The sequence below is a fragment of the Malus domestica genome, chromosome 01 (genome assembly GCF_042453785.1).
Source record: "Malus domestica chromosome 01, GDT2T_hap1".
NCBI classification, from domain to species: domain Eukaryota; kingdom Viridiplantae; phylum Streptophyta; class Magnoliopsida; order Rosales; family Rosaceae; genus Malus; species Malus domestica.
This window is the reverse complement of record NC_091661.1, coordinates 22,160,758-22,279,880: the sequence shown is the minus strand read 5'-3', so window position 1 is coordinate 22,279,880 and position 119,123 is coordinate 22,160,758. Positions and strand designations below refer to the sequence as shown.

Genomic DNA, 119,123 nt, shown 5'->3' with positions numbered 1-119,123 from the left:
GTAGGCTTAGTCAAAATGGCTATTGCGCACGCTATACTCTGCATTCAAGTTTGAATCCTCTTTTCCGTAACTGAAACACACAGCTATGTTGCACTGATATTTCAAATTAGGATAAGGGTGAGTATCGGATACCTACACTCCCATGATACCCCAACGATACCTTCCGATATGTATCAGATACTCTATTTGGAGTTGTTGACTTTTTGTTGATTTCGGACACTGTGGATACGGTCAAGATACTTGATATAGGAATTTGGGTGATTGTACGTAGTTTCTAAATTCTGTTGTTCTTGTGGGTTTAGAGATGGTTGTAGCCCCATACGGTCAAGATAATCATCCCGGTCCTGAGAGAGGCAAGGACCAATCTCAAGATCAAAGACTAAACAATGTTCTATTTTGTTATGTTAAAAGATAAACATGAATTTTTGACTCTGTCATGATTTAAGTTATATAATGAAATATGGACATATAAATATATTTTAAAAATTACATTATTTTAATTGTCAGAGGTCGCACTTGGTGCGATGGCAAGTGCCTTCGCCCATGAGCGGTAGGTCTCGGGTTCGAGACTTGGGAGCAGCCTCTCCATAAATGGGGGTAAGGCTAGCCGACATTCACCTCTCCCAGACCCTGCGTAAAGCGGGAGCCTTGTGCACTGGGTACGACATTATTTTAATTGTCATATCCTTATATTATCGTATTCTTGTTATTAAGAATTATGCCGTATCGGCGTACCGTATCATACCAAATATCCCCCCGCCCTCATCTGTATCCATGCAACATAGAAACACAGCAATAGGAATTACCCTTTTTGAATCCCAGTGGAATTCCTGACCAGTCTTAAGAGACATTTCGACTTGCTAGACATGTTTGCTTGATCAATTTATGTTGCGAAGATTGATATTTCATGTGATTTTATGTGGTAAGTTTCATATGATTGTATCATAGAGTGTTAGGTACTCAAGCCCAAGGGAAGAGCCCAACCTAAAAGACTAGTCCAATAGGTGGGAGGACCCTAAGGACTTAAGAATCCGTACACTCCCCATAAGTGTAGTCGATGTGGGATCATAACATTACACCACCCTTCGGAAGACCCGACGCCCACGGCGGTAATCACGTCGCCCAGTCCCTCGTCACCAAGTCCCTTGGAGCCCATACTCCCAAGGCAGTAATCACGAGGCGGCACGTCACGTCACCAAGACCTGCAACGTCGGGCACCTAGGCTCTGATACCAATGTTAGAGATCAAACCTCCAGACCTGCTCAACCAAACCTTGCAGCTAGCAACAATGGGGAAAAGGGAATTGGAGAAGATAAGATGAAGCACAATTTTCAATTTCTGTATTGATTTCAACCACACATTGCAACTGAATTACAAAAGCATATATGCTTTGCAAATGCCAGATGGCGAAATGCAAAACAATCTAACAACTTATAAGTTCTATTACAATTTTGCCCTAAAAGTTAACATATTAACCCCAACATTTATTTAATATCAAAACTGATCTCAAACCATAACAATACTCCCCCCTTTCGACAAAACCTTGTCCACAAGGTTCAGACTTGGAAATCTGGAAACTTCATTGTAAAGGTTTCATAATCATCCCAGGTGGCTTCACTGTCATCATGATCAACCCATTGAATCAGCAATTGGACTCCTGCAACAGTGCCTTTCTTATACATCATGCGAGTTAGAACAGCCTTAGGAATAGCTTGGAACAAGCCATCATCAGTAACTTGTGGAAGAGTGGCACCATCAACCACATCAGTACACAATTTATTTTTAAGCTTGCTCACATGAAACACTGGATGTATTTTGGTACCCTCAGGGAGTTTCAATTTGTAGGCTACAACTCCAATCCTTTCTAATACTTCATAAGGTCCAAAGTAGCGAGGTTGAAGTTTATGATACTGGTGTGGTGCTAAGGACTGAAGCTGATATGGTACTAGTCGCAGGTAAACCAAGTCACCAACTTCAAACACCCTTTCGCTCCTTCTCTTGTCAGCTTGAACTTTCATCCGGTTTTGAGCCAAGTCAAGGTTATGCTTGAGTACATCCAGGATCCTATCCCTCTGTTGTAAGAGTTACTCCACTGATTCCACACGTGTAGACCCTTCTTCGTAAGGACAGATATGTGGAGGAGGGTAACCATAGACCACTTCAAAAGGGGTAAAGCCAGAAGAAGTGTGATAAGAGGTGTTAAAACACCATTCAGCCCAAGATAACCATTGCACCCATTTCTTCAATGGGCCTCTAACAAAACACCATAAGTAAGTCTCCAAGCATCTATTCAACACCTCTGATTGACCATCACTTTGTGGATGGTACCCCGAACTTATTGACAACTTAGATCCTTGCAATTTAAAAAATTCCTTCCAAAAATTGTTCAAAAAGATGGGATCGCGATCACTCACTATAGAGCTTGGCATGCCATAGAGCTTAAACACATTATCAATGAAGACTTGGGGGCCACTGTGGCAGCACTGTAGGGGTGAGCTAAAGCTATGAAATGGCTATATTTGGACAGCCGGTCGACTACCACCATTATGACAGACTTGGTTTTACAGAAAGGCAAGCCCACAATAAAGTTCATGCTTATAGCAGTCCACACCTTACTCGGAGTAGGTAGGGGTTGTAAGAGTCCAGGAGGAGACACTGTTTCAAATTTGTTTTGTTGACAAATACCACATTGAGACACAAAAGCTTGGATATCCTTATTCATACCCTGCCAATAATACCCTTTTTTGATCCGGTGATAAGTCTTTAAAATGCTCTGATGTCCAGCTGCACGAGTAGAATGATACTCCTCAATAATCTTCTGTCTCCATAGAGAAATCAGACTAAGTACAATTCGATGCTTGTAGCACAGAAACCCATTGTCCAGAGTATATTTGGATGCAACTGAAGCCCCTGGTGTACCGTGGGTGGGAGGGAGCACTTCCCTGGTCTTGGCAATTACCCATTCATCCTTCTCGATATCTTGCCGGAGCTCGTCTAACCACCCAAAGTAGGGGTAGGAAATGGCAGCACAACTCATCTCAATGGCAGAAACTGGAGGGTCATCAATATCAAATTGTAGTGTTTCAGGAATTCTCAAAAGAGCATCGGCCACCACATTATCATTGCCCTTCTTGTACTGTATCTCATAATCAAACCCAATGAGCTTAGAAACCCACTTCTGTTGGAAGGAAGTATTGGGCTGTTGACTAAGAAAATACTTAAGACGGTTGTGGTCAGTCCTTATGATGACGTGTTGCCCTTGTAAGTAATTTTGCCATTTCTTTATTGCATGAACTATGGCAATAAGTTCTCGCTCATAAGCAGAGAGGGCTTGGTTCTTTGGGCCTAAGGCTTTGCTTGTATAAGCTATGGGTCGTTTGCCTTGCTGTAGGACTGCCCCAATGCCATTCCCTGAGGCATCACATTCTATCTCAAAGGGCTGTGTAAAATCTGAAAGAGCTAATACTTGCGGAGACATCATAAGGGATTTAAGATGGTCAAATGCATCCTAGGCAGTGGCATCCCAAGTAAACTCGTCCCTCTTAGTTAAATTGTACAGCGGCTGACATATTTTTCCATAGCCAGGGATGAACTTCCTGTAATAGCCAGTAAGCCCAAGGAAACCCCTTAACCCTTTCACTGTCTTTGGAGGAGGCCAATCTTTGATAGCCTATAACTTAGATGGATCAGCTTGCACCCCATCTGGAGAGACTACATGGCCTAAATACTCCACACAATTCTGCCCAAAAGAACACTTAGAGTGTTTGAGAAATAATTGATTCTGTTGTAAAACCTGAAACACCAATTGCAAATGGTGCAAATGATCTGTCCATGTCTTACTGTAGACCAAAATGTCATAAAAAGACGAGAACAAATTTTCGCATAAAAGGTTTGAATAAATCATTCATGAGGTTTTGAAATGTGGCCGGAGCATTAGTAAGCCCAAAAGGCATTACTGAAAACTCATAGTGGCCCTCATGAGTACGGAATGCAGTTTTCTCAACATCTTCAAGACTCATTAGTATTTGATGATACCCGGATTGAAGATCAAGTTTAGAGAAGTAGACTGCACCAAAGAGCTCATCAAGTAAATCATCAATAAGTGGTATTGGATACTTGTCCTTCACAGTCAGTGCATTTAGCTCTTGATAATCAATACACATACGCCAAGTGCCCTATTTCTTCTTATCCAATAGGACATGGAAGGAAAAAGGACTGTGGCTGGGACGAATAAACCCCGAGTCAAGTAATTCTTGCACAGTTCTTTCAATTTCAGTCTTTTGCATATGACCATAATGATATGGCCGCAAATTTGGAGGTTTGGCGCATGGAACCAAAGGAATGTGGTGGTCATGACCCCGAGAATGTGGGAGCTTAGAAGGTAACACAAAGATGGCTTCGAAGGCCCCAAGTAACTCATTTAGTTCGTGTGATTGTTGAGGAGATAATGCAGAATGGTGCAAGAACTGACCCTCCATAGAATAGAGGAAGAGACCCAAATGAGAGTTAGAAAACTCTTTATCCAAGTGTTGCAATGAAACTTCCTGAATAAGTGGGGCAGTAGATGGGCTGTGAGTTAGTTTGTAGTGCTGAGCATTGGCAAAAAATTCCATGGTCAATAGTTGGACGTCCCAAAGAACAGGACTTACAGAAGACAACCACTGGACCTCAAACACCACGTCACAACCACCTAAAGGAAGAGAGTAGAAGTCAACTACACAATTGTACCCTCCCAAACAAAGGGCAGTGTCCCTACAACAACCCGAGCTCCGGACTATTCCTCCATCAGCGATCATAACCTCAAAGGCTTGAGTACTTTGTGCTTGGCGACCCCATTTCTTAAGCAACCGAAAATCAATGAAATTATGAATACTCTCTGAGTCCAATAAAATCTTGATAGATTGTCCAAGAACCACACCATCAACCTTCATAGTTTGAACAGACTGTTTAGCAGTTGTTCCATAAAAAGCACACTCACTTAAGAACATTGCCAATAACTCAGGAGAAGCATCATCAACATCAGTGAATTTACAATGAGCATTAGAATCAATAACATCCAACATGAGTAATTGTTTGAGGCCACATTTATGCCCCGGAATCCATTTATCAAGACAAAACCAGCAATCTCCTTTGTCACTTTTCAATTGAATCTCGGCATGAGTCAATTTCTTAACAGGCACAGGACCAGCTCGAGGACCCGCAAGGGCAGAAGGAGGAAGAAGTAGCGGTTGAGGTTTAACAGGGATAGAAGTTCGAGGTGCAGTTGTTCTGAGCTCAATAAGTTTAGAGTCTAATTGCCCAGAAATAGAGATAGCCTCATGTACAGTTGCCGGTTTCAAAAGCTTAACATCAAACTTCAATTCACGTTTTAATCCCCCAAAAAAACAGCTCTTAAGTAGAATAGGCTCAATTCCAGTGGTACGATTGGCTAATCTACGAAATTCCACAACGTAATCGCGAAGGGTACCTGTTTGCCTCAATTTGAATAATGCCTCAGCATTATTCTCGAACTCATTTGGGCCAAATTCCCTACAAAAAACCTTAGTGAACGCCAACCAGTCCGGAGTAGATGTGAGACAATCCATCCATTGAAACCACTGCAATGTTTCCCCTTCTAGATGAAAGGATGCAGTGAGCACACGTTGGTGCTCCGGAATGTTGTAGAATGTGAAAAACTGCTCCACTTTGTAGATCCAGGCGAGTGGGTCATCACTGTCAGAAAAACGAGGAAAATCCACCCGCTGTGTCCACTGAGTTCTATGAGGATGCCCCCCACCCAGCCAATTGAGGTGCCGATGAGGTGGATGTAGATCCAAATCAGGAGGAAGTGGAGGAGGTGGAATGGGTTGAGGCATAGAAGTGTCACCGACGCCTTGAAAAGAAAACTCACATGGAAACTGCTCAAAGTACACCGGAATGCGACGATCGAGATGAGCGGGAAGATTGGACTCCAAAGCAGAGTGCACATAAGTCTTCACCACATCGGCGATGATAGATTGAAGATCTGCAAAAGAAGCTTCCAGAGAAGAGAGACGAGCGTCCATGGTAGCAGAACGGGTAGCAGCGGGTTTACGGGGCATACACGGAGGGACCAGGATCGAAAGGTGATACCAATGTTAGGTACTCAAGCCCAAGGGAAGAGCCCAACCCAAAAGACTAGTCCAATAGGTGGGAGGACCTCAAGGACTTAAGAACCTCTACACTCCCATAAGTGTAGTCAATGTGGGATCATAACATTACACCACCCTTCGGAAGACTCGACGCCCACGGCGGTAATCACGTCGCCCAGTCCCTCGTCACTAAGTCCCTTGGAGCCCATACTCCTAAGGCGGTAATCACGATGCGGCATGTCACGTCACCAAGACCCGCATCGTTGGGCACCTAGGCTCTGATACCAATGTTAGAGATCAAACCTCTAGACCTGCTCAACCAAACCTTGCAGCTAGCAACAATGGGGAAAAGGGAATTGGAGAAGATAAAATGAAGCACAATTCTCAATTTCTGTATTGATTTCAACTACACATTGCAACTGAATTACAAAAGCATATATGCTTTGCGAATGCCAGATGGCGAAATGCAAAACAATCTAACAACTTATAAGTTCTATTACAATTTTGCCCCAAAAGTTAACATATTAACCCCAACATTTATTTAATATCAAAACTGATCTCAAACCATAACATAGAGCAATTGTTGTACAGCCTGTTAGAGACATTTCGACTTGCTAGACATGTCTGCTTGTTAATCTCATATGCAGTGGAGCGCCCAATGGCGCTCACCTGAGATAGAGATGGGCTCGGGGTTGGATTAGAACTGAAATTTGTTGTTTTTGGAGAAGAATGAGGAGAGCTCGAAGAAGAAAAAGAAGATAGGAGTTGGGAGAGGTGGTTGAGTCGTTGTGCCAATTTTTTCACTCTATTTTTAAGGAGAGATAATTTAGAAATTTTGTACATTTACATGGGTGTTTAGAAAAATATTAACTGTGGGTGTCCAAAGAACCACTCTAACATTAATAACTTGGGCGTTCAAATATCTCACTTTTTATGAATATTGTATCTTTGTCGGATAAATTTCATTACAAGAAACGCTCAATTTCTTAATTTTTATTTGAAGATCATCTATGCCAAAAGTAGTTGTAATGGAAGATCGTTTGGTCATCTAAAAGTATCAAATAAATAGACATTATTGTCAATTTATTCTATACAATTGAATGCACCAATGATATGTGATTTGAATTATATTTTATAAGAATGATCTTGAATCAAGATTAAAAAATTGAGCGTTTGTTATTATGTAATTTGTATGGTAAAATGCATTATTCTAAAGGAGTAGGATATGCGCATTCTACTCGTGAGACATTCATGTATTGTCTCCTCGAAAAATGTAATTATGCACTTTACTTTGTATAAACTTATTTTTTTATTTGCTATATTTTTATAAATTTGAAGTGCTTCATGATTTTTTTAAAGGAGTTTTAACAAAACACTCCCGGTACTGTTCACTTTTAACGAAAAATCACATTTATACCTTTCCTTGGTACTATTTACTATACCTTTAAAAATGATTTTTCATTAAAAGAGAAATTTTTTTGAACTTTTCGTTAGTTTTCTTTATTTTTAAAGTGATAATAATAATTTTTATAAAAATATAATATTAATAGTACTATAGAGAGGGACAATTTGCTAGGGTTTTGAGACATGCAGAGAGAGAGAGAGAGAGAGAGAGAGGGCGCCGGACAGACACATGCAAGGCGTGCTGATTAAGAGGAAGCGCGGCGGAAAGAATATATAGTACAAGGACCACAATATCAATATGTCAATAACTACAACTACAACATCATGCGTTGTACTAGTACTAAGTGTTCTTTGCGTGTTTAATTCGAGAACAAACAATATATAATTATTTTCTTAATTTTGATAAATACATATTTAAAAATGAAGTGAAAGAGAAGCACGTGAAACTGCAGCACAAGCAGCAGCAGCAGCAGCACAGGAGGAAGCAGCAGGCTCATGATGGATGGTGATTCTCAATGTAAACTAAAACTCGGAACAGACTTATATGGTATTGGTATACTATTACAGTAGTACCTTGCATCAATCAAATAAAGATGTATAAGTTTTGGCTGTATATTCTTATTATTAACACAAAGAGTCACAAAAAGTATACTCGTATTATGTAAGCTGTTTTTTTTTAAATCTCAAAATGCTGCGTGCGTGAATGTGTAAGTGTGTTTACGTGTAGTTCGAGGCGTATACAGTGGCGGATCCAGGAAATAATGTTTGGGGGGTTAATAAGGATAGCGCGTAGCGCGCAAATTTTTTTTAACAGAAACGGCATGCATATCGTCTGGTATCGAAGGCCATTCGATCCCAATACAACTTTGATTGGAGAAGGCTCATGGGATGCAGAGACAAATCAACTGTCTTGTGTTGCATTCTGCTTGCTTTACTACTCGAACATGTTCTCATTTTCTTGTGTCACCGAAGACATGGTAATGGAGATTTCTCCCTTGTTTTTCTCGGGCAGGGTGAAAAGTCATCCAAGATTTCGACCGACTCATCATCTTCATAATCTGTTTCTTCCTCCTCAGGTATTGTTGGATCGTCTTGTACTTCATCAGAATCTCTACTAATATCATCATTAGAATCATCATCATGTTTATCAGTTTCTTCCAACTTGGGCATTACTAGTGATTTATCCCTTGATTTTCTCGGGCACAGATCATCCAAGATTTCGACAGATTTATCATCATGGTCTTCATAACCAGTTTCCAAATTCAAGCCTCCCCTGCATTCTTTTCCAGCATAAGGATCGTGAGAGCTAGACGTGCCAATTTCCCACTTTTCCTGATCCATAGCTCTAGCTCCTTTGGCATGGCCGCCTTCCCAACAATAAAAATGAAAATAACAAATCATGAAAAACACAATACTCGTGTTGGTGATTGTTCAACAAGAATTACCTTGAGGTTTCCTGCAGTATGGACAATCGGGAAGACCAGTAGCATGGCAGGGGTTCTTTCAGACCTTTCGTCGAACACTTGGTGTGCAGCCAAGGGGTCTCACCAGCAACTCCAAGAGGTCGCACCAGCAGCTCCAAGGGGTCTCTAAGGTTGTTTCCATGGCTTCCAAGGGGTCATGCGACCCCATTGACCCCACTGTGGATCCGCCTCTGGGCGTATAGAAGCACTGATCATCACAAGCTTACAATTATTCCGATCCGGGATTTAAATTCTCTCATTTCCTCTTTTCATTCCTTTCTATTCATTTCTTTCACACTCTCTATTTTATCTTTCTTTTTCTATAAAAAATTAATATAAAATATTGACGTGACTTAACCATGACCATTCAAATAAAAGAGGAGGAAAGAGAAAGAAAAAAGAGAGTATATAGAATCCTACTTCCTCAACTCCTTGCTATCACTTACTTTCATTAATTTTTTTGACCTAATGTCAATATCAAAGGAAAAGGATCCTCATCCGATCATTTTCCTAGGGATCTTAAGAATTCCGTACTCGTGTCCGTTCATCATACATCATGCGGTCAGAAGAAATCATTTAAAATTTAAAATTCAAATATAAATAGTACCTAACGAAAAATGACTGTACGATGTACGATGAACGAACACGATTGCAAAATCCCTAGGATCCCTAGGAAAAGGATCCGGCGCGAGGATAGATCTATACCCAATATCAAGGGTGGATCCAGTTTACTTTTCTTTCTTAATGATTTTGTGGTAGATCTATACCCTAGTAGGAAAGTGTGGTCGGTCGATCATGCGACTACACAACAGTGTCCACATACGATACAAATTCTATATTGCAAAAGTAATGAAGTGAATTCTAACAATATTTACAATCGCATCCTCGTAATAAACGTGTTAATTTACTTGTTATAATTTGAAGTTTTACATGAAAATATACATCTATTCGCAAAGAGATGTGATCTAAAAAAATGGAATTGATTTGTTTATAACGAAGAAATAAATACTTCAATATATGAACCATATATAATGAACGTATAAAAAAGTGCAACCCTTGAATAAGGGTTACATTGATCTCTTTAAGGGCGGAGCTAGAAAAGTTATACATGGATGTGCGAATTTTAATTTTCTGTTTGAGGCAGGCTAATTTTATCAAAGAAGGCTGGACTAGTTTTGAATTAGACAACATTGGCATTTAAAATTACATGTTTTTTTCTTTTTTCAAATTCCAAAATTTACCTTAGGGTATAGCCCACCTTATTCGTTTTCTCTTTGTAAGTGTTACAACCATTCAATACATGTTGAAATGTATTATTTGCTTGTTTATAAATAGGTTTGCAGTCAAACATATTGCTTTCATTCCAATTCCATGATTTGAGAGTCTATATAAGAGAGATTTTTTTGTGTGATGACGGGACTGAAAACAACTGTCATCACAAGAGATCCTACTTGCTTTACAATTATACAAAACAAGTTGTATAAATCATGGTTGATTTACGTATATTAGCTAATAAGGTATGATTAATCAGTCGATCAAACGGCTATAACCCGCTTGCATACAATACAAAATTTATATAGTATAGAAAAATCTTAATACTGTTATGATCAACGGTATTTGTTTGTGCAAGAGTACATAATACAGACAGACCCAAGCACAGGCACCACCGTCCATGTAAATAGTATAAAGAAAAGTTAGAAGAGGGTTGGAGTAGAATCTAACCGTGAGACAGATAGAAACATACAAACAGGACGGGGCAAGCAAATTAAACCACAACAGAGGAGGGAAAGGAGGTCGACTCTGATCACTGCACAAAACCAAAGGCTCAACATTTCTGACACCAGGATTCCCACACTTGTTGCTTCCAACACTCTACGATAAAGTTTTATTTATTTATTTCCACTTTTAATATATGGGGTTTCTCTCCTTTTTCCTCTTTTCTTTTTTCTTTGTTTACCAACTTCTCCATACAAGGAAAGTGAAGCCTTGAAAGGAAGAAAATTCTTGCAGCCTTCCCTAGACATAGAAAGATAGATCGCTCTCCTTTCATCACCCCACACCCCCACTTCACCTTTTTTGACTACTCTCTCTCTCTCTCTCTCTCAATAATACATGCATTTTTGTTGCTTTCCAAGTGGGCAAATGGGGGTGTTCCATGTTCTAATTAGGTAGCAACATCTGAAAATTCATTTTTCTCATCCCTAGCTAGCTAGCATTCGTTTTGATTGTGTCTTTTACAATAATTATATATTCTTAGTTTAATTTTTAGCTATATTTTATATGTTTTTGTTTAATGTTACCAATGGCATGTTCTAGATTAACATTTGTCCTTATGGTTTAACTTTTGTGATAGTCTTGTATACTGAAGAAGCATATATATGTAGAAGAGGAAGAGTAGTGTTCCTGCTTTCTGTGCCCTATGCCAAGTATCACACTGGCTTATTACTAATTTTGAATTCTAGTTCTAGTATATTGTTTAGACAGACAACAATTGGTCAGATTGCAGGATTTATTAAGTTCATGAGCACAAGTTTTTCATACTTATATTTAGCGGACGGTGAACTGAACTAATTATATATATATATAGCTTGGCCACGTTCATTTCAAAGGGATTTTAACTTGAAAAACGTACATGCAAGACCTTAATTAGAAGCACGAAGCCAAGAAAGATAGCTGGAACAGTAGTATCAAAAAATGAAATCACTCTTCTTGTCGCTTTTGCACAACGGAATCACTGTAGTAGAATATATAGGAACGTCCTCTCGTATGAACACGTACATTTTGCAAGAACTGTCTCTTATATCTGTTCATACTTTTGGAATTATCGCTTGAAGGTGCATGTAAAGATGCTTTTTATGTGAATGCCCCAATTCGTGTCCCCTTTTAGCTAGAGCTTAGATGGGTTTGCTCATGATTTTTAAGTCAACAAATCCCAGTTAACATTCTAATTAATGAGAAATAAAAATGGTTTTTCTTTGTTCTTTATTTCTGTTTTTCAAGGAGATTATATATTTGTTTCAAGACAAAATAATTAATTTGTCACCAGCTGTGAGAACACTATCTTCGTTTACAAGTGTTTTGTGTAGGTAATATTCTAGATTTTTATTCTTTCTGTCAAGTAGATCATATATTAGATTAAATTACCAAAATAATATTTTCTTTTAGGTCAACATTACCAAATACAATATTTAAAGACTAGCTAGTTATATAATATGTTACCCCAGCTAGGAGAATATTTCGGTGACTCTAACTTTGAGAAATATTAAGGAGACTTTTTAAAAAATGAGATTCTTCATAGACTCTTTGTCGTCTTACGGTTTAATATTAATTCTCCTGCCAACATTATAAAACATTGTATAAAAAATATGAAGTAGCAGAGAGTTCATAAAAAATTCAACTTTTGAGAGAATCTTCTTATTAATATTTCTCCTATAACTTTTCCATGGAAAGAACCAATCGAGTTTTCTAGAAAAAAGTTTCCATGAAATAGCCAATGAGTTTGCTACAAATTAAAGTTAGTTCATGATATGTTTCCAAATTATTTAGATTGTTAGAATCAAATCTTATCTTTGTCAGAGTTTTGAAAGCTCTATGCCGAGGAATCGCTTTCCTCATTTTATAGGGAGATTATTTCATTTCCTTTAAAATAATTAATCATCTCCTTCCTTCCAACTAATATACAAGGAACTTTATAAGGAATGTGTGGTTTCAATTCTTGTAGTTACTACCAATTAAGAATTTAGAACGAATGAGTATGATTCTCGTTTATTTGTTTACTATCAACTAATGAATGAGAAAAATAAATATATTTGGGTATCTCATATCATACACGAAAAGTTAAGATATGTAATTAACATAAGTTTTTTATTTTATTTTTATCCCTATTCAATTCTTCATATTCTCATTTCTTTGGATTCTTATTCATTTGCATGATATATTCACATTTCCTAAGTTGAATTTTAACCATGGTTCTTTCGTGTTTTTTTTTGTTTTTGTTTTTTTGGTGACGGCCACTAACAATAACCCTAAAAAGGTTATAGAACAAAACAAGAAAATATTTTCTTGAAAAGCACGGTTTTCTTCGTGCTCATGTTCATGATGGTTATCTACAATCCACATCAATGGTAATATCAGGTGATTACCAAAAAAATAAATAAATAAATCAGGTAACCAAATAAAAGATTAAAAGGCAATCCTTTCCTCTTTCAACGCTTGGTCCTTTCGAATGGTCGCTTCATGGTTCGTCTACTAGTGGATAACATACAAAGCTATCTTGGACTACTCTGTTAATAATTACTTTCTTCTACTGTCTTATTTTAAAATATATATACACATTGGTTGGACAATGCTAGCTATTATTGGCATTTCCAATTCTAGTTTCTTGCATTTCAAAATGGGTATTTGTAGGTATAGTTTCAATATTGCACTCATAATGCAAGTTAGAAGGTAGCAGAGAAGTGTGAATAGTAATTAATTAAGGAAAATTCTACCTACTCTTTAATAAAAATTAGGATTTTTATCATAAATGGTTCCTGAAATTGACCCTAATCATCAAGATGGTTCTTAAAATTGAAAATCAATCAATGTAGTTTCTAAAAATAGGTGTCTCAAATCCATGTCATCCTTCCGTCACAATCCTATTAAAAATTGTGTTAACTGCTGATGTGACACATAAATGGGCACCATAAGTCTTTTTTTCTTCTCACAAATGGTCCTTGAATTTGACATGATGGTCCACTACATTAAAACGGTCCTTGAAATTGACCCGCGACATCAAAATAGTCCCTAAAATTGAAAATTGATCAATGTAGTCCGCAAGTAAGTGTTTCAAATCAATGTAGTCATTCCGTCACAATTTTGTCAAAAAATTTATTATGTGCTGATGTGACACATAAATGAGTCACACAAGTCTAATTAAATTAAAAAAAATTACAAATAGGCTTAATAATGTAATAGTTAATAAAAAATTGTTAACCCAAAAATCCAGTCCTACAATCACCTCCAATCCCAGTCCACATTTCTCTACCTCTTTCACTCTCTATTCTCTAAAGAAAATCTCAATGCACCCATCTTTACACACTTCGACATCTTTCACTGAATTGAACCTTGATCGAGATCACCTTTGGTGACAGCTTGGCCTGTTGGCAACGACTTATGGGACATCACCATTAACATTTAGGCAATTAACATCTTCACAACCTTAATCTTGGAGAGTTTGTTTGACGCTTCCTTGGTGGCTTGGTGATGCAAAGAACGACAAGATCTGCCTTGAGATAATGAGGTTATAACCGACGTGTGTCTATTGTTGGTTGACAACTATTTCCACACCCCTTCTTAGGCCTTGGTTAAGCCTTATGCCTTTGAGAATTTATGGAAGAGATCTCTCTTTGGAGTAGGCTCTACTATAAGAAGAAAAAAATTTCATTGTGCAAAAAGGTATTTAGACAATTTTTTAATTAATTATTAAACCCACATCAGCATATAACAATTTATTTTACATAATTGTGGCAGAAGGATCATATTGATTTGCGACACCTATTTTCAAGGACTACAATGATTGATTTTCAATTTTGGGGACCATCTTGATGATGTGGGTCAATTTCAGGGACCATTTGTGATAAAAAACCCGTAAATCTTATGGGGCCCATTTATGTGCCACACCAGCACCTAACATAATTTTTAACAGAATTGTGACGGAAGGACCACATTGATTTGCAACACCTATTTTCAGGGATACATTGATTGATTTTTAATTTTGGAGACCATCTTGATAGTGAGGGTCAATTTCAGGGACCTTTTTGTGATAAAAACCCTAAAAATTATATTATAATCATCAAAGTTTGTCTAATGTTACATGATAATGTTGAGGTTATAGAATGATATTATTTATTACTTTACCAACGTTAATTGTTACACCATGAGCATCTTGTTATAATAATATAATATACACGTAAGTTGTTATTAGCGGACGTTATGGAATCACCCATTAATCATCATCATTCATTTTTGGACTCTCTACCTTGACGTTTAATGGTGTTACAACATGATGTAGACATTTAATTAACATTTGAATTACAAGAAATGTACAGTTACATTATAATCATCAATTAAAGTTTATAGTTGAAGGCATAATATGGGAAAACTGAAGCATTTGTCCCATTGAAACTTTGGTCCTTGAACTAAAAATGTATAAGTATTGGTTTCTGAACTTGTCGCAATGTGGAACAATGGTTCTTTTGGGTAACATCGTTAGAATTTTAATCTAAAATAAAAGGTTTAATTAACGGGGCAAATAAGGGATAAAAGTTCTAACGGATTTACTCAAAAGATATATTACTTCACATTATAACAAGTATAGGGACCAATGCTCCAACTTTCTCTACATAATAATGGTATGGTTTTAGTTTATAATTAACGTCGTAGTATACCGTTATAAGATTGCATGTTATGTGTGAACTGTGAACATGGTTACATTAAACACTGTTCGATTAAAGGGTACCAATATACTCTTGTTCTTTTAAAGTTACCGTAGACTAATCATTTATTGATTCTATAATTATCATTAGTTGGTAGATATCGATGTGTTTATATATTTAAAAGAGACCTAAACTTGTTGTTTTTATACATCAGTTGGTTAAGAAAGTATATGAGGTCTGGTGTTCGAATTCCTTCTTTGTAGTTTAAATGTATCTAGTGTAAATTATCCTATCATTTGTCAAAAAAATTTATAAAAAAAAAAAGTGCAAGGCACACGCCAACCAGTGTTTAGTTTCAGAAATAGTCAGTTTAAGAAATAGTGTAGTACCTGTACTCAGCTTTAAAAATAGTTATTTTAAGAATAGTTAGTGTTCAGTTGAAGAAATAGGAATAATACCAACGTTCAATTTAAGAAATAGTAATAGTATATGTGTTCATTTTTCAGAAATAGTCGATTTTCATTTTAAGAAATAGTGTTATTCCCATGTTCAGTTTCGGAAGTAATCGGTTTAAAAAATAGTCAGTGCTCAATTTAAGAAAAAGTAAAGGAGAGGAGAGTGTGTGTGTGTGTATGATGGACACGCGGGGTCCCGTGCGTCAAGTTTTTATTACTTTTTTATTTTATTTTTTATTATATTAAACTTGTGTCCATTTCATTAAAATTTAAGTCATTTTCATTAAAGTTTAAGCAATTTTCATTAAATAAAGTTAGTAGATAGTTTGGTTAATAAAAAGTTTGGAAAACCTTTTTTTTATGAAAGCTCCCATGATCAAATTTTTTAAGAGATAGCTTGTCAACATACTCATGCATGATTTGAGCAATATAAAGGTAGCTATAGCATGCACACACAATATTTGGATGTTCAATTCATATTATTATTCTTTCTTAAGAGAAATATTAAAGAGACCCTCTTAAAGTGGGATTTTCGAGAGTATTCCATCAGTTTTTGGCGACTTTCACTTTCAACTTAATTCACCAACTCCGTGCCCTTTACACCTAATCATTCCTAAGAACAGTTGCCACAGCCCCCGTGCGCCTCCCCCCTCCCCCCTGGCGGCCATCTTACCACTGCTGCTAGCATGGAGTTAGCCGGGGCTTCTTCATCGAGTCCGGTCATGATCGCACACTCGACGAAAGAGCTTTACAAGCGCCATTGCCCTTCTGCACTCACTCATCTCATGTTTTTTTGCACAATGTTCTATAAAATTGGCACGAAAAAATGACGTTAAACTATATGAGGTGTCAGAGAGTCTATGAAATGTCCTACTTTTGAGAGAGTCTCTTTAATTAGCATTTCTCTTCTTGTTAATTGAACTTTATCAAGTAAACTGATCCTAAGAATGATATCACTGTATAACTGAAATGAAATCAGTGATGACCATATGGTAGAAATACGAAAGAAGGACAACATATTCTAACAGACCCCTGCTTTTATACGTCAATACTAAAATTTATCCTGTTGATGGCCAATTTGGATAGCTAAAGAGATTCTCGTTGGATATTGACTATTCGTAGAAAAATCGCATAAGGTTAGAATATCATTGGAAAATTTGGCATTTGGCGTTTGGTCTTCAATAAATGAGGACATTTCACCATGCTACGTACGTAGTACCCTTAAACCCATGGTAAAGCAAGAAACAAGAGATAGTTAATGACTTAATCATTTGCCATCAAAATTAAATGTCTCGTGTAAAGGTTGGTCCAAAGATATATTTACATTATTGTTAGAATTATTTTTAAGAGACTTGTAGCTCAGTTAAATAAGCACATTTTTAATGTATTTAGAGGTCTCGAGTTCGATTACTCCATCCATTATCACATGTATAAAATAGAAACTGCTAGGATTAGGCCAAATTTTGTGGCTTATCTTATAACTTTGTGTCATCTTGTTTCACAAAGGAATACTCCTGTACCAGCTAGGGTTTCTTACCCGTATATTAAAAAAGCTTATGGGCATTGTAAAAACTCTCAACAAGATCAATGATACTCAAATATCAATATTCCGTTGGATACGGCAGTGATGACATTGATTTTACATACATTCTAGCAGTTTTGCCAGTTTGCAACATTTCTTTTCTTTTCATCAGCTTTCCCTTTCTAATAGTTCTTTGCTATATTAATCATGAATTCAATCACTTCAAAGCAATCTGTTTGCTTCTCGCACATTAGATTTATATAATTAGCTTTAAAGATAAGAGTTTTTTTTTTTTTTGACAAACGATAGCCTCAAAAAGCGACCGTTTTCGCTATCTCTATCCATTTATATACTTATCCACACTAATGACCGGAGCAATCTAGCGAAGATCACAAAAAGCGACCGTTTTCGCTACCTAGGATCTATCTTGCAAGAGAACGGAGAATTAGATGGAGATCTCAACCATAGAATACGAGCTGGATGGATGAAGTGTAAGAGTGCATCCGGCGTGTTGTGTGACCGTCGTAGGCCACTGAAACTCAAGGGAAAATTTTATAGGACGGCAATAAGGCCAGCGATGTTGTATGGCACAGAATGTTGGGCGGTGAAGCATCAACACGTACACAAAATGGGTGTAGCGGAGATGAGGATGCTTCGTGGGATGTGTGGGCACACGAGAAAGGATAAGATTGGGAATGAGGATATCCGAGGTAAAGTAGGAGTAGCCGAAATTGTAGGAAAGATGAGAGAAAATCGGCTCCGATGATTTGGACATGTGCAAAGAAGGCCGACTGACGCTCCGGTTCGAAGATGTGACTACGGGACAGAGGTTCAGGGCCAAAGGGGTAGAGGAAGACCTAGGAAAACTTTGGAAGAGACTCTAAGAAAAGACTTAGAGTACTTGGATCTAACGGAGGACATGACACAAAACCGAGCGCAATGGCGTTCTAGGATTCATATAGCCGACCCCACTTAGTGGGAAAAGGCTTTGTTGTTGTTGTTGTTGAAACGATAGCCTCAAAGATAAGAGTTTGGAAGTTCTTAGGCGTAGAAAAGAAACAAATCGATCTAGTTCTACACTCGGTATACAAGCGTTCGACTTAAAATCAGACGCAATTTTCTCAGATTCATGTCTACAAGCACTTCATATTATACTAATATCTATAACATGTACATTATATTATAAATGAGTAATATTAAAAGGGTAATTCTAAGTGGAGCTAGCATTACTTGGCTCCACAAAGATTGTGGAGCAACTTCTTATCAAAATAGTTTGTGGTCGATTGAGCAAATTTCGTGCTTGATTGAGCAAATTTCATGCTTAGTTTGTAGCAAATGAATAGACCGTTTGTCATAATTTTACCGATTTCGACCATCTGTTTTTATACAATTTAATGACTAAACGATCTTATATTTTTATAGAAATACTCTTTACATAATAACTTATAAATATGAATAATTTCAAATTTATAAACATGAAATTTGCAAACCGGCTACAAACTACTTTTGAGGAGTACTTCAAAACCTTTAGCCCAGTTTTGTTCTTGACTATGGGATGCAACCTGTATGGACAGAGAAGTAAAGGTGGGATATTAGGTAAAGCCAGCAACGTGTCATAGATTATTCTAAATTTAAAATCTAAACAAAAAGCGGGTTAAGCACAAATCTCTGTTGGTGAAGCAAAATAGTAATTATAATGAATTTTAGTAATAAAATATGTGTGAAGGGTATGGAAAAAGGAAAAAGAAAGATATAAAGATTAAAGAGGAAGTGATGGTGCAAAAAGAAAAAGATGATAAAATTATGGTATTTTCTCCCTTTTCTCTTTTAGGTCACTTTATATATTTTTATTTAAAAAGGAAATGAAAGTAAGGAGACGGATGAAGGAATCCAAGTCTTCCAAGCACTCCCAGACAAAGTGAGCTTCAGAGAAGAGAAAAGCAAAGTTTGCTTTACGACCCAGAAAAGGAGATTTCAAACACCGTAAGGCCTAGCTTAGGAAATTGCGTGGTTATTAACCCAAACCACAGACGAACCCTATTTGCTCTCTCTCTTGGTCTCACTCCTTCGTTTCTCTCTCCTGGTTGGCTTGGTGCCTATATTTAGAGGGCAATAGATGGGGGTGCAACTCCAACCCCACATTCTTCCTCCTTTCACTCTGAAAATCCCATACACAAGAAAAGAAAAAAAAAAAAAAACCCACAAAATATTAGGCTCTACCCCTTTAAATACCCAAGTTTAGCCCTCTGGTTTGCTTGTTTTATACCAATTCAAATGGGTCTTCCTCTATGCCTGTGGGGCTTTGAAACTCCATTTTGATTATGACCCAGTTCCCATCATTATCCCATTTTTCGCTCTCCCCCCTTCTCTCTCTCCTAAATATAAGCCTCTCTCTGTCTTTCTCTCTCTCTCTCTCTCTCTCTCTCTCTCTCTCTCTCTCTCTCTCTCCCCCCACTACTGCAGCCTCTCCTTGTCTTACCCTCTATAGCCATGGCAAAGCTTCCCCGGTCTAGCTTTACCTACAAAATCTTATTCATTCCAAATCCATGCATAATTTGCTCTCCCTCAAAAACCCATGTTACAAAAAAGAAAAAAAAACACTCATTTTTATAGCATACGCATGCATACCTGCTCATATTCATGGAGAGTATTAGGATGTTGGGTTAGCATTAGATTAGGTTTAGGGTTGAATATTTTCTACAAACCCTAGCTGGTAAATATGTAAGAACATATATACCTCATCAATTGATCCATGTAGGTTTGTTAATTAGTCGTATATATGTAACTAGCTAGAGTGATTCACGCATACATACATATACATGTATATATATATGTGCCTGGCTCCCTGTATGCCATTTGCAGAGTTCCACCGAACATCGATGGCCTCCGTGGATGGCGTATGAGGAGCCATGCATATAAAACCCATGTCCATGGCTGTGTCTCTTCATCTTGTTCTATTTCTTCTTCCTCATTAATTTTGCAGATAGTTTCAAAGCTTTTGTGTAATGTTTTATTTTCATTTCAAGGATTTTAGCTAGAACTAGCTAGATAGGGATGTTATGGTCATGTTGGAGTATTTGTAATATTATTCCACAGGGGCAGCACCGTAATTTAGAAAGTATGGAGGCAGATGTTTCTGATCAGAAAAGGTACTTTATCTTCTTCTTTCTCTCGTTCTTCTCCTTCATGTGGATGGTTTAGGGTTTTTTTCACCATGGATGTGATGAGATGAGATGCTTCTACTTTTGCAGAGAGAATTATTTTGCTTTTCTGAAATATAGATTTGTCATTTTACTGGTTGTCACATGTATTTTCCATGAGACTTTAATCATTTCACCATACACATGTAACGAGGGGCACTGGAAACCAACAAACTGTGGCAAAAGCTTTGGCCCAAATTACGGTAAAATTAGAAGCTGGTTCTGGTTAAAAAGAAGGTCGAAACCTGACACAACATGGAAGTTACAACTTACTTTCAATGTTGCCCATCAGATCAGATCAGATTACTCTCATGAGCCGTGACACATGACACCAAAATCCATCCATCTTGTTCCACGCTTGTCTCATGGACATTTCTCATGACCTCTCTGGTTAATAAACTCAAGGGAGCTATATAATTTGTTTTTTTTATTTGTTTTCTCTGTGTTTTGTCTTTTAATTCGCTTAAGTTTTGTTATCACAAGAGATCCATGAAGTATTAGATGATTATTATGTAATTTCAAAGCTTAAACATTCTTTAAACAATAAGAAACTCTTTTTTTTAATTAATCGTGCAGATAAGTCCCATTAATCCAATCTAGTTATCTATTGTTGAATAGATCATATGGTTTGTCTAACCATTCGGACAAATTACATTTTAATTTAGATTTATAAATCTAATTCAAATTTAGGGTTTACTAAATTAAGTTATGGTCTTGGCGATTAGATTGCATGACATTGTCCATTATCATTTTTCTTTCTCGACAAAGAAAAAACAAGATTTTCAGGACAACGAGAGATTTCAGATCTTTGAGTTTTGAGACCACAATATCAAATGAGTTCAGATTAAAGAAACCCCAAAAAAAAAAAAAAGAATAAAAAGGTAAAAGAAACCAAAATATTAAAAAAGCTTTGCCTGATCAATAGTCCCTTTTCCTTCGAAAGAGGGATGGCGCTACACACATTTTAGACCCGGACAAGGAGGTTAATCTGACATACTTCTCTACTAAAAATATATATTAAATAGAGATGTGATAAATTTTCTTTGAGAGTTATTGGATTTAAAGGCTCTAAGTAGGGCAGCATTCACTAAAGAAAATGCTAACATTAGCCATTCAATAATATGGAGTAATTTTAGATTTTTTGATTATATAGATAAGATTTTCCTAATTCCCAGACATATGATCACAATAATAATATTCCTTGTCGTGCAGCATGCGCACAGCTAACTAGTGGATCAGTGAGCACATCTTCCCATCTGTGCTATACAACGAACGAACGTATAGAGAAGAGAAAAGAAAAGAATTTAAGTTTAAGCTCATCTGCGTTGTATGTATCTAGGTCTAGCTAATCTCTCTCTCTCTCTCTCTCTCTCTCTCTCTAAAGTTGTAAACGCAAATTAAGAGTCACACATGACACAAACAAACGTACGACTGGCGAGGGCTTGAAGAAGAAAAGTATGTATGTATGGATTCCAGGAAAAGCAAAAGTGTTTTTTTGCAGCAGAGAGGATTATCATCATGCTATTAGGAATCTCATACATACATACATACTACAAGCACAAAAAAGACTGGACCACCTCTCTCTCCCTCCCCTTCTCTCTCTCTCTCTCTCTCTCTCTCTCTCTCTCTGTCTCTCTGTGAATATATATTTTATATATCTTTTCACCAATTGGCTAGCAGGGAATATATAGCATACGGTCAAAGCAGGTCAAGAAGAAAAAGGACATTTCGTCAGGCAAAGAGATGGACCACCTTGATGAGCTTCCCTCCTGGGAAACGCAAAACCAAAACCAATTACTGGGGATTTTTGGAAATTGGATTCCCATATATTTAAATTTTCAATTTAAGTGCATGCATGCCGTTGCCATACACACAACCAACATTCTCCTGGGATTGGCCAGCCTAGAGGCACAACGTCTTAATTAGCTTAAATTGTGAAAATAAAATTGTAAAAGTATACTTATATATTATTATGAATCTAGGAATAATGATATAGATGTAGGTATGTACATCATGTAGAAAAAAAATTTCATTGTGCCCGAAATACAGATGCATGGTACACCACATGTCATTATATAATTTGAGAGAAGTTTTATTTTTAAAGTTGCTAATTTTTTAACAGAAGTATCTCACCACTTGTATAATGACACGTGTTGTATCACCTCGTGTTCCAAACACACTGAAATATCTTCATCATGCACTGGCTAGTGGGGACCTACATAGCTACCTTCTGGGTTGTATATGTGTAGACATTGTACACTCGAACTCAGGAATAAGATTCTTTCCCAACTTTTTTTTTACAGGAACCATAGGGTGGTATTCCATTAATTAGTGTCATTTGGTATATTGTTCTGGTGACCAATAGTTTGATCTGAAGTGAATTTGTACAATTAAACAAACAAGAGTAAACCCCTAAAAGACTGCAACAAACACAAACACACAATCCCCAAGCGCACAATTGTCACCAATATTGTCGGTCACAATTAACAATAGACGCAACAGAGTTATACTGACAACGACATCGATTATCGCTGAAGAACGGGATCACATAAAATCATTGCAGTAGAGCAAGATGTACATAACTCATAATCCAAAGGCGAAGACCAATTCGGCCATCACAACATCGCGACCACAGGTCCACAGTACTCGCAAGGCGAGGCAAAAACAATTTACACTACTTCGGAGAGGGAACCACTAGTCAACTCATCTCAGTGGAGGACAACTATACACTAACTTCGGATTTATCACAGTTTTGCTCTTTTTTTCTTTCTTGGGGGTCAATGAATGATCTTTTTATGGAATTAGTGACCAAACTCCAATCAATTGCATTGGTATGAAAGAGAATCCAAGAAGTACTGGATTCTTTTTCGGATAGGCCCTGAAAGGAGAAGAAAGGTTGGAACGTCAACAGGCATATATTATTGAATTTAATTCACTAGACTTGATAGTACCCATTTTTAGATTGTCCAATGCCAAAGTCACTGAATGGGTAATTAGTCGCCAATCCCTAAAGCAGACTATGTAATGTGCTTTATTTGCTAGATTACGGGTGAGCATTTTATAATTAGTCTAAATTTATATCAAGGTTCATGATCATGCCCATAAACCAGCAAAACCCTATATTTTTATGAACTGGTCATTTTTTTTTTCACGGCAATTGAGAAACAAGACATATATATATGGCCCCCAACAACACATATCCATATAAGATTACATGTTCTCTTAGATTGATATTGTCTCTCAATATCTATACGCGTTTATATTATCCGATTATAAATTTGGATCACTGAAAATTAGCCTGCTTGTGTGTCATTTTTTTAATCGAGTGTGGCATAAATTCAAAATCTATATAATATAAACATTAACAAAATTAAACAATTCGTGCTTATTAAATGAGATATAGAGAGAAGAGTGGAGAGAAAAAGCTTTGATATCTCTCTCTCTCTCTCTCTCTCTCTCTCTCTCTCTGTGAACTTATTGATTGGATGGCTCTGCAAAAACCCTATTACATCATGTTACAAATGGGAGATTATATTCTGTTAGATTCTTCGTGCCTGTATATGCAACTGCACCACAAGTAGTCGTTGCTAGGCTTGTAACGATCTATACAGCACATTACAAGGGAAAAATGTAATAGTGGAGAAAAATGGTGGGATGAGTTTAAAAGAAATGTATAAAGAAAGTTCGACATACAAAAATGAAAACTAAAGAATAAAAATAAAAAGTTATTTTAACTTGTTTTTATGTTCAAAAATTTTGTTTTCATTCATTCATCGTTATTTCTTTCTCTTTTCCATCATCCGCATCTTCATATCTTAGGCATCAAAATACAAAATAAAATGATTATCAAACAAGCCTTTAAGCGCTTAAGCCTACAGTTAATTCAAATTTCTAATTTTTTTTGTAATAAAGATAGATTTGGGGGCTTTGCATGCTGGCTTTGATGCTAAGCGGTGAGCTTCTCTCAGCCCTTTGGGCTATTTTGAGGTCCATATTATCAGTAATGACTCCTGGCTCGCCTATCTCCACGTTATTAACGTTGATCTCATTCATCGTCATCAGCTTAATGGCGGTAGACATGCGGGGTCGGAGGCTGGATTTTTCTTGTACACAAAGCAGACCCACCTTTAGGAATTGGACGGCTTCTTTTTCTGAAATGTTTCCGTCAAGTTCGAGAGAAGAGTCCACTAGATCTACAAGCTTCTTTCCCTTGTACATTTCCCATGCCTGCATGCATCACCATCAGGTCCATGCAGTCTCACTATTAATTCAGGTTTGGTAATATTTCATATAGGTTAATTAGGATCCAAATTTGATGCCAGTTTCTTTTTTGGGTATTACGTGTACTTATTAATTTGTGATTTGAAATGTGCTTACCAAACCAATTTATCACATGCATGCATCTATACACACATACATACATATATATATATGTGTGTGTGTGTGTGTGTGTGTGTAACTTTCTTGTCGGGTGACTAGAGTTAATTATATGAATAATGTTAGGGAAATAAAAAAATTAAGCTAAATTTGTAAATCAAATGATGTGTCACAAATAAGAAATCTAAATTTGTAAATCAAATGATGTGTCACAAATAAGAAATAAACACGTTAATCAACATTTAAGTAATAATCCAATAATTAACATCCACATCATTTGGTTTATAAAATTTGGTTTAAAAATTTAATCTTCCTAGCATTAGCCAATTTGTTATACATTAAGGTCTTGTACGTAACTCAAATAGTTAAAAACATTGACTTATGCACAATATATAAGGGAAAAATTAGTATCCGGTTCTTAGTTACTAATGTTTATTGACTGAAACCTTATTAGTTTTCAGATTTTTATCCAAGTCCTTAGCATTAATGTAATAATGAATTTACATGTCAGTTACATAATTTTTTAAAATAAAAATTAATAATTGATTTAGGATTTTAATATTCACACGTTTATTAAACTCCTAAATAATTTTTAATCCAAAACATTTCCAAAATAAATAAAAAATTAGAATAAGTTTGTACCCATTAGCTTTATAAAAAATGTTTTCAAATTTTTAATCTTAAAATGTACCCATTCTTAAATATACCAATTTGTTATATGTAAAATGTACCATTTTTAAACTTATATGGGTACATTCTTTTTCTTTTATTTGAGAATGTATTCATGTCAAGTTTTATCGAAGAAATTTACTAATGTTATTAAGCCTAGTATCTTTATTTTATTTTATTTTTTTTTTAATAGTTTTGAAGAATGTACCCATGTTTTGGTACAATAATTTTTTTGTTAATTTTGATGAATGTACCCATGTTTACACACACACACACACACAATAGTATAACTTATATTTTAATATTTTTAATCCCACAAATTATGGGTTTTTATTTAAAATCTCATTAACATAAACAACTATAAATTTTAATTTTTAATTAAAAAAATATAGTAACATAAATAGAAATAAATTATCATATTAATTTCAGGGACTTAGATCAAAAATTGAAAACCAACAAGGTTTCAGTAAAAGAATATTAATAGATAGGGACTGCATCAAAAGTCTCACATATATATATAAATCAAGGTTCGGTTCTAGAATAAGTGTTTTAAAGCTTATTTATGCATAATCATTTTAAATAAGCGTTGGACCCTTGGGCTACTGGTGCGAAGAAGACCTTTCAGAATGGTGTACCAATTATTTCATGAAGTGGGGAAATTTTTAATTGTGACGGGAATACAAATAGTATACCACGTGTTTTAATAGGAATGGTGGGAAATTTTATTTTTTTATGTTATTAACTTTTTAGCACACATATCCTACCATTTATTTAATGACACGTGGTGTACCACCCCGTATACCAGTCACACTGAAAAATCTCTCCATGAAATGGGTGAGGATTTAATTTTCTTTACAAAACTACTCTTGGTCTACTCAATCCATTCATCGATACAAGGTTTTATGATAAATCCTGGATAATGTGTAAAGAATTTGTTGATGCACAAAATCAGCGAAGACTTTGGTACAACAGAAAGTGTCAGGTTTTATGACCTTCGCTTGGTTGCTTCGGTCACTAGTGAGGATAAGTACGTAAATGAATAGAGACAGAGAAGCAAACACAGGATGTACGTGGTTCACCCAGATTGGCTACGTCCACGGAGTAGAGGAGTTCTTATTAGTAGTGAAGGGCTTACACAAGTACAAAGGATCAAGCTCTCAATTTAGTGAGTTCTTGTGAATGATTTCACACAAAATGGCATTAGGCAATATTGTGGGGGAATGACCCCTATTTATAGAAAAACTTGTAGCTTTGTCACATTGACATGTGTCATGTTATGATTGGTTCTTGATGTTGACACGTGCTGCGCTCTGATTGGCTTCTAATCTTGACACGTGTCGAGTAGTGATTGGCCTCCTGGTCGGAGGGGAACTCTTCTGGGTCCTTGACAGTATAGCGTTGGCCGGTGCTCGGTAGTTTCGGGATTGGTCAAGTATGGTACAAACAGTGCTCCCCTAAGTTCCCGAGTGAGGGAAACTCCTCGGTTGGGGACTTGCAAGATCCAATCCCTTGAGTAATCACGAAACTTCTAAGTACCGAAGTGTGGTCTGATCTTCATCTGCCCTTCTCTGGAAGTACCTTTCCTCCATCCGGGAATGGTGTACTTAGCTGATGTTGACGCACAAGGTAATGTATCAATTTCACTTGAAGCTTAGTTGTAGTTTCGGGCTTAGTCAAGTGTGATACGAACCCTATAGTAGGAGTCCCCCAAGTCGCCGAGCTAGGAGATCTGCCGAAAGAGGTGACAGACAAGGTAAGCAGTCAAACTTCCAAGTAAGCAACCCAGGATCAGAGGTTTGACGTCGGCTTCCGGTTGATTGTTCTCATTCTCCTTGTCTCTCATTCAACTGCCAGGATAAGGAGAAGCAAATGGATAAGAGATGATATGAGATACTTTTGCTTTTGAAGAAGTAACTTTCCACAGGCTTATTCTTGAACTGTGCTGGAGGGTTTTCTGGTGCCCTTCAGAGTATAAGGCCGATTCAAAAATTTGAGGGTCAAAACAAGTCCATCAAATCTAGAGTACGTTCGACCTTGATGATATGGGATACTTTTGCTGTTGACGGAATAATGAATGTGGTATGGAAAGGTGTCGTGCTGTAGTGATCTGTTTCAGCTCACCGTTGAACCTTCTGCTTCAATCTTTTGCATGGCAGAAGTGGTGTGCAACCTTTGCATTTAAATGGTCCTTCAGAACATTCCTTCATAGTGACTCATCCACGCTTGGCAGCTTCAGTGTAAAGAGCCAATATCTGATCAACTGTCATGAGGTATTTGCCGGTGGAATTCGTGACCTTGACAGCAGTTGAGGATGAGTACTCGAGAGCAATGCTAAGTAAGCAACCAGGCAAAGGCTCCAGGCAGTCAGTTCCAAATTGGAGGTTTGATTTCAGGTTCCGACTGACTGCTCTCTTTCTCCTTGTCCTGCAGGTGTGGACAAGGACAAAGACAAAGACAGGGAGAAAGCATGATATGTGATACTCTTGCTTTCGACCCTGATGATATGAGATACTCTTGTTCTTGGTGTGGCTTATTTGCTGAGGTATTATCGGGGGGAAATAAAGCTGAGTATTTCGAGAGGTTATGTTGAGGGTGCCTCTTCGAATGCGAGAAAGGGTTGAGCATTTTTGCAGGTTTGCCTGTCCGTTGAGGAGGGAGGTCAATGTATATAGGGATTTCCCAATAACAAGTAGTAATGCTATTCTTTTACCCTTCTTGGTCACATCAATGTAGTGGGAGCTGCCAGCTTCACGTGTTTTAATTTTGTCAGAGCACTTTGAAAAAGTGGTATGTGGTATCTGGAAAGCTGATGTTACGTGTGAAGATTACAGACAAGCTTTATCTAAGGAATTCTGGCTCTCGAAGTTCTGAGAGTTGTGCCTCTTCGGTTTTCGAACAAGCAATCCCGTCGAGGATCTGACTCTCGAGATTTGGAAAGCGGTGCTACTCCGGTTTTTGAGAAAGTAATTATGTTGGGAGTCTTTTCTCGAATGTGAGTAAAGGTTGGACGTTCTTGCCAACCTGTCTTGCCGCAAAACACGGAGGTCGACACACATAGGGACTTTCCAGTTGTCAAGCAGTGGTGCTGTTCCTTTACCCTTATGGGTAATAGTAGGGTAGCTGGAACTTCGAAATTCTCGTGCCTAAACTTTGTCAGAGATCTTTGACAAAGTTATATGTGGTACCCGAGGTGTTGATGGTGCATATGGAGAGCGGTGATTGAACAGTAAGATTCACGTGCTTTCTACTTCACCAGAAATCTTCGACAGATTGCCCGTAATTTCCGCAAAGCTGAGTGTGCATGTGACAGGTGCTGACGAGGCTGAAAAAGCAGGTGCTTCTTCGATTTCTGAGATCAGCCCTCGTGGTCTCTGAGCAGCCCATCTTTTGAGAAAGCAAACGCCTCTTCGATTTCTGAGATCGGCCCTCGTGGTCTCTGAGCAGCCCAGCTTTTGAGAAAGCAAACGCCTCTTCGATTTCTGAAGCTCCGTCGAGTGCAGATTTTTATAGAGGCTGACATTAAGTTCCACAGCACACTTGAATCTCTACCAGTAGAAGCTCATTTCTTGCACTTCTAAGATCTTGATTTGTCTGACCTCTTCCTTCTTCAACACATTTGAAAATGTCTGGACCCTCCGACCGTCGTTTTGACTTGAACCTTGGAGAAGAGACAGCCACGCCTTCTCCAGACAACATATGGCGCCCATCCTTCATATCCCCTACTGGTCCTCTTACCGTTGGGGATTCTGTGATGAAGAATGATATGACCGCTGCAGTGGTGGCCAGGAACCTTCTCACTCCCAAAGATAACAGACTACTTTCCAAACGGTCTGATGAGTTGGCTGTTAAGGACTCTCTGGCTCTTAGTGTTCAGTGTGCAGGTTCTGTGTCTAATATGGCCCAACGCCTATTTGCTAGAACCCGCCAAGTTGAATCATTGGCTGCTGAAGTGATGAGTCTCAAACAGGAGATTAGAGGGCTCAAGCATGAGAATAAGCAGTTGCACCGGCTCGCCCATGACTATGCTACAAACATGAAGAGGAAGCTTGACCAGATGAAGGAATCTGATGGTAAGGTTTTACTTGATCATCAGCGGTTTGTGGGTTTGTTCCAAAGGCATTTATTGCCTTCGTCCTCTGGGGCTGTACCTGGTAATGAAGCTTCAAATGATGAACCTCCAATGCCTCCTCCTTCTGGGGTTTTGTCAAGTACTGAGGCTCCGGATAACCACCCTCCGGTGCTTTCTCTTTCTGGGGCTCTACCGACTGCTGAGACTTCCCCTAAGCAACCTTTGTGAAGGCTCCCTTTTGTTTGTTTATTTTGACTCATGTATATGTACATATTTGTGGCTTATCGAAAATATTAATAAATAAGCTTTGCTTCATTTCAACATATTGTGTTAAATACACCAAAGCCTTCTTCATAAAGTTCTTTGAATTTTTGCTTTTGTTGAAACCTGTATTGTTGAAGCTTTGTGAGTGAAGCATGTAGTCTGAGGTAGTGTTCCCTTAATTTCCCGAGTGAGGAAAACTTCTCGGTTGGAGACTTGAAAAATCCAAGTCACTGAGTAGTCACGAACTTTTGAGTACCAAGGCGTAGTAGCATATGGTGGGAGTCCCCCAAGTCTCTAGTCGAGGGAGTTGACGAATGAGGTGTCTTGCTAATAGTCCATGTCGTAAGTACCAAAACTTCATTCTTTTGTTTTCTAAGTGGTAGCCCCGGACTTTTTCTTCATAGATTTTGTTTATGAAGGTTGCTAGGCCCGAATAAGTGGAATTGCAGAAGGTGTAACCGTTGGTGCATTAACATCATAATGGAAGCATCACAATGATGGAAGCATCACAATGATGAAAGCATCATAATGATGAAAACACCATAATGATGAAACATCATAATGATGTTTCTTTGGTGGAATTGTTTTTCATTTCCCCTAACAACCGGAATTGTTTTTCAACATAACACCATCATCTGTAGGTCGAATCACAAAGTTGTCTTCATGAAAGTTGTTCGTTAATTCCTTAACTACAACATATCCAAATTGGAGAGCCATCGGAGCAGTACAACTCCAGAAATCCAGGTATGATGAGTGACTGTTTATCATTTGTCTGTCAACCCGTCAGATTTGTTGTGAGCTTTGAAACTCTATTTTCTCTTGCTCAGATCAGCATGCTTTCTTCATTGAAGTTGTTCCTCAGCTTGTGAACTACAACATATCCAAATTTGAGATCCCTCGGAGCTGTATAACTCAAGAAACTCAGGTATGATGAATGACTGGTTATTATTTTTCTGTCAAACCGTCAGATTTGTTGTGAGCTTCGAAACTCCATTTTCTCTTGTTCAGATCGGTATGCTTTCTTTATTGAAGTTGTTCATCATCGACTCTTTCATAACATATCAAAAATTCAGGATGAACTAACGGTTAAATATTTCCAGATCTTCGAAACATCACAACAGCTTCGAAATCTGCAAGAAGCCGACTATCATGTTTGGAGCTTCAACACTTTAATTTCCGTCGCTCAAACAGAAATGGTTCCTTCTTGAAAGTTGTTCATATGCTCAAGAACTATAGGGTGTCCAAAATTCAGCTCCATTGGAGAAGAGCAGAGGTTGCAGAAATTTGATAGATGAAAGGAGGCGGAAGAGGGAGAGAGAGAAAAAGTCTCTTGGGTTGGATTTCTATTTTGGGGCAGATTCCAAGTTTTGTAGCACCTTCATTATTGATGAATTGCTTGTACTTTTGTCCATTATGAAACTTGGGACTTTGGCTTGTTGTTGGATCTATTATAATATGTTTGGGAACATATATAAGTGAATAAATAAGAAGGAAAATTTTGGGCCCTTGTGGGTGTAAAACAAAAAATGTTTATGTTTACCCAAGTGTTTTTGTACAAGTTCAAGGGCATCTTGGGTTTTGTGAACAAAATTTGTTTATTTGGAGCAAGGTTTTGTGTTGAAGCTTTGGTGTTGAAGCTTTCTAGGTGAAGCTTTGATGGTGAAGCTTTGTAGATGAAGCTTTGTAGATGAAGCTTTCTAGGTGAAGCTTTGATGGTGAAACTTTGTAGATGAAGCTTTCTAGGTGAAGCTTTGATGGTGAAGCTTTGATGGTGAAAGTATGTAGAGGGAGCTTTCTAGGTGAAGATTTTTTAGGTGAAGCTTTGTAGGTGAAGCTTTTTTAAGTGAAGCTTTTCGGGTGAAGCTTGTTGGGTGAAGCTTTTTAGGTGAAGCTTTGTGGGTGAAGCTTTGGAGGTGAAGCTTTTCGGGTGAAGCTTTTTGGGTGAAGCTTTTTAGGTGAAGCTTTGATGGTGAAGCTTTGTAGATGAAGCTTTGTAGATGAAGCTTTGTAGGTGAAGCTTTTTTAAGTGAAGCTTTGTGGGTGAAGCTTTGTGGGTGAAGCGTTGGAGGTGAAGCTTTTCGGGTGAAGCTTTTTGGGTGAAGCTTTTTAGGTGAAGCTTTGATGGTGAAGCTTTGGAGGTGAAGCTTTTCGGGTGAAGCTTTTTGGATGGAGCTGTTTTTTTTTTTTTTTTTTTTTTTTTTTTTGGCGCTTGACACGGTCTTCATTTGCTTGTTTTGTAGTGACTGTGGAAGACGGATATAGCTCAATTACCTCTTTATTGAATTCATTGCCAAATGGCCTTCATTACATAGGATGCCGAACGGCTATAGCTCAACACTTGTACATCGTGAGTCTATTTGTAGTAGTACTTCAAGTGATCAGCGTTCCATGGATGGCCAAGGGTCTTGCCATCGGAGCTTCTAAGTGTGTAAGAGCCAGGGCGACTGATGCCAATGACTTCATACGGTCCATCCCAGTTTGGACTAAGTGTGCCTTCACTCGGGACTCTGTCGCAGAGTAATCTTTTCTTTAAGACCCAGTCTCCTATTTTGAAAGAACGAGGCTTGACCCTAGAGTCATAATAGTTGGAGATGCGCTGCTTGTAGGCGACATTCCTCAAGTGAGCTTGGTTTCTGTGTTCCTCGACTAAATCCAAGTTGAGGGTGAGTTGTTTGTCATTTTCACTTTGAATGTAGTTCTGGACTCGGAATGTTGCTTGCTCGAGCTCAACAGGGACAACCGCCTCTGTGCCAAAGGCAAGTGAGAATGGAGTTTCTCCTGTTGAAGTCCGATATGAAGTGCGATATGACCAAAGAACTTGGGGTACAAATTCTGGCCAACAGCCTTTAGCTTTGTCCAAGCTGGTTTTCAAAGTGCGCTTGATTATTTTGTTGATGGCCTCAACTTGTCCATTAGACTGGGGATGAGCTGGAGAGGCAAAGCATAAGTTGATGTTGAACTTAGAGCAGAACAACCTGAACTTCTTGTTGTCAAACTGTCGCCCATTGTCAGTGACTATCGCATTGGGAATGCCGAATCTACAAAGGATGTTCTTCCACACGAAGTCCTCTATCTTTGCCTCAGTAATGGTTGCCAAGGGTTCTACTTCAGCCCACTTTGTGAAGTAGTCCACTGCAACGACTGCGTAACAGACTTTGCCCTTCCCTGCCGGCATTGGGCCGATCAAATCAAGTCCCCACTGGGCGAAGGGCCAAGGGCTGATCATAGGAGTAAGAGGCTCTGGAGGGGAATGAGGAATAGTTGCATATCGTTGACATTTGTCACATGAGCGGGATACTTTGATGGCATCCTGGTGGAGTGTTGGCCAGTAATATCCTTGGCGAAAAGTCTTGTGTGCTAGGGACCGAGATCCAGCATGATCTCCACAGACTCCCTCATGTATTTCCCGAAGGACGATTTCCGCCTCGGCAGGCGTAAGACACCTTAAGTATGGCAGGCTAAAACCTCGCTTATAGAGTTGATCATTGATGATCAGGTAGCGGGTAGACTTGTATCGAATTTGCTTAGCCTGGACTTTATCATTTGGGAGGGTGCCATGAGCAAGGAAATTATAGATCGGGGTGATCCAACTATCCCCCTGTTGTAAGTTGCATACTTCTGCGGCCATGGTGCTTGGTGTTGCCAACAGTTCGACATGAATTTTTCTTCCAATCTTGTCTTCCACAGCTGAGGCGAGGCGAGCCAGGGCGTCTGCATGACTGTTTGCCGCTCGAGGAACTTGGGTGATCTGGTAGTGGAAGTGCTTGAGCAAAAGTTGTGTTTGCGCAAGATATGCTGCCATGGAGCTGTCCTTAGCATCAAAGTTGTTGGTAACCTGGTTGACCACTAATTGGGAGTCACTGAAAATATCAATTTGTTTAACCCCGAGGTGTTTGGCCAAACGTAATCCTGCTAGAAGGGCTTCATACTCGGCCTCATTGTTTGATGCCTTGAATTTGAAACGAAGAGCATACTCCATTGCTACTTTGTCGGGCGTAGTCAAGACTAGTCCCGCTCCACAGCCCTGTTGGTTGGATGAGCCATCAACATACAGACTCCATGCTGAGGTCGTTGATTCTACTTTCTGAGCTTCCGATGGTAATGAAGCTACTGCTTCAGGTGTAGAAGCAATGTCAACAGGATATGTGAAGTCGGCGATGAAATCTGCTACTGCTTGACCTTTTTCGGCTGGTTTTGGTTGGTAGGAGATGTCAAACTCACCCAATGCTATCGCCCATTTGATCATTCGCCCAGACGTGTCAGGACTCTGGAGTATCTGTCGAAGAGGGTGATTGGTAAGCACGATGATGGCGTGTGCTTGGAAATAAGGGCGAAGTTTCCGAGCAGACATGACCAATGCTAGAGCTAATTTCTCAATGTTGGAATATCGTGTCTCCGCATCTTGTAGGGCCTTGCTAGCGTAGTAGACGGGCCGTTCGACACCACTGTCCATTCGAATAAGAACAGAACTGACTGCTGAAGCCGAAACTGATAAATAGATGATGAGAGTGTCACCAACTTCTGGTTTGGAGAGCAGAGGGGCTTTACTCATGTACTCTTTGAGGTTCCTGAATGCCTTGGCACATTCCTCCGTCCATGTAATGTATTTCTTATTTCCCTTGAGTGCTTTGAAGAAAGGAGCACATCTGTCTGTGGCCTTAGAGATGAATCTGGTTAAGGCTGCCACCTTGCCAGTAAGGCTTTGAATGTCTTTTGAAGTTATTGGCTCTTTCATGTCGAGGATTGCTTTGATCTTTTCAGGGTTAGCTTCAATGCCTCGTTGGCTAATCATGAAGCCTAAGAATTTGCCAGAGCCCACGCCGAAGGCACATTTGTTGGGGTTCAACCTCATTCGATACCTCTTTAGAATGGTGAAAGTTTCAGATAGGTTGGTGATGTGTTGGTCAGCATGTTTGCTCTTGACTAGCATATCATCAACGTAAACTTCCATGCTCTTCCCAATCTGTTCGGCGAACATTGAATTGACCAGTCTCTGATAAGCTGCTCCTGCATTCTTTAGGCCGAAATGCATGACCTTATAGCAATACAGTCCCCTGTCAGTAGTGAAAGCCGTATGTTCTTGGTCTGAGGGGTTCATGAGGATTTGGTTGTATCCTGAATAAGCGTCCATGAAGCTCAAGAGCTCACACCCTGCCGTAGAGTCTATAAGTCTATCAATGAGAGGAAGAGGGAAACTATCCTTCGGGCATCCTTTGTTTAGGTCGGTGTAGTCGACACACATTCTCCACAAGACCTTTTGAAGCAGGAGACTTTCCTTGGTCGGATTTTTCTTAACAAGGACAACATTTGCTACCCATGTTGGGTAATTGACTTCACGGACGAAGCCTATGTCCTTGAGTTTTTCAACTTCTGCTTTCATCGCCTCGTATCGCTCAACATCATAAGATCTTCGCCTCTGTTTTACTGGTTTGGTCTTGGGATCAATACTCAAACGATGACAGATGACATCGGGAGAGATGCCTGGCATGTCCTCGTATGACCAGGCGAAGACTTCAGTGTTCTCTTTCAAAAAAGATATCAATGCTAACCGAAGGGGTGGTGACAATGTGGTGCCAATCTTCACCATGCGATCTGGATAATCTCTTGAGATAGGTACCTTCTCCAACTCTTCAGCAGGTTGGGCTTGCTGGGTGAAAGAGTCATCTCGAGGATCATCGGGTTGATTGTTGCTATCAGGAAGATCCAAGTTCGCTTCATCTAGGCTGGTCTTTGTGACTTGGTCATGTACAGACAGGGTTTCCTTGGGTCCGGGCAAGTGTTGTTGCTTAACTGAAGTGTTGTAACATGATCGTGCACTAAGCTGATCTCCTCTGATGTAGCCGTTGCCATGGGGGGTTGGAAATTTCATCAACAGCATATGCGTGGATACCATAGCCTTGAGATCATTGATGCCTGTGCGCCCAAAGATGACATTGTATGCCGTTGGGCAGTCAACCACTAGGAAGTTAGTGGTAATGGTAGCCGTGTAAGGGCCTGTACCAATAGTAAAGGGTAAATGTATGCTCCCTAAGGGTTGCACGATATCACCGGAGAAGCTTATCAGAGGAGAAATCGAGCGATCGAGCAAGTGTTCAGCTACACTGAGTGCCCTGAAAGCTTCGGCAAACATGATATTGACCGAAGCCCCTGTGTCTACGAGGATTCGTCGAACATCAAAGTTGGCTATGTGAGCCTCCACGATCAATGAGTCGTTATGAGGGTAGATGATGCCTCTTTCTTCCTCAGGGTAGAAACATATCGGATCCCAGTTAGGCTTTTGATACTTCCCTCCCCTGATGTCTTCCACGTGAAACACTTGGTGACCAGGCCTCAGAATTCGTTCACTGTTTTTCATGGCCCTATTGGAAGATTCAGATATGGGTGTGCCGCCGCTTATGGAATATATGACATTCACCTGGCGTTGGTTACGGTTATCCCTTTGAGGGTGAAGGAGGAATTGATCAATTTTTCCTTCTCGTGCCAAAGCTTCAATACGATCACGGAGGATGATACATTTCTCGCTATCATGGCTGTTATGCTCATGGTAGCAACAAAACATGCCCGCGTTATTCGGGGGCGTGTAATCTGGGTGCCTCGGCTTTGGCTTTGGTATCAGGTGAGCTATGCTGGGGTAAATGGCCGCGCATGTGGCATTCAAGGGCGTGTATGTCTCATACCTTGGGGTAGGGGGTATCTTGACGCGGGTTTGACCCACTGCATTGACTGCCTGGGGGCGAGCGTTATTGTGGCGATACCCTTGGTTATCGGGATAGTGTCCCTTACTCTTTTTACTGAAATGAGAGTGGTGAGGATGGAAATCCTTCTTCTTGCCTTGAAATTGATATGTCTGTTGATTCGGCGAAGCATTATGCAAGGCATGGGGAGGTGCCACTGCTGTTTGGAAAGTCGAGGTCTTCTCATTTAGGTGAGTCTGGCTTCCACCTCCCACTTGTTGATAAAGGATGGTTGTAGGGGGTTTCTCCTGATATGTCTTTGCCTCGGCGGAGGCATGGTTATAAGCCTGCGCCATCACCTCAGAGTAAGTCTTCCAAGTATTGGCATTGATCATGTATTTAAAGAAACAATCACGTAGGCCTGCCGTGAAGGCTTTGAGGGCAGTCTTGTCGTCTGCCTCGGCACACCGGGAGTATTCATGGCTGAAGCGGCCAGCATACATACGTAATGACTCGTCTGGCTTCTGGCGGATAGTGTACAAGTCATCTGCAGAGTGCAAGCGATCGGTTTGGAAAATGTGTTGGGAAACAAATAGTTTCCTCAATTCCTCAAATGAGTCTACCGTCTCAGGTGTAAGACGACAATACCAATTTAGAGCTCCACTAGAGAGGGTGGAGGGGAAGAGAAGACATCGCTCTTCGTCGGTGTGCATCCGGTATGCCATGGTGGACTCAAAGAGGTTAAGGTGCTCAATCGGGTCCTCTTTTCCAGTATAAAGTTGCAAGCCAAGCTTTTGCTTTGTCTTTGCTTGAAGGGGGGTATTGAGGATCCTCCTTGTAAGAGGGCCAGGCCTGGGTTGGTTCCAGTCAGGTATTTCAGCCTGACGTTCAGCCTTCAACTTGTTTACTTCCTCAAGAAGTTGTAGGACAAGGGGGTCCTGAGCGGAGTTATGTGTCACTGGAGCTTTCTTGCGTAAATCTCCATCTCCTATTGGAATTAGGAAGGTTTGATCAAGGGCATGTGATTTTTCCCTGGACTCGCTGTACTGGCTTCCAGGGTATGTCTGTCGGAACACCTCTGAGTCCCCTGTACCCTCATGTCTCTCTAGGACTTGTTGCCCATTCCCCAAATTGGTGGCCGGCTTGGGCCGTGGCAGGGGACCGAGTCTCTCAGAAATCCTTGGGTCATTAATCTTTGAGCTTATATGGATGGAATTCTCTCGACGTTGCTTCAGGAAATCCCGACAATCGCGAAAGACGGCTTTCGATCCTTCTGCCCCTTCAGCAAAGAGGTGTCTCCCTCCACTTCTCATGGTTCGGGTCGAAGCAACTGGGTTAAGAGAAGCCTCATGTTGATTATCAAGTCGAGGGGTAATCTGTTCCCTATCAGGGATATCTATGTCGAATGCATGTGACCCTCCATGTTGGAGGGCACCCAGTTGATGGTTGACTTCCACGGGGGCAACAAGCTCGCGTGTCTGAGCTTGCCTAGCTTCGTGGAGTGTCTCGAAGAGCTTCTCATATTGCTCCTGGAGGACCTCATTCCTCATTGTTATCTTGTTGTTCTGAGCTTCCAACTCATCGACTTTAGCTTGAAGAAGAACTCGTTTTCCTTCCTTCTTTCGTTGTTTCGCACTATGTGCAAGGGGGGTGTCATTCTGTGTGCTGTGGCTTCCTTCGCTTCCCATGTTGGAGAGGGATGCCTGATCAAAAGAAAGTGTACGAATGATAGAAACCAGCTTGACACAGCTGAAGAGAGTAGGGATAAGTGTCGTTTCCCACAGACGGCGCCAAATGTTGATGCACAAAATCAGCGAAGACTTTGGTACAACAGAAAGTGTCAGGTTTTATGACCTTCGCTTGGTTGCTTCGGTCACTAGTGAGGATAAGTACGTAAATGAATAGAGACAGAGAAGCAAACACAGGATGTACGTGGTTCACCCAGATTGGCTACGTCCACGGAGTAGAGGAGTTCTTATTAGTAGTGAAGGGCTTACACAAGTACAAAGGATCAAGCTCTCAATTTAGTGAGTTCTTGTGAATGATTTCACACAAAATGGCATTAGGCAATATTGTGGGGGAATGACCCCTATTTATAGAAAAACTTGTAGCTTTGTCACATTGACATGTGTCATGTTATGATTGGTTCTTGATGTTGACACGTGCTGCGCTCTGATTGGCTTCTAATCTTGACACGTGTCGAGTAGTGATTGGCCTCCTGGTCGGAGGGGAACTCTTCTGGGTCCTTGACAGTATAGCGTTGGCCGGTGCTCGGTAGTTTCGGGATTGGTCAAGTATGGTACAAACAGAATTTAAAATTGCAAAATTAATTTCCAAGTATAAAAAGTCATGCACACTACAAGAAAAATGGCCTTTGGGCACAAAATTAGAGACACAAATGAGGTGTTTGTGTTTGTTTAAGCACCAATAAAGTGGAACAGTGCTCATTTCACAATGGGCACTATGAATTGTGTGCAATGTTAAGAAAAGTGGACACAAATACATTATTGGGCACATAGCCATGACTTTTGTGCCTTTAATGTCAGCAATGGAAATTTTTTATTAATTTGCAATGCCACCATAAATATAATTGTGTCCTATAATTTAATATATTTAAAGTAAAAGTAGATTTTTTGTGCCCTTTGTTTAAAATAATGTTTTAAACAAAATAAGAAACCATTTTCCTCAATCTTCACGCCTCACTCTGTCCTCATTTCATTCATTCCGCCTCTTTGTGTTTCCCCTTTCAACCCAGCCTCTCCTCAATTCCTCCACCTCTCCTCTCTCTGGCTCTCCCCTTCCCAATCAAACCGAGCCTCTCTTTAACCCTAGGCTCTCTCTCTCTGTATTTTCCCCAAAATTTTCTATTTCGCTTTCTCTGTCTCTCTCACCTCTCATCTCAATTCTCAAGTCGAGTTCACATCTCACGTAGAAACATAATTTGCAAATCCTTTCCCTTCAAATTTCATACACTGCGAATCGGTGGGTCTCAACTCAAGTCTTCAGTCGAGTTCACACATTCTCACAGACTCTGCAAATCCATCTCCTTCACACGGAATCTACAAATCAGTCGGCCTCAACTCTCATCTCATCCCCAGTTCCCCTTCAGTTTAGTGCTTGTATAATGCGATTCCTTCCTCTCCACTTCGTTCCAGGTAAAATGGTAACAATTTAGAACTTGTATTGGTTAATTTAGTTAATAATTTGTGATTAATTTTAGGGTTAGGGTTAGGGTTCGTTTGAAACACAAGGGAAATGATCGTTTTTCTCTTTTGGGTTATAATCAAAAGGGGATTTGATCTGGTTCAGATTCAAACATACCTAGTTTTGCTTCGAATGGAAAGTGACCTGCTATCACTTCGAATTTATACTGGAATGTGATTGGCTATTTTTATGAATTAACAAATATTGAGTTGTATATGTACTAATTAATGTCTTAGCCAATGGTATATTTGGCTTTGGAAAGCTGTTATTCAACTTTTTCATGGCACAATAATTAATTGGAAGGCTGTTATTCCATTTTGCTCAAATTTGTTCATATTTCTCGTTGATTGTTCATATTTGTGACTTGTCACTATGAACGCATTTGTACAATTCAGGTTGATTGTACAACGAGTGATTTTTCGTATTTGTACAGTAGGCAATGATTATTTAAGGAAGTTGAACTGGTAGAGTAATTTAGTTTAGGAAATAAAGCATGAATTGGTACTGGTAGTAGTATGTATAATGTATTGATGAACTTACAATCTAGAAAGAGAAGGGGGTTCCTTAGAAAGCAAATGAACTGGCACTGGTAGTACTTTGATATGTTGTTGTCAAATTGCTATGGTACTGGAAGTGGCAAATGATTTATTTGTTCAAGTCTCTTCCAAATTTTCTCCTAATCTTCCCTTTATAGTTAATTTTATTTCCAACTAGCTTTTGTATGCTCTAGTCAAATTGCTTGATATGATGCTATTAATTTCCAACTAGCTTCCAACTAAAATTTCCCCGACAAGAACTTCTCTACGTCATTATCCAAAGAAGCACAAGAAAGCACAAACCTTGCAAAGGGCTTCTGCAACAAACATGGGATTATGATATTAACTTTCAAAGCTATTGTATTTGCTTACCTGATTTTTCTTTTTATATATTTGATTAAGACATTTTGAATTTGCAGGTTCTGAAAGATGTTGAGGTAGCCTGACTCCATGGCAGATCTGGAACTTCTAGGTATTGATTTTAATTAACTCTGTTTTTTTGTGTCATTTTCGACTGATTGTGGGAATGGTTTTGAATTTGAATATATTTGTTTTGATGACTATATAATGATTGTGTATCTAATGAATATTGTAGTCTGTTAGCCGAGTGGGTCTTTTATTTACTAACATCAAGCTAAGGGTTATGTCAGTCGGTTTCAATAGGTTTTTGCCATGGTTACTGTCAATAGCGGTAATTCCAGTTGGTCAATTTCTTTGGTCTGTTACATAACCTTAAAGGATAAAAACTTCTCTAGTCTTTGTGCTTGAATACTGGAATCAAAATGAAGATGATAATATTTATCTATAACGAATCCAACTAGCCATGTAACCTTGTGCAAAGTCTTATGGGACTGAACAACCTGGTAATGCATTTTTAAGTTTTTAATGTTTGAAAGTTTTTTGGTCCTTGAACATCACTGGAAATATGTGGTAGTTTCCCCTCTTGTTGGTTGTGTGAACTGCTTTATGGAAAATCTCAGAAATTTTGTTTGTTTTTTTATCTTGAACACTTGTAAATGTATTTTTTATGAGGAGTACTTGTAGTTTCCCCTATTAATCTTCTACTTCCATTGTTGGTTGTTTTAGACGGTGGAGTTGTTATATAAGAATCATCTTTAAGCAGGTGGTGGAAAGGCCCCTAAAGCAAATATGAGTCCTCCCACAGATGATAGAGGTATGTCTTTCATTCTTTATCCTTTCATTTTCTTTGCTCTTGTAAATTGTTTGGTTTTTCTTTATCTTTGAATTTATATTTATATGTATATGTATGTTTGTATGTATGTATGTGTATCTACTACACTGAATTCGCAGGCTTTTAGTTTGTTTAAGTGCTAAATTTTTGTAAATCTGTATATTCAAATGCTGAATTTTTTTTACCTAAACTTTGTTTCCCTCTTTTCCCATACAGGTTGCTCTGCTTGGGTCCAGTTTTAAGCGCATTGAAAATGGAGGGGAAATTGATGCTAGTGCACCTTGGGACTACGCTGAGATTCAGATTTTTCCATCCCAGAACAGGTTAGGTTTTCGCCTTCTGGTAAATGTTATTCTTTTAAGGGCATATGTTTTCTCCTCTGTTGTATTGGATTAAAAGATTATTCTTTCTGTATACGCTACACTAAGTGCATTATTATTTCCCATTGGTGATTCCTCTTGTCTGGTTATTCCATTGGAGAGTAACTACATGTTTTTTTTTTTTTTTTTGGTATTAGAATTGATAAGTTACCTTTCCTCTCTTCCTACTTATAATAGATTGATAAATTATAATGATTTTTCATATTGTTGTATAGTTCCCTACCGAGTGGAAGCACGAAAGACATTATCAAAAGCTGAAAACTACTTGATTATTAGCAGGTTAGATTTCATAAAACTTATTTATTAGCTTGTCCTTGCCGGGTTATTTGTTTTTTTACTTATTCTTTGACCTTTTCCTCAATTTGGCTGGTTGTTGCATTATGATGCGAAGAGTATATCTTTCTACTATTATAATTAGGACTAGTATAACAACTTGCTATTTAGCTACTCTCTTACATAAGAAATCGTTAAAGTTTACGGTATGTGTATTTAGGCAATGATTGAAAAACATTTATGTATTTTGGTTGGCGTTTCTGTCGAAACTTTGCTACATAGTCTTTGAAAAGAAAATAGCAATGCATCAGCATCGCTGCTTTTACTACTCGATAGATTTATTACTCATGTTCATTTTCAGAGGCTGGAGCAGGAGCTGAAGGTTGTTTGCGGTGGTTAAGGGTTGTCTGGCATGCGAGGAACTCGAGAGTAATGGTATTTGTTAGGTTCTTAGATTTAGTTAATAGTTTTTCATGGAATAAAAAATGTATTAGGAATTATTTTCATTATCTGTATGAATAATTTCTTATTGATGGTATTACTATTTGATTTTTTTTTTAAATATATTTATCCTATGGGGCACAATAACAAACTTGTGCTAACGAAAAAGTCATCTGACATGGGTGTCAGAAAAGAGGCACAGAAAACCCTTATTTGTGCTGAACTTTTTGGGCAGTAAAGACCATATTGTGCCCTTTGGCAAATGGTGACGCCCATAGAGGGCACAGATACAAATTTAGTTGCTGCATTGTTGCTATTGGTCTATGAGCACAATTGTTGGTGCTTTTTGGCCTCAAAGGGCACAAATAATTCATCATGCGCAGTGGCCATTTTTGTTGTAGTGGCATATCACTAGCATTATAGTTGATAGAATTTGTATATAATTATCATATATATAAGATCATACCTTTTCGACAAGATAGTGTTCTCCAAGTTCCATATCAAAGTCAACTATCGATCGTCCACTGACTATTTGCAAAATCAACACTCCGAAACTGTATACGTCTGATTTTCGCGTTAAATGTCCAGTGATTGCATACTCCGGAGCCAAATAACCTCTTTGTCATCAACAAGAAGTTTGCACCATTAGTATTGTCAATACAAACCAAATCATATATGCAATTTCTATTGAAACCAGTTCTAGCATTTCAGCCCTTGGACAATATATTCTACTTACAATGTTCCAGCCACTCGTGTACTAATGTGAGAAATGTTCTGTGGAAATAGTTTTGATAACCCAAAATCTGAAATTCTTGGATGAAAGTTCTTCTCCAAAAGTATATTGCTGGCTTTGATATCTCTGTGCACAATATGTGGTTTCACCTCCTCATGAATGTGAACAAGGCCCCTAGCAATCCCAAGACAAATTTCTCGTCGTGCCCTCCAACCTAATTTCGATCTAATTTTCTCCTCACCTAATCAACAATCAACTGATGATTAATCACATATGTACTATATATCCATACATACGCACTTTCATAAAAAAAAAAAAAAAAAAAAGGAGGATATGTTTAGCATGCTATGTTGTGAAGTTGACAATTTGAACCATCGTTTAGATATGATTTCACATTATTTATGAACCAACGAGTCTATTAACCTGATAACATAATATATTTAATATTGTTTGATAGGATGTTGGACAAGTTTAGTTAGCCGTTTGATAATTTATATATTAATTAGGCTTTTCCAGTGAGGTAAGGATATGATTACTTTCTTAGTGGTTATTACTGGTTTCCTATTTGTTCAGAATTAGGTTTTTATATAAATACATCTCTTGTAACTCAATAAAAACTATGTTTGGTAGGAAACACAACAGTAACTACAAATATCATTTCTCTGGTTTTCTAAACACAAGAAAAGCCCTAGCCACCGACCTAGCTTTTGGCTTTTGTTTTCTCCTCCGTCCCTCCTTCTCATTCTTTCCCTTCTCTTTTGTTTCAATTTTCTTTTGAGTTTTGTCTCAATTTTTTTTCTGAATTTGTCTCAGATTTGGGCTTCATGCCTCCTCCCTCCTTCCCTCCCTCTCTTTTGGTCGCGCCTTTCCAAACCCAAACCTTCATCTTCCCTCACCCTTTCCCCTACCTCCCTTCCTCATAATCTATCCCCACCCCATTCTTTGCTTCGATCTGCGATCTTTGAACCGAAAATGAATGCAAGATCCATTTCTATCCCTTACTTCCCCTCCCCCAACTGGGTTGGTATCCCCTCAAGGTCTAGTGTTTTGCGGCTTTAGCCAAAGTAAAGGTATTTTGCATACCTTGGTTCATGTGTTACTGTGTTTGTATATATTTGCAAGGGTTGGTGAAGGAAATTTGGATCCAGTGACTATCTCTTGGTTTAGGGCTTTCGATGATGAAATCTGGTTGTGATGTGTTTTTGGTTGTGAGTTTTTTATTTGTGTGCTGCTATGTCTTGGTCGAATTGACCACTCGATCGTTTCCTTTAGTGTTGTTGTCATGGTGTCTGCTAGCAAAACTTTTGTGGCGGTGACGACATCAGCAGTGGCGGTGACGACATCAGCAGTGGCGACAACTCGGAGGCAGGCGTTGCTTTCTGCACTTGGAGGATAGGAATTAGGGTTTTAGTTTTTGTTTATTTGTTTATTGGGCTAGGCTTTTGTGTATCTAAGTGTCATCTGGGTTATTTTGTCTTTCTTTGAGTTGACCTATAACCTCTTTTCGGATTAATGAATGTTAATTTTCAGAAGAGAAAAAAAAAGAATTATGTTTTGCAAAAATTTAATTAGTTATTTTTTGTTATGTAACCTTGTTTAACAATTTATATAATCTTCTTTTTCCTTTTGTGTAAATGAAATAAGAATCATAGTTTCAATCCGCTTTTTTGTTATTTTCTCGTCCTTTGATTTTTAACATAATGTTTACTGCTATTAGAGCAGCTCCAGCGGGAGCAACTGCTAGAGGGACAGGCTGCAAAACAGGGCTTGATTGCCGGAGGGAGGAAGTCCAACGTTGGCTGGCGAGCGAGCCCGAGCAGGCCCGAGCTCCAGGCCCGTGGATTCGTGCCGGCCCGAGCGCCCGAAGGCTATCTGACGTGGGCTGACGTCAGGGTGACAGAAGCCACATTATTAAGGCACCCATCGGCATTGACGCCACCCTTTCCGATCTTCTCACCGACGTTGGCGTCCCTTCATCTCCTCTTTCTTTGTCTCCGTTTGCTTCCCATCCTCCTCTATTTTGTCTCAAACAATCACTCTCTCTCCAACTAAAATCGACGACACCGACTCTGATTCAAAGGCCTGCAACATTCTGACCACCCGTGCGGTGGATCTGGTGGGAGATGGAGCAACAAACAGGAGAGACAAAAAAGGAGGACGAGGAGAGAGAATGAAGGACAGAGAGGTAAACGGATTGAGAGCTCAAGCTCTCGGCTTCAATGGTAGGACCTAGCACCATGCACTGATGCCACATGCAAGGCCATGGTTGGGTTCCTTGAGTTCCAGGGATTCCAGAAATATTATTTTTGAGCTTGATTTGTTGAAGGTTTGAAGACGAAGAAGGAAGAGAGCTCACAAGAGTGAGCTGGAAAGGAGGGAGAGAAAGAAAGAAAAAGGATGAGGGAGATAGAAAGAAAAGAGAGAGACAAAGAGACAGAGAGGGAGAGAGAGGAAGAATCGGTCAAATGAGGGGAAAACGGGGAAGGGTGATGGGGATGGGTGAGGAAAAAATAGTAATATTTTATTACCAATTGACAGGGCTATTCAGTATAGGGGTGGAGATGCAAAAAGCGATTACTGTTCATTGAATGCAATTACTGTTCACTGGGTGGATAGCATAGTTAATAGCCTGGAGGAGGGTTTCCAACGGTGGAACTACTCTTATATATAAGGTGAAAATAAGGAAGGTCATCATGCATGAAAACTAATAAGGAGCTAGGTTAATTTATGTGTTTACCTAGCAAGATGTGAGCGAGGCTATTGTGCTCCATGTAATCATAAACAAGAATTCTACGGCGGCCTTCCACACAACCACCGCGCATCTTGACCAGATTTTGATGGCGAATACTGGAGAGTGAAGCTAGCTCAGACATGAACTCCCTATCTCCTTGCTTTGATTCAGCTGAAAGAACTTTCACGGCCACGGCCACTCCGTCATTAAGTTTTCCCTTTTACAGTAATTCAACCACAGGAGTTCTTACTATTTAGCCAAAATTAATTATAAGCACTTGAAAATTAATAAAAATTCAGAATGCAAGCAGCCTTTTCTTAGTACTCCAACAGTAAAAAAAATCAACGTATACGCAGAAATTACCTTAAAAACAGAACCAAATCCGCCTTCACCAATTTTGTTGGATGGATGGAAATCGTTGGTGGCGACTTTCAATTCTTTGTATTTGAAGTTGCGGACATTTTGAAGAAATTGTACACCTGTTTTAGTAAGTAGATAGCCAAGAACGATCCACGCTTCTATCAAAATACTAATTAACGTAGAGTATAAATTAGATAAAGTGGGACAGGTTAATATCTCATTAGCATATGCAATACAATTCACATCATCAATGCTGGTTACAAAGAAACCCAAAAGTGAAAAATGAAAGGGCAAATTGAACTATGATGTGCTTCAACAAACAGGCTTCCGTATTCTCATGTTTTATGAGCGGAAAATAATTTATACACACTCATTTTCTTCTTCTGCACACATTTGTTTAAATTCTTTTTTTGCTCACATTTGTTTAATTCTTCCCTTAATATTTTTATACATCATTCAATCCAAAGCCCAAAAATCAACACGGGTGCACATGAGAAGAAAATGAGTGTGTAAAAATCAATTTTTTTATTATCAACCAATGAGGAAAAATAAAAACGAAGTATGATAGGTAGCAAAAGATATCCATAAAATGAGAGCGCGGTTCTACAGAAAGCAGAAATTCTATTTTAAATTTCTATTTACCGTGTGTGCTATTATCATCGATGATTCCAGGTGAAGAGAAACACTTTGAGCAAGGAAGCAAGAACTTCATGATATATGGTTGATGCAGCAGGAAATTTGATGTGTGCTCTTAAACTGAATCGGATTTTAGCAAAGTAGCAGAAAGAGCTATCAAGTTACAATATGAGGGAATGATGCTGCATGCATTTATATAGATTATAGACATAAATTATTCTCTTATAAACCCAAATTGGAGGAAGTTTCGTCTTCTTTATTCGTTGAATAGATTGATGAAATTAAGTCAATAAGAGGTGACACTTTATTACTGTCATGTGGATTTTTTTCCCCGACATATTATTGTTTATATGTTTAATGCCACTTGAGATCTTGAGGCGGCTTGGAGCGTTGGAATAATGTCTACTTGTATACGTTTACATTTAAAGCCTTTTTCGTGCAACCAGATATAAAATAAGCATATTTTAGCCTTCTTGACTTCCTCAATTAGACTATTATAGTGGAAATGCAAAATTTCAGTACGTAACGTTTTAAAAGACGTTAAGCAGTCGGTTGGCAGGCTGAGATTTAGTGCCAAGGTAACTAGGCGAGTAAGGGAGAGACTAGGTGAACTAGGCAGATTATATGGATTTAGTCCAATTTATCATATAATATATAAATAGGTACCCACATACACTATATATATATATATATATATATATATTTACATTGAGAATTTGGAAAAGTTAAAACTTAAGTCATCATGGCATCATCACACCCGTTTGTGAGGAGAGAGAGAACGCTTCTGTGTAGAGAGACAAGGGGATGAGAAACACAAAACAACTAGAGAAATACTATGGGTTTTTGTGTAGGTTACCCAGAAAACCCTTTAACTTAATTTTTTTTTTTTAAAACAATGGGCGCCTAGCCCTTACCCGATTTTCCTCTACGTTATGACCTAAATCGCATCAGTCTTCCGCCGCCTAGACCGATTTTTAGACTAGTGCCAATATTTTTTTTTTTTGTCAAGCAATAAATTTTGTTAGATTAGCTATCGACGAGGTTTGAACCCACATCATCATGTAAAGACTCAACACCATTCCATCAATGTGGTAAAAGACTATTTGCGAATAGTGCTAACAAGTATAATAGAACGAAGGAAATGGAAACCGAAAGAAAATTCCAGAGATCCAAGGCGTACCATTCCAGGATACACGTGGCAAGGGAATGGTGGACACGTGGGTAAAGAAAAGCAATGAAAAAATGAGAAGAGAAAGAGACCCAAAGCAATACAGCACCGCCCGTGCACTGTTAGTAAAAGGGTAAAATGGTCAGAAAAAATCAGAACACAAAGGAAGCAAAGGGCATCTCAGCCCGTGCACTGTTGATGAACAGTGTTTTTTCACCGGGTTTTAGTATATATAAAATATTTAGTGCGTGACTAAAATCAAGCTAGAGATTAGTGTGAAAAGGGTTAAGTAACCAGGCGGCTGTTTAGGCTGAGTTTTAGAACAGTGCCAATACTTAGCATGCGACTAAAATCGAGATAGTGAGCAGTGTGAAAAGGGTTAAGTCATTTTTCAGATCTATAAATGTAAAATGAGGGAGTACATGTATTTAGTCTAGAAGAAGTCTTTGCGTGAGACGTGAGAAATGACAGATGAATCATAACAGAGTTGCGGAAGCTATGGTGGAAGAAACAGAAGCTCAGAGAAAATTAAAAAATTTCTCATTTAAGTCCTATTCTTCTTATATAGGTGCATGGTGCACCCATGCATAATCGAACATTCTATTAACATCTATCATTTCTCAATCCAAATAATTATAATTTAGTACTACTTTCTAGTCCAACATGCAGTATCCATATTATGGTCAAGAGAGCCGTCTCAGCTCTAGACTACTGACCACAGATATGAAGACTCTTATTTTACCCACGTGATCAAAACTCAAAATCAATCACTGAGTTCAGAGTACTCCGAACGGGCCCTTTCTTCCCTCAGTTCCCTGTGCGGAGCTGCCATTTTTGAATACACAAAATATGCATATAAATGCTCGACTCTATCGATGTGAATGGATGCCCTTTTTTGCACGTGATGCCCAAATACAGTATTGTTGATTTTAAAAACTACCAAGCCTACGTGGCGCGCAGACCGAATAACTAATGAGTTAACTATGTCCTTCGGTTGTATGCGGGCGTGCTAACTCGTCGGCCGAGGAGTAAAATTTGTTGATGTTGCGTTGGGTGCGTTGTTGACTTCTGAATCTCGCGACTGCGACCGAGGAAGAAACACTCTCGGCCTTCGACTTGAAGACAAGGCTACTAGTTCTGCAAAATTTAATATCAAATTCAACTTTTAATGTGCCGAATGTAATAACTTATAACACCTCACTTCGCCGAAAAGGCTAATGAGATGACCTTTGCCAATAAGGATTCGAAAATCCTTCTTGACCAAGACTTGGATAGATAACCAGTCAGCCTCGATACAGTGCTGTTTATCCAAACTGAAGGTGCTCCGCGGTAGGTTGATTCTACGGCAACAGTGTTGTTTATCCAAACTGAAAATATTTGCCGGTTGACTTCACAGTGCTGTTACTGAAGATGTGTTGGCGAAAAAGAAAATAAAAAATCTCAAGATGTTTGAGAGGTTTCGCGTAGAGCGAGGGTTTGCGCATAGCAGTTTGTATGTTGAGTTGGCGGCCCTTCATGAGTTGTCATTGCCTCTGTATTTATAGGACCATATTTTCTAATTGGCACGGCCTGGATAATAAGCAAAAACCGACTAAAACTCAAATTGGTCTATGGCATAGGCTTAAAGCCTATCTTCAAATGGTTGACTTTTCAAAGCTAATAAAAACCTAACCCATCACCCATCCAAAAGCCAATCCGTCTGACAACATCCATCAAACAACCTAACCTACTTAGGTTTTCTATTCACCATTATCCAAAACTTGCAGATCCCTGTTATGCCACGTGAAGAGTCCAAGCCAAGCTGCTCTAATTCACATAGTACACTGCTAAAAAATCCACATTAACTCAGACTGTTCTGCTTGCCTCTACGTTGAGGTTATGATTTGTATCCCATTTATTTTGTACAAGAAAATTGAGATAATTTATTAAAAGATAATTATTATGATTAAAAACCATAATATTATCTCTTAATATTAAGAACCATGCTCACTCAACAACCTCGATCGCTTAGGCCGATGGTATAAAATCGGGTCCAAACATTGCCCCCAGTTTCCTTAAGTTTCGGCTCATAAGCCGAATGGTTAAGGAAATTAATTGTTTGTAACCAACAAAATCCCGTCGAATCGCCGAAAAAGAAACTTTGTTCCTCGGTAATAACATGTATGTTCTGCCAACGCTGCGACCTTCCTCGACTGCCACAACTCCATACCAGGCTCGGCAACTTTGTCAGAAGTTCGAGAAGAACTTGGGAAGGAGTAGAAAAAAAAATTGGGGTCGAGGGTAAAGCGGGCTTAGGCTGAGAAAAACTACACCGAGGTCGAGAAGAATTTTTCTTGGCAGCTCGGCCTGCATATATATATATATTTATATACACACTGAGCCGAGGTTGAGAAGCTTAGAATGAAGGTAAGCAGAAACAAAGTGAACCCCGTTGAGCTCGACAAACACATCACTACAATTTTTATTTATTTATTTTGCCAAGACTATTCCACCGAATGGATTCTGATAATATCACCGTATTTCAGTCACATCAAATCTCTCTGCTTACCTGCCCCAAGAAAGGATGCAGCAACAATGGAAATCATAAAGTTGGATGACCACTAAACAATGGCCTACCATTTAGGATCTATACATACACACACGACATCAGGCCACCATTTAGGATATATATATAGACACACACACACATGCACACACGGCATCGGGCCATAATGATGTTGGCTTTAAATTTCAAACAAATTGTACACTGCACGGCATCAGGCTAGTACTGCACCAAGCATCAGGCCAGTATTGCACCAAGCATCAGGCCTTCATTGGAGAAGCTTATTGAGACTTAGCCTATAATGTCTGCCCTTCATTTTCTTTACATCGGCTTGCATAGCCATATGTTTAAGAAAATAACATATATATTTAACAAATGAAAAGAAAAGTGGTTGAACCATAGTCAGGAGGAGGCCAACGATGCTTTATTCCAAGCCGAGATCTTCTAATAACAAAATTCTCAAATTGATTTCGCTCTAGGCCGAATAAAGAATTTTCTCCAAATATTTCTACCTTGGTTAAATATTTTTCATTTTCGGCCGCTGAATGTGTGGTTAAACAATTATTATGCCCCCCAAGCATAATTACTTCGCCAATTTCGGCTTTCAACTCGAACAACTTAGCCTAACGAGATTTCTCCATATCAACTGTATCATCAATAATCATATCGATTGGCGTGGTTTGTTCAGCTGAAACCATGAATTGGTCTTGTTCGTCATTGGAACAGTTTTCTGACGAATCATTGTCTAAGTCAATTTGTGGCTCAGAAACTTGAATTTTTTCTTCTAGGCCTACCATACTTTTAGTCTCGATCGAAACAACAAGTGGCCTAAGTTCTTCGGCCGTCTCGACAATGTTCTGAGGCTGAATTTTGATTGTGGGCGGAGCGAAAATTTGCCCCTGGGCCTCTTGCCTTTTAGAAAATCTACCCCATCTCTCGAAGCATTGTTTTTGCTCCTTTAATAGGCGATGCAACTCATCCCAGGAAGCCTGATCGAGATATATCATGTGAACTTCGTAGTTTTAGCACTTGGTCCCACTAGGCGTGCCAAAATGTTGACTCTAAAAACTACCAAGCTTACATGGCGCGCAGGCAGAGTAACTAATGAGCTAACTCGTTAGCCGAGGAGTAAAATTTGTTGATGTTGCGTTGGGTGCGCTGCTGACTTCTGAATCTCGCGACTGTGTCCGAGGAATGAACACTCTCGGCCATCGGGTTCTAGAGCCTGAAGACAAGGCTGCTAGTTCTGCGAAGTTCAATATCAAATTCGGCTTTCAATGTGCCGAATGTAATAACTTGTAACACCTCACTTCACCGAAAAAGCTAATGAGATGACGTCTGCCAATAAGGATTTGAAAATCTTTTTCGACCGAGACTTGGATAGATAACCAGTCGGCCTCGACGCAGTGCTGTTTATCCAAACTGAAGGTGCTCCGCGGTCGGTTGATTCTACGGCAACAATGTTATTTATCCAAATTGAAGATGTTCGCCGGTTGCCTTCACAATGCTGTTTATCCAAATTGAAGACGTGTTGGCGAAAAACAAAATAAAAAATCTCAAGATGTTTGAGAGGTTTCGCATAGAGCGAGGGTTTGCGCAGGGTAGTTTATATGTTGAGTTGGTGGTCCTTCATGCGTTGCCATTGCCTCTGTATTTATAGGAACAAATTTTATGATTGGCACGGCCTGGATAATAAGCAGAAACCGACTTAAACTCAAACTGATATGTGGCATAGGCTTAAAGCGTATCTTCAAATGGTTGACTTTTCAAAGCTAATAAAAACCTAACCCATCACCCATCCAAAAGCCTATCCGTCTGACAACATCCATCAAACAACCTAACCTACTTAGGTTTTCTATTCACCATTATCCAAAACTTGCAGAGCCATGTTATGCCACGTGAAGAGTCCAAGCCAAGCTGCTCTAATTCACATAGTACACTGCTAACAAATCCACATTAACTCAGACTGTTCTGCTTGCCTCTACGTTGAGGTTATGATTTGCATCCCATTCATTTTGCACAAGAAAATTGAGATAATTTATTAAAATATAATTATTATGATTAAAAACCATAATATTATCTCTTAATAATAGCAAATTATCTTAACTGACGGTTAAGAACTATGCTCACTCAACAGCCTCGATCGCTTGGGCCAATGGTATAAAATCGGGTCCAAACAAATATACACTACAACAAATAATCTCTTTAACGATGAAGTATTTCAGCAAGGAATCTTTGATAAGTCGATAATGATTAATAGGATGGTAAAAGGCTCCACAGCTGCACGGCATGATATGGTTTCCTGGGATACCCGACCCCAACCGAACTTGGGAATTGTATTGTGAGTTATATATTAATTAAAGTGTAAATAGTAGTATGTTGTCCCACATTAACGAAGTGCATATGTAATACCAATTGTAACTCCTATATATACTTTACTTTGGAGATTAATGAATCTATAAGAAATTCCTAAATATTGTTATATATATTTTTTGAAACTTTAACGAAAAGCTTCCGGTACTGTTCATTTTAACGAAAAACCACATTTTTACACTAAAAAGTCAATCCTGGTACTATTCACTTTACCCTTTATTTTATCTTTATCATTAAAACTCAAAATTTTCAAGCCCTTTTCATTAGTTTTCCTTATATTTTTGGTATTTACCATGTTTAGTTTGACATGGCATTAGAGCACTTCGCTCTTGGTGACATGTGTGCTTTAATTTTGTGCCCACATTTGTCATGATTTCCTTCGTTTAAAAAATAAATAAAAAGAAAGTGAATAATGCCGCGCTATAGTATAACGAATAGAGCCTTGCTGCTACAGTGTGTGAACAGTGATCTGCTACAGTGTTATGGTAAATTTTTTTCATTTCGTTGCTTATCTTTTGTGCCTTTATTGTTCATGATTTAGTTCAATGGCTCAATATAATTATAGTGTTGTTATGCATCTTAGTGGAACAAATATATGGATAATTGACACTGGGGCCACTAATCATGTGACTAGTGACCCTAGAGTGTTTGATGAGTTATGTGACTATATTCGTGATCTGTATATTACTAGTACAAATGAAGCACCTTCCCCTGTGAAGGGTGAAGGCACTATCTCTCTTACTCCAACCTTATCATTGGTCCATGCTTTACTTGTTCCTGATGTTAAGTGAAATCTTTTGTCGATAGGAAAACTAATTGATACCTTATATTGTTATACTCACTTCTACTCTACGTACTGTTATTTTCAAAACATTCAAATTCATAAGATAATGGGTTGTGGTAAAAGAATAGGGGGTTTGTACGTCTTGACTATGAAGGATGCTGCTGTTTCCGGTTCAAATAATTATCAAGTTTTAAGTGCTAAAGTGGATGACAGACATCAAATTTGGTTATGGCATTGACGATTGGGACATCCATCATTCAGTTATATGAAGCATCTATTTCCTTCTTTGTTTCACACTTGTAGTGATTCAAAGTTCAAGTGTGAAACATATGTCATGGCTAAGAGTCATCGTGCTTCCTTTCCCATAAGTGATTCTAAAGCTACTTTGCCATTTGATTTAATACATTCTGATGTGTGGGGTCCGACAAAGGTTACTTCTAATGGATTACATTGGTTTGTTACTTTTATTGATGATTGTACTCAATTAACTTGGGTGTTCTTGATGAAGAATAAGAGTAATGTTCCTTTGCCTCTTCAAGAATTTTGTGCAATGGTGTCTACTCAGTTTCATACCAAAGTTAAAGTCTTCAGGTCTTATAACGGATGAGAATATATGAATCACACTTTGGCATGTTTTTTTTGTGATCAAGGTATTATTCACCAGACGACTACTTCTTTTACACCCCAACAAAATGGTGTGTCCAAACAGAAGAATCGTCAAATAATGGAGGTTGCTTGCTCCTTGATGTTGGATAAATGTGTTCCTAATCATTTGTGGGGCCATGCTATTTTGGCTGTTGTGTATTTAAAAAATCGTGTTCCAAGTAGGGTTCTTGGTTTTCAAACACCGCTTGATGTGCTACAAAAACATGTTTATCTAGTTTCTGTATCAAAACCTCATCTGAAGGTGTTTGGGTGTATTGCCTATGTGTATGTCTACTCTCATCAGCGGAGTAAACTTGATGTATATGCTCTTCAACGTGTATTTATTGGGTATGCTAACAATCAGAAAGGCTATAAATGTTATCATCCTCCGACTTAGAAAATTTATATTACCATGGATGTTACCTTCCACGAGGAAGTTTAGTATTTTGTGAAGCCCTCTTCCGACTCTCAATTTCAAGGGGATAGTGGGAGTGAAGTGCATATTCGATGATATGGTATGGATGATGTGTTACAGACAGAGTTGGGGATATAACTTATTATGTTGCGTTTTGCGTGATACTGATTAGTTGGCTATAGATAATGATTGGTCACCTGTCATTCCCGAAACTATTGCTACTGATGACAGATCAGATGTGCCCAACGAGTTACCTGTTAGTATGTCTGACAAATTACCTTCTAATGATTGGTTGCATGCTGCTAGTATGTCTAATGAGTTTCCTGATGATGGTTCGACCAGTGATGATTCTTCTAACAGTTTTGGCACAAGATGGTGACATACAAAAAGTAAATTTTGACAATTCTTTTACTTATCAGTTGCCTCTACGAGCTAATCGTGGAAAACCTAAAGTACAATATGAGCCTGATATTAATGCCAAAGCCAAATATCCTATCAACAATTATGTCTACTTATCATTTGTCCAAACCATATGCATATTGCATATGTCAGCTATCTACTGTATCAATTCCAACAAAATTGCATGGTGCTTTGTCTGACTCTAAGTGGGTTAATGCCATGAGAGTTGAGATGGAAGTTTTGGAAAAGAATTCCACTTAGGATTTGGTTCATTTACCAAACGGGAAGAAAGTTGTTAGATGTAGATGAGTGTTCACTATTAAGCACAAAGCAGATGGTTCTATTGACTGGTATAAAGCTAGATTAGATGCTAAGAGTTGTACTCAAACCTATGGGGTGGACTATTAGGAGACTTTTGCTCATGTTGCCAAACTTAATATTGTGCGTGTTCTTCTGTCCTTAACAGCAAACCAGGATTGGCCTCTGTTGTAGTTTGATGTTAAGAATGTTTTCCTTCATGGTGATCTCAAAGATGAAGTTTATATTGCTCTCCCACTTAGTATCGGAACATCTCCTGGAAAATGTGTTGTATGCAGGTTGCGAAAGGCTTTGTATGGTTTGAAACAATCTCTTAGAGCATGGTTTAGGAGGTTTACAAGTTCAATGAAGAAGTTTGGGTATGTCCAGAGTCATTCAGATCATACTTAGTTTCTAAAGCGACAAAATGGTAAGCTAACTGCAATGATTATTTGTGTTGATGACATGATAGTGACTGGTGATGATCAGAATGAGATACAATGCGTTCAAAAGTACATAGCTGCTGAATTTGAAATGAAAGAATTGGGTGAATTGAAGTATTTTCTTGGAATCGAGGTTGCACGATTCAAGCATAGTATTTTTTTTTTCTCAACGGAAGTATGTTCTTGATTTGTCAGATGAAACAGGTATGTTAAATTGTAAACTTGTTGATACTCTGATTGAGCAGAATCATCGTCTAGGCTTATTTTCGGATTAAGTTCCTACTCATAAGGAACAATATCAGAGGCCTGTGGGAAGATTAATTTATTTGTCTCACACTCGCCCTGACATTGCTTACGCAGTTAGTGTGGTAAGTTAGTTTATGCACTCACCTAGTGAAGCTCCTATGGATGCAATAATCCGTATTTTGAGGTACTTGAAGATGGCTTCTGGCAGAGGCTTGGTTTTCTCCAAGAATGGTTAGTTGAATGTCGAAGGGTATACAGATGCAGATTGGGCAGGTTCTATCACTAATCAGCGATCTACATCTGTATACTTTACGTTTGTGGGTGGTAATCTAGTTACTTGGAGAAGCAAGAAACAAAAAGTGGTGGCTAGGTCAAGTGCTGAAGCTGAGTTTCGTGGTATGTTTCATGGTGTATGTGAGTTGTTGTGGTTGAAAAAATTGTTGATATATCTTGGATTTAAACCCAAGGGTGCTATGAAACTCCCCTATGATAACAAGGTTGCTATTGAGATTGCTCATAATCCAATGTAACATGATTGAACAAAACATGTGGAGATTGATCGACATTTCATCAACGAAAAATTAGATGCTGGAATTATTATGTTTCCATTTGTGGGATCTGAAGATCAACTCGCTAATGTACTTACTAAGACTGTGTCTAATAGTGTGTTTTCCAACTCGCTTGACAAGTTGGGCATGCGTGACATCTTTGCACCAACTTAAGGGGGAGTGTTGTGAGTTATATATTAGTTAAAGTGTAAATAGTAATCAGTTGTCTCACATTGACGAAATGCATATGTAATACCAATTGTAACTCCTATATATACTCCACTTTGGAGATTAATGAATATATAAAAAATTCCCAAATATTATCACATATATATTTTTGGTATTTACCATGTTTAGTTTGATAATAACAAATTCAAGTTGTATAAGAAACAGTGATGATATTACCATTCTCCGATCCTGACCCAAACCCTAACCGAACTTGACCCGTATGGAGGTTTCTATGTTACATGGAATGATAAACATTCTGAACTAAGACTCTTAGTTTAGTCTCTTTATGCGACCGATTCGTTCTTTATACAACCTTGATTTTTTTATCCTTAAACAACTTAATCAGATTTCATAAAAAGAAGGGAACTTTAACGAAAAGCACCCGTACTGTTCATTTTAACGAAAAACCACATTTTTACACTAAAAAGTCAATTCTGGTACTATTCACTTTACCCTCTATTTTGTCCTTATCATTAAAACTCAAAGTTTTCAAGCCCTTTTCATTAGTTTTACTTAAAAAGAAACCATCTTGATTCCTCAACAAACCTACTTTGTTGGGCTATACCGAATCACAATCTAATCCTAATTCTTAAACAATCTCAGATTTCCTAGGACTCAGTCGAGCCATCAGTATTTTACCATTAAGCCGAGCCCTGCACCACTAGTCAGCAAATTTCATTATTGGGCTGAAATTTGCAGTCTTCTTACTAGGCTTACTCTTTCTTACCCTAATTTGAGATTTCAAGCTCAAACATATATACAGGGATACGAGCTTTGATGTTACCGATCGAAGCATTTGTTGAAGCAATCATGGAAGAGATATGGCACAGTGATTGTTCGAGCAGTGTTTCCATACACCTTTGCAGTTTCTCTTCATCTAAGGAGATAAAAATTTACGTATGGTTAGCATTTTATTTATTTACTAACTTGTTGATGCTAACACAATACTGAGAGAGAGAGAGAGAGAGAGAGAGAGAGAGAGAGAGAGAGAGAGAGAGAGAGAGAGAGAGAGAGAGAATGAAGGTATATATTGTTGGCATATTTGGAACATTACTAAAGCAAGCAAGCAATTTTGTAGTAGTGAATTGCATGATCATTCACATTAACTTGACACTGACCAGGGCACTTCCCCAAGCATAGTGTAACGCACAGTTGAGGTAGCAAACAACTATCATCGACATTAGTTGTATATCCAATAAGAAAACAAAATTACCATATTGATGCTTGCTTGAACATTTTTTGCCATTTTGCGAAATGTTATGAAAATTTCACTTATGAGACTAAACCAAGGACTAGAGTACACCTATTATAGATCACGTTTTCTAAACCTACCATTGAATTATTAGTCAAGTAAATCTGATTAGATATTTACAAATTTCATTCATAACTTAGAGAATCTCATGACTAGTAATGGAATGGCATAAATGGTTCATACAGTTTGAAGAAAACTCCAATTGAAGAAGATTGTAAAATTTATTACAGATTTTGTTTTCATTTGAAGCCTAAGAGCATCTCCAAAGGAGATGCCAAAATATACACATCAACTATAACAGTAAAAAAAAAACCACACTAATATTCTCCAACTGAAATGCCAAATCTTATGTGGCGATGACATGGATTGGCAGCAAAAGAGGTTGCTGTCAAATTTGATAGCAGATTCAAATGTTTTTTTTATTAATTATTAAATGTATTTTATTAATTTTTAATTAGTTTAATAATTTATTATAATTAATGTTGAGTTGACCAATGAAATTATCCTACTTTTCTTCTTCTTTTCAATTAAAGAAGGTGAACAGATTACTGATTAAACTTTAAATGTCCTTTATTACATTTTAATTAGTTTAATAATTTATTTTATAAAATAATAAAATAATAATTTAATTTGATATATTGGTTGGAGAACAATACTTTAAAAGATGTCAAAGTGCCACATAAGCTGTCAAAATTTAACATCTCCCTTAGAGATGGTCTAATTCATTTCATTCACCTAACTATTGCCAAATTTACAAAGCTTGAAGCTTTTCTCCCCATTTGTATGAACAATTATCTTTTCTTAGTTTTAATTTTATGCGTTTTTGTTAGGGGAAAATTTTAATCAAAGAAAAACATATATATCAATTTCTTACATTTTTAGCAATATCAGGATTGAGACAAGACATGATTGAAACTAAAATCCAAGTCAGTCTTATAGAGTTTCACATAACGCAATAACTATAATATGATGTACTTTTGTTCAATTTTGTTTTTCTTGGGTAGATTGCACATGGCTAATAATTTCATATTGGGATTTGGCTTCCTAAAGACAATCCATGTAACTAAATATAGCCCAAATTTTGATGTCAAATTTACAAAATTTGCCATTTGTAAGGTTTTGTATACAAATTATGTATGCAGAAGCACTGTCGGAGCAATCCCTTCCATGATATAATGATCATAGACTTATTTCAATACAACCACTTCGATATATTGTACATATATGAAGGCTAGGAGCTTTGATGTTGCAGAAGCACTATTGCAGCAATTATGGAAGAGGGGAAAGATACTTGAAGACGCAGTGATTGTTGGAGCAATGTTGCATACACCTTTGCAGGTGCTCTTTATCTGAGGAGATAAAACACTAACTGTCGTTAGCATCTTATTTATTTACTAACTGGTTAACGTTAACACAAATAATGTTATGACGGAATTGACTAAACGATAGAGAGAAAGAAAAAGAAGAGTATATACCGTCGCCATATGTTTCACACTAGACAAGCGCGCAACCAAATTTCAATAGTGAATTGCTTGATCATCAACGTTAACATTATGAAGCTTGCCAGGCACTTCCCCACGCATAGTAAAGCACGTTGTTTAGGTTGCAATTGACAAATGCTAAAGCGCTTAACATTTGACGAAGTCGACCATGCGGAGGGATCGGCCATGGAAAATGGTGTTTGGATCATCTGCACTAGTTCTAGTTGTATATCTAGTAAAAATCGAAATTATAATAACCAAGAACTAGAGTACACCTTTTATAAGTCTCGTTTATAAAACAGACCGTTGAATTATTAGGCAACCAGATCTAATTAGATATTTACATATTATGTTCATAAGAACAAAATAAAAGGTAAAGTAAATAATATCATAATTAATTTTTTAATATAAAAATATAATTTTTCATTAAAATAAACATTATCAGAAATTTTTTGTTAAAATTTTCAAATATATTTGCAAGTGCCAGACTGCCAGTCCAATCCCTGTCATAAAAAATATTAATAATAATAAAATAAAAAGGTATAGCCTCCTGATAAACATAAACCAAACAAAATAGTAAAACGGTGCTCTGCGCCCGCCCACCCTTCGGCTTTGGAAGTCTTGAACTCGAAGGAAGGAGAGGACCAAGTCGCAGCCAAGCAAGCCGCAACATGCGGCCCAGGATTTCCCCTCCACAATATGAATCGTGATCCTTCCGCCTCCCTTTTCTCTGTCCGTATCGAGTTTGTGCTCGTGGGTCCCACATCCCTCCTTTCCGTTTCTTCTTCTTCTTCCTCTCTCTCTGTCTCGTCCAATCTACACCACCACCAACCGGGGCCCATTTCATCACCAACCCAACGATTTCTCTCTCTCTCTCTCTCTCTCTCTCTCTCTCTCTCTCTCTCTCTCTCTCTCTTAAGTTATAAATACATAACCCAACAAACTTCACAAGTATTTGCAGGTCCCTAACTATCTGAGGTTATCTTCTCATCTGACTATCTGAGGTTATCTTCGCATCTTCTTCTTCTTTTGTTTTTCCTGTCTCTGCAAGTTTATGTTTTGCTTTCTGGGATTTTTTTGGCCGGCAGAATAAATGATAGTAGTTTAAGCATGGGATTATTGACTTGAAAGTAATTTTCTTTAGCTTCCTACGATTAATTTCACATGTCATGTCAGCTACATATTTGTCACATATTTCATTATTCCACATTTGTATTTTGTGAAGGAAGTGAACCCATTTGGTTCATTGGTTTAGCAGTCACCACTAAAGATAGCATCTTTTTAAGCAGTCACCACTAAAGATAGCATCTTTTTTAGCATTGCCATTGCATCAATTGTCGCTGGATGAGTTTAAATTTCAAGATTCATTAGCATATGATTAAAAATTACATTCATCCAACGACAGTTAGTGCGGTGGTAGAAATGGCATTCCAGGTGTTATAGTGTAGTAAACTGTTGTTAACATGTCAAGGTGTATTAACTATAACTTTTGTGCATTCAGTGGAGTAGTTAAGAGTGGTGAGTAAATTGTTGTTATCAACCCATTTAATTGGGGATGCTGGAAAAAGAATAATCTTGGAGTACAGGAAAAAGAATATTTAACTCTGTGCATTTTTGTGTTGCAGAAGCTCTGGTTTGGGCCCTTGTGTATGATTTTAACATTCTCAGTCGTACGAAAATGAATTTCACTTTGTGTTCGTCATCTTCCGAGCTCAGATACCCTTTGGTTGAGGGGTTGCCATATACAAACAAGAATATGCTAGAGTCTGAACCTTTTGTGAAGGTTGATAAGTTCAATAAGAAGGATAACACTCAAGTATCTAATCATGATGCTGGAAAGCTCGTGATGTCTACCAATTTGATGCCTCGGTGCTTAAATGGATCATATGTGGGAAAGAATAACCTCAAGGAACCTGGGTGGAAGCTGGAATTTGTGAGGACATTGTTGATTGACAACTATGACAGCTACACTTACAATATATACCAGGAGCTGTCTGTCATTAATGGGGGTACGTTTTACTCTAACCCCTTCCCCTGTCTATATGTATCGAATTATGTATGTCCTGTGTCCGTTTATTATTTCCAAGGGCAAAATGTTTGCATCATCTATAACCTGGTGAAGGAAAATAAAAACTATATTTGATGTTAGCCTACCAAAAGTTGGCTCTGACATTTTGGCTTCTAATTGCGCCAGTGCCTCCTGTGGTCGTGCGGAATGATGAATTGACATGGAAAGACATCCACTATTACTTGTATGAAGAAAATGCTTTTGACAATGTTGTTATATCACCTGGACCTGGTTCGCCAACATGTCCAGCAGACATAGGTGAGTTTTTCAGAAGTGAATTTATCTTTGCCATGCTACTTCCGTGCTTATTTCCACGATGTATGGTAGAATAGTGACTAGAAGCACATATGCAATAGTTCAGCAACTATCTTCTTTTTGTGTTATTTGTTACTTCTGAATTCCATCTGGGCCAAAAATAGAAAGATGAAGGCTTTATGTTGATAGCCCTTATGCTGCAGACTAACAGGATAGGCATCACTCTCAATAGTTTTCAACATGTTTTAGATTATCTATATGCACCGCGCATATATGTTTCTCCTCTGTTGGTTTTTCTTTCTCTTAGAGTTCTTTTGCAGCCCTTTTTTTCCGTCTGGTTTAAATGCTAAAGCTTTTTATGATTATTTCATTTAGAAACTATTTGAATCTGTCAGGCATATGTCTTCAGGTGCTGCTTGACTGCTGGGATATCCCTATTTTGGGTGTTTGTCTTGGGCATCAGGTATTTTGGTTTTATACTTCTGTTTTTTCTTCTTCTAACGTACCTAGATGCTTAACTAGAATTTGAAATAGTTACATACAAAATAAGATCGTTTAGGGAAGAGTACAATAAATCAACTATGTGACTCTAAATGCTACTCCTAAAATCATATATACATGCCAAGTGATGTTGATTCTCCCGGATGCCTTTGGTTGAACAGGCTTTAGGTTATGTGCATGGTGCTAAAGTTGTCCACGCACCTGAACCAGTCCATGGGCGGTTGAGGTATTGTTATGTTTTGTTACAAGATTTTGGTTCTAATTGGTGCATATTTTTTCTTATATATCTCTAGTCATGACTAATTGGAAATATGCTTTATAATTGAAATTTTGGATTGAAGCTTTGGTATAGTTATTTTGTTGTTTCCCGTAGGTTCCATTTTTTTAACTTTCTACTCTTTCCTTTTCCCCAATACAGCGAAGTTGAGCACAATGGGTGCAGACTTTTCAATGACATCCCTTCTGGTCACGATTCAGGATTCAAGGTCAGTCTTTTCTTCAACTGAAAGATCATTGGTTTTTTGCAATCTTGTATATTGTAATTAAGTTAGCTGTACCATGGTAGGGGTATCCTTGAAAGATGTCATATATTTCTAGCTGGATCTATGACATCGGTCTGTTTTTTTGAATTTTCATATCTTGCTAAAAGTTAATCATCATAGGAAAAAATAATTTAGTATTTCCAGTTTACAATAGGTAATTGTTGAGAATTCTAATGTTCAATCCAGATGATTCTGTTCTGTATACTATGATGTTGAAAACCATTTTCTCTGGGAAGAATATGTGATTAGTAATTAATTTGTGCATTTACATTCACTTTTTTAAAGTCCACTAAGATTAAGTTTTCATTTGAACTCGAGACACATTGCAATCATGTATTTGAGTTATGATTAATATTTAACTAAGGTCACGTACTTTCAAAATCCCATCTTTGTTTTTTTGCAGAACCAAAGTTAGTCATTCCTCAGGTAAAAAGAAAAAAAACTTAAAAACTGGAGAAGGTTAAAGATGGTTTCTTGAAACTCTAATGTTTTAATGTGGTTTTGCTGAAAGTGCATGCTTTTGCTACCATGGACCTTTTGGGGTGATTGTGAAACTTATTCTTAACTATGCTTAGCCATACGACTTTACCTAATTTCAGGTGGTTCGGTACCATTCACTTGTCATAGATGCTGAATCACTTCCAGATGAACTCATTCCTATAGCATGGACTTCCTCCATGGATGCACTTTCTTTCATCGAAACCCAGAAGTCTGATTTTTCCTTGGAATATGCTGTGGGATATTTTTCAGAGAAACTGAAAAATGGAAGTTATTCGCCTTTCAGTCATTCTGGAAAAATGCAGAGTGTAAAGGTTCTCATGGGCATTATGCATTCTACCAGACCTCATTATGGTGTGCAGGTGTGTTGCATGTTCATTGTATTTGTGATTATTTGGGCTCTGCTTTTACGTGCAATATTCTCTTGACTTTATCTGTGACCCTCACAGTTCCATCCAGAGAGTATTGCAACCTGTCATGGAAGACAGATATTCAAGAATTTTAGAGAGATCACTGAGGAGTATTGGCTGAATTCAAGACCGTCATTCATCAAGAAGCGAAATTTTGATTGTACAGGTAAACTAGAGCTCTTTTCCCGGAATACCTTTTATCCTCTTCTTTGCTTTACGTCCTTTGTCAATATTTCTCTCTGCCGAAATCTCACTTGCTCGCACGCATATCTGCGTGTGCACATGCTAAGTCACATGAAGACATTGCATACTTTCATATGCATGCCAATTTTTTTTATGCTTTTCTGAGGATGATTTCGGAAACTTTCAGGTGTTTTGTTACGAATGTTATTTCGATCCAAATTCCTTTTTGACAAACCTGAACATTATGTTCATTTGAAGGATCCCACAGATGTCTAGAACCCCAGCTATACTAATTTCATTTGTTTGTATTGTTATATGCTTTATAATTATTATTATTATTATTTATTAAAATATAAACTGCCTCTAACTTCAACTGACCAGTAAAATTCTTTTAGCATGCTTGCAGATGCCCCAGCGACTGTTCACAGAAGTTCCTGGATATCAGCAATTAGTAAATAATGCAGATGGTCAGCTATATAGCAAGGCTTCTAGAAGTAGCTTATTACAGAACAGTGAAAGTAACGCAAGTTGTTCTGGTATGGTCGATATGGTAAGCCTTTTGCATCCAAGCGCTGGTGTTAAATATCTGAAGTTGAAATGGAAGAAATTTAAGCACTTGGCTGGTAAAGTTGGTGGAGCAAAAAATATTTTCTGCGAACTGTTTGGACATCATAAAGCTGAAAACACCTTTTGGTTGGACAGTTCATCGATAGAAAAGGTTAGTTTGGTAGGTTAATTTCACTTGCTCCTGCTTACTAGTTACATATCTTAGCATGAGTTTTCCTTCTCTCATGGTGCTCTGTGAAGGTTTAGTTGAAGCATTTGACATTATCATAATACCTTAGTTTTATTTTGAGTAGCGGTCGTAAAACCATTATTTCTTACACATTGTCTCTGTTTCTGTTTTCTTGAATGTTCAGAGAAGAGCACGCTTTTCATTTATGGGAGGAAAAGGTGGAACTCTTTGGAAGCAATTGACCTTTAAATTATCTGATAGAAGGTATGACTGAGCAATGAGCATTGATTCGGGAAAATTCGAACTTTTAGTTTTGTATGGATTTTTGTTCACTGATGGTGGTATCGTGTTATAACATGAGATGGAAGTACCATCAGCTAACTACCTTCGTTCTTCAATAATCGTATTGAATTCTTGTGGAATTATTTGAAGTTCTTTTCTAGAATAAAGCTCTTATGAGTATTTTAATGTTATGGTGATATATACTGCATTTTTCAGTGATAAGACATTGAAGGGAAGTGGTTTTCTATCTGTTGAGGATGCTCAAGGCTCTACCAGCAGCAGATTTTTGGACGAAGGTTTTCTTGATTTTTTGAAAAAGGTATTAAGTGAAATTACAGCTTGTGGTGTAGTCTTAGACCTACTCCAACCCTTGGAATAAAACTCGAATTTTAGGTTCTAAACTTACTCCAACTTGCTCCAAACCCAAAACTCATTTCTGGGGCAAATTTAGCCTAGGATTCCCCTGGGTTAGTGGGGCTGACCTATCATATATGTGTATTTTTTTTTTTTTAGTTTTATATTTATAAATTCATTTTGGGAGCAGCCTCTCCATAAATGGGGGTAAGGCTAGCCGACATTCACCTCTCCCAGACCCTGCGTAAAGCGGGAGCCTTGTGCACTGGGTACGACTTTTTTTTTTTTATAAATTCATTGAATCAAACGGCTAAGATCTCATTTGATCAAATCAACGGTAAAAAAAAATATATATATATATAACGGTCCAAATTTAAATCCAATGGCTAAAGTAATTAAAAAAATATATTTTATGTGTTTCATATTCTTTCGTAGTGTTCCACGAGTTGCATGGTGCCAGTTTAGTGATTTTTCAATATTTATTGGAATCTAAATATTTTTAGGTTAAAATGTTCATAATATTAAATTAGGATAGTCTACATAATTTTTTATTTTTTTTTAAAGTTACTTTAAGAAAAAAATTATCCTAAATTCATTCTTTAATAATCTCGGGCTAAAAATTTAACAATGTTGGAGGAGAAAAATTGTTTTTGAGTTAAAACCTAAATTTTCTTGGTTAAAAATTTTAGGTTTTAAGTTGGAAATGGCTTCTGAAGTTGCCCTTATCTTGTTTTGTTTCTGTTCTTGAATTATTGGGATTCTATAATTTTTCCGGTGTTGTACTAAATACAGATCATCTCAATGATCATAAACTTATGTCAGAATGCGCTTTCTTCTGTCCATTTGGAATATGTTTGTCTTTTATTTTGTTACCGTGTTCAGTCTCCCAGTGTGAAGTAATATCGGCTACTTGGTCCTTGTTTCAGGAGCTCCTGTCATTTTGTTACGATGAAAAGGATTATGAAGGCCTTCCATTTGATTTTCATGGTGGATATATTGGCTACATGGGGTATGCAGTTAAGTTTATTTGAATGTAATGTTCTCGGACCATCTTTTTTTTCTTATCCCCTACTCGGTGCATGAGTCCAATTTTGTTTGTTTGTTTTAGTTTGTGGCAAACTAGTTTCTCAGAACTTGGTCTCTTGCAAACTCTACCGATGTTTTTATCGGCTTTCCCATGTTTTGGCTGCTTTTTGGCTTAATCCAATATGGGCAGTTGGCTCTGAAGAAATCGATTGAATCTTAGACATCTCGACTTTTTAGCTATCACGATTTCTGATTGCCGTTCAGTTATAAGAAGTCATCATCCCTTTCCTCTGGTTTCTGCTTTTCAGATATTTATGCTTGGATTGAATTTCTGTTGCTATCCAAAAATATTAATTTCCATGGTTGTTTAAGTTAGCTGGCTAATATTCATTGATTTCATGTAATACAGATATAGCCTTAAAGTTGAATGTGGTGCATCATCTAACTGCCACAAATCCAAGACTCCAGATGCTTGCTTTTTCTTTGCCGATAATCTTGTAGTTATTGATCACTGCTCCGATGATGTTTATATACTGTCTATTAAGGAAGAATGCACAAGTACGACGCCATGGTTGGACAATACAGAACAGAAGCTTCTCAGCTTAAAAGCTTCTGCTACAGAGGAGGGAGGTGAGCCAGCTTTGCAGGCTCTTCGATCTTCGGAATGTCAAGGAAGTTTTATAGTTGATAAATCAAGAGAAGAGTATATAAAAGATGTCGATAAGTGTCTGGAATACATTAAAGACGGTGAAAGCTATGAATTATGTCTAACAACTCAGATGAGGAAAAGAATTGGGGAAATGGATTCATTAGGACTTTACCTTCACCTTCGAGAAAAAAATCCAGCACCATATGCTGCCTGGCTTAATTTTTCAAAGGAAAACCTATGTGTCTGCTGTTCTTCCCCAGAGCGGTTTCTACGGTTGGATAGAAATGGTATATTAGAAGCAAAGCCCATTAAGGGTACTATAGCTCGTGGTGCAACACTAGAAGAAGATGAGCAACGCAAATTACAACTGCAATACAGGTAAAATCTCTTTTTTTTTAACAGGATTGAACCATTATCACATATCTTTTTCCCATTTATATAATAATTGTCAAATAGATGACAATTTGGTCCGGTGAAAGAGCTGCTATCAGAATCTTAGTTTTCTACTATTAGCTAGATTTATTCTCACTTTCCGGTCTGGGATGCGTTTTCTCATGTTTGAGGTCTAAAATCAACTCGAAACAAATAGTGACTAAATAGTACTTCATTAGCATCTGGGAGTGATGAACATCCTCCCTCTTTAAGAATTAGGGTGAGCGATATAAGATCCAGGGTTCAATATCCAGCTAGTGTGTATGCAGTTACTTGGCAAGAAAGAAATGAAGTGGTTTTCTCTCCCTTTTTATGAATTAGTATCTCTCTCCCCCCTCTACAGTGAAGAGCTATTCTCAGCCGACCCCACTTAGTGGGATACTGCTTGGTTGTTGGTTGTTGGTTGTTGTTGTTCTGCTCCGGGATGTGTTTTCTCATGTTTGAGATTTAAAATCAACTCAAAACAACAGGGACTGAATAGTAGTTCATTAGCATCTGGGAGTACTGACACATCCTGCCTTTTAAGAATGAGGGTGGGCGATATAAGATCTAGGGTTCGATATCCAGCTAGTGTGTATGCAGTTACTTGGCAAGAAAGAAATGAGGTGGTTTTCTCTCCCTTTCTATGAATTAATCTCTCTCACTCCCCTCTACAGTGAAAAGGATCAAGCTGAAAATCTGATGATCGTTGATCTTCTGAGAAATGACCTTGGGCGTGTATGTGAGCCCGGCTCTGTTCATGTGCCCCATCTGATGGACGTGGAATCATATGCTACTGTTCATACTATGGTGAGCACAATTCGCGGGAAAAAGCGGTCAGATGTAAGTGCAGTTGACTGCGTGAGAGCGGCATTTCCAGGGGGTTCAATGACAGGTGCACCAAAACTGAGATCAATGGAACTTCTTGACTCAATCGAATGTAGTCCACGAGGAATCTACTCAGGCTCCATAGGGTTTTTCTCATATAACCAGACATTCGATCTCAACATAGTTATCAGAACCGTTGTTATACATGAGGGTGAAGCTTCAATAGGCGGGGGAGGAGCCATTGTTGCGTTATCAAACCCTGAAGACGAGTATGACGAAATGATACTGAAAACAAGCGCTCCGGCAAAAGCTGTAACGGAATTTCTGTAGCGATTGACATATTCTGCACTGTATTTCCACAGTTTTCCTTGTGGTGAATGTTTTGGTAGTGTCAAAGAAGATACAGGCCTGTGGAAATAGCAGGCAGTATAGCTTTGTTTTTGTTACTATTGAATTCATTATTCATTTTAACAAAACAAAAAAAGGGATGTTTCTTAATTAATACCTTATTCCAAATTCATGAATTAATTGTCCTTATTTCCAAATTAACTTCATTTTGGTCATAATGAATAATATTTTGCTACTCAAAAGATGAGTAGGAGTTCCTATTCAAAACTGTTCTTTATCGATTTTTAGAACATTGTGTTTATTATCTGAACTCCGCCTATGTCTTACATGGCCGGTCCCAAGCCCGGATAAAGGAGGAGGGGGAGGGCATCAGGTAGTCGACAGCCGGCACTCCATGATCACGTCGAATCCTTATGAAAATGAATCCAGAACAAAATCGCGCTAAAGCTAGGGCGTCACCCGTAAGTGGCGCGCTGTGTGGCCCGAGCACAGTGATAAGTGAGCAAGGGTCGCTGTATCTCCATCGGCACCCGGATGCAGTGTTAAATGAGCAAGGGGGCCATAAAAACTTCTTTTCGAACGACTCCACTCAAAGTTGTTTGGGAGCATATGCTCCTATCAACTTTACCCGGGACACACAAAAGAAGTACTTTGATCCTATTAGACGGGGGAGGGTGAAGAAGCTAGGACAGAAGGGTAGAGTTCAAGAGAGCAAAATGCGTTTAGGAACGTGGAATATAGGAACCTTAACGGGAAAATCTATGGAAGTAGTGGAAGTTATGGTGAGGAGAAGGATAAATATTATGTGCCTACAAGAAACTAAGTGGGTTGGTAGTAAGGCAAAGGATCTAGAAAACTCAGGGTTTAAACTTTGGTATTCGGGCACAAATAGAACGAGAAACGGTGTTGGCATCATCGTGGACAAGACCTTGGTACAAGATGTTGTAGATGTCAAGAGGGTAGGAGATAGAATCATGGCAATCAAGATTGTAATAGGACAAGAACTTATCAATGTGATTAGTGCGTACGCACCTCAAGTAGGGTTGGATACGAGTTCGAAGGAGAAATTTTGGGAAGATCTTGGAGACTTGGTGCAAGGAATTGCTCAGACGGAGAAGTTATTTATAGGAGGAGATTTAAATGGACACGTGGGCAGGGAGACAGGCAACTATGGAGGTTTTCATGGTGGCCATGGTTTTGGGGAGAGAAACGAGGATGGGGAAGCTATCTTGGATTTTGCAATGGCATATGATCTCTTCTTAGCCAACACCTTCTTTAAGAAGAGGGAAGAACATGTGATCACCTACAAGAGTGGGTCGTCAAAAACACAAATAGATTTTCTTCTAATGAGGAAAGGGGATCGTATAACTTGTAAGGATTGCAAAGTTATACCAGGAGAGAGCGTGGCTAATCAACATCGCTTGTTGGTGATGGATGTACATATCAAAAGAGTAAGACAAAAGAACAAGACTTGGAAGTGCCCAAGGACTAGATGGTGGAATCTAAAAGAAGAAAAACAAGTCATTTTCAAAGAGAAGGTAATCACCCAATGTGTGTGGGATAGAGAGGGGGAAGCTAGCCAAATGTGGGATTCCATGGCTAGTTGTATCCGAAAAGTAGCAAAAGAGGTATTAGGAGAGTCCAAGGGCTTTGCCCCACACCAAAAGGAATCTTGGTGGTGGAATGAGGAGGTACAAACAAAGGTGAAGGCTAAGAAGGAATGTTGTAAAGCCTTATACAAGGAGAGGACCGATGAAAATGGTGAAAGGTATAGAAAAGCGAAGCAAGAGGCGAAGAAAGCTGTCAGAGAAGCTAAGTTAGCGGCTTACGACGATATGTATAAACGACTAGATACCAAAGAAGGAGAGTTGGATATCTATAAACTATCTAGAGCAAGGGAAAAGAAGACAAGGGACCTAAACCAAGTGAGGTGCATCAAGGATGAGGATGGAAAGGTTCTTGTTACAGAGAACGCGGTTAAAGACAGATGGAGAGGTTATTTTCATAATCTTTTCAATGAAGGACATGAAATGAGTGCTTCTTTAGGGGAGTTGAGTAACTCAGAAGAGTGTAGAAACTACTCTTTTTATCGTCGAATACGGAAGGAAGAAGTGGTTGTAGCTTTGAAGAAGATGAAGCATAAAAAAGCAATAGGCCCAGACAATATACCAATCGAAGTGTGGAAACTTTTGGGAGAGACAGGTATAACATGGCTCACTGACCTTTTCAATAGGATTTTGAAAACGAAGAAGATGCCAAATGAGTGGCGAACGAGCACTTTGGTGCTTATCTACAAGAATAAGGGCGACGTACAAAATTGCATGAACTATAGGGGTATTAAGCTAATGAGTCATACAATGAAGCTCTGGGAGAGAGTCATTGAGCATAGATTGAGGCAAGAGACACGGGTTTCGGACAACCAATTCGGGTTCATGCCAGGGTGCTCAACCATGGAGGCAATCTATCTCTTACGAAGATTGATGGAAAGATATAGAGATGGGAAAAAGGATTTACACATGGTCTTTATAGATTTGGAAAAAGCGTATGATAGGGTCCCAAGAGACATTCTTTGGAGGATTTTAGAGAAGAAAGGAGTACGAGTAGCATATATCCAAGCTATAAAGGATATGTATGAAGGAGCAAATACTACCGTAAGAACTCATGAAGGATAAACCGAAAGCTTTCCCATAACTGTAGGATTACATCAAGGCTCATCCTTAAGTCCTTACCTTTTTGCGTTGGTAATGGATGAGTTAACAGGACATATTCAATATGATATTCCTTGGTGTATGCTTTTCGCAGACGATATAGTGTTGATAGATGAAACTCAGGAAGGGGTAAATGCAAAGCTTAACCTTTGGAGAGAAGTGTTGGAATCTAAAGGTCTTCGCCTAAGCCGATCAAAGACAGAATATATGGAGTGCAAGTTCAGTGCAAATGGAGGCCAAAACGAGTTAGGGTGAGGATCGGAGATCAAGAAATACCAAAGAGCGACCGTTTTCGTTACCTAGGATCTATCTTGCAAAAGAACGGAGAATTAGATGGAGATCTCAACCACAGAATACAAGCTGGATGGATGAAGTGGAAGAGTGCATCCGGCGTGTTGTGTGACCGCCGTATGCCACTGAAACTCAAGGGAAAATTTTATAGGACGGCAATAAGGCCGGCGATGCTGTATGGCACAGAATGTTGGGCGGTGAAACATCAACACGTACACAAAATGGGTGTAGCGGAGATGAGGATGCTTCGTTGGATGTGTGGGCACACGAGAAAGGATAAGATTAGGAATGAGGATATCCGGGGTAAAGTAGGAGTAGCCGAAATTGAAGGAAAGATGAGAGAAAATCGGTTACGGTGGTTTGGACATGTGCAAAGAAGGCCTACTGACGCTCCGATTAGAAGATGCGACTATGGGACAGAGGTTCAGGGCCGAAGGGGTAGAGGAAGACCTAGGAAAACTTTGGAAGAGACTCTAAGAAAAGACTTAGAGTACTTGGATCTAACGAAGGACATGACTCAGGATCGAGCACAATGGCGTTCTAAGATTCATATAGCCGATCCCACTCAGTGACTTGGATTTTCCAAGTCTCCAACCGAGAAGTTTTCCTCACTCAGGAAGTTAAGGGAACACTACCCCAACCTACATGCTCCGCTCAGAAAGCTTCAACATACAAGCTTCAACAAAAGAAAATTCAAAGAACTTAGCGAAGAAGGCTTTGGTGTATTTAACACAATACGTTGAAATGAAGGAAAGCTTATTTATTGATATCCCCGATAAGCTACAAATATGTACATATACATGAGTCAAAATAAACACACAAGAGGGAGCCTTCACAAAGGTTGCTTAGGAGAAGTCTCAGCAGTCAGTAGAGCCCCAGAAAGAGAAGGCACCGGAGGGGGATCATTTGGAGCCTCAGTACTGGACAGAACTCTAGAAGGAGGAGGCATCAGAGGTTGATCATTCGGAGCTTCATTACGCGGTACAGCCCCAGAAGATGAAGGCAATAAATGCCTTTGGAACAAACCCACAAATCTCTGATGATCAAGTAAAACCTGACCATCAGTTTCCTTCATCTGGTCAAGCTTCCTCTTCATGTTTGTAGCATAGTCATGTGCGAGCCGGTGCAACTGTTTATTCTCATGCTTGAGCCCTCTAATCTCCTGTTTGAGACTCATCACTTCAGCCGCCAATGATTCAACTTGGCGGGTTCGAGCAAATAGGCGTTGGGCCATATTAGACACAGAACCTGCACACTGAACACTGAGAGCCAGCGAATCCTTAACAGCTAACTCATCAGACCGTTTGGAAAGTAGTCTGTTATCTTTGGGAGTGAGAAGGTTCCTGGCCACCACCGCAGCGGTCATATCATTCTTCATCACGGAATCCCCAACGGTAAGAGAACCAGTAGGGGAGACGAAGGATGGGCGCCATATGTTGTCTGGAGAAGGCGGGGCTGCCTCTTCAACAAGGTTCAAGTCAAAACGACGGTCGGAGGGGCCAGACATTTTCAAAGGTGTTGAAGAGAGAAGAGGTCGGACAAATCAAGATCTTAGAAGTGCAAGAATGAAGCTTCTACTGGTGGAGATTCAAGTGTGCTTTGGAACTTAATGCCAGCCCCTATAAAAATCTGCATTCGACGGAGCTTCAGAAATCGAAGAGGCGCCTGCTCAGAAATTGAAGAGGCGTTTGCTTTCTCAAAAGCTGGGCTGCTTAGAGATCACGAGGGTTGATCTCAGAAATCGAAGAGGCGTTTGCTTTCTCAAAAGTTGGGCTGCTCAAAGACCACGAAGGCCGATCTCAGAAATCGAAGAGGCGCTCGCTTTCTCAAAAGCTGGGCTCCCCAGAGACCACGAGGGCCGATCTCAGAAATCGAAGAGGCACCTACTATTCTAGCCTTGTCAGCACCTGTCACACGCACACTCAGCTTTGCAGAAATTATGGGCATTCTGTCGAAGACTTCTGGTGAAGTAGAAAGCACATGAATCTTACTGTTCAATCACCCACTTCCCACACGCAACAATAGCTCATGGGTACCACAGATAACTTTGCCAAAGTTCTCTGCCAAAGTTGAGCACGTGAAGCTTGCAGCTCCCACTACATCGCTCTGACCAAGAAAGGTAAAAGAATAGCAAAGAAACAGCACTAACAAAGTTTAGACACATAAATTTTGAAGGTCTAGCTACCATATTATTACCCACAAGGGTAAAGGAACAGTACCATTGCTGGATAATTGGAAAGTTCCTGTGTGTCAACCTCTGTGCTTCGTGGCAAGGTAGACTAGCAAACATGCCCAACCTTTACTCACATTCGAGAAAACACTCCCAACAAGATTGCTTGCTCCAAAATCGAAGAGGCACCGTCCTCCGAATCTCGAAAGCCAGACTCCTAACATGACTACTTTCTCAAAAGCGAAGAGAGGGTAAAGGAACAGTACCATTGCTAGATAATTGGAAAGTCCCTGTGTGTCAACCTTTGTGCTTCGGGGCAAGGTAGACTAGCAAACATGCCCAACCTTTACTCACATTCGAGACAACACTCCCAACATGATTGCTTGCTCCAAAATCGAAGAGGCACCGCCCTCCGAATCTCGAGAGCCAGACTCCCAACATGATTACTTCCTCAAAAATCGAAGAGACACTGCTCTCCGAATCTCGAGAGCCAGACCCCCAACATGATTGCTTTCTCAAAAATCGAAGAGACATCGTTCTCCGAATCTCGAGAGCCAGATACCACAGACCACTTTTTCAAAGTGCTCTGACAGAGTTAAAACATGTGAAACTGGCAGCTCCCACTACCGTGCTATGACCAAGCAGGGTAAATGAATAGCATTACTACTTGTTGTTAGGGAGACTCCTATATATGTCGACCTCCATCCCCAACGGACAGGCAGACCTGCAAAAATGCTCAACCCTTCATCATATCTGAGAGGGCACTCCCAACGAAGCCTTTCGAAATATTCAGCTTTCTTTCCCCCCGATAATACCTCTGCAAACAAGCTATACTAGAGCAAGAATATCTCATATCATCAGGGTTAAAAGCAAGAGTATCCCATATCATGCTTTTTCCCTGTCTTTTCCTTTGGCCTTGTTTTTACCTGCAAGACAAGGAGAAAGAGAGCAATCAGTCAGCACTTGGAATCAAGCTTCCAGCCAGGAACTGACTGCCTGGAACCCCTTACCTGATTACTTACCTGGCATTGCTCTCGAGTACTCATCTTCAACATCTTATGTTTCCAGGGAAGATTCCGTATCTGCTTGAGGAACAGATAGGGCAAGTGCGAAGGATACAAGGAAGCATGTGGAGACAAGCGTAACAGCACACGTGCCGATACATCCATTACTCTGTCAAAAGCAAAAGTATCCCATATCAGCAGGGTGGAACGTACTCTAGATTTGATGGACTTGTTTTGACCCTCAAATTCTTCAGTCGGCCTTATACTCTGGAGGAAACCAGAAAACCCTCCAGCTCAGTTCAAGAATAAGCATGTGGAAAGTTACTTCTTCAAAAGCAAAAGTATCTCATATCATCTCTTCTCATTTTTCTTCTCTTTATCCTTCATGCTGCTGCAAGATGGGGAGAAGGTGAACAATCAGTCGGAGCTCTGATTGCTTACCTTGTCTGTCACCTCTTTCAGCAGACCCCCTAGCTCGGCGACTTGGGGGACTCCTACTACATGGTTTGTATCGCGCTTGACCAAGCTTGAAACTACAAGTAAGCTTCAAGTGAAATTGATACATTACCTTGTGCATCTCCACCAGTTAAAGATACCACCCCTGGATGGAGGAAGAGTACTTCCAGAGAAGATGCCACATCTACCTATGAGACAGATAAGGCAAGTCAAGACGACACCACACTCCGATACTTAGAAGTTTCGTGATTACGAGATCATTCTCCCACAATATTTCCTAATGTCATTTGTACTAAATCATTCACTTATACTCACTAAAGGAGAGCTTGAACCTATGTACTTGTGTAAACCCTTCACAATTAATGAGAACTCTTCTATTCCGTGGACGTAGCCAATCTGGGTGAACCACGTACATCTTGTGTTTGCTTTCCTATCTCTATCCATTTATATACTTATCCACACTAATAACCGGACCAATCTAGCGAAGATCACAAAAAGCGACCGTTTTCGCTACCTAGGATCTATCTTGCAAGAGAACGGAGAATTAGATGGAGATCTCAACCATAGAATACGAGCTGGATGGATGAAGTGTAAGAGTGCATCCAGCGTGCTGTGTGACCGTCGTAGGCCACTGAAGCTCAAGGGAAAATTTTATAGGACGGCAATAAGGCCAGCGATGTTGTATGGCACAGAATGTTGGGCGGTGAAGCATCAACACGTACACAAAATGGGTGTAGCGGAGATGAGGATGCTTTATGGGATGTGTGGGCACACGAGAAAGGATAAGATTGGGAATGAGGATATCCGAGGTAAAGTAGGAGTAGCCGAAATTGTAGGAAAGATGAGAGAAAATCGGCTCCGCTGATTTGGACATGTGCAAAGAAGGCCGACTGACGCTCCGGTTCGAAGATGTGACTACGGGACAGAGGTTCAGGGCCGAAGGGGTAGAGGAAGACCTAGGAAAACTTTGGAAGAGACTCTAAGAAAAGACTTAGAGTACTTGGATCTAACGGAGGACATGACACAAAACCGAGCGCAATAGCGTTCTAGGATTCATATAGCCGACCCCACTTAGTGGGAAAAGGCTTTGTTGTTGTTGTTGTTGTTGTGTTTATTATCTGAACCATTGATATCATAAATCATTCTAAAAAAGCCACCGAAAAAAATTAATTAAAATTAGTGTCGATTAGTTATCAAACTTTATAAAAACATATTAACGAAATTAGTAAAAGCATTACGAATCATTTCGTCAATATGTTTGCTACAATAGATTAACTAAACGACTCAAGTTTAATTATTTTTTGCAGAGATGATATTTACAAAGTGTACAAACTATTTTCCTTATAAGTGCAAAGCTCTGTAATTCAAACACAAAATATATTAAATATGAAATCCTACTCGTCTTTAAAACATTCTTCATCTACAAATATTTAATTTCTAGCAGAAAATCAATCATTCCAACAAATTAAACACCCAAAAATCCAATCTTTACCCCCGTCCTCCATCCCAAACCCCTGAATTCTTTTTTTGGTATTTCCAGTACACACTCTTATAACCCAGAAATTAAATTTTCCAAACAGCCAAGCGAAGCAATAGATTGATGGAAGGAAGAAGAAATTTGTAAGATTTCGTAATCGAGTGAAACCCAATAAACCCAGGGAGGGAGAAAGAGAAAGAGGAGAAAAATAGTTCGGATCGAAGATCTCCGCTTGGGCCGTCTTGTGAAAATCGCCACTCGAAGGCTCGAGGAGCAGCCCGGTAAAAGGGAAGCCACGGAGACGGCAGACTCGCCCGTGCAGTGTTGAAAGAGAAGAGAGAGACGGACTTTTTGATGTGAAATCGAAACGGTTCTTATAGCTTTTTTATGAAAGAAGAGAGACAAGAGAGACAGAAAACAGAGACATAATTTTTCACTTTAAAATTATTAAAAAAGAAAATTAAATTACGGCCGTAGTATATTCATCTAACGGACATGATCAAATTGGTCCGGAGGCTCCGCATTGAAAGTTCCGGAGAAGATGAGTCCAAATGCATTGGCCAAAAGAAGGAGTCGGATTTCTTCCATCAAGGTTACCGGATCAAGTGATTCGGATTTTTGAAGTTTTATCTGACAATCCATCTGTTTTGACATTTTAAAAATTATAATATTTTTTGACCATTTGATAAAATTTCAAAGGTTCAGATCATTTGATCCAGTGATCTTAGTAGAAGAGATCCATCTCTTCTCCAAAAGAAGACCCACCAAACAAAGAAACTGAGTTGACCAAAAGAAAAACAAAGAAAATAGAAAATAAAATAATTCAAGAATTTGTCATTTGATATTACAATCTGATGATATTTTTCTTTTCTTGTAAGCAAAAAATGAATTTAAACTATATTATTACTAACTCAATTGTTAAATTAAACTTAATAATATTGTTTGTTCAAGAAAAAATAAATAAATAAATCAAGGATTTGGGTTACGTTGAAGTCAGTTGGTGGAAATGGATTGCAGCCATTGCATGGGCCACGGGTGTGCTGTCCCTCTTTAATTTTTTTGATACGTCTTCTTCAAGTCAAGTCATTGCATGGCAGCTACGAAAACGATACCGGAAGCACGCCGTACATTTCACTCCCTCCATATTTTCGAACTGGACTTGGCTGCTGAACAAATCAGCAGCAGCTGCTTACAACCAATCCCTGTTGAACAGATCAAAACTTAGACACATGTTCAGCCGGGATTGGTTGTAAGCAGTAGCTGCTGCTGATCTGTTTAGCAGCGAAGTTCTATCCCATATTTTCCTTCTCTTCCTCCTTTTTCTTCTCCTTGTTTTTGGTTGGGATATTTTCCTTCTCTTCCTCCTTTTTCTTCTCCTTGTTTTTGGTTGTCGGTGGGCTGAGAGTTTCAGTGCGTTCAACTGCCATGGCTTCCTCTCTCGTTTCCATACCATTCCTCGGAGCTCCAACCACCAATGCCCTTTCTGGTCTTCGGACCACCTCGTCCTCCGTTCAATTTGTGATGCGCCCTAGAACCGCAAAGAAACTACGTCAGTCAGTCTCTCTCTCTCTCCTTATTTTCGTTCATTCTGTTGCTTACTGTTATTTAGCTAGAAAGAGTTAAGCTTTTTCGATTTAATCTTTCTACTTCCTCTCTCCCGACTCTCTCTCTCTGTAACCATCCATCAAATTGTGTGGCTGGGCAATGCAATTCCACCGCCTTGGTAAGTCGGTTATGCTTGCCTATAAATATAGGTGAGCGTGTTGTAATGTAACTAAGTTAGAAAAAGTGAGAAAAAGAGATAAGTTAGAAGTGTGAGGAGTGACGAGTAAGAAGAAGCAACAAAGTTTCTAAGAGTGAGTGTTTCCTCTTGTATTAGTTTGTTGTGTGAGAGTAAAAACATATGTGTGTAATACTTGAGTATTCTTTCTTTCTCTTGCCTATCAAATTTTCGTTGAGTTACATTTTTCGTTGTGAGATAAACATGTACAAAATAGTAAAGTCTTTTTAGGCCCCAACATCTTTCGCTCTAAAGACTAACTTATTAGCTTCTACAATCACTAACCAAGTTCCAAAACCTAACTTTTGCGCCATGTGGGGACCAAAATGGTCCTAGGCCTATCCTAACATTTTCTTCACATAGGAAAAAATCAAGAATTATGCCTCTGATTTCCGAAGATTTTTCAAAGTATTAGGGCCACAACCAAAATTGGTTCCTTATTTCCTTCACTAGGTTCGATTTAAGGCTAGTGGCTGTTATGCAGCTAACTGGCGTCACTATGAGTTTTGGGGGACTCAAGTGATCAGAAGAGGGAGAGAGAGGAAGTGGGCGAGAGAGCTCCCTTCATTCTTCCGCTTAAAATGACTGTTATTTTGAATCTGAGTCGTGATACTAGGCATGAGAGTTGATTGAGCTAGAGGATGACAAGAACGATGTCATACCAAACTCAAATGATGGTGGTTGGTAACACAGGGCACGACATATCTTTATTTTTCTTAGATGAGTGTTTTAGGGTGAGACTTTTGAACCCTTCTGAGTTAAATTCTAGCTCTACCACCTAAGACTATATCTCCAACCAAAAGGGCTAGATATAGCCCCGTTTAGAATTATAGCTCTACAAACAATTATTTTTAAATAAACAGTATCAAACCATACTCATATACCATCTTCAATCGAATGAGCCAAACATAGCCCCTCAATAATTTGTTAGCTTTAAATTTACACTTTAAATTTATTGGTTAATTTAATTAAACTACCTTTTGATGTTTTCAAATCTAATGTTGAATTTGAATCAATTATTGTAACTAAGGAGTTGGGGCCCCAAAAAAAAGTGCTAAAAGGGGGGCTACATTTAGCAAGCCCATTGCTCTTTGGCCATATAAGGCTCTAAAGAATTATAGTCCAACCATCGGTTGGAGATGAGTTTTTGAGGCTTTTGGTCATTTAGCCCCCTCTATTGGAGAAGGCCTAAGGATCCATGTTTACATTTGCTGGAATTGTTCTCGACATTGAAAGAAACAATTAGGTTTGTTGCTATATATGATGCACGGATACTTTTCTTTGGTCGTGTCTTGTATCTGATACTTGATTAGATAAGTTTGATACTCTCGGATACTCGTCAGACACGTATTTTGGTCAATGGACACGGATTTGACTTGATGGATACGTGTATCGTACATTTAGGATATAAGTATCCGGCTTTTAGGATACATTTACACTTTCAGAAAAGATAATAAGGAGGAGTAAATTAATAGGAGACATTACAATTGAAAGTTGATGAATACAAAGAGTTTCCCTCTAATTAAAACCTTGAATACAATTCTCACACTTCTTCTACTATATATAAAGAGGATTATATTTCCAACTATTCTTCTCCAACAACTTAAATGTACGTGAATTTGAAAGATGAATAATGTTTTAAAATGTATATTTCTGTTGCTCTATATATTTTTACTTGCCGTATCTATAGCGCACCATATCTTAATTTTTAGAGATTTTTCATATTGCCTTATTGGTGTCGTATCCTATCGCCATATCTGTATCCGTGTCATGCTTCATAGGTCTGTTGTAATATAAATTTGATATGTTAGAGATCGTAGTAAGTTACAACTTTAGGATCAATTCTGAAAGTTTTGGTGTTGAATTTCAGAGGTGCAGGCAGCCGGGAACATTACCGGGAATCATTTTCGTGTTACAACTTTTGGGGAAGCTCATGGAGGTGGTGTTGGTTGTGTAATTGATGGATGCCCTCCTCGTTTGCCCCTCTCCGAAAAGGATTTGCAGGGTGACCTTGATAGAAGGTATTCGACGTAGCGTTTGTGAGGCATTTGGTCTGGGATTATTGCATGCTGGCAATATTAGTTTCCTTGGATATATAGGTGTTTATATCCGGACATTAGTATGTATTATTCTATGCAATAATCATGGAAAGCTTCCTCTAAAATTGTTGAGTTCTCGTTTGTTTTGATGCAAACTTGTTATGAACTAATGGGTTGTCAGGAGGCCAGGCCAGAGTCCAATTACTACCCTTAGGAAGGAAACTGACACATGCCGAATACTTTCGGGAGTTCATGAAGGTTAGACCTTTGTGGAATTTGTGTGTGTGTGTTTATTTGGGGTTGTGGTTCCTTTTGTAGCTGTCTTCAGTGGCGTGTATTCTATTTGATGTCATATTTGACTGCAGGAGTGACAACTGGGACACCAATTCTTGTGCTTGTACCCAATACTGATCAGAAAGGACGTGTAAGCATCCAGTCTAGAGGGCATACCTATGAAGAGGAATGAAAACGGGTGGAGGGTTTAAAGACTAATATTTCTTTGCTCGTGTTTTTTGATCTTTATTTTTTCTGGGCTATGGAATTTGTAGTTTTCAATCTATTTAATCATGCAACCATTTTTGAAACTAGACAAAGCTTAAATATTTTGAAGTTCATCTCCGTATTAAATGTGTTGGATGCATGGTGCTTGTTTGAGGTGCCCAAACATTTTGCAGACAGATTAGATAAGTTGACGAACACAATGTGAGTGCTGCGAACTTGATTAAATTGTATTTTGGGTGCTAGAACTCGTTACTGTACATTAACCGTCACATTTATACTTTGTATAATTGAGTCAGTTGTACAGACGAGCAGAGTTGTATCAATTGGCGTTCTTTATGGTGCATGGAAATAACTCTGTCGCTGGAATATCAGGTTTATGACGAAATGTCGGTAGCTTATAGGCCTTCGCATGCAGATCGAACTTATGACCAGAAGTATGGAATCAGATCGGTGCAGGTAATGGTTTTAAGCTTAACGATTAAGGGTTCACAAGCGTATTTTGGAATTTCAGATACATAAATCTTAACCTAATTTGTAACTGAAGGGTGGTGGTAGATCTTCTGCTAGAGAAACAATTGGAAGAGTTGCTGCTGGAGCCCTTGCCAAGAAAATCCTCAAGGCTTTCTCAGGAACTGAGGTGGTTGTAGTAAACTATGTGTATCCTTAAATAATTGCACGGTGATGCCCGAGATTCCAGTTCGTTTAATCTTTGTTTTTCTCCTTGTTGTAGTACAGCCTTGTCGAATTGCAAATGCGTCCCGCTATTTGTTTTAATTTTACCTGATAAACTCAAGATGGACAGGAAACACCTGACTTACAGTTGTCACTGAATAACTTATGATCTTTCTGTATAGGACATCTGAGGACACAACACTTGTGTCCACCCAAGTTGGTCGCGTCTTTGGATTCTTACGAAAGTACATCTTCATTTGCGTTGAAAAATTATTAACTTATTTGAACCTTGAGAGTTTTTCAGAGATAAAATGGTTGTTACTAACGTAAATTTTTTGTGATAATTTGCTCAACAAATGATGAAATTTTCCATCAAAAAAGTACACATGTATTGGCATGTCGAGTGCTTAGCTTTCAGAGGACTTGACGTGCACCCCATGTCCTTGTCAATACATGACAATCATGTCCCTGACCTTGGATCATGGCGAACGAGTGCCTGAAGATTGAAAGAAAAGTTTCCAAACTTCTCCTGCCAATCTTGTGTGTCATAGATTTAGTTACATTATTGATATCATCTGCACCTTCTTTTACTGATTGCAATTCCTGTTATAATTTTGAAGACTTTTCCCTAATGTTTGTCACATTTCAGGTCCTAGCTTATGTTTCACAAGTTCAGAAGGTTGTGCTGCCCGAGGAATTGGTTGATCATCACACTTTGACACTCGATCAGGTGCGATAATGAATATTAATTTAAGATCTTTCGTAGCAAGCCACTCGAGAGTAGCAACAAAAAATGAGAGTCCAGGAAAAGGAATAGCATTCCAATCTGTCTCATTCCTTTATAAGTGAGGTGCAGACTAAAACTCTGACTGTTATTGTAGTCTATAAAGTAATTACCGGGAGGCTTCTCCATTCATATTCAAACAGTACCTCACATCTACAAACTTGAGTACCTCAATTTGCAGCATGACGTTTTAGGCTTTTGATCTTGGCAGCAGTTGTCTCCACGGCTCTATGAACACCAACGGCAGCCTCTTCCGCCTTGTTCATCTTCAAAGGTTAAACCTCTCTGACAATAACTTCAATTACTCTCAAACTCCAACCAGCATTAGGAAATTTCCCAAGCCTTACTCATCTTGACCCCTTTAGCTCTGTCTTTTCTGGTCAAGTCCCTTCTCAAGTTTCATTGTTTATCCAAGTTGACATACCTTGATCTATCTCTCAATCTCGATAGATTGTCAAAAATGAGAATCGTCTTGAAACTTGCAACATCGGATCTTGGCAGCCTAGTTCAAAACTAAACTAGTCTAGGAGTACTTTCTCTCAACTTCGTAAACATATAATGGCTAATTTATCATCTTTGACAACCCTAGCCCTCAGGAACTGTCACCTGTTTGGTGAATTTCCGGTGAGAATTTTCCGACTACCAAACTTAGAAAGTCTTAATGTGAGAACCGAGGTCTGACTGGATATTTTCCTGAATTTAATCGAACTAGTCCTCTCATGGTTCTGAAAGTTTCCTATACCAAGTTTTTCGGGAACATACCTTATTCGTTAGGAAAGCTTGATTCACTGCTAGAGTTGGATGTGGTTCATTGCTAATTTTCGAAAGGGTTGGTTCCAGCGATTGATTGGCTATGCAGCTCACTTATCTAGACATTTCAGCCAATCAATCTTACCCAGCTAACTGTATTTAGGATTGGTTGGTGTCATTTAACCGGTTCAATCCCATCTTGGCTAGGTAACTTAAGCCAACTAACTTGCCTAGATTTTGCTTTTAATGGACCGAATGGTTCAATTCCTGCATCATTTTCCAATCTCACAAACCTTCAGATCCTTTGTCTACATTCGAATAGTCTGAGTGGCACACTGGAGTTTCATATGTTTCAAAATCTACAATTTCTTTACCAACTCCAATTAAATAGGAACAGGTTAAAATTTGTGAATTCAACAGTTCCGCAGTTCACCATTCTAGGATTGAGTTTTTGCAACGTAAGAGAGTTTCCATCTTTCTTACAATATCCGAAAAGGTTGGAGCGTTTGGACCCTTCTAGCAATAAAATCCGGGGCAAAGTACCAAAATGGATGTGGAACACAAGCACAGAAACTTTGGTATTGTTAGACATTTCTCAAAACTTCATTTCAGACCAACCTCCACTTGTCATTCCTTGGGTGAACTTGATATGCTTAAGGATTTCGTCCAACATGTTTCATGGACTACTACCAATACCTCCACCAACCATGCGAGGATATGCAGCTACAACCAACAACTTTACTGGAGAAATCTCACCGTTGCTTTGCAATATGAAAAATCTTCTGTACCTTGACTTGTCGAGAAATAACTTGAGTGGCTTGCTTCCTCAATGTCTCGGAAACTTTAGTGATCATTTGATTCTTTTACTTCTTGGAAAAAACTCTTTTCACGGAATCATTCCTCAAACATACAACAACATAAGCAGTTTGAGGATGATTGATTTGAGTCATAACAAATTGCAGGGGCAGTTGCCGAGGTCATTGGCCAATTGTGTGATGCTTGAGTATCTTGTTTTGTCAAACAATCGATTCGATGGTGTTTTTCCCGTTTGGTTGGGGACTCTTCTAGAGTTAAAGCTTTTGGCAATGCGCCATAATGGATTCTACCGGGTGATTGGAAAATCTAGAAAGAATGTCGATTTCTGCAAGTTGCGCATTCTTGATTTGGCTTACAATAATTTTACTGGTGCGGTTCCATCCGTGTTTCCACATATTATTATAAACAAGTCAACATATATGTAAACAGACATAATTTATGATGTCAGTGAATTCACGATGGTTAACAGTGTTGATTACCCACTCACAATAGCAACAAAAGGTTTGGAGCAATACTATCCAAAGATTCGAGAAGAATTTGCATCATTTGATATCTCAAGCAACAACTTTGAAGGGAAGATTCCATAATTCATTGGGAATCTTAAGGAGCTTCGTTCGCTGAATCTTTCCCACAACATTCTCACTGGTTCTATCCTGTCATCCTTCGGAAACTTGATGAAGCTTGGAATCGTTGGACCTCTCACAAAACAAGCTCTCAGGACGGATCCCCCAACAACCGATGCAACTAACTTTTCTTGCCCATTTCAATGTGTGTCACAACAATCTCACATGTCTTGTACCACAAGGAACCCAACTTACTTCATTGAATATCACTTCATACGAGGGAAGCCCAGGGTTGTGTGGGGATCCATTGCCAAAGAAATGCGGAAATCCTAAGGCCCCTCAACTTCCACCTTCAACCGTAGACGAAGGTGATTCTAGCTTAGCAGGGATATTTGAATTTGATTGGAAAATTGTTTCGGCCGGATGTGGAAGTGGGTTGGTAGTGGGAGTGGTTCTTGCAGATGCTGTCATCACAAGGAGGCCCGACTTGTTTCTTAAGATAGTTGGAACGATCAGACAAATGATAAGGAAAATATAGAGTTACAATGTTATGCATTTGTTGTTGTTGTCGTTTGTTTTCTCAGTTGTGGTTTCTTTCCTTCTCTTTCTATATGTTTAGTTATAAGTTTGTTTCACGTTATGTAAGTGTATGTCCCCTTATTTTCTTGTATTTTTGCTTTCTTTTGTTTATCCTCTCTTTATTTTAAGGAGTAAGGTTTATGTCTCATATGACTAGGTGTAGCTTCTTTTATTTTATTCAATAAAATTTTTCCTCGTACCGACGAGGTTGCTTTAAAAAGAAAGAAAGAATGTATTCGTGCCTTTTAGCTTGTAGTTGATTGTGTTGTTCAAGTTCAAGACTCTGCCCTATATATCATATTGTTTTAAGTTATATCAACGTTTGTTCTTAACGTTGAGTTTCTTTAACCAAAAAAAAAAAAAAAAGGAGTTGCAAGTAATGTAAATAAAGTCTGCATGTTTTTATGGAGCCAAGGATCAAGAAATCTTTGGCTCACCTCATACAAATCAAAGATCGAGTCTCTCTTTCTCTTTCTTAATCGGTCTAGATTTTAATTCTTAGGTTCCTGAGACGATCCAAATAACCCACCGGAAATCTCATAGTCATTGATCTGTGAAGATATGTTGTTAGATGCTCTCGAGTACAAAACAAAAAAAATATGAATTGACCAGAAGAAAAGTAAAAAAAATAGAAAATTAAATAATTCAAGGTTTTTTTTTTTTGAAGGGGGGGTAAAGATTGAAGAATGAGGAGTTGTGGGATTTGGGAGATTTTTAAACGTGATGGTACAGGGAATGATACATCACGTGTCATTATACAAATAGTGAGATATGTGTGATAAAAAGTTAATAACTTAAAAAATAAATTTTTTTATCACTTCTATTAAAACACATAGTGTACCAATTACGTTACGTTCTGAAAAAAAAAATCTTGGGATTTGGGGGTAGGTGGAAGTGGGTTGGTGGATTGTATGGCAGCTACGAATACGATACCGGCTGCACGCCCGACTTTTCACTCAAAACATACTTTTCGCATCTAAATTCTAAGCCCATCCACTCCCTCCATATTTTCCATACAAATCACATTTTTATCACCCAAATATTTTTAAATCGAATTCTCATCTTTCCTCATTTTCTTCCTTTTTCTTCTCGTTGTTTTAGGTGGTTGGTGGTTTGAAAGTTTCAGGGGGTTCAATTGCCATGGCTTCCTCTCTCGCTTCCAAACCATTCCTCGGAGCTCCAACGACCGATGGGCTTTCTGGGTTGTGCTCCTCCTCCGATCTTCGGACCCTCTCGTCCTCCTCCGTTCAATTTGTGATCCGCCCGAGAAACCCCAAGAAACTCCGTCAGTCTCTCTCTCTCTCTCTGATTGTTGTTCATTTGATTGCTCAGTGTTGTTTAGCTAGAAAGATTCTAGCTTTGTTTTCTACTTCCTCGATTGCAATGTGCGAGAATTTTGTTATCTGCATTGCAGCAGCTACTGAAATTGTTTCGTGCACAAAAATCATGAATCTTTCACTTTAAAGACTATAACTTTAATTAGCTTTTGCAATCACTACCCAAGTTCTAAAATCTAAGTACACATGTTTATATTCGGTCGAATTATTCCCGGGATTGAAAGAAACAATTGGATCTGCTGTAATATAAATTCAAAATAAATGGAATTTTGATACGTTAGAGAGTAGTAAGTTACAACTTTGAGATCAATTCTGAAAGTCTTGGTGTTGAATTTCAGAGGTGCAGGCAGCTGGGAATACTACCGGGAATCATTTTCGTGTTACAACTTTTGGGGAATCTCATGGTGGTGGTGTTGGTTGTGTAATTGATGGATGCCCTCCTCGTATGCCGCTCTCCGTAGAAGATTTGCAAGGTGACCTTGACAGAAGGTATTTGATACCGGGCTTGCCCTTGTCATGTTCATTTTAAAGTTCTTGGGGTAGCTGAACGACGCACCTGACTTGTGCGTTATGGCAGTTGTAATGGGTTGATGCCTACTTCACGTTCAATTTAAGGATATTTTACTAGTATGTCTTTTACATGTTCAATTCATCGTAGAGTTTGTGAGGTTTTTGGTCTGGGATCATTGCATGCTGTCACAATTAGTTTCCTTAGATATATTGGTGTTTATATTGGGACATTAGTATAGATCATTCTATGCAAGAATCATGATAGCTTCCTCTAAAGTTGTTGAATTCTCGTTTGTTTTGATGCAAAATTCTTATGGGTTGTCAGGAGGCCAGGTCAGAGTCGAATTACTACCCCTAGGAAGGAAACTGACACATGCCGAATACTTTCAGGAGTTCATGAAGGTTAGATCTTTGTGGAATTTGTGTGTGTGTGTGTGTGTTTATTTAAAGGGGGTGTTCCTTTTTTTGTCTTCATTGGCATTTACTTCATTTGATGTTATAATTGACTGCAGGAGTGACAACTGGGACACCAATTCTTGTGCTTGTACCCAATACTGATCAGAGAGGACGTGTAAGTATCCTGTGTTAGAGGGCATATATATGAAGAGGAATGAAAACGGGTGGAGGGTCTAAAGACTAGTATTTCTTCGCTCGTGGTTTTTACCTTTATTTTTTCTGGGCTATGGAATTTGTAGCTTTTAATCTATTTAATCATGTGACCATCGTTTTTGAAACTAGACAAAGCTTAAATGTATTGAAGTGCATATCTGTATTAAATGTGTTGGATGCATGATGCTTGTTTGAGGTGCCCAAACATTTTCCAGGCAGATTAGATAAGTTGACGAACACATTGTGAGGGCTGTGGAACTTGATTAAAAAGTTTGTATTTTGGGTGCTAGAACTGGTTAAAGAGTTTACTGATATTTTTCTAGTATTTTCACTGACTCATGATATATAGGATGCCGTAGATTAACCATCGCACTTATACTCTGTATAATTGAGTCGGTTGACATTCTTTATGGTGCATGGAAATAATTCTGTCGCTATAATTTCAGGATTATGACGAAATGTCAGTAGCTTATAGGCCTTCACATGCAGATCGAACTTATGACCAAAAGTATGGTATCAGATCAGTGCAGGTAATGGTATTAAGCTTAACGATTAAAGGTTTACAATCGTATTTGGAATTTCAGATACATAAATCTACCTAATTTGTAATTGAAGGGTGGTGGTAGATCTTCTGCTAGAGAAACAATTGGAAGAGTTGCAGCTGGAGCCCTTGCCAAGAAAATCCTTAAGGCTTTCTCAGGAACTGAGGTGTGTGTAGTAAACTATGTGTATCCTTGAATACTTGCATGGTGATGCTCGAGACTCCAGGTCATTTAATCATTTTTTTTCTCCTTATTGTAGTATTTTGTCAAATTGTAAATGTCTCCTGCTATAATTAGTTTTGATTTTACCTGATAAATTCAAGATAGACAGGAAACACCTGACTTACAGTTGTCACTGAGTGACTTATGACTGTTCTGTATATGACATCTAAGGACACATCAGTTGTGTCCACCCACGTTAATGACGTCTTTGGATTCTTACGAAAATACATCTTCATTTGCATAGAAAAGTTACAAACTTATTTAAACCTTGAGAGTTTTTTCAAGAAAATCTGAAAATGAAAAAATGGTTGTTACTAATGTTAATTTTCTGTGATAATTGGCTTAATAAATGATGAAATTTTCCACTAAAAAAAATTACACATGTATTGGCATGTCCAAGTGCTTAGGCTTTTGGAAGTGGACTTGCCGGGAACCCCATGTCCTTGTCAATACATGACACTCATGTCCCTGTCCTTGGACCATAGCGAATGAGTACCTGAAGTTTGGAGTCTTTTAATAATTATTGTCCTGCCTGTTGATTGAAAGAAAAGTTTCCAAACTTCTGTTGCCAATTTTGTGTGTCATAGATTTAGTGATATTATTGGAAACTGTGTCCATAAATTATCCTCTGCACCATTTTTTACTGATTGAAATTCTTGTCATAAGTTTGAAGATTTTTCCCTAATGTTTGTCACATTTCAGATCCTAGCTTATGTTTCACAAGTTCATAAGGTTGTGCTTCCCGAGGAATTGGTTGATCATCACACTTTGACACTTGATCAGGTGCGAGAATGGATAGTAATTTAAAATCTTTTGTAGCAAACCATTCAAGAGTAGCAACAAAAAATGGGAGTTGTATGTTGATACAAGAGTAACTAAAGTGCAGACTAAACTCTGAATGTTATTGTAGTCTATAACGTAATTACCGGGATGTTTCTCTGTTCACACTCAAACAGTATTTCACCTCTACAAACTTGAGTGCCTCAATTTGCAACGTGACATTTTAGGCTTTTACGCTTGCTACATAGAATTTTTTTTATGGGGTTGTCACATCTACCTCTATTTCCTGAGTTGTTGACTACAGAAGTATCCACTCTTCCAAATCTGGGAAGAAAATTTCCCTCTTCACGAAGTGTCTCCTAATTGGTTCCAACCTGTAGCTGACCTATTGGAAGACAGACTCTCCATAGGAATACCTTTCCCTTAGTAATTGAATCCAGAGTTGTTCGAGGTTTCATGTCAGAATCTCAGTTCAAATTGATTCAAAGCAAGAAAGACAAGTACCAGTCTGTTGCTTGCTCTTTTTAGATTAACTCATTTTCTCTGGGTGCATTTTTGAAGTACTTATTGACACACATTTATCTTTTCTTATTCAACAAAATTCTTTTGAATTTTGTGTTTATGAGCGGTTAATCAGTTGTGTGTGCTCACTCACTGAACCTTTATTTTTTATTCTTTTGTGACGTATTGCCAGATAGAGAGTAATATCGTTAGGTGCCCAGATCCTGAATATGCAGAGAAGATGATCGCAGCCATTGATGCTGTCAGGGTGAAGGGGCAATCCATTGGTGGTGTTGTCACATGCATTGTTAGAAATTGCCCGCCAGTAATCTCTCTCTCTCTCTCTCTCTCTCTCTCTCTCTCTCTCTCTCTCAATGTTTCTCTCTGCAAGTGCATGTCTTCAACTGTTTAGATTAGGGGGCAGACTCTTTACCTTAACCTCTGCAAAGTTGTATTGCTCTTTCAGTAATTTGTTTAATCTTCATCAAGTCATATATGGAGAATTGACGATCATTTTCTTGTATCTCAGGGGCTTGGTTCACCAGTCTTTGATAAACTTGAAGCTGAATGTGCTAAAGCTGTTATGTCATTACCTGCAACAAAGGGATTTGAATTTGGAAGTGGATTTGCAGGTTAATATTCAAACTTTTTGGGTTACTTAAACTGGACTTGATGATTAAAGAACAGTTGCAAGAATTTCTACTGTGATGGAGCTTTTAAATTTTTTTTCTCCAACTATATTTTGAGTAAGTTCTTCTTGTTCTCGAATACTATACCTAACAGGTACCTTTTTAACTGGGAGTGAACATAATGATGAGTTCTATTTGGATGATCAAGGAAAAATCAGGACAAGAACAAATCGCTCTGGCGGGACACAGGTACTTGTAGATTCCCACTACTTCTTCTGAATGTAGAGTAAGTTGGTAAAATGTTTTGTCTAGCATCTCTTCTACACTGACATTGTATATGCTGGCAATCAGGGAGGACTATCCAATGGGGAAATCATAAACATGAGAATAGCTTTCAAGCCAACAGCTACAATTGGAGTATGTCCGACCTCTTGTTCTCTCTCTCTCTCTCTCTGAGTACTAACTTGAAAGGAATATCGGTTTCCACGCTATGTATTCATTAATCATATCTATTCTACAATTTGGTATTATTCCTGTTGTATATATGGTCAATAGGAGAATCTTGAGCCAAACCCGGGTCTTTATTTCATATATATGTAATTCTTGTCAAAACAGAAAACTATAACTGACCAATCTATCGTGGTGGTTTTGCGCAGAAGAAACAGAATACAGTGACTAGAGATAAAAAGGAGATAGAACTTATAGCCCGTGGTCGCCATGATCCTTGTGTTGTTCCGCGAGGTACGTGTGTGAATGATATGTGAACTCTGATGCATCATTCTCTATGCCCATTCTTTTTTCAAACTTGTTTTCCTTTTTTCTGCTATTAGATATAATTAATCTAAAAAAAATGGAAGCATATCCATTAGGTTAGGAATGTGATTTGGTCTTCTATGGTCTTTATTAGCAAAATTTGTATTAATTTAGGCCATTTCATACTCTCTCATCTTTCGTCCTTGCTTACATATGTTTTGCGTGGTGGAATGGCGCAGCTGTGCCGATGGTGGAAGCTGTAATAGCGCTTGCGCTCGTGGACCAACTAATGGCAGATTTTGCTCAGTGTCATATGTTTCCTATCAATCCCGACCTGCAAGACCCTGTGCCGCAGCCGTTGGTTGATGCAGCAGAGGCAGCAACTCTGCACATTTGAAAGTCGACAAACTTTCTGTAGCATTGTGTACTTTCTGTATCGGGCATTGAAAATTCATTGTCATGAAACGCATGTGTGGTGTGGGACGGCAAACCAACGTTTACAGTACTCAATCAAGTGAAACAGTGTCACACTGGAGTATATGTGAGATGTGTTAACCATTTTTTTTCCAATAAGTTTTTGTTCAATCATTCAATTTGTAGAAGTAAACTTTTGAGGCAATAAAATTCTTCTGTAATATCATTATCAGAGTTATTTATTTTAAATAAGTGAAAACAATTTGTCGTTTTTCCGGTCGAGGTACGGAATGAAGTTGGAGAATGATGTGTTTTAACTCCAATTTTGAAACTAAATTAAGCACTGAATTGAATCCAAAGCTCGAATTTTCCCCTTTGCATTGATCAGAAGATACAGCTATATATCAAAGAAAATTAGTAAGGAATGCATAAACCAACACTATATAAACTTTTTGGACCATAATTTTCAAGGACTGACCCAAAATAAAAACGGACTTGGGCCGAAGAGAAATCATTTGAAGCCCAAGTCATACAAGACCTAAAATGTGAAGTCCAAACTCAGATGGAGAGAAGGGGATCCGAGAACTTTATGACATGAGTTCACCGTCACTCTTGTATCTCTTATTGGAATGGAACAAGTCCCTCTAAAAGGAAGTCACCTTTTAATCTTGGGCAATTAGGATATATCCCTCTTTATTTTCTGGTCACGCGATAAGAGAGAAATTTATCTATCTTCATATAATAGAGAGAGAACCCCAAGTTACGCGTCAAATCTCAAACATGACCAACACATGTAATATTATATATTAACACGAAAAGGCCAATTGATTATTCTAGGTTGTCAATTTCATTGAACGACCAGAGAGAATAATTACCACCTAATTTCACCTATAAAACTATGCTTCTTTAGGACTTCTCCCCATTAAGCATGATAGTTGGTGATATCAAACGGGGATTCATGTCTTTTTTTCAGTCCCGTTTATGTTATATTCGCCGCACAACTAATTTACCGAATATTTAGCCGGTTATATTTCTTAAGACTCTTTTGACCAAATAAAGAAAAGAAAAATCTTGACTCTCCGTTTGACTTTGCATGTCATACAATAAAGCATGATATAAAACTTTTCGAGAGGAGATATGCAAAAGCTAACCGGAAAGAAGATTCCTTTATAATGTTTGGTTATCCAAATATTGTTGAAGAAAACGAGTTAACATTAGTTTGTCATACATAAAACAGGCGACTAAAACATTGTACATGACATTTGTCCCAAAAAAACAAAAAAAAACATTGTACATGACAGACAGGTGAAGTGACTAAAGAATGACATTAGGCAACATATTTCAAATTACAAAAAATATTAATGTGGATTTTTTTAGAGATGACCACCGACAGATACTTAAAAAAAAAAAAAAAAAAAAAAGACCAGTAGGTGGTTTTGTCAAGGCAATCCGCATTTTCGGTGGCCGAGAAGACTCAAGAAACATTTAAGCCTCCTCCTGACCATCATCGTGTGATTCATCAGTGCCAGGAATCGAACCCAAGATGTGCCGCGTGAAATATGGACCTGAAATTCGTCCTCAACTTTTAGGCACCCCATGGTAGTTACCACCGACAGATATACTTGAGGTGGTGTCAAATATCTCATTTTGGTAAAAGAGATTGAGGTGCTTTAGCTCTCTTATGGTGGAGTCATTTCCTGCTACATGTGGTAATATCCCTTTCAAGTTAATGCGGGCGGTGGTTTAGAATTTAGGGTCTAGGGTTCTAATAGTGTGATTCGAAGACGGGATTTCGAGTGCAGGGGAATAAATATTACTTAAATTACAGGATCTCAAATGCAGGTATAAATTGGCAATGTCATATTAAATATTTGGTAAATTATGTGAAGGAGGTTGAAGGGGAAATCATCTTTTCAGTTAAGTGCAGTTTGGTTTCAATTTGAAATGAAAAAAATGCTTTATATATGTGGAAGCATGCATGCATGCATGCATGTATATCGTTAGATATAATTGTGGTGTCTACTGTCTATCATTATGATTTACTTAATTAATTATCTTATCTCCAATAATACATAAGGTCAAGTCTATTATACGCTTCTTTTCATCATTAATCTGACATTATGTTTAACAAGAATTTTTTCAATGTTGGGATATGTGTGATGAAAATTTAAGAACTTAAAAACTTAAACTTCCCACCACTTATATTACAATACGTAGTGTACCATTAGTGTTCCAATTACAAAATTTCTCATATTTTGACAGAGAATTACTGTTAGCGATCTGACATGCACCAGTATGAGCTAGGTGGTACATGAATACATAAATAAATTCACTAGGATGTATTAGCTTCCTTCTTGATTGATAGATCCTGACAATTATTGATCGTTGCATGCATGAGTACCTAATTTTCCTTCATGAAGTGTAGACGCATGCAACCAACTCGATCGACCACATAAACCTAGAATACTCGATGACTTTAGTAACAATCACTTAGCAACTACTATACCTAATTAATTAGGAGGAACAGATACATACATACCTACATACATACATATATAATAGTATATTTTATATATTATATATGATATGCGTGTAGGTAAATCTCCCACGATATTATGTTCACCAAAAAAAAAAAATTAATTGATTTGTTGATGCTCACTAAAGTCTAAAGAGATGTAGGTTTAGGATATATAATTAGGATTTAGGTGTGCAGAGGTATTATGATTAACTAAGGATGATAATTATGTATAATTTGAGAAAAATTTTAGTGTGTTCGGAATACAAAATGGTATGTGTCATTATATAAGTGGAGAGAAGTTTTATATTTCAAGTTGTTAATTTTATAACATGAGTATCCAACACTTGTATAATGACACGTGATGTATTACTTCATATTCCGAACACACTAAAAAAGCTCTCCTATAATCCTACACCACGCCATCATGTCATGTTGAATTATAAAATGATTTGTCTAGCTAACAAACGCTCTTGTTTAAGCTAATTATAATATAATTATCATTATACGAGAAAGAGAGGGAGAGAGGTCTGTGTCATGTCATGTAGGAATTAGGATAGAGATGATCGAACGTTTAATAAACACTAGTTGGCAAAAAGAGAAAATAGCACCATGCAATATTAAGAGATGGTTTACCAACCAAACCTATATACAAAACCAAAACAATACCAAAAAGGAAACATATTCTGTACCCTTTACTTTGTTTTGAACAAGGACTTAGCACCAAATTAAGAAATGACTTTCGTACAACGACTTGGCCATTTTCCCAACTCCATCGAAACCAAAATAATACACGCTCCATGCTCCTACATCATCATCAAATCAATCGTGTTCGTGTCAACTAGTGGTTAGGGTCCTCTTTTATAGTATGATTAGGTCTGACAAACCAATCGTATCATATTTGTTATTTTAACCGGTCGTGTCGTGTCAAATCTGTTATCTTAACGAGTTCTTAACATGTGACTTAATAACGATCTAGTTCATTAACGAGTCATATCGTTTCGTGTCAAGTTAACGGGTCCTGCAAAAAATTGTTATGTCTAATGTCTAGATCTGACAAACGATATTTTATCGGGTTTTTAATGGATGATCCGATAACGACCCAACTCGTTAACAAGTAGACCCAAAATCCGTTATTGTCGTATAATTTCGTGTCAAGTTAATGAGTCATGTAAAAAATTACTACGTCTAATTATGATCTTACATAAAATGTAATTTCTAAAAGAATCACGCTAACATGAGACGCTCACACGAAAAGTTGTATGACTTTTAACTAAGTGGTTTACGTATTGTTTATCAAGCTCCGCGTGAAAGGAGCTACAAAGCCAAATTACCATGGAGATTAATTAGGTTTTGATGATTGATCATTGCTATGTCGCAAGAAAGGTTATGGAAAAGCGAAGAGGTCAAAAGAGAGGATTCACTTTTCTTTTCATAAGTAGGCCGGAAAGGTAAGCATTGGGTAATGGCTAGGGATTAGACATTGAATATTAATTAAAATGCAAAAGGGCAGCCACGGCCAACGTCGCAATATGCTTTGGTTCATGTGAAACTTAATTTGGTTGAACAAGATTAGGTGCATCCTCGAGTGCAATTTCTTGTGTACGACTAACAAATTCTCGTGATACGCTTATCATAATTGAAAACGTTCATTTTTTTTAAAGTTAAATCAATTAAATTAGAGATCGTTTAATAGTTCATAATATCAAGCAAATCAATGGTTTGGTAACAATTCCAACGCTCATAATAAACCGTTCATTTATTTAACACATATAGATTACCAAACGAAACGTCAATTCATTTTTGTTTTTAATTTTACATGGTAATTATTGGACGATTCTGGTTGTGACATAAGCAACAAGAAAATTTGTTAACACAAATAGGTAGACAAGGAGAGCATCCGAGGGTGCACCGATTCGACTTGGTGGGTCAATGATTGGTTAATTTTCACCAAAGCCAACTTATGCGGAGTAATATTGATCTAATCAACCCTTTTGGCTTCAAGTTGTTGTACTAATTGTGTTGAAATTTAGTTAAACTGGATGCTTGCTTGAACTTAAAACCTGTGTAAATTTCTTGCCATGTAGTAGTCATCAGGTGGGGAAGTTCTGGAGATAAAGTAGCAAAATATTGTGGCCACAGTGATAAGATGCCCACACTAAAGAGTTAGGTTTTTTATTTATTTATTTATTTATTTATTAACAAACGATATTATTTACACTAAGGAATGGGGAGTGAGTTAAGTCTCACAATAGTCGAGCTATAATAATGTGGTTCAAATTCACCTTTGACAGGAACCGAACCTAAGACCTCTCATGTACAAATGAAGAGAAATACTACTAGATTATAGTATTGAGTGAAACTAAAGATGTAGTTTTAAGAAGGGCAGAAGTTACCTACAAAAGATTGATTACCACAAGTAAATAATTTTGAACAGGTAGTGATGGTTGCATGAGGTTTCAAAAGTTTACTTTCTTTTTTAAGGGAACTTTATTGGACAACTTTCTTTGGTCTTGAGAGATTTAGAGAGAGGAGGATCCTCTTTTTCCAATTGAGTAACACATTTTGAAATCGTTGGTCATGAGATAAAGTGGCATGGATGAAAAACAACTTACATTTTGCTATCAACTGTACACTTTTTCTCAATGTTTGCTTTTTGGCCTTTTGATCGATCAAACAACTGGTTCCCCCTCAAACTTAATAGTTGGTCTAAACACAAAGGATAGGGATCAAAAATACGTGGCATATGTACTCGGTGACACGACAAAACTTATCCAGTAAAGATGAATATTGCGTATAATATAAAGTTTATAAACAGTTGTGAAAACTATTTATAAGCTTTATAAGTTTCATATCTCACAAATTACTTAAATCCTTTCTGGTGCATTTCAACGAGTGACTTTGAATCTCATAACAGAACTAAAGAAATCACAAATGAAGAAATCAATGGAAGCAAGAAAGGCTCGAAAGCTTAGAGAGAGAAAGAGAAATGAGAGTTCGTTATTTTCTGAAATGGTTTTACACACTTCTTACATTGTTATCTTCGCATATATATAGCTTGAGAATACTAATAGATTATCCTTACTATTCTAACTATCTTGATAGAATAGTTATAACAATAATAACCACAGCTACCAAGTCACCAATCTTTAACTATAAATCTGCCATGTCATTAGTGAGCTGCCAAGTCGTCAAGTCATATGCTATAGTCAACATCTCCCTTCAATCACAGCTAGGATTTCCTAGTTGCATATTGTAATAATGCTTAACAAACAAAGGACTATGTGGACCCCTTCTCAAAATATCAGTTGTTTGATCATCCGTTGGAACATACACTACCTTCAAGTCTCCTTGTTGAACTCTATCTCACACGAAATAATAATCTGTGTCCAAGTGTTTTATCCGAGAATGAAACATTGTATTTGCACTTAATGATATTGCAAACATATTATCACATTGAATTAGAGGAGGATTATGAAGAAATACATCCAGGTCTTTCAAAATATATCTCACCCAACTAATGTCTGCAGCAGTATGTGCAAGAGGTTTGTACTCAGCTTTTGTTGAGCTCCTTAAAACTGAGCTTTGCTTCTTAGATTGCCAAGATATAGGGTTATTTCCAAGAAAAACAACATACCATGTCACTGATCTTCATGTGTTAAGGTCTGCAACCTAATCTGCATCTGGATGTGGTCATTTCTGCATTTGCCAAGTAACAAATTCCAGATTGAATTATCCCTTGAAGATATCTTAATATCCGCTTTACTGCCCCAAAATGTACCTCAATTGGTGTAGTCATGAATTGACACACTAAATTTACTGCAAATGCAATATATGGTCGTGTGAAAGTCAGATATTGCAGAGAACCAACTATACTTCTATAAGTGCTAGGATCTTGTAAGGGATTGCCTTCAGTCATAAGCATTGAGGTATGAGGCTTGCAAGGTGTTGCTGCATGCTTACAAGATTCCAAACTTGCTTTATGAATAAGATCTTTAACATATTTTGCATGATTCACAAAGATATCTCCATTCTCTTTGTAATGTACTTGTAGACCAAGAATGAATGTGAGTTTTCCCAGATCCTTTAAATCAAAGACTTCAGATAGTTCTTGAAAAACCTGATTAATCTTCAAATTATTTGAGCATATGAGGATTATGTCATCCACATATAACAACAATGTAACAATGTATGAACCATCCTTCTTCATGAACAAACTTGTATATGAAAAGGATGCATGAAACCCCATTTCAAGAAGGTAACTTGTGAACTTGGAGTTCCAGGCTCTTGGTGCCTTTTTAAACCATATAATGACTTTATCAATCAAACATGATTAGGGTAGTTAGGATCAACAAACCCTTGTGGTTGTTTCATGTAAACATCCTCTTGCAAGTCCCCATGAAGAAAATCATTTTTTATGTCTAGTTGCTTAAAATCCTAATGATTCATTGTAGCAATAGCTAAAAAAATTCTCAATGTTGTATGTCTCACAACATGACTGAAAGTTTCTGAATAATCCACACCATGTTCTTGTGAAAAGCCTTGTGCAACTAGCCTTGCCTTAAACCTTGATACACTGCCATCTAGATTCTTTTTCACTTTATAAACTCATTTACTTCCCACAATTGCCCTGTCATCAAGTATAGGAACTAAACTCCATGTCCCTTGTGCTCTTAAAGAATCTTACACATCTTGCATAGCTTGCTGCTATTGTGGTATGCCAGAAGCTTTTCTAAAGCTTGATGGCTCTGCTATATCAGTATTTTGAATAACAAAAGAGAAACCCCCAATGAATAGTTCTTCTTCACATAATTGTAATGACTGTAACTCTGGAAATGTAGCTAGTAAAGCTGCATAATTCTTCTTATCAATTGCCCCACTCTTCAATCATGTTGTCATGGGATGATTTGAAACTGAATTTATCACAGAAGGTTAACCTCTAACTGAGAATTATGATGGACATGCACCAAGGGTGATATTGTTGAATCTGGAATAGAGTGATGATGATGATGAGGAATTTCATTTTACTAAAAATCTTGCATTTTTGAAGAATCATAACTATATGAACTTGATTGTAGTTGATCATCTGGTACAATCACAACCTTAGCTTCTTGAGAATTCCCATAGTGTGATATGGATACATCACTGACACTTGAATTGGAAACTGAACCATAACTATATGTTGTCTAGAACACTGTGAATGTGACATACCATTTGCTTCTGAAACATGTTTCTTTTTACATGGATACATAGTCTCATCATGAATAACATGCCTAAACAATATCAACTCCTCTTTCTGCTCATTATAACATATTACCCTTTTATATCTAGCAGCATATCCAAGAAAAACCCTTTGAGTTGACCTAAATTGTAATTTGTTTGCATTAAAAGGTCTAAGAAATGGATACACAGCAGTTCCAAATTTTTTTGAAGTGATTAACTTCACGTACTTTTCCAAAAAAAGAAAAACACTGATAAGGTGACTTCATTTTTAATACTTTGCATGGCATTCTGTTAATCAACAAGGTTTCATGAGCACATGCATGATACCAAAGTTTTGGTGCTAGATTAGCTTCTACCATAAGTGTGATGGCAGTCTCCACAACATGCCTATGTTTCTTCTTAACAAAACCATTTTGCTGAAGGGTATATGAACATGAAACCATGTGTTTAATTCCTCTATTTGCCAAGAAATCACTAAACATTTGACTCATAAACTCTGTTCCATCATCAGACTGAAAACACTTTATGGATGCATTAAATTGAGTTGATACAAAGGCATGGAACTTCACAAAAATAGCAAAAGCTTCTAATTTATTAACCATGGGAAAAATCCACATGAATCTTGAATATTCATCTACAAAATTCATATAGTATCTATACCTCTCTATAGACTTTGTTAGAGACGGACCATATACATCAAAGTGGATCTTATCAAACATATTTCTAGCCCTATCTTGTTTTACAGGAAATGGATGTCTACTCATTTTACCTTGAATACAAGATTGACACATAGACATACATGAACTAGAATTTGTACTAACTAATATATCTGAAGCTTTAGTCATAGCAATTAATATCTCCTCAGATGAATGTCTAAGCCTTTGGTGCCAAACTGAAGCCTGAACCTTCTTTCCCAAAAAAGCAGCACAATTACTCAACTTTGCAGCAAAACTATTTGAAAATATATTGACTGGTATCTTGAACAATTCTCCATCATCACTTTTTCCTTGGTATAAAATCATCATCACTCATTCCTTGGTATAAAATCACCCTTGTGGCCTTGTGCTGAATAAAAAAAGGTCACATCATCATAGATAAACCAACAAGCATTATCCTTACATAATTTCTTAACTGATAGTAAATTAACAGTGATCATAGGCACATGCAAAATATTGTGTAATATGAAGGAATGATGTGATGATGTAGGAATAATTGAGGAGCCTAGATGCTTAACTATCAACCTTCCCCATTTCCAATTATGATCTTGTCATTCCCATTGTTTGCAATGGCTTGATTGAAATTATTAACATTGACTGTCATATGATGGGCATCTCATGTATCTATGATCCAAGTATCAAATGCAGAAAAACCATGACCATTTGATGCAGGTGCTTGTTGCAATTCAATATTACCATGTGCAATCATTGCAGTCAATGAAGGAGGTGGTGAAGTCCCTTGATAGGTGAAATTGTTCTATGGTAGCATTCCAGTGCAATATGGCTTCTTTTCCCACGTATTTGACACATTATAAACCTTGGAGAAGAGCCACCATTATCAGCTTTATGGTAACAATTAGGTGCAGTGCGGCCCTTTCTTGAACAGATTTAACATTCTGGAGAAATTGCATACTTGTAACTTGTGTTACCATTCCAATGCCTACCTTTTGTACCCCCATTTCCAGATAAAGAACCATTATTCCCAGAGTATGAATTTCTAGAATTCGAATTGCCATTTTGAGACTGTTTACCATTACCTGAGAAATGTCCACTATTGTTGCCATCCGTATTTCCATTTCTGTTGCCAAAATTTCCATTACCAAAATATTGTCTTGAATTAGTATTCCCATTATTAAACCTCCTATTGTTACCATGGAAATTTCCTCTTTGTTGGTAAGACCTATTTCCATTGCCAACATATCCATTTCCTCCCTGAAAACCAAATTGATCTCCATTATAATCTTGCTAACTTCTCTGAGTATTAGAACTTTCTCCATGTTCATAGCCCCCTTGAAATCTTTGAGAACAAGATCCTTCTCCTTGTACCACCATTGCAAACATAGGTGTACTCAGTGAATGCATTCTTGATTCAATGCTTGTTTCAGCCCCAAACAGTTGTGCTCGAAAATCTTTCAAAGACAGTTGTTTCTCTAGCAAGAATCACTGTATTGATCATCTCAAAGTCAACAGGTAGTTCTAATAGCACAGCAATCATATAGTCATTATCATATACCTTTTCACCAGCAGAAATTAGTTGATCCCTTATAGCCTTCAAATTTAACATAAACTTCTCAACAGATTCTCAACCTTTTTGTGAAGAATAAAACTCAGTCTTCAATTGATTAATTCGAACCATAGAAATAAATACAAACCTTTCATGCAGGCATGTCCATGCTTCTTAGGAAGTCTTACACCCAATGACATACTCCATGGCATCATCAGACAAAGTTGCAATCATTAAACTGAGCAATGCCAAATCCTTCTTTACCCAATTCTTATATGTTGTTGTGACTTCTTTTGTAACACCAGTTTCTGTATTGATTACAAACCTTGGAGGACAAGGTCATTACCCTATAAAGTAATCAAACAGATCATATCCCCTTAGCACCGATTGGAATTGATAACTCCACTTAACAAAATTGTCATCTTAGAGTTTCACCGTAAACATACCCAATAATCCTTCAATCTTCACCAACTCAGACATTGTTGAATACCAAGAAAATGTTTTACAAACCAAGCACAAGAAATTCCCAGAAAATTCCTTCAAACAAACTTCTGAATGACACTACCCTTTGGCTTCGGCCTTATGAAATGTAGAAAAACCCAGAAAAACTACAGCAAACCTTTGAATGTTCCTTGCAACTTCGGCTTTAGCCTCTAAAGTGCAGAAAATCAACAAATCTTCAATCTTTAATACAGAAGAATGGCTTTGGCCTTATATTCTTTCAATCTTTAACACTTTCAATCTTTACTACTCACATATGGCATCGGCCCTTAATTCATCAAGAAAATATATGCTAAACCCAAAAATCTTCTCACTTAAACATTTAATCGAACATTTGATAGACTGAAAAACCAGAAAACAAGAACTAATTAACCTGAGAAAATCTACAACCTTGAACTTCGAATAACACTGAAATCTTGAACGCGTGAGATGAATCCACCCAGAAATCCTTCCAAGAAGCACAACGAAAAACAGTCCTAAGATCTTACCTCGGCGAGTGATACCATCATAACAAAACTAAAGAAATTACAAATAAAGAAATCAATGGAAGCAAGAAAGGCTCGAAAGCTTAGAGCGAGAAAGAGAAATGAGAGTTTGTTATTTTCTTAAATGGTTTTACACACATCTTACATTGTTATCTCAGCATATATATAGCTTGAGAATACTAACAGATTATCCTAACCATTCTAACTACCTTGACAAAACAGTTATAACAGTAATAACCACAGCTACCAAGTCATCAATCTTTAACTTTAAATCTGCCATGTCATCAGTGAGCTGTCAAGTCATCAAGTCATCTGATATAGTCAACAGAATCTACATATAACTTAGGCTAAATTATTTATGAATACACTACAAAAATTAGACAAACATACTTAATGAGTGGTTAAGGAAAATTTCAAATGATACCATGAAATATGTCACTTGTAAGTCCTTAATTTATTGCATTTCCTATCCATTTGTAGTATTTTAGTAATATCTTTGTAGTAACATGTTGATTGGTCGCGTTCTTATAGTAACTGACACGCCCCAATTCGGAATGTCCACATGTCCATTCGAGTCGTGATATGCTGGCCGACGTCGGGAGGGTGACAAAGCCATAAAGTATGGTTGATGTGTAAAAGTTTGGATAAATTTAAGTTTTAAATAAATAAACCATACTTTATGGCTTCATCACCCTCCCAGTGTCACCCAGCACATCACGACTTGAATGGATACGTGGACATTCAGGGTCGGGGTGTGTCAATGTGGTATCAGATCCAAAGGGGCAGGCCTGTACTGACACCCGATTGGGTGTGTCCCCTTTGGCCCCATGTGTTAGGTGAGTCCTAACTTGGCTCCACTTGGTTGCCAATATGGATCTCCCACGTGTGACCCGCTAATTGAGTCCCACGTGCAGGGGCATGTTGAGTATCTTACATCTGATGGGGAGAGAAAGAAAAAGGAGTTTAAATATGATTACCCTACTTTAACTAACACCGATATCTTTTGTGATAAAACCCCACAACTAACAATTTGGGCAGGTGACAACTATCAAGTTGAGGACAATATCAGTGTTGTTGAAAGTGGGGCCCTCAGCCCGTCTCTTTGAAAATTTACAACATGATATCGTTTCTTAGTACGTTAAAGTCTCCAAACTTAGGAGAAGAGAACCTGAATTCGCTCACATCAGTATAATTACTTTCATGCCTATTATTATCGCTTCAAAATAATTATCAACTTTTTTAGTGTCAAATCACAACTCTATTTTTGTTCTTTTGTTTTGGTCTCAACTTGTATATTTTAGGATTACGAGTATTTTCAAGGAGATGTCAAATTTTAAAATTTAAATTTGACTGTCTATGTGGTATTTTAACATCTTTTAAAGTTGTACTCTTCAGAAGATATAACAAATTAGATTATGATTTTATTACATTAAACATTATAATAAATGTAAAAGAAAACAATAACATAATTAACAAACTGCATTTAATAATCAATTAAAAACAATTTGAAGCTGCTGTCAATTTCTGACTTACAATCTACGTCATGCCACATTAGATTTAACTTTTCAATTAAAAATATTGTTACTGACTTTTTTTTTTTTTTTTTGTTAATATTAAGTTAGATATTTTGACATCTGTACTCTGAAACGATCGCCCATGTATAGGTTTAGGTAGTGGATTCTGGTGTGGACAGTGGAATAGGATTCTCTTCAGATTCTATTTGTGAGGATTTGGAGGATCAATCAATCGTATCTGTTCATCATACATTATACGGTTAAAAATTATTTTAAATTTAAGATTTAAAATTAAATATAAGTAGTATCATATGAAAACTGACCGCACGATGTACAATAAACAGACACTATTGATTGATTCTCCCGATTCCCACAAAGAAGATCCGGATAAGATCCTTGTCCGTGGACAGTAAGTGTTGAGTGTGTGATGATACAACAAATATTTGGGTCTGAAGAAAATCTTCACTTTCATTCTATTAAAAGTAGCGAAAGAATGTGTTCATTGCAGCCACGCTGACCTTTCTCCGTGAAGAATACACAAGTCCTGCGCAGATATCCTGACAAAAGAATTTCAAACTGGACAACCCTTTCCATCTATTCTTTAAAGTCATTAATGTCAAAAACTTAAATCGTGCCGATACACCGCATTATAACGTCTTATGTCAATTAAAAACCGTCACATAAAAAAGTCATACAAGACATTATATTATTAGCACTCAACATCACAATGACAACGTAATCGTCCCATAAAACTGAAAGAAAAAGTGAAGAATTCCACAGCCACCAGAACAAAACAACCAAACCAAACACTTCTTTAAATTACAAAAAATGTACATAAAAAGTTGAAACTTTCTTATAACGATTCTGCAACTTCAAAAATAATACACTTCTTCAACATCCAGGAAAAACAAAAGAATACTACTTTTCTCCCCTGAACCCTAGAAAGCCCCACCCATCAACAACTAGGACCCCCCCCCCACCCCCACCCTACCCATGAGAGATGGATATGGTCAGTTGCTTGAAAAATATAAACCACACCCTGAAAATTACTCTTCCCAACCACACCCTCAAAATTACAAAAAGCCGAAGGCAGACAAATAGCTTTGACTATTTTTTCAACTCTGGATCTTCCACAGTTGTATAGGCCATATAGGGTAGCTAGCCCACCACCCCTCAAGTTTCTTGAGACAAGGATGAAAAGACAAGAAATGGAAAAACATCTGGGGGAAAAGTGAAAAACACAAAAAGGAAAAGGGTATGGGAAGAAATTAAAAAAAAATGGAAGCAGATTTTCCCACCCATGATGAGCACTCAATTTTTGAAACTGAAAATTTGGTATCTCAAAAGCTTTTGAAGCTCTCTCACTTTGGTCCCTTGCCATTGTATAAAGGTAGAGACTGTGGGAGACCACAAATGCATGCCCTCTGCCAGGCAAACAAATCCCACTCAGATCTCTCCCCTCCTCCCGGACCCCCACCCCTTTCTACAAATAGCTACTAGTCCTTTTCACCTTACTCTTCTCCTGTTTTTTCCTCCTCCTTTTGATGATGTCTCTCCATTCTCCTGCAATATTTGGGACAAAATATTTACTGTGATGGTTCACATCTACAGGCAAAAACATACATTTGAATTGCATAGAGTTAAATGATTTGCACTTCAATTTTTCCAAGTCATATGTTCAAACTGAAGGACGTTAATGTTTCATGCTAAAATCAATTGGTAATAAAGGGAACGAACCAACACCTTATAAACCGTTACAAGATTTCTTAATTTTCTGATGCGAGACTTCTTTTCTTCTACGTACTCGTACAAACTAACTACAAGTACAACTTGGAAAAGTAAAAGGAAACAGAGAGAATAGTTTGAACAAAGAAGAGGATTGATGAAAGAACCAATGTAAAACTTTAGAAATTTGACCAATTTGGCTTTTTCCACAGGTTTTACCCCTTGTCTGTTAAAACTTAAGAGTTAGTTGGGAGATGTACTGACACAACTTGCTAGTCCTTTCTGGTTACCAACCCTTAACACTTCTTACCCCACAGGTTTACCCCCATGTAGTTAATCCCATGTGATTTTCCGTACAATTATTTACCGTCTAAAACTCCTTCAACGAAATTATCCTCATCCTATGAATCCTAACAAAACTTCTATCATGCTCCAGTGTATCCTATGCACAGCAATTTTCGACCGTTAAAGCACGGTCCTAATCCTCTAGGCTCTACCTAACACATAGGTCTTAAAATTGATTGATTAAACAATGCCTCAAGCATATGGCCCCAATAACTTGTACACGAAATAAACATTTCAATCTATGTCTATGTTAGGAGACGGTTTTCATCGAGCATTAAAAAAGTTATGGACCGCGAAGCACTACGTGTACAGAATCTACAAACATTGATGCATTAGTGAAATAAAAAATCAGTTCAAGGAATGAATTGCTTATTTCGTGCACTGCATTGAAGTAGTTTTAAGAAGTTGAATGTTCCAGTTCTAAACTGGCTAGTTGGATGAGTTCTTCACCCAAATAGGCATTGTGTAAATGTGTGGGGCAATGCAATTGCAACACAGCAACCCAAAACATTCAAACTAAACATTTGCACGGATGGAGGCAGAAGAAGCAACCCTTTTTCTTTTTTCCGGACTACGGACATTGCCCTTAGGAATTAGGACCACAAAGATTTGATTCCCTGACAAAATGACCACAATACCCTTCCCTTCCATGCCTATACAAAAACTTAAAAGTGTCGGTACGCCGACAGCGGATGGGGCTCTAAGCATTCATCTTCTTTTTTTTTTTTTTTTTTTTTTTTTTTTTTTACCTTTGTTTTTTGTTTTGGTTCCTTGTATTATATACAACAACAACCTGGTTGTTGTAAAGGAGGAAGAAAATGACAGGTCTAGGCCACAGAGAAACAAAAGTTTGAGAATTTTCAATGCATACGTGTCATGGCACCTAATTATTCCATGTCTGTAACCCTATTTGCTAACATGGAATACCAAAGAAATGATAAGATGGCATGTAAACATTATTAGTGGAACCCCTAATCTTTTTGTTAATTTAGTTTAATTAATAATATGAATCCCACCAACAACATTTCTTATTTTAATTTGTTAATACTGTGCATGCCTAGCAGGCTAGCATGATATGATTAAAAAGCAATTAGGGGCTAAGACATTCTGCCACTCCAACAGTGTCACAACTACAGAAAGTACTTGTTCTAATTATGTTCTGACAACCAATCATATAGCAGATCTACCTAAATTTCATGACTTTAAGAGTTGTTTAGTTAGCATGCGTCAAACTCAAATGCAATACATGAGTCCCACTCATTTGAACCGTAAAATTAGTATTATTTTTTAACCGTTACATCTTTGGTTCGAGAATAGAATACCCTTGAGCACCATTATCACAAGACAAGTTCTGTTTTCTTCAAATTTATGAGGTCTGAGCACAACATGAATATAAATGAAAATTGGTATAAACGGAACAAAAAGCACGTACCCTTGAGTTCTAACTTGTTTTGGGAGCAGCTTGCTTGAAGGCAACAGTGGGAGCTATTCTGCAACTCCTCCTCTGATGCTCGAGCACCAGTTCTCCGGCAAACCAATCGAGCTTCTCGAAATTGCTCTGCTCGCCGATCCTCTTACCGCCAAAGAGCACCGATTCAACATTCTTCTGTTTCAGCATTTCCTCTGCCACTCCTACCAGCTTCTTAACGTTGTTAGGACTCGGGTCTGTATCTACATTTGGCCCGCAACGTCCTAAGCTTGTCCCATTTGCCTAACATATTACAAGTAAACATCCAGTTATTAACCATTTTTGAAAAACTAATTTCTGAATTGGTCCAGAACATAGACATGCACACCCACTTAGAAATTTAGATTTCAACCACAGTTGGTGCCTAAATTATGATATTCCAAACAAAATAAACAAGAATTTGTAAAAACAGATGCTTTGCTCAAATTTAATATTAAAATTTAAAACCAAGATATGCACAAATTTGGAAAGGTTCAATAGCTAATAAAAAAATGTCCAACTGTTTGAAAACAATTTGGATTTGGGTGGCAGCTACAAATTCCAATTTAGGACCACCTTGAAAATATACCATGATGGAAAACAGAACATGGCAAAAAGTTGTGGGTCAATTACAATAACCTTTTTTTTATCCAAGAGTTAGAAAAAAGAAAAACATTGCCATTAAGTCCATTTCATTTTCTAAAATTGAGAGAAATGTCCACAGTCAAATTAAAGGGAAGATTAACATAAACTGCAACTTAAATTGTCTGAATATATATGGTTTGGAGCTAATTACAAAAATGGGTGTTAATTAAGGTTTAAGTAAATTGTGACCCCATCTCTCCAAGCATTTCTACTTACTTACTAGTTACTGCAATAATACAGGTTCAGAAATCCACACAGTAACACAGGTCAAGATTGGTCCAACTTTCCACAGCAGGGGAAAATAAAGGCTGACAAATTAAGGTAAAAGAAAGGGGAAAGTAAAAAAAAAATAATGGACCACTGCCCCAAGAAGCAAGCTTCAAAGGTAATAAAATTTAAAGCTAAGAAAACAGAAAACAGGGGAAAATCATCAACTTTCTCAGGGAAAATCAATGGGATGCAATTGCAGTGGGACCAAAGTTGCTAAGTAAAGCAAAAAAAAAATTAAAAGCCAAGAACCGAGCCAATTTACTGAGACAACCCGTCAACTTTAGGCTTTAGGCCTTAGCTGTTCTACAAAGACAGAAAGTCCTAATCAGCTAACCTACTCCGGACCAACCAAAATCCTTTCCCTCTCGGTCCTTGAATCTAATCAAAAAAACAAAACCAGAGCTCTCTCAAGCTCACACAGGGCGTATCCCTATTCGTATATCGCCCGTCACGTGACGCGAGATGGTAACATGAAAGACAAAAAGAGGTGTTTTCCGCGCACTACCAAAAGTTCGCGAAAACGTAAGTGTGCGGAAATCATTTTTCGGTGATAGCAAAATTTTGCTTCATTTGGTCTGCGCACTTGCAGCATAGCAACATTTTGGATCGGCAATGCCCCCCACAGCACTCCACGGGGGGCCAAAGATTTTACGTTACAAAACGCCCGCATTTAATTGCATGAAAGCGAGAGCCATGCCCCCGGCGCAAGTTAGCGCCCTCTATACGTGTGTCAACACATTTTACATGTCGTTCTTGGCAGTGCCCAGCCTGGCTAACAGTGTCGTCTCGTAGTCAGTTGCAACAGAAACGGCAAAAATACAGCCAAACCTCGAAAATTTAACTCCGTGACAAAAAAACAGAATTAAAATTGGGAATTAAATGCGCGCAATGCGCACGTTAGCAAAGGTGTGGCGTGTTTCGTACCTGAATGCGCACGTAGTTGCTGCTCCCGGACTGAACAAACGCCATGGCGACGGACTGGTCTACCAGGTCGGATGACCCGTCGCCGGCGATTCGGGCCATGGGCCGGGCCCATTCCTTGGCTCGCCACTTCTTCACTTGCTCGTACTCGTACCTCGCTTCTTCCAGAAACTGGCCGCTTCCTATGGAAAGGACCATTATGTCCTCGACCCCTCGCACGAACGGGAACTCCTGCTTGTTGTGCAGGACGTGCGTGATCGCCGCCGCGGTCGGGTTGCTCATGGCCAAGCCGCCGTCCACGGCCAGGCACTTGGTATGCTTGTTGACGGACTGCATTTGGACCGGTTCGAAGACTCCCGGCTCGGCTGACGTGGCGCGGCAGACCTCCCAAAGGTGGAAGTCGTAGCTGTCGGTCTCAAGCGCGTCGGCCCTGGAGAAGAGAAACGGCGCCGTACTGGAGAGGTCGTAGCACGGAATTAGAACCGGCTTGAGCGTGTCTTTCAACGTCAAGGTCCTGTCGTCGTCGACGAACGCCTCTTTCATCACTTTTTCCAAACCGGCCGTGGCTGACCCCGTTGAACCCGAGCCCGAACCAGAACCTCGAATGAGGCGACGCAGAAAACCGGGGGAGGAGGCGGAGGTGGAGGAGCGATTATTGTTGAACAAGCTCTTCCCGTGATCGGAGAGGAAGCACCACGTGTCATCGGCCTTGAAAATCGGGCGGGCGTGGTCTCTAGTGGCGAAGAGCATGGCGGCGAATATACCTCCGACGCCAGCTCCAGTGGCGACGTCGAAGTAATCGGCGATTCTGGCGTCCGGATTCCCCGATTTCTGCTTCAACGCTTGCTCAAGATACGCCAATGCCTTTCCGGAGAGAATCCCTCTCATTCCTCCGCCGCCGTCGATGCTGAGAATGCAGATTTTACCCCTCTGGTTTTTGATCGCCGCGACGCCATTTTCAGATTGGGGCTGAACGCCCACCAGCTGGGCGGGGTCGGGTTTGGAGTCGGGGACCGGCGTGGGGGACGGAGAGACCTGTTTGGGAACCCAGAGCTTCTGATCGTCGTAGCCAAACAGGAACTTGCTCTCCAATATCGAGAATATCTCGTAGCTCAGCTTATCCGTGTCAATGCTCGGCTCCTGCATTTCGGTCCGAGTCGAATTCATCATCGCCGCCGTCGTCCTCCCCCAAAAAAATGATCAAAATTTCGCCAACCAAAAATCTCGGTTTAAAATTTTCTATATTGATCAGACAAAAGGAATGAATTTCACCGCCATTTTATTCAAGTCTCCGAGAAGGAAAATAAGAGGGAAAGAAGGGGACGAAACGAGGTCGTTTGAAGACGAAGAAGGAAAAGAAGGCACGCCAACAAAGCAGCATGAAAAGCTCAACCAACGCGAAAAACCAGAAAAGCCAACGAATTGCAGAGGAAGAAGAAGAAGAAGAGGAGCTAAAACGCAGAGCTCTGCAGACTCGCAGAGCATGTCCGTTTTTTTATATACCCCTTTTATTTTTTTATTCAAATTAAATAAATATCAATCACGAGACGATGTCGTTTTTCGTTTCACCCCTAGTAGGTGGTTATTTTACCTTGTTTTTTACCCTGTCCATTGGGACAGGGACGGTTGAGGCCGTTGGTTTTGCTCGTCTCGTTTGATCGGACGGTCGGGAGTCCGCGGAGTTCTGTTCGTCCGTGATGAACGGTCAATTGGGGGTTAAAAAGAAAATTTCCATCTTTCGCGCCCTTGTAGGAACCGCGTGGGCCCCGGCGCGCCACATCCGTCGGTGAGAGAATGGAGGCGCACACGCACTACTGCCGATGCTCGTCTCCCCCTTCTGTTTTCCATTAGGGTCTAAATTAAAGCTTTTTCTGGGACAAATTTGACCCTGATTAGGCTGGTGTTGTGGGTGCCCACTCGTGTTTTTACGTGCTGACGTTTAACATGGGTTCCGTTGTTGGTCAATGGGATTTCCATTTCCTTAGTACGACGGTAAATAGTGAATAGTAAATACCACTGTTTGACACCATAAACTTTTGAAATTTAATTTAACTGTTGGTATTGCATATCAATATATGAAATTAAGGATTTAAAAAATATTGCAGAAAATAAATATTTGAATTTAAAACACATGCTAATGCAAGTCGTGGATTGTTATGGTGAAAAGATATTTTTTCTTTCACATACTGCGTTTTGAGGCTTTTTTTCCTGAGCACACTGCGTACCGAAGTTAGGCGTTTTCCCTCCATTTAGTATAGCTTTAGAATATTAATAATGGATGGTGTTGTTCGCGAGAAATTTTTTGTTGTAACGAGAATATAAGTGGCACACATGTTTTAATAGAAGTGCTGAAAATTTTTATTTTTTAAGTTATTAACTTTTTAGCACACATATCTCACCATTTGTACAGTGACACGTAGTGTAACATCCCGTTTATCGATCACACTGAAAAATCTCTCGTTGTTCGCAACCTAATTTTATCTCTGATATATCTTTGCTAATCTATAGTCATAAATCTTCTTCAATTTTCCGACGACTAAAATTAAGAAAGATATATAAAAGTAAAAATTGATGTGTGGTACTCTAAAAATTCACTGGTCAACCAGACTTGGGAACAGTGAGCTCTGCTTGCCGATTGGGTTGGACAATTACTCGGAGATAGGAGGCAGATTGTCTACCCTCCTGTTTGGTGCTCTTCTCATCCCTTCCTATTTGTACGATCACGATTAAATCACGTCAATATTTTATATTCTTATTATTTTTTATCTTATTATTTTTATAAAAAAAAATTAATATAAAATATTAACATGTCTTAACTGTGATCGCACAAAATAATAATAAATGAAAAGGGCATCCAAATAGGAAGCCAGACAATCTGCCACCCAATTACTCTCATAGGTGAAAGGTGAATTTTTTTAGCTGTCACTGTAATAAGTAATACTAAATATGGAAATAGTGGATAACATTTGTTACTCATTAGCAATAAATTAATAAACAACAAAAAATCACAGAGGTTTTTTTCTTTCTTTTTATTTATTTATTTTGTCGTATAGGATGGAGACAATTGGTTTTGGGAAGTTGACTGAGTGATCACCGATTAACCACGACCATGTTTGGGTTGCCCCTCCGGTTATGCCAAGTTTCACAAGCACTCTAGGTTTCTTCTTAAAAAGTAAAGCGATATTTACACACTTTTTTACTTTTTATATATTCTCGTTAATTATTAGTCATTGGTCTTCGGCATAAACAAGATAAGCACCTTCTTGAAAAAAACAAAGTGCCCTTTATTATTATCACAATTAGACCTGGTAAACGTTTGTTTTGTTTGTGCCGTTTTGATGTTATACGCGATATCTTAATAGGTCATGTTATATCAAATTCGTTATCTTAATAAGTTTTTAACAGATGATACAATAACGATCTGATTCGTTAACATGTTTTGTTTTATGTAAGGTTCACTTATAACGACGCAACCCATCAACGAGTTGACCCGAAACCACTATTCTAAAAAAGGAAAACAAATGAAAAAAGCTTGAAAACTTAAAGTTTTAACGACAATGACAAAATAAAGGATAAAATGAATAGTACAATGATTGACTTTTTAGTGTAAAAATATTATTTTTCGTTAAAGTGAATAGTACCGGAAACTTTTCGTTAAAATTCTCTTCTAAAAATCTATCCCTTGCTCTGTCTAGACCCCACCTAAGCATTAGGCGGATGATCACCGCTCCAAAATGTGCTAATCAAAACCGAACAAAAAAGTTTGGGTTTCGATACTTTCGGTTTTGGTAATTTTCGTTCGTGGTATTCGGTTCAGAAAATGTTATCCGTACTTCCTAGTGTATATAGACAACTTAATTGCCGGGCTTGGATTACGTAAATCTATGTACTTTCTCACACTCTGACTTTTCATCGTTCTATGTACTAGAGGTGACCAAATGGATGAAATTAATCGAAACATGTTTAGTGTAATATTTTCAAATACAAAGCACACGTGAACGCAGAAAGCCGAGTTTTATTTATTCTGCCTTTTTTCATAAAACTACAAGAAGGTTTTGTCAACTTGAATAAATTATTGACTTTTTTAAGTCAACACGAACAAAGGGTTTAATCTTTTGCACTTATTTTGTGTGCGGCATTTTTTTTTTTTTTTTTTTTTGTGAATAGGGGGACGACTAGTGATAAGTCACAATTATCCCTATTTTCAGATCCGCAGAGGCTATAGGGAATTTCATCATACCCGTAACCACAGTCAAACAGACTCACTAGCTCGGAGCATCAAACCCGGGACCTCTCACATTTTTGTGTTTATTGGGGAGTCGAAATCCGCACCCTTACCTTTATGTGATTTTTCAGCGTGATGGTAATACGGATTGGTACACCCCCATATATCCGTATACAATTGAAGGGACACTTTAAAAAAAAAAAAAAAAAAGACTTCCCTCCAATTATATAATACCATGTGGCATACCGCATACTATCCCATATTTCGGTTACACTAAAAAATTTCTCATTAACTTTGTTGTCATAAACTTAACATATATCAATCGATTAGTAAAGCCACAGAAAGACCACATATGAAATGAGTGCGGAAGATTTAACCTCGTGGACAAAAAATAATATTTACTTATGGTTCAAAAAACAGTCATTGCTTGTAAACCTCAAAAGGTGCTGATTGTGGAAGGAGGGCCAATCAAATTCAAAGCAGAAAAATGTGAAAAGGGGGAAAAAGTCTTTGAAAACAGTAATTTGCTTATGGAATTTTTGCCCCAAAAGCCTGAATTAGAGATTGATTAGCTTAGTTAGGCATAGTTCCTTCCTTTATGTCTCCTCCAAGAGTTGACAATTTTTATCTAATTAAATAATTTAATTAATTATTTGGTTGTTGATTAGGCAGTTCCCTTATGTATTATCGACATAAATATTTGTGATTTGTTTAATATAAGTAAGGGAAGGACAGTTTTAGTGTTGGTGTTCCACTAATACTCACAACACATCGTTTTAGTGTTCCACTTTTCCTTAATGCTTTTGCTTAGTGCTTGTAATCTACTACCATCATGTCTTTCATGAAGATAATACATCCAATTTCAAGCCCCTATGAGCAACATGGGTAGATGATCGACAATGTTGAAGGGAATTAACGTCATTATCGGTCATTCACATTGCTCAATAGTCGATAATCATCAACTAAAGCAAACAATAGTTATTGGTAATCGTTTCCTTACATTTACAACTAATAATCAAAACATGAAACAAATTATGATTATTTTACGAGTCGGGCAGATACATCAACAGATAATAATCGCCTAATTTGAAGTAATTGACGGCTATTAGTATCTGTTATATCTTCTGAACCCTAAATTATGTTTCACTTTCGGAACACATTATATATGCCTAAGACATTCTTGATGAGTTGGGCTGTCATGTCCAATGGGCCCAAATACTTGACGGTTATGGATATTTCGTTTATGGTTGGCTCGTCTAAGGTTGTTTTTCTCGTTGGGTCAAACTCTTACTCTTGGGCTATTCATATATATATTCAAACTAATTTCGATAAGAGTAGACTATTTTTTTTTTTTTTAGTACATCAATATTTTTACATTAGAGGGAGAGGGAGCTCGGCTCAGCTACACAATGGGCTAAGACTTCTCACTTTCAAGTGAAGATGAATGACACCAAATAAATTTAGAGAAAAACACGTCAAACCACACACTTTAAGAAAAACACCACTACTGAATTGATATTGAAGAATGACACCAAATTAAGGAACTTGCAAATTTAAAGGAATTTAGGCCAAATGAGGAAGAAACGGATGACAACAAGTTAGATTGATAGGAGGAATTAGAAATACAATATCAAATGCATGAAGGAGAGATTTCTACGTCAAAGACACTTATTAAGTTGCCATATGAGAACCGGTCTCACATGTTTTTGTAATGCAAGCTATCACGTGGTGCATTGCTAGGGAACCATTTTGCACCACTTGGATTTTAGGCGAAAAAACCACTTGAAAAGCACTAATCTGACAAAGTTGTATCGATGTTTCAAACGTTAAAATACTCTTGAAAAGAGTGAGTCGTGTGCAAATCACGTACAAAGTTTTTAGATGAGAAAGTAGACGGAATTAGACTACAAGTGATACATTGTTTCAAACCTTTTTTTCTTTGTAAATTACAAATTGCAACACGTCCATAACTAAGATTATGACATGAACAAGTCGTACGACATTTTCAAATTTTGTTGCAAATGCAAGTTTTTCGATATTTAGGAAGAACAATCAAATCAAAATTTGAATTAACAAGTATACGTTGATGTTGGTCTCCTATCTCACACTCTAATTTTTTCTAAATCAAAGAAAGCTTCTCCTGGCTGCAGCTCCATAGCGGCTCCGTCTAATGTTAGCGCGGCGTTTCTTGTACACGAAGCCACCAAACCCGATCAGTCCTACCCCGATCAGCACTCCAAACACCACCCCTGCCTTCTGTCCACCACTCAGTCCTCCTGAAGACCCTTTGCTATTTGTAGGTGGTGGACGTGGTTCAGATTCTGGTGATGGTGGCAGAGACGGTGTTGATGATGGCTGTGATGGTGTCGGAGCTGGTGGTGGTGGTGATGGTGATGGTGTCGGAGCTGATGGTGGCTGTGATGGTGTCGGAGATGGTGGTGGTGGTGATGGTGATGGTGTTGGAGCTGATGGTGATGGTGTCGGAGCTGATGGTGGCTGTGATGGTGTCAGAGCTGGTGATGGTGGTGATGGTGATGGTGTCGGAGCTGATGGTGGTGCTGATGGTGATGGTGATGATGATGGCGATGTCGTTAGCCCTCCAGTGGGCGCAGGCCGTGGTGCGCCCAATCCAAACTGGTTGAAGGAAGTCACAAACTTAACATAGAGAAGCAAAACTAGGACACAATAGGAGCATAAATGAAGCAGTTTGGCCATGAGAGAGCTTTCGAGTTTTCGATGATGTACAGAAAACAATCAAGAACTTGAAATGCAGGTTCATATATCCACAAACTATAACTGTTTAACCTTCACAGAGCCAGAAAAAAAGACAAGAAGCAGACGGCGAAATAACCTGGTACGAACTTATCAAGGTAAAACCAAGGATGAGAGCTAATCGCCAGCTTGGGTTTTGTCTTGCTGTTTGATCTTCTCAAAACATAGTATAGTTCGCCAACCAATTGAGAAATGTTGTATTTTTATTTTGTTTTCCTTGTTGGTTTCTTACTGTCTTTTCCTGCAGCCCTGTGTTTCTGTTTGTTTTATCTTTTTCTTCTATGGACATGTCAAATTTTCGACGCATTCACAACTCCGGTTAGTTCCGCCTTGATCAATCGTAAGACGTCAGCGACCTGCAGGAAAATCGAGCGGCGATAAACAATTCACATTTCCAATGTAAAACAGAAGCTTGTGTATTATGGAAAGGATTACTTAAGCATCGGTAAAAACAGAACCTTGCGACGCAAGAAATGGGGAAACGAAAACATTGCTCACCTCGGAATAGTGCCGCAGAACTGGTGAGTGATCACATAATGTCATCCACTTGATCACCAAGAAGATCAACCTATTTATGACACACATCAACCAATATTAAACTTGAAATGATTTAATCATGAACAAATCAAAACCGAAAATATTAATTTACTGCAGCCGAGAACCCCAGTTTCAGCCTTCCAGAGATCATGACATCTCCTAGTAAAAGTGTCCCGATGAATTGATTTCTTTTTTTCTCAAGGAGGATACAAGTTTGACGAGTGTATCTAAACTATCCTTCATCTTGTCCAATCTGTAAAGAAGTAGGATTGCAATCCGGTTAGTCTACCAGAAGCCTACTAGAAGTAAATTAAAGCTGTAGTGAGGAATGAGTTGTAGATAGAACAATACCTCAAAAAGTTCATTTCCAACTTATCGCTCGTTCTGTGTTCAAAATCAGCCAATGCTTGTGATTTGTGAAAATCTGAGGGCAGGTGGAGATAAAGAAACAGATGAGTTTAATTGAACCTCTTCATGTGGTTTAGGTTGGCAATAAGAAGGCTCTTGGTAATGACACTCTCCATCTTAAAAGAAATTAAACTCCGTCTGTTTCTTGTCGAACAAACTTCAAACACCCTTCTAGCTGCATTACAGCCAATTCATAAAATCTGCAGATCCCATTCAAGCGCTGGAGAACGCCTTCTTTCAACTGCATTTTTTTCGTGTGCATTGTTCATTGCTTGGTGCACAATCCACATCATGGTCGAATCCATCGTCCTTAATCTTTATTTTACTAAAAACCAACAGATAAAAAAAGGAGTAAATGCAGAAAAACTCATCTTCTATGGTGGAAACAAAAAATATGGTAAATTATTAGCAGAAAAACGATCTCAATTTTCTCATCTTGTCCAAGAAACGTGGGTGATTTTTCAAAGGTATCATTTTTATCGATTCAATTCAATTTTATTCTTACAGGCTTAATCTTTTTTCCTTTATTTGATACGAGGGATATTAGAGGAGATAGGATTCAAACACAATACCTCAGATACATGCACATCACATGCCACGTGCTCATAACCACATGAACTACAAATTTATACTCTCATAAAATCTTAACCTAATAATAGCCAAAACCCATATTTGGATCCCTTTTAATTGGACCGAAATAAGGTTTGGGAATTTGGGGTGGTTGAACTTTTTTTTTTTTTGACAAACTGTTAGATAATTCACTAAATTTTTAATTAGTTAATAATATATTTATTTAAACTTGAAGTGACATGGCATGCTTCCATTGGCAGCTTCTGATTCCTCCCTACAAATCTAGTTAAACTAAAAATTAAGAGGTGATTTGGAAATGTGGTGCTTAAAAAATATACATCTATCGAAAAAAGTTGTGAAGGTTTTAGGTTGGTAAACTAAAAAAAAAAGAATTTATTTTGAAAGCTGCTGTAAGAATAAGCTAAAATCAAAGGAAAAAGCTGAAGCTGCTATTTGCAGCTTTGAAAAACTAGTTTTTTTTCAAAGCACACGGAGCTACAATGCTCATTTAATGAAAAAACTCACTATCAAACTGTTTTTTTTCCAAAAGCACTTTTACAAAAAAATTTACCAAATGCTTTGCTGATTTATTTCACAATCGCTTATTTTCATAGCACAACCGCTTATTCTCACATCAAGCCTTTTTTTTCAAGACACAGCAAACCAAATTAGCCCTAACCCCTATAGTTCTGCACTAGGCACCACCACCTCCATTCGCGGCGGCGGCGCGTTGAGCTCGAGTACGAAGCCACTCCACCATTTCACCGAACACCAAGTCCACTTTCTCCTGGGGCTCGCCAACCAGCTGGTGCCACAAGCCCTCGTGGATCCTGAGCGTTTTGTCCTTGCTAGACGCGCGCCTGTACAGCTCCTCCGCGCATGCGGGGTCGCA

General features: G+C 38.3%; 9 protein-coding genes, 7 long non-coding RNA genes and 1 other non-coding gene across 17 annotated transcripts in view; 10 read left to right on the top strand and 7 right to left on the bottom strand.

Moving 5' to 3' along the window:
- Positions 1-1,556: 1,556 nt before the first annotated feature.
- Positions 1,557-2,018, bottom strand: LOC139188819 (uncharacterized). Its single transcript, XM_070806700.1, has one exon. The coding sequence runs from the start codon at positions 2,016-2,018 to the stop codon at positions 1,557-1,559; it is 462 nt and encodes a 153-aa protein (XP_070662801.1).
- Positions 2,019-4,175: 2,157 nt separating this feature from the next.
- Positions 4,176-6,044, bottom strand: LOC103432885 (uncharacterized). The gene has a single exon (XM_008371098.2). It carries the CDS (start codon positions 6,042-6,044, stop codon positions 4,176-4,178), a length of 1,869 nt encoding a protein of 622 aa, XP_008369320.2.
- A 1,878-nt stretch (positions 6,045-7,922) lies between these two features.
- Positions 7,923-9,334, top strand: LOC103432345 (uncharacterized). Its single transcript, XR_011582891.1, has 3 exons — positions 7,923-8,061; positions 8,242-8,590; positions 8,721-9,334. It is a non-coding gene; the product is annotated as an uncharacterized lncRNA (long non-coding RNA).
- LOC139197456 (uncharacterized) lies at positions 8,152-9,235 on the bottom strand. The gene is made up of 2 exons (XR_011582893.1): positions 8,960-9,235; positions 8,152-8,881 (listed from the first exon to the last, which is right to left on the bottom strand). It is a non-coding gene; the product is annotated as an uncharacterized lncRNA (long non-coding RNA).
- A 9,848-nt stretch (positions 9,335-19,182) lies between the features above and the next one.
- Positions 19,183-22,870, top strand: LOC139194116 (uncharacterized). Its single transcript, XR_011578841.1, has 2 exons — positions 19,183-21,909; positions 22,251-22,870. It is a non-coding gene; the product is annotated as an uncharacterized lncRNA (long non-coding RNA).
- Positions 20,201-20,288, top strand: MIR160E (microRNA MIR160e). The gene has a single exon (NR_120874.1). It is a non-coding gene; the product is annotated as a microRNA MIR160e (primary transcript).
- Positions 22,871-24,282: 1,412 nt separating the features above from the next.
- On the bottom strand, positions 24,283-47,311 carry LOC103432875 (putative serine/threonine-protein kinase). Its single transcript, XM_029100478.2, has 6 exons — positions 47,116-47,311; positions 46,477-46,592; positions 46,120-46,330; positions 43,386-43,623; positions 43,116-43,266; positions 24,283-24,797 (listed from the first exon to the last, which is right to left on the bottom strand). Exons 1-6 carry the CDS (start codon positions 47,183-47,185, stop codon positions 24,462-24,464), a joined length of 1,122 nt encoding a protein of 373 aa, XP_028956311.1. The 5' UTR covers positions 47,186-47,311; the 3' UTR covers positions 24,283-24,461.
- Positions 30,485-31,254, top strand: LOC139194114 (uncharacterized). The gene is made up of 3 exons (XR_011578838.1): positions 30,485-30,693; positions 30,777-30,874; positions 31,050-31,254. It is a non-coding gene; the product is annotated as an uncharacterized lncRNA (long non-coding RNA).
- LOC114824087 (uncharacterized) lies at positions 41,402-42,746 on the top strand. The gene is made up of 4 exons (XR_003772345.2): positions 41,402-41,537; positions 41,772-41,878; positions 42,151-42,214; positions 42,570-42,746. It is a non-coding gene; the product is annotated as an uncharacterized lncRNA (long non-coding RNA).
- Positions 44,311-45,159, top strand: LOC108173512 (uncharacterized). The gene is made up of 2 exons (XR_001790223.3): positions 44,311-44,452; positions 45,100-45,159. It is a non-coding gene; the product is annotated as an uncharacterized lncRNA (long non-coding RNA).
- Positions 47,312-59,459: 12,148 nt separating the features above from the next.
- LOC114824083 (uncharacterized) lies at positions 59,460-60,183 on the bottom strand. The gene is made up of 2 exons (XR_003772344.2): positions 59,925-60,183; positions 59,460-59,798 (listed from the first exon to the last, which is right to left on the bottom strand). It is a non-coding gene; the product is annotated as an uncharacterized lncRNA (long non-coding RNA).
- A 313-nt stretch (positions 60,184-60,496) lies between these two features.
- Positions 60,497-69,222, top strand: LOC103432054 (aminodeoxychorismate synthase, chloroplastic). The gene is made up of 14 exons (XM_008370249.4): positions 60,497-60,934; positions 61,556-61,939; positions 62,125-62,256; positions 62,649-62,716; positions 62,916-62,980; positions 63,173-63,239; positions 63,896-64,156; positions 64,244-64,370; positions 64,783-65,105; positions 65,308-65,387; positions 65,622-65,724; positions 66,686-66,768; positions 67,195-67,812; positions 68,523-69,222. Exons 2-14 carry the CDS (start codon positions 61,609-61,611, stop codon positions 69,001-69,003), a joined length of 2,739 nt encoding a protein of 912 aa, XP_008368471.3. The 5' UTR covers positions 60,497-60,934; positions 61,556-61,608; the 3' UTR covers positions 69,004-69,222.
- Positions 69,223-78,276: 9,054 nt separating this feature from the next.
- Positions 78,277-85,839, top strand: LOC103432856 (chorismate synthase, chloroplastic-like). Its single transcript, XM_029100461.2, has 8 exons — positions 78,277-78,676; positions 80,778-80,928; positions 81,128-81,204; positions 81,312-81,370; positions 81,820-81,903; positions 81,992-82,084; positions 82,769-82,849; positions 84,616-85,839. Exons 1-8 carry the CDS (start codon positions 78,553-78,555, stop codon positions 84,892-84,894), a joined length of 948 nt encoding a protein of 315 aa, XP_028956294.2. The 5' UTR covers positions 78,277-78,552; the 3' UTR covers positions 84,895-85,839.
- Positions 85,840-86,474: 635 nt separating this feature from the next.
- LOC103431866 (chorismate synthase, chloroplastic-like) lies at positions 86,475-92,134 on the top strand. The gene is made up of 13 exons (XM_008370073.4): positions 86,475-86,896; positions 87,287-87,437; positions 87,784-87,860; positions 87,971-88,029; positions 88,514-88,597; positions 88,683-88,775; positions 89,534-89,614; positions 90,306-90,437; positions 90,642-90,744; positions 90,896-90,990; positions 91,093-91,158; positions 91,398-91,482; positions 91,734-92,134. The coding sequence occupies exons 1-13, from the start codon at positions 86,752-86,754 to the stop codon at positions 91,889-91,891; spliced, it is 1,329 nt and encodes a 442-aa protein (XP_008368295.2). The 5' UTR covers positions 86,475-86,751; the 3' UTR covers positions 91,892-92,134.
- Positions 92,135-105,047: 12,913 nt separating this feature from the next.
- LOC103431959 (patatin-like protein 6) lies at positions 105,048-111,385 on the bottom strand. Its single transcript, XM_008370161.4, has 3 exons — positions 109,723-111,385; positions 107,869-108,147; positions 105,048-105,929 (listed from the first exon to the last, which is right to left on the bottom strand). Exons 1-2 carry the CDS (start codon positions 110,887-110,889, stop codon positions 107,878-107,880), a joined length of 1,437 nt encoding a protein of 478 aa, XP_008368383.2. The 5' UTR covers positions 110,890-111,385; the 3' UTR covers positions 105,048-105,929; positions 107,869-107,877.
- A 4,729-nt stretch (positions 111,386-116,114) lies between these two features.
- On the top strand, positions 116,115-116,609 carry LOC114826184 (uncharacterized). The gene has a single exon (XM_029106211.1). It carries the CDS (start codon positions 116,115-116,117, stop codon positions 116,607-116,609), a length of 495 nt encoding a protein of 164 aa, XP_028962044.1.
- Positions 116,610-118,797: 2,188 nt separating this feature from the next.
- LOC103431028 (caffeoylshikimate esterase-like) overlaps positions 118,798-119,123 on the bottom strand; it is a 1,736-nt gene continuing 1,410 nt past the window's right edge. The window contains exon 1 of the mRNA XM_008369206.4: positions 118,798-119,123. This exon is cut by the window's right edge and continues 1,410 nt beyond it. Within this exon, the coding sequence (XP_008367428.2) occupies positions 118,926-119,123 (198 nt within the window). The 3' untranslated portion in view covers positions 118,798-118,925.

What these genes read in the sequence shown, in the direction of transcription:
- LOC139188819 (XM_070806700.1), bottom strand. Translation starts at nt 2,018, where the DNA reads ATGAAAGTTCAAGCTGACAAGAGAAGGAGCGAAAGGGTGTTTGAAGTT.
- LOC103432885 (XM_008371098.2), bottom strand. Translation starts at nt 6,044, where the DNA reads ATGGACGCTCGTCTCTCTTCTCTGGAAGCTTCTTTTGCAGATCTTCAA.
- LOC103432875 (XM_029100478.2), bottom strand. Translation starts at nt 47,185, where the DNA reads ATGAAGTTCTTGCTTCCTTGCTCAAAGTGTTTCTCTTCACCTGGAATC. An exon ending in GATTTGGTTCTGTTTTTAAG is followed by an intron (nt 46,331 to 46,476) that starts GTAATTTCTGCG and finishes TTACTGTAAAAG; the next exon opens with GGAAAACTTAATGACGGAGT. An exon ending in AACACTATCTTGTCGAAAAG is followed by an intron (nt 24,798 to 43,115) that starts GTATGATCTTAT and finishes TGATGCATGCAG; the next exon opens with GCATGGGAAATGTACAAGGG.
- LOC103432054 (XM_008370249.4), top strand. Translation starts at nt 61,609, where the DNA reads ATGAATTTCACTTTGTGTTCGTCATCTTCCGAGCTCAGATACCCTTTG. An exon ending in AACATGTCCAGCAGACATAG is followed by an intron (nt 62,257 to 62,648) that starts GTGAGTTTTTCA and finishes TGAATCTGTCAG; the next exon opens with GCATATGTCTTCAGGTGCTG. An exon ending in GACCTCATTATGGTGTGCAG is followed by an intron (nt 64,157 to 64,243) that starts GTGTGTTGCATG and finishes TGACCCTCACAG; the next exon opens with TTCCATCCAGAGAGTATTGC.
- LOC103432856 (XM_029100461.2), top strand. Translation starts at nt 78,553, where the DNA reads ATGGCTTCCTCTCTCGTTTCCATACCATTCCTCGGAGCTCCAACCACC. An exon ending in ATACTGATCAGAAAGGACGT is followed by an intron (nt 81,371 to 81,819) that starts GTAAGCATCCAG and finishes CTGGAATATCAG; the next exon opens with GTTTATGACGAAATGTCGGT. An exon ending in AGGCTTTCTCAGGAACTGAG is followed by an intron (nt 82,085 to 82,768) that starts GTGGTTGTAGTA and finishes GTCACATTTCAG; the next exon opens with GTCCTAGCTTATGTTTCACA.
- LOC103431866 (XM_008370073.4), top strand. Translation starts at nt 86,752, where the DNA reads ATGGCTTCCTCTCTCGCTTCCAAACCATTCCTCGGAGCTCCAACGACC. An exon ending in AGGCTTTCTCAGGAACTGAG is followed by an intron (nt 88,776 to 89,533) that starts GTGTGTGTAGTA and finishes GTCACATTTCAG; the next exon opens with ATCCTAGCTTATGTTTCACA. An exon ending in ATCGCTCTGGCGGGACACAG is followed by an intron (nt 90,991 to 91,092) that starts GTACTTGTAGAT and finishes GCTGGCAATCAG; the next exon opens with GGAGGACTATCCAATGGGGA.
- LOC103431959 (XM_008370161.4), bottom strand. Translation starts at nt 110,889, where the DNA reads ATGATGAATTCGACTCGGACCGAAATGCAGGAGCCGAGCATTGACACG. An exon ending in GCAACTACGTGCGCATTCAG is followed by an intron (nt 108,148 to 109,722) that starts GTACGAAACACG and finishes GTAATATGTTAG; the next exon opens with GCAAATGGGACAAGCTTAGG.
- LOC114826184 (XM_029106211.1), top strand. Translation starts at nt 116,115, where the DNA reads ATGTTAGCGCGGCGTTTCTTGTACACGAAGCCACCAAACCCGATCAGT.